The sequence below is a fragment of the Aquarana catesbeiana genome, linkage group LG03, assembly GCF_042186555.1.
Source record: "Aquarana catesbeiana isolate 2022-GZ linkage group LG03, ASM4218655v1, whole genome shotgun sequence".
Lineage (NCBI taxonomy): Eukaryota > Metazoa > Chordata > Amphibia > Anura > Ranidae > Aquarana > Aquarana catesbeiana.
This window is the reverse complement of record NC_133326.1, coordinates 709,710,077-709,854,255: the sequence shown is the minus strand read 5'-3', so window position 1 is coordinate 709,854,255 and position 144,179 is coordinate 709,710,077. Positions and strand designations below refer to the sequence as shown.

The following is a 144,179-nucleotide window of genomic DNA, read 5'->3' as shown; positions in this document are numbered from 1 at the left end:
GTATCCAGGGGTCGCTGACCCACACCTGTAATTACCGCCTCCAGCTGCTTCTACAGTCCAGTTCTTCCGGTGGATCATCTCTACTCATCTGTGTCAGCTACTATGGATCTTACAGGCACTCCTACCTCACTGCACTCTTGTAACTACTGTTGTAACCCCAGTGGTCTCCGAGCCAGGGCTGTAAGCGAGGTCTCCTTCTACTATTGGGCTCTGATACAAGGTACGTGACAGTATCAAACAGCCATGCCCGAGCCTACAGAAGGAGCCTCACAGATGGAGGGGGTTAGCTGCGACCTTGCAGCTCTCACGCAAGCTGTGCAATCCCTACAAGAGGGGTACCTTAAGTTGGAATGACAAATTCAGACATTTCCTGTCAAATCAGCTCCAGTATCCTCCGCTACACCTTCACGGACTATTTCCTCTTCCCCCGTGGTACTGCTTCCACCTGAGCCCAGAGTTCCCATTTCTGAGAGGTTCTCTGGGGAGCGCAGCAAGTTTCAGGGCCTTCCGCAATGCACATCAACTGTATTTTGCTTTGCAACCCTGGACTTTCTCGCTGGAATCCAAAGTGGGGCTTATAGTTTCACTGCTGCAAGGGGAGCCTCAGGCCTGGGCCCACCGGTTGCTGGAAGGAAACATACAAACGCATGCCATGTCATCTTTCCTTGATGCTATGTCACAACTTTACGACCCACAACGTACATTCACGGCAGAGGCTGTTCTCCACCCACTCCAGCAAGGCCGCAGAGTGGCTGAGGACTATATTACGGACTTCAGGTGCTGTAGCGCAGACACCCAGTGGAATGACGCAGCTGTGCGACACTAGTTCCGCATGGGTTTATCTCAGAACTTGAAAGATAAACTTGCTCGATAGGGATGGGCTGTCTGTTCAGGTCGAACATGAGTTCGACTCGAACATTGGCTGTTCGCCCATTCGCCGAATAGCGAACAATTTGGGGTGTTCGTGGCAAAATCGAAAGCCACGGAACACCCTTTAAATCAAAAGTGCTAATTTTAAAGGTTAATATAACATGCAAGTTATTGTCATAAAAAGTGTTTGGGGACCTGGGTCCTGCCCCAGGGGACATGTATCAATGCAAAAAACAGTTTTGAAAACAGCCGTTTTTTCAGGAACAGTAACCGGGTAACCCCTCCCCCCTCTGACATCACGGGGAAAGACATAGGAAAGTCCCCGTGTGTCAGAGGGGGCGGGGTCATGGGGTGGCCCCACCCTCAGTTATACAAGAACAATCAGAAGAACAGAAGCGTCACACAGCAGGAACCTCCCATGGATGCGGATCATCTGAAGAACGAAGCAGGGAAGAAGAAGCTGGAGGAAGATGCAGACGAGAAGACCGAAAGAAGAAGCAGAGGAAGAAGTGGGGGAAGAACAAGATGGAGCAAGAAAACTGAATGAAGACCAGAAGAAGATGGAAGAAGGAGGAATTGTGAAAAACCGGCTATTGTCTTTTTTTTTTTTACATTTTTGACACTTTTTTTGTGAAATGGCAGGGGTACATTTGTACCCCATTACCATTTCACACAGGGGGGGCGGGATCTGGGGGTCCCCTTATTAAAGGGGGCTTCCAGATTCCGATAAGCCCCCCCCCACCTGCATACCTCCACAACCACCGGGCAAGGGTTGTGGTGATATGGCCCTTGTCCCCATCAACATGGGGACATCCTCCCCATGTTGAGGGCATGTGGCAAGGAACGGTCCAGGAGGGGGGACACTCTCTCTTTTTAGGGGGACCCCCATGCCATTTATTTTTTAATTTTGGCACAGGGTTCCCCTTAATAACAATACCAGACCTGAAGGGCCTGGTATGGAATTTTGGGGGACCCCCAAGCATTTTTTTTTTTAAATTTTGGTTCAGGGTTCCCCTTAATATTCATAGCAGACCCAAAGGGCCTGGTAATGAACCCCATTCCATTTTTTTCAATGACTTTTATGTGTATTGCAGAGACCCGACAATTCATTATAGCTGCTACCGCTAGTACTTTTAAATTACTTTTTTTTCCTTTAGAAATGTCATTTTGCTCTCGGACTGTTGTAAACACGGGAAACATGTGTCACTTTACAGGCATACTATAGACACCCCCCAGGTACGAAATTTAAAGGAATGTTACACTTTTATTGTTTCACTGTAAGCATTATTAAAATCACTCTCCAGAAAAAACGGCCGTTTTTAAAACTTTTTTTGCATTGATAAAAGTCCCCTGGGGCAGGCCCCGTGTCCCCAAACACTTTTTGACAATAACTTGCATATAAGCCTTTAAAATTAGCACTTTTGATTATTCATGTTCGTGTCCCATAGACTTTAACGGTGTTCACGTGTTCGAACAAATTTTTTGCCTGTTCGCATATTCTGCTGCAAACCGAACAGGGGGGTGTTCGGCCCATCCCTATTGCTTGAGTGGAAATACCCGATACCCTGGAAGGACTTATCAATCTGGTAATTCAGATTGACGCTCACGGAGCCGTCGGTCAATCAGAAAGGTCTACCCAACAGAACCGCCCTGTATGGATGATACCAAAGGCTCCAGTTCGGGCCTATTTTAACCGGACTCCTGCCAGTTCAGGTCCTATCAACCCCGCATCTGCCGCTCCAGGGCCCAAGCAACTCGGATTGATGCACCACACGTTATCCCCAGAAGAGAGATTATGCCGCCGGCAGAACAACCTATGCCTTTATTGTGGAGAATTCGGCCATTATGTTCATGGGTGTCCTGCAAAGATGAGTAAGTTTCCATCTTCTACTCCTACTAATCTCTCAATGCTACCTGCCCAGGCAACTCACTTTGCTCTTCCTTTATTAGTCCAGCCTCCAGGAAAAACAATCCCAGTTAACGCTAATATTGATTTCAGAGCATGCAGTGGTTTCATTGACTTAAACTTTGCCGCCCAGCAACATATCCCCTTGCGACCAAAGAAGCATGGACTGTCTGTCTTTTTAGCTGATGGCTCACGTATCAGATCTGGACTGGTAACCCAAGAAACACCCCCATTACCCATTACTTCTTCATCTTAACATAAAGAACTATTGAGCGTTGAAGCGATCACTTCCCCCTCGTTCCCTGTCATCCTGGGCCTACCTTGGCTCCGGGCCCATAACCCCCAGATCAACTGGCTGTCCGGGGAGATCAAGTTTCTATCACCATATTGCCAGAGGCATTGCTTACCAGAACCTCTGAGTACACCAGCAACCCTACTTTGTATGGACTCTAATCAAGACATTCTTCAATCTGTACCTGAACCTTATCACCAGTACCTTGATGTTTTCAGCAAACAAGGAGCAGACACCTTGCTGTCCCACCACCAATATGACTGTCCAATTGATCTCTTGGCCAGAGCTGCGATCTGTTTGGACGTGTGTTTCCGCTGTCAGAACGAGAACAAGAGGCGCTGAAAGAATATGTCAACGAGAATCTCAAAAAGGGGTTTATCCGCCCATCCACCTCTCAGGCAGGAGCGGGGATATTCTTTGTAACCAAGAAGGACCACTCTCTCCATCCTTGTGTGGATTATAGGGAGTTAAATAAGATCACGGTAAAGAACCGCTACCCCTTGCCCCTAATGACCGAGTTATTCCAGCAACTTAGATCTGCACTCATCTTTACTAAACTGGACTTAAGAGGAGCTTATAACCTGATCCGTATTCGAGAGGGGGATGAGTGGAAGATGGCTTTCGTACCAGATTTGGGCATTTCGAGTATCTGGTCATGCCCTTTGGGCTCTGCAACGCCCCTGCCACCTTCCAGCATTTCATTAATGATGTGTTCCGAGACCTACTGGACATCTTCGTAATCGTCTATGACGATATTCTAATCTTATCAGAGTCCCTTTATCAACACTGAGAGCACGTAAGTATTGTGCTAGGCCGACTCCATCAGTACAAACTATATGCAAAACCGGAGAAGTGTGAATTTGAGCAGCAGAGCATCCAGTTTTTGGGATTAGTTATCTCCACAGCCGGAGTCAAGATGGATCCCCAAAAAGTGTCCGACATACTAGAGTGGCCTGTACCCACAGACAAAAAGGGGGTACAACATTTTGTAGGTTTTGCGAACTTTTATAGAAAATTCATTAAAGGGTTCTCTACCCCAATAACACAACTGACTAAACAAAACCTGAGATTCTGCTGGAACCCTGAGGCACAGGGTGCCTTCGAAACACTAAAGAAACTTTTCACCTCGGCTCCTATCCTCTGCCACCCTGACCCATCCATACCCTACATTCTCAAAGTGGATACCTCCAAAACAGCAGTGGGGGCAGTTGTTTCCCAACGTCAGGGGGTCAAGGCCTTAATGCACCCCGTGGCTTTCTTCTCACGGAAACTTTCCCCAGCAGAGAAAAATTACGATGTAGGAGATTGTGAACTATTGGCCATCAAAGCAGCACTGGAGGAGTGGAGATAATTGTTAGAAGGCGCCAACCATCCCATACTAATATATACTGAGCATAAAAATCTGGAGTATTTAAGATCTGCTAAACGGCTGAAGACACAACGAGCTCGATGGGCCCTGTTTTTCTCTCGTTTTTCTTTTCACATAACATACCCACCTGGATCAAAAAACATAAAACCGGACGAGCTGTCTCAAGATACCATCCTGCCTGCAGGGAACTTCCCACTTCTGCAAACTGATCTTCTGTCACAAATCAAACAGGCTTCCATGAACATTCTTAGCCTCCCTGAAATTACCCTAACCCCTAGAGACGGCTTGCTTTGGAGGGGGAGCCAAATTTTTGTCCCAGAGAGTGTGCGAGTAGAGGTCTTAAAGGTTTTGCATGATCGTCCGCTGGCGGGCCATTTTGGCATACTTAAGACTCTTGAGCTGGTACGATGTAGATTCTGGTGGCCTGATTTAGCAGTATTTTGCAAGAAATATGTGAACTCATGCTCTGTTTGCATTCAAAACAAGACAGCAAGAAGTCCTGGGGTCTGCTGAAGCCTTTACCCGTTCCTGATAAACCATGGATTTTATAGTGGAACTTCCACCTGCCGAGGGATGCACAGCAATCTTTGTAGTGGTAGATCGGTTAACCAAGATGGCCCATTTTTTGCCATTAAAGAGTACCCCATCTGATATGGAGATGGCCCGAGTATTCATTAAAGAGATTGTTAGGCTGCATGGGGTCCCTACAAACATCACATCTGATCGTGGTGTACAATTCACTTCACGTTTCTGGAGAGCTTTATGTAAAGTGTGGAAGATTGAGTTGGCGTTGTCCTCAGCATACCATCCCCAAACTAATGAGCAAACAGAGGACTAATCAAACGCTTGAACAATACATCTAGTGTTTCACATCCTTTGCTCAGGACGATTGGGTGTCATTACTGCCACTAGCAGAATTTGCCTACAACAATGCCAATCACTCAGCTACAGGGCAATCCCCTTTCTTTTCCAATTATGGTTTCCATTTATCATTTCTGCCTGATTTTATTTCAGAGTCTACAGTCCCAGCAGTTCAAGATACCATGGATTTTCTCAACCGCAACAATAAGATCTTGCTGAAAGCAATGTCTAGGTGCAAGTTGACAACAAGAAGGCCTTTGACAAGAAAAGGAGAGGGGAGCTGAATCTACAGCCAGGTGATCAGGTATGGCACTCAGAGGCCATCCTAGATTGCAGGGGAAGGCGAAATCAGGTACAATTTCTGATTAAATGGAAGGGGTACAGCCTGGAAGAGAACTCCTGGGAACCCACATGCAATATCCATGCAAGGAGGTTAGTTTGTGCCTTTTTCTTGCTCATCCTAAAAAGAAGGGCCAGTTGGGCATCCGTAGGCTGCCCCATGGGGGGGGGGCAAAGTCAGGGATACCCTGTGGCAAGGCAGATGCTCAGGCATGCGCACACATGTTCCTACGAAGACTCGCTGGATCGAGCAACGGCACGTATACATGTGTGGAAACACGCTGCAGACGCGCGTGCGCTAACTCGGCTTCATGCCAGTGACCCTTTAAAAGGACAGCAGCTGCTCTAGTGCAGTGCTGTCTGATCTGCGGCTTTACCTGCGTCTGATACTGTACCTGCTTGCAGTTACTGACCCAGCTCTGTTTGACTACTGCTGCCTTCTCCTATTCTGACATGGCTTGCCTCGACCCTGCTATACCTGCACCTGTTGATCTTCCATTGCCAAACCTCTGCCTCACTGCTGACTACTCTCTGCCTGCTGTATTACCTACCTGTTACTCGTGCTGACCCGGCTTGTCTCACTCTGCTCCAGCCTGCTCTTGATCCTGTCCCTGCCAGTATCCAGGGGTCGCTGACCCACACCTGTAATCACCGCCTCCAGCTGCTTCTACAGTCCAGTTCTTCTGGTGGATCATCTCTACTCATCTGTGTCAGCTACTTCGGATCTTACAGGCACTCCTACCTCACTGCGCTCTCGTAACCACTGTTGCAAACCCGTGGTCCCCGAGCCAGGGCTGTAAAAGAGGTTTCCTTCTATTGGGCTCTGATACAAGGTACGTGACAATGCCCCAAACATCCCCCCCCCCATGTTGAGGGCATGTGGCCTGGTTTGGTTTAGGAGGGGTGTCGCTCGCTTGTCCCCTTCCTTTCCTGACCTGCCAGGCTAAATGCTCAGATAAGGATCTGATATTGATTTTGGGGGGGGGGGGGGGGGGCTACTATTTGTTATTAAAAAAGATCTGAAGGGGTTATTTACATTCAGCTGTCAGTGGGGAACCCCATGTTAAAAAGGGTACCTAGATTTGTAAACCCCTTAGTGAATGTAAACTCTCACATACACCCAGTGAAGTGAACAGCCTCAGATGATACACAGAGATGGAACAAATCTCCCTACATAAGTTTTACTTGTTTATTGGCAGTCTTCTCTTGTCTACAACCCTTCAAAAGTGCAGATTTGTGATAAAATCATTATGCATCTGTGAGGAGTATAGAGGATGAGGTGGAGAACTGCAGTTACAGCTCTTATATACTATGTGAGAGCTGATTGGAGAAAAGGGGAACACACCCCCCTCCACATAGGTAGAGGAATGAAGGATCATACAGAGCTGTATTCTGAAAAGACAAGCTGTGTGCTTATCTCCCTCCCAACACAAATTTCAGCCCATGTTATCTCATGTGTCGGAAAACTTCTCAGAAGTGACTCATGCTGATAACGGAGGAAGGAAACACCAGAGAGAAAGAACACTTAAAGCTTTGGAGAGAGATAAGTAAACACTACAGCAATATGTGCCTAGTTCAAAGTTCATGACTGGGGTTTACAACCACTTTAATGATAAAATGACTGGTGTAGTCTCAAGGAAAATAGGAAGACAGTGCTTTTGGAAGCACACTCGTAAAAAAGGCAAGGGGATGCCTTTTGTAGAGCCCAAGAAAGAGTAGCAGGGGGAAGCAGAAGAAGTCACCTCACGAGACAGGGTAGCATTTCCCTTTAATTAAGATGACAGAATTGGACTCTTGCAGACGACAGATGGCTCAGAGTGGCTAAAGCAAGGAGTTTTGACTTGGGCGTTCGGCCCCCTCCTGGGTCAAAACAGGGGGGGGGATATGTGGCAGTTATGTGCCCTCCCATGGTGTGAATAGAGGTTGTAGCCTGGTATTCTCAACCAGGCAGGCTGAGGGGCTCCAGGGGGGTTGTGTAAGTCAGAGGAAACTGGCTTTTCATTTTCCTCATTGTTTAGGAAAATTTGTTTTGGGACCCAGAGCTTGGAGATTTCTAAGACATCGGGGTGGGATGATATCTCAGTCCTGGGTCCAGAGTTTGTGAACAGCCAGCACACTGATTGCACAGAGTTGTGCAGGTCTTTTTGTAGATACCGGGCTGCCAAGTGTATTCGCCCAGTTTGTGGATCGTGGTACTGAGTGGTATTGTGTCACGATCTGTGGGACCAGAGTAAATGCCAGGAGGCTAAATGTGGATTGCTTTGAACATAAATGCTAAAAACCCCTGTGAGAGAAATCCTTTAATGTTGATGTCTGGAACTGTATTGCATCTTTCTTTTAATATTTCTTTTAATACCGGGCACTTTCACCCCCTTCCTGCCCAGGCCATTTTCAGCTTTCATCGCTGTTGCACTTTGAATGACCATTGCGCAGTCATGTAACACTGTACCCAAATGAAATTTTTATCTTTTTCTTCACACAAACAGAGCTTTCTTTTGGTGGTAGTTAATCACTGCTGGGATTTTTATTTTGTACAGCAAAAAGAAAAAAGTCCAAACATTTTGGAAAAAAAAAAGTTTTTCTTAGTTTCTGTCAGTAAATTTTGTAAAGAAGTAATTTTTCTCCTTCGCTGATGTGCGTTGATGAGGCTGCACAGATGAGGCGGGACTTATGGGCACTGATGAGGAGGCACTAATATGCAGCACCAGTGGGCACTGATAGGTGGCACTGATGGGCACTGAAAGGCTGCACTGACTGGAAGCACTGATAGGCAGCATGGATAGGCAGCACTGATGGGCACTGATTGGTGTCACTGATTAGCACTGCTGGGGCTTTCCTGTAATCAGGGCACTGAACCATACCAGGCCACATGCCCTCAACATTGGGAGGGTGCTTTGGGGTAGCCCCCCAAAACACCTTGTCCCCATGTGGATGGGGACAAGGGCCTTATCCCCACAACCCTTGCCCGGTGGTTGTGGGGGTCTGCAGGCGGGGGGCTTATCGGATTCTGGAAGCCCCTTTTAACAAGGGGACCCCCAGATCCCGGCCCTCCCCCCTGTATGAAATGGTAAGGGGGTACAAAAGTACCCCTACCATTTCACAAAAAAACTGTCAAAAATTTTAAAAATGACAAGAGACAGTTTTTGACAATTCCTTTATCGAAATGTTTCTTCTTTCTTCTATCTTCTTTCTTCTATCTTCCTTCGGTTTCTTCCTCCATCTTCTTCTAGTTCTTCCTTCCTCCCCAAATTGCTTGCTGTTGGGCGAACTGGCGAACAGCCGATGTTCGAGTCGAACATGAGTTCGACTCGAACTCGAAGCTCATCCCTAACGGTCACACAAAGTTGTCGTAAAATCCAATTGTTCTTTTTTTTTTTTTTTTTTTTTTTCAAATAACAGTTTTTATTATTGTTATCATTCTCAGTTGCAATACAGAGTAAAGAAGCATGGAAAGTTGTAAATATTATCCAGCATATCTTATCCACAATCAAACATATATTTATGAAATAAGGGTATTAAATTCGTATTAAGTTTCAAAGATATCTCATCGTTTAACTTATAGCAATTCCTTTTATAGATAGAGGATGTTAATTCAGTTACATTGTTGTAGAATAATGTCTATGAGAACTCAGATCTTTTAAAATCTGTAATATAGAAAGATGAATAGGGAAAGAGAAAAAGAGAGAAAGGGGAAGAGAGAGGGAAATATACACTAGGCCATCTGAGTAAGGTTGGTACCTGGTCATGGTGGGTCCTCCCGGAGATGCCACAGTTCCCAAACCCCGTTGTGTGCCTCCAGTCTGTCCTGAATTCTAGCCGTCATTTTCTCCATCAGTTCAATATCTTTAATTCTCATGTAAAGATCTTCAGGAGAGGGTGGGGAACGGCGTTTCCAGTTTAGGGCTACTAGGCATCTGGCTGCTGTGAGTATGTGCCTTACTAGTTTCTTATATGGCGTGCGGAGTTTGAGTGGTGATAATCCCAGTAAGAAGAACTTTGGGGAAGCTCGAACCTGCATTTCCAAAAGGTGGGACAGTAGATGCTGGACCTTGTCCCAAAAGGGGGTAATCAACGGGCACTCCCAATAGATATGTATGAGAATACCTTTTCCTCCCTGACATCGCCAGCATCGATCTGAGCTAGTGGGGAAAATTGCATGGAGCACATCTGGGGTCATATACCAGAAAAACAAAATTTTGTATGCATTTTCCTTGTAGAGAGTACATAATGTTGTTTGGTTCCAGATCGCCTGCCACTGTGCTATAGGGAGTTCCTCATCAAGGATTTTCTCCCATTTAAGCATGTAGGAGTGCTTTCCTTGCTCTTCTAGGGAGATGGTATTTAAAATCTTGTAAATTCCCGATATGATACCCTTCTGTGCATTCCCCTCCAATATTATAGTTTCAAAGGAGGTTGGGGGAGAGAACTGCAGGTTCGAGGTTATAGTCAGTGTGTAGTGTCGAAATTGTAAGTATCCGTAAAATGCCTGTTTCGGCAAATCATGTTTTGCTTGTAATTCAGAGAAAGATAATAATTTACGGGTTCTGGGTTCCACTATACTCCCGAAATGGAATAGGTTCCTAGAGGACCAAGGGTAGGACATCTGATGTGCTGGACTATCTGGCACTTTGGGATTGCAGATAAAAGAGGTCATTGGTGATCTCTCTGAAGATAGTTTATGAGGTCGGGCCAGTGTACGCCAAGTCCGTCGTAGCAGAGACATGGGGCCTAGCATCCGATCGGGGGGTACCTCCGCATTCGCACTCCATAGCAAGTTGTTCGGGTGTATTGGAGCTAGCCAGAGCTTTTCGATTTCAGTCCATTTGTTATATGATTTATGAGTAAACCATGAGGCTATCGCTTTTAATTGCGCAGCCTGGTAATATTTAATAATATCAGGGAAAGCTAGTCCTCCCTCGCTACGTGACTCCAGCATTACTGTCCTCGGTATCCTATGCCTTTTATAGTTCCAAACAAATTGGAGTAAGTCCGCCTGAAGCTTTTTCAAGTGTTTGAGTGGTACAGGGATAGGGAGGGTTTGGAAGAGATATAGGAGCTTCGGGAGAATGGTCATCTTAATAGAGGCTATACTGCCTAAAAGGGAGATATGGTGTTTTTTCCATTGTGCCAGTAATGCTCTAATGGAGCGAAAGAGGGGTGGGAAGTTTTCTTGGTATAAGGTGTCGTATTTTGGAGTAATATAGGTCCCCAGATATTTCAGAGCAGTCGTTTTCCAGTTATAATGGAAGTTGGCTTTTAATAGTGCGAGCGTAGCGAACAGGAAGGGCCACCCCAAGCGGTCAAAGGCCTTTTCGGCGTCAAGGCTCAGCAGCATGGAGGCGAGTCCCCCCCTATTCGCCACCAGATCGATCACCCTTCTGGTGTTGTCACTTGCTTGCCGCAATGGGACAAACCCCACCTGATCCTTGTGGACCAGCGACGGAAGGATCGTATTTAGGCGGTTGGATAAGAGCTTAGTGAAAATTTTCAGGTCAGAGTTCAGTAGAGCAATGGGTGTAAAAATGTGGAGAGGGGGTGTAAAAACCTTCTCCTCTCAGACACGTGTTATGTCAACAGTGTCTTAGGCGTTTTGTTCAAAAGTTCAGTAGCCAGGCTGTCTTAAAACAAAGTGTGAGTTTATTTGGTCACACTTGGCAACAACTTGAAAATATACAAAGTTAAATTCTTCTTACAGCTTGATGTAGTAAAACAAAAATAATAAGAACAAAAACTTGTATCAAGAATGTTCAAGAGATGTCTCAGCTCCGTTTGTGCTTTTCTATGTCAGAGAGATGCCCACTCTAGCAGCTGTTTGTGAGGTAGGCTGTATTTAGGCCTAATGTAAACAATATGTCGTCTTCAATGTAAGGATGCGTGTGTCCTTCTTCTTTATGTGTGTGAAAAAGTAGCGAAGTCCTTCTGTGTGTGAGTAAAGGACATGTGTTGTGTTGTGTCGTGTAGTGAAGTGTAGTGAAGTGTGTGGTGCGTCCTGAAGTGAAGTGTCACTCTGTTTTTATACTATTTCAAATCTACCAATCAGCAGACTAAAGCCATAGCCATATACGGCTAGAACTAAAAATGAAATGATCATATTCGTGATTCTTCTAAATATTCTCTTTCCCATGAGCTAACACGTCTCTTAAACTTCTTGATTGTCAGTAACACACAGCAGATTCTTATAAAAAACTAAAGGTGAATGACCTTTCCAAATGGCCGAATTCTTGTAATGGATATCCTTTAAGCTACAGAAATGCAATTCTGTACCAAACCTTACAAATGCATAATAAACTATAATTGGATACATATAAACATATATTATTTCACACAAACTCAATCTAGCTAATTAATTAAATAACTATATCAAATAACTAACTATATTATGGATAATATATGTTTTTACTTTTAAAAAGATCTTTACAATAAAGTCTATAACAGACACTCTGAGTATATTCTTATCTGTGAAACCACTGACCTACTGACCTTTAGTCATTAACTCAGCACATGTAGAACAACTGTTACAAAAATGACATGCACACAACCTAGCTATTTCAAGATTTGTCTTATGCTGAGCTGAGTGAGCTTTTTCAAAGTCAAAGCTTAAAAGGGACCCAGACTGCATACTTACAGATCTTGATTATAAAGCCGAATTAATATAATTATTCTACAATGGGTCTATAATTGGCGCATAGGGATGGATCTTTGTCTGGTTTGGGAATTAGGGTGATAAATGATCGCTGCATGTCTAGAGGGATGGGGGTGTCATGGAGGAAGGTATTAAACAGCCTACACATATGGGGAAGCAACTGATGGAGAAATGCCTTATAATATTCATAGGGAAAACCGTCCGGGCCAGGAGCTTTATGGGATGGTAGGGTTTTGATAGTCAGTTCTAATTCTTCTTCCGAGATCTGTGCATTAAGCGACTGCAGGTCGGATAGTTGGAGATTTGGAATACCGCTTTGTTCTAAATATTGTCGCATCTTTTGAGATAGATCTGGGGAGGGAGGGTTACTGGGTATGTCAGGGCTGTTGTACAGATTTTTGTAGAAATCTGCAAAGGTGTGGGCAATTTCCACTGGATGAGATAGCAGCTGACCTGATTTGTTTTTAATCTGATTCGGGGATAGCATGTGGGTGCGTTCACGGAGCTTGTTGGCCAGAAGAGAATGGGCCTTGTTGCCTTTATCATAAAACATTTGTTTCAGTCTGGTCAAGGCCCTTTCTACCTGACCTAGGGCCAGGTCCCGAAGAGTCATACGAAGGTTAGTTATTTTTTTAAGTAAAGGTACTGTGGGGTTAGTTTGGAGCTTGTGTTCCAGTGCTTTAAGTTCTCTTTCCGCTTTCACTTTTGCTGCTAGGGCATCTTTTTTTAGTGCTGTGGATAGTGCTATACATTTACCTCGGAGGACCGCCTTATGGGCTTCCCAAAGCGTGGTGGGTGAGACCTCCTGATTATTATTCTCTTTAAAATAGAGCTGAAGAGTGGAAGTTAATGCTGCCTGAGAGGGCTGGTGTTGGAGGAGGAAAGTGTTAAGCTTCCAATTATAAGGCCTACGGAAGGCGGTGTCTAGGTCTACGGTGAGTAAGATAGGGGCATGGTCAGACCATGAAATCGGGAGTATTTGAGCCTTGCGGGTGAGCTGTAAGGTGTGGTTATTAACAAAAAAGTAATCTATCCTGGAGTGAGTGCGATGGGGGGCCGAGTAGAACGTATACTGTCGATCACCTGGGCGGAGAGCCCTCCACGCATCAAAGAGCGCATATCGTCTGGAGATTTGTCTGAATAGTCTCGAGTCCCTAAGGACTCTGGGTGATGTCGCTTGGTGGCCCACCGTCTGGCGACCAGCATAGGATGAATGGGTAAGGTTGAAATCGCCCCCTATTACCAGAACCTTTGGTGTGATTTTAAAGAGGCGGGCATACACCTTGGATAGAAAGCTGTGTTGTTTGGCGTTCGGTGCATACAACGTACATAGGGTAATTTGCTGTGATTGCCATAGTCCCTGTAGGATTATAAAATGGCCATGAGGATCACAGTGCTGGGTCACGCAAGCGAAGGGAGCTCCCCTCTTAATAAGTATGGCCACTCCTGCCCTTTTATGGGTACACGAAGCCATATAGATCTGAGAGTAGTATCTGGAGGTGAACGCAAAGGAGCCCCCCCATCATAATGAGTCTCCTGGATCATAATGATATCGGCCCCTGACTGTCTGAATTCCCTCAGCGCCAGATGTCTTTTTTTATTGGAGTTTAATCCGTGTACATTTAATGAGAGAATCTTAGCCATGGCAGTGTGTGTGGTAATATGAGTAGACGCTCACCTGATGTTGACGCACCTGCATTCAAGACTGGGGCTCGGGGCAGACACTCTCCGGGAGGAGACCATGAATTTGCTCGATGATGGCTGGGTAGGTTTGGTGATGGCTGGATAGGAAGGGGAAGAGAAGGGTCAGAGAGAGAGAGAAGAACACTGTTAGAGTGCAAAAAACATGGAAAACTTACATTCCTAATAAACCTGTATAGGCCAACAGGCCTAGGTCTGGACGGAATTCCCTGGGCCCCCCCGCCCCAAGAAAGAGGAGTGGAGAGGGGCACCCGGGAGCCCGTAGCCAGCCAAAAACAACAATTCTACAGCACATAGTCAGCGACCCTGCACTGATATCTATCTAACTATCAAGGGGGGGTGATAGGGAACGGAAGCTATACCCATCTCTCCGGAGCTCATCTGAATTAAGCCCTAGGTGATAAAGTAAAATTCAGCATGAGGGGGCAATCTCGGGGGTCCTAAACTGGAGTTGCATTAAACAAACTAAAATAAACTGCAGTCTAACTTGGCATATATGTTGAGCCTAAGTGCTCAGGTCCTTTAGTTATCTAGAGTCACAGTATTTGCATCTCAGCGATTCTTTTGTTTGGTGGGCTTGCGTTGCGGGTCGGAGTCCCGGAATCGGTTGGAGGACGGCACTCTCTGCCAGATTGTAGGCGGTGGTGGTGGGGTTGCGACAATGTCCCAGTCTGGTAACTTTGGTGCTGGAATTTCAGGAACGTTGCAAAAAGTGTGCAGGTCTTCTGGATATCTCAGTACAGCGGATTTGCCCTGATGCTTTGCAGTGAGGCTAAAGGGAAAACCCCAACGATAGAGGATGTTCTCCTTCTGCAATAACTGTAGTAGAGGCTGGAGGAGTCTGCGTTTTTGCAGGGTGATCCAGGAGAGGTCTGGATACAGTTGTATCTGGACATCATCAAAAGTCACTTTACGCGCCAGACGTGCCCGTTTCATGATTTCTTCCTTGATGGGGAAGGAGCTGACTCTACATATAATATCTCTCGGTTTGGCGGTGGCGCCTTTAGGGCGAAGCGCTCTGTGGGCTCTGTCTATGTCTATGTGCTTATTGGGCGGCTCCCCAATTAAATTATTGAAAACAGATTGTAAGATTGTTTGCAGGTCCTCGGGTCCCTCCGCCTCCGGGATGCCTCTCACTCGAATGTTGTTGCGGCGCCCCCGATTGTCCAAGTCCTCCACGTGTCTTTGCATATCTCTCAGCATTTCTCTGTGGTCTGCTCCCTGAAGTTGTGTTCTATGGACTGCCAGTTTGGTTTCTTGTATCTCTTCTTCAGCCATTTCCATCCTGTCCGCCAGGTGTTTGAGTCCTGTCTGGAGTACTTGGATTTCAGTACGGCAGGTAGATTTCACATCCTCAATAAGCTGTCTGAAATCTTCCTTTGTGGGTATAGCTTGTAAATATGCTTGCCACTGAGGATGTAAGGGTGGGTCCTTTGTGGTGCCATAATGCTGGTTAGGTGATGACCTGCCAGGACACCTGCCAGGACACCTGGTGTGGCATTAGAGTGTGTGGTTCCCCTCTCCTGGTGTAGTTGTGTTCCAGTTGCTGGGGAGTCCCATGGGTCTGACCAGGTTTCAGCTTGTCGCTGCTGGGGGGGCTTTGTAGAGCTAGCCCCTGCTGGGAGTGGGATCAGAGCTCCTGCCTTCTGTGCGTATGAAGGTGTGGGGGGTGGATGGTATCTGGAAGTGCTGGAGTCTCTAGAGCGAGAGAGCCTCTGTGCCTTAGGTGGAGGGGATGTGACCGTGACTGCCCAGGCTCCATCTTGTGTTCCCTCAGGGAGCTGATGCACTCTGGCTGAAGGGCCTGCAGGGCTAGGTAAAGGTGGATAGTCCTGGGAGAGATCTGAGGAGAGCGGGGACACCGGGGACGTGGGGTCCTGGCTCTAAATCTGAGGGTCAGAAGCTGTTCTCAGTAGTCTCGGAAATGCTGCTGAGCATTGAGTGTATGGCGGGGCGGAGGTAGGCAGCATGGCTAATGGTGGCCCACATGTCTGTTCTATCTGAACGGCGGCTTGCGGGGGAGAACTCACCGCTCCGGTATAGGGGGTGCGCTCCTGGGGGGATCACTTCTGCCAGTGGATGGTCCCCTGAGTGCTGGGGTCGATCTGGAGCAGGTTGTGAGGCCTGAGTGGAGCTCCGGTGCTGAGGCGCGGAAGTGACCGGCGCCATGTTGGTCTCCTCGCTCCGGGATGCGTCCGGCTGAGTAAAGAAGGAGCGGAGGTCTGTGGATGCACCCGGAGGGGGTTGTGATGATCCCCTGTGTTTAGAGGAGCGGGTGGTCCGTGATTTGCCCATAAAGCTGCGGATGAGCGCCCCCAAGATTGCCTTTCTCGCTGCGGGCTCAGAAAGCAGGGAGATCAGGCTTCCATCTTGCTCGGCTTCCGGTCACGCCCCCCCAATTGTTCTGAATGCAGTGACGTAAAACACGTACATCGGGACTATAAACGGGGCAGTAGCCAATAGCTTTCGTTTCTTAATTTATTCTGAGCATGCGTGGCACTTTGTGCATCGGATTTGTGTACACATGATCGGAATTTCCGACAACGGATTTTGTTGTCGGAAATTTTATAGCAAGCTCTGAAACTTTGTGTGTTGGAAATTCCTATGAAAAATGTGTGATGGAGCCTACACACGGTCGGAATTTCCGACAACAAGGTCCTATCACACATTTTACATCGGAAAATCCTATCGTGTGTACAGGGCAATAATGTGTGCTGTAACCTTTAGCAGCCAGTCAGTGAGTGACAATGATGCACTGGCAACCAATTGGAATCATTGCCTGATCTGATTCAGTAAACTGATTTTGAGTGTAGCTGCTATTTTTTCTATGTCTCAGAACAGGTGAAAATGTTTGCCCAAGGTCCAATCAATATTAAAGACGGCCCTGATTATAATGAAGGTTTTATACAAATAAAAGCAAATACATGGATCAGATTAAAACAAAACCATAAACCATTGTACTGTACTTTGCTTTAACCACTTCCCGCCCAGCCTATAGCAGAATGGCAGCCGGGCGATGGTACTGTTATCCTGACTGGGCATGATATAACGTCCAGCAGCGGCGATCGTTGTTGCGGCGTGTCATTCTGACACACCGCTACACCGATCTCAGCAAAGAGCCTCTGACGGAGGCTCTTTACCACGTGATCAGCCGTGTCCAATCACGGCTGATCACGATGTAAACAGGAAGAGCCATTTATTGGCTTTTCCTCTCTCGCGTCTGACAGACGCGAGTAGAGGAGAGCTAATCAGCGGCTCTCCTCACAGGGGGGGGTCTGTGCTGATTGTTTAGTAGTGCAGCCCCCCCCGCGGATGCCCGCCCAGGACCACCAGGGATGCTGCCAGACCACCAGGGATGCCCACAAAAGGTACCCAAAAAGGTATGCCACCCTGGACCACCAGGGAGATGGCAATCAGTGCCCAGGCAGATGGCAATCAAATCAACATGGGGACAAGGTGCTTTAGGGGGGGACCCCAAAGCGCCCCCCATGTTATGGGCATGTGGCCTTGTACGGTTCAGGAGGGGGGGCACTCACCCCCCCTTCCTGTCCTTCAGGCTGCATGCTCGAATAATGGTCTGGTATGGATTTTGGGGGGTACCCCCTCATGCCACACTGATTTTTTCCTTGATTTTTTTATCTATATTGCTGGGAGCCGGCGATACATTACAACCGTGAGCAATTTTAAATTAAATTTTTTCCTTTAGAAATGTCATTTTGCATTTTGCCTGGGAACTGTAATACACATCGCACAGATGCGCCATTTTACAGGCAGACTAAGGGGACCCCCAGGCATGATATTTAAAGGAACATTTCATTTTTATTGTTTCACTTTAGGCATTATTAAAATCACTGCTCCTGAAAAAACGGTCATGTTTAAAAACTTTTTTTTTTTGCATTGATACATGTCCTCTGGGGCAGTACCCAGGTCCCCATACACTTTTTATGGCAATAACTTGCATATAAGCCTTTAAAATGAGCACTTTTGATTTTTCATGTTTGTGTCCCATAGACTTTAATAGGGTTTGCATGTTTGCATGTTCTGGTGTGAACGGACCGGGGAGGTATTGTCTCAGTACTTTGAGACACTAACCTTGAACAATCATGCAGATGAAGAAATCCAAAGTTCATTCAAAACTAGTGATCTGAATACTTGTTCTGGGTCAATTACCTAGAGAGTATGGAAGCCATTGGATCAGCATGACAGCCAGGGAAATAGTATTTTATAGAAGAAGTAGTTACCAAGGTTTGCTGCTATACTTCCTCATTACATGTCCCCTGTAATTCAATTCTCACTTACTGTGATAACTTCCTGTTTGAAAAATTAGAGGAACATGAATGATGGATGGATTACAATCTTCTTATCCTAGTGACTGCCCAATAGTGGTGGCTCCTGTAGTCAGGGCCAGATTAACATAGGGGCTATTGGAGCTGCAGCTCCTGGCCCCTACCTTAAAATCGGCCCGCCCCAGCCAGCAGTACAAGCCCGATTTCTCCTGTTCATAAACGTCTATGGGACAGAAGAAACTGTGTGTAAATGTAGGGGTGTCTGGCTGCATCTGTGTTGGCTCACTGTGGTTATTACAATGTCGCAGTGTACAGTCCCCCCCCCTACACAAATGGGAGAGGAGAGAGGCTGGGTCTGCTCTGCCTTCCCCCTCCCCTCTCTCTCTGTGAAGTCCGTGCAATGAAGGAGCCGTGTGGGCAGTAAATTATGAACAGAGCAGCCGGCACATAAGGTGAACACGATATTTGAGTGATAAGACCCCATAATTACCAACTGACAAAAGCATGCCTGCTTAGTCTCCCTATAAATTTAAAGCATCCTATGGGGTGGCACAGACAGGGGCAAGGCGCAGACATCATGGCTCTGTCCTGAGTGGCTCTGTCACGAGTGATGCGCAGTTTCACCGACACAGTTATCAATTCTGATCATGTCTTCTCTGCTCTTTTACAGGTAAACATCTTCTATCCATCTGTACATCTCTACTGAACTGACATTGCTTTAACATATTGAAACTTTGGGCCCAATTTGGACATTTTCACCTAGGGGTGTACTCACTTTTGTTACCAGCGGTTTAGACATTAATGGCTGTGTGTTGAGTTATTGTGAGGGGACAACTAATTTTACTGTTATACAAGCTGTACACTCACTACTTTTCATTGTAGTAAAGTGTCATTTCTTCAGTGTTGTCACATGTAAAGATATAATAAAATATTTACAAAAAATGTGAGGGGTGTACTCACTTTTGTGAGATACTGTATAATATATATATTTTATATTCTAAGCAGGAAGCATGAGCACATACATCTAAGCAGCGTTAAAACTTTTACGGCAGAAAGATCTTATTACATTATGGGGATTAAAAAACAAAAGAATAATACATATAAGAAAAGAAAGGGGAAGAAAAAAGACATAACGTCTGCAAGTTATGTCTAAACATAAATTAGACATGAAGTCTAGGTTATCAATATATGATTTGTTTTTCCATTCCTCCAGATGAAAATCCTTCAAGGAATGGTTTAAAACAGATAGCCTCGTTTAACCCTGGTGGCTGTGTGGCTTTCAACTTATGGATCCACCACAGCTCCATTTGGAGAAGGACTTTGTTCCAGTCCCCTCCCCTGGAGCTGGGGTGTATGCGATCCAAAATCAAGAAATTGATATTTGGGAAATTATCGCCATGTACTATCTTAGCATGACGACCGAGGGGGAGATCTGGGTTGCATACCAGGCTGAGCTGAGACTACAGCAGCCAGCAGGCTGCACACATACTTACACTTCATGCGGTTTTCTCGGATCTGCATTCAGCACCTAGGGAAGGTGGGCTGGGTCCCACCACTTGGGAGGCCCGCTGCACCCCGTCCCCGAGTCACGCCCAATCACATTGCTAGTCTAGCAGCAGGCTCCGCCTCAGGGTAGGAGTCAGAGCCTGGAAGTGCCCAATCACTGATCAGCTGCGGGGAAGAACTAGGGAAGGAGGCTTGTCTCAGCTTCCGCGGCTTGTGTGAAGGCAGTGTCCTTCTCGGTTGTGGAGCGCGGTTTATTCTCTCGGGCCAACGGCTGGCTGCAAAAGTGTTTATGCTGCTTGAGCCCTGGTCATCACATCCGCCTGTCACTCATCCATAGACAGAAGATTGGCCGCTCGGGCTGCTCTTACTCCATTTGACTGCTCAGGGCTTCTTTGTCTTCTGTCTGTGGCTGAGTGACAGGCTCAGCCGGGAGATCACCCAGCACTCGCGGGTGTCCGGGAGCCCGCAGCCAAATGCGGGAGACTTCCGCGACCTGTGGGAGACTTGGGATGTCTGCTATCCCATCACAATGGCCGCACTGCATTCTCTGTACTGATGGATCATCTCCACCCTCTGTCTGATCATGGCTGCACATGGTGCCACCATGAGGACGAGGGGCAGAACATAGGGGGAAGGCCGGGGGAAGGGAAATTGCTGATATAACATGGTAACTTCCGGTTTGGAAAATTAAAGAACAAAAAGGCAAAACATTTTTTTTCTATTTTGGAGAGAGTAAGAAAGGGTTATAACACCTGTTAATTTTTTTATTGAGAAAAAAACAACAATGGGTAGTGACGCAGGTTATAGTATGATAGTAAGCAATGCAAGTTCATACAGTAGTCCTTTGAGCATAAAAAGCTCTGTGTGAAGATGTACAGTCTGTATTGATAGGGCAGTCTTGTGAAGGGAGTGGAAGCCACTCCTAATATGTAAAGAGAAAAGACAAAGCAACAGGTGCCTCTTAGTAAGACTGTTTGAAATGTAATAGCCAAATGCATTAAAACACTCACATGTAAGTATCTGTTATCAGGCACATTTGAGCTCTGCAGACAGGATGGTAGTAAGCTCTATTTCTCTGAGCTTACTTGTCTTAGAGTCTTACTAAGAGGCGCCTGTTAATTTTTTTTATTGTTATCTTTGTTAGGGAGATAGATAATATTCTACTCACTGACCAATAGAAAAAATCCCTCACTGTAATTGAACAGTTATTCCAACCGGTCAGTGATTCACGATAGAGATGGAGAAATAGAAATATATTCATCAATGAAAACACTGCAGGACTGTTGGCTGAATATTCAACCAATCCCATCCTCCCTCCAACTGTGATGCCATAAGTCTCTGGGCGGAGTCCTTACATCTTTCAATCCCCCCCCCCCCCCATATATCTTTATATAACATTTCCCTACCCATATCCCAGCTTGGAGGGGCTCAGTGAAGGTGGTGGGGAAGGTGTGGAGGTGTCGGATCGGGTCACACAGATCATAAAAGGAGATCAGCCCGGCCTCATAATTCAGATCTATCCTGACTCTGTTACTGGATATATTCGTGGGTAAACGTATCTCTTTACTGTCATGTAGGGATGAGCCGAACACCCCCCCGGTTCGGTTCGCAGCAGAACATGCGAACAGGCAAACAAACAATTTGTTCAAACACACGAATACCATTAAAGTCTATGGGACACGAACGTGAAAAATCAAAAGTGCTAATTTGAAGGGTTAATATGCAAGTTATTTTCATAAAAAGTGTTTGGGGACCTGGGTCCTGCCCCAGGGGACATGTATCAATGCAAAATAAAGTTTTAAAAACAGACGTTTTTTTCGGGAGCAGTGATTTTAAGAATGCTTAAAGTGAAACAATAAAAAGTGAAATATTCCTTTAAATTTCATACCTGGGCGGTGTCTATAGTATGCCTGTAAAGTGACGCATTTTTCCTGTGTTTAGAACAGTCCCTGCACAAACTGACATTTCTAAAGGAAAAAAAAAAAAAAAGTCATTTAAAACTACTCGCGGCTATAATGAATTGTCGGGTCTCGGCAATACAGATAAAAGTCATTGAAAAAAAAAAAAACCGACATGGGGGTCCCCCCAAAAATCCATACCAGGCCATTTGGGTCTGGTATGAATATTAAGGTAAACCCCGAACCAAAATTAAAAAAAAAAAAAAAAATTGCGTGGGGGTCCCCACAAATTTATACCAGGCCCTTCAGGTCTGGTATGGATATTAAAGGGAACCCTGCACCAATTTTTTTTTTTTTTTTTTAAATGGCATAGGGGCCCCCCTCAAAATCTATACCAGACCCTTCAGGTCTGGTATGGATTTTAAGGGGAACTCCGCACCAAAATTAAAAAAAAAAAAAAAAAAAAAAAAAAAAAGTGTGGGGGGCCCCCCCAAAAATCCATACCAGACCCTTATCCAAGCACGCAACCTGGCAGGCTGCAGGAAAAGAGGGGGGAACAAGAGAGCGCCCTCCCCTTCTTGAACTGTACCAGGCCACATGCCCTCAACATGGGGAGGGTGCTTTGGGGACAAGGGCCTCATCCCCAAAACCCTTGTCTGGTGGTTGTGGGGGTTTGCAGGCAGGGGGCTTATTGGAATCTGGAAGCCCCCTTTACCAAGGGGACCCCCAGATCCCGCCCCCCCATTTGAAATGGTAACGTGTACATTGTACCCCTACCATTTCACAAAAAAAAGTATCAAAATGTTAAAAAAAAAAAAAAAAAAAAAAAAAAACAAGACACATCTTCAGACAAGTCCTTCATTAAAAATAAAAATGACCCATGAAGTCCCCGCCATAATGACCGTCCTCTCAGGTGACAGTTCTTTTATAACTGAGGGCGAAGCCACATGTGACCCCGCCCCCATGACACACGGGGACCTCCCAATGGCGTCAGAGGGGGCAGGGCCACCCGTTTACATACCTGGGTGACCACTTCCCAATATTTTTTTAAATAAAAGAACTTATCCCAAAAAATGTATTGTGGTTTTTTAACATTTTGACACTTTTTTTGTGAAATAGTAGGGGTACAATGTACCCGTTACCATTTCAAACAGGGGAGACTGGGATCTGGGGGTCCCCTTATTAAAGGGGGCTTCATCCCCAGGCAAGGGTTGTGGGGATGAGGCCCTTGTCCCCATCAACATGGGGACAAGGTGCTTTGGGGGCTTCCCCCAAAGCACCCTCCCCATGTTGAGGGCATGTGGCCTAGTACGGTTCAGGAGGGGGGGGGTGTTCTCTCACCCCCCCTCTGTTCCTGCGGCCTGCCAGGTTGCGTGCTTGGATAAGGGTCGGGTATGGATTTTTGGAGGGACCCCCACGCCATTTTTTAATCTTGGCGCGGGGTTCCCCTTAAAATCCATACCAGACCTGAAGGGTCTGGTATGGATTTGGGGGGGACCCTTACGCCATAAAAAAAAAAAAAAAAAAAAAAAAAATTTGGTGCAGGGTTACCCTTAATATCCATACCAGACCCGAAGGGCCTGGTATGAAATTTGGGGGGACCCCCACGCAATTTTTTTTTTTACATTTTGGTTCGGGGTTCCCCTTAATATTCATACCAGACCCAAAGGGCCTGGTATGTATTTTTAGGGGGACCCCCCATGCCGTTTTTTCAATGACTTTTATCTGTATTGCCGAGACCCGACAATGTCATTTCGTGCAGGGACTGTTCTAAACACGGGAAAAATGCGTTACTTTACAGGCATACTATAGACACCCCCCAGGTACAAAATTTAAAGGAATATTTCACTTTAAGCATTATTAAAATCACTGCTCCCGAAAAAAAACTGATATTTTTAAAACTTTTTTTTGCATTGATACATGTCCCCTGGGGCAGGAAGCAGGTCCCCAAACACTTTTTATGACAATAACTTGCATATAAGCCTTTAAAATTAGCACTTTTAATTTCTCCCATAGACTTTTAAGGGGTGTTCCGCGGCTTTCGAATTTGCCGCAAACACATCAAATTGTTCGCAATTTGGCAAACACCCGATGCTCGAGACGAACGTAACATCGGACTCATCCCTAGTTACCACTATTGTGACCACTAAGTTTCATGATTTAGAGTGCGATTTTGATGCAACTGAGTGCAGCTTTGATCCAACTTTACACTCTCTGGATCAAAGTCACATCAAAGCATTGCAGGTACCTTTTCAAAGTCGCTGATTTTTAAAGTCGCATAGATGGGAACGGGTGCTCCCCGTGTGTCCAGATCCCATCTCTGTACTCACGTCACCAGAGTTTGATGGGGCCTGTCTATTGTCATTGACTTTTCCGGAGAAGAGCCGTATTTTCTGTGGGAGTGTGCGTAAATTCATTCTGTGGTTACCATGAATACAACTTAATCACCAACACGGAGATCGGAGACTACCCTGGGCGCCTTACATGATCACGGTGGCGAGGAGATCGTGGATGATATAATCATACGCTGTATGCCCCTCTGGGATTATTGGATCCGGTGAGTGGGGACCCTTGAGGGGGAGCACAAAAGTCACTAAGAATGTTTGAAAGCACCTCAGTCACGGTTTTGTTTTGAAGAAAATCTGAACAGGGTTTTGCAGAAATTCATCACTTTATGGACTATGATCACTATCTATATTTGTTTGATGTTATGTGTATATACCTGAACCATTAGGCAGAGGTGCAGTTTATCTATTTGTTCAGTGCAAATTCACAATACCATATGTTGGTTTCTTGTTGAAGGTGCACCACTACTAATTATAGGGGACTAATTTAGGTTTCCAGCTCACATTTTTTACTCATTTCTTATACTCATTAGTTTACCATTCATTATGATTTTTCCCATCACATAGAGCTTTTACAATTTGGCACAATGTATTGTTGGTTTTTGTAAACCTTCACTAGGGTTTATGTGTTTTTTGCAAACCTCACTCAGGTATCTATTATAGCTTGTAACTATCACTTAATCAGGATACAGGGGGGAACCACCCCCCCCCCCCCCATTCCCCCCGCTGTAGCTGCTTATCCCATATAATCCTATAGGGCGCGCTATACCCCATTGTAGAGATATTTGTAACTAGTTGGAGGATCCTTAGGGAAGCTCCTTTCAGGGGGGCTGCACACCTTAATCCTTGTCCTAAGGGCACCCATCATACATACTTTTATCTAGGGTGGACTTCCACTTTAATTAACAATTGGAATTCATACTTAGGAGGCACACAATGGGAAAGACACAAACTTGTCTAATTTCTACACTAGACAAGTCATCAGAAGACAAAGTCCCAGCATAAAATTCATTTATCTTCATAGATCTCTTGAGGGATGTTGTTGATAAATATTTTTGGAGGGGCTTCTCCAACCCAGTCTACAGGAGGGCCACTATATTCCCTCTGACTATTCACCTGTACAAGATTAATATTACACCTTTCCTCCACTCCAGAAGGGAAGCTTTATTGTCCTTATTCAGAGAAGTAATCCAAGCCTCGCTCTTAGCGTTCGTTATATGGTTGTCCATCATTAGAGAATGGTCTGCTCTCTCCATGGAATCAGAGGCTCAAGCCGTATCTCGGAGCCACTTGGTGCTAAAAACCCCACATTTGGTGTACACACCCAGTGGAACTAGCACTACAACATAGCCAAATCTGTGGTTCCTAGCACCAAGTGGCCCCGAGATATGGGGCCCCAAAGTCGGTTCAGAAAATGTCAAGCACTTTTCTGCAGCAGAGAATGACATTTTCTGAACTGACTTTGGGGCCCCATATCTTGGGGCCAGTTAGTGCTAGGAACCCCAGCTCTGGATATGTTGTAGAGCTAGTTCCACTGGGTTTGCACACTAAATTTGGGGTTCCTAGCACTAAGTGACCCCGAGATACAGGGCCCCAAACTCGGTTTGGAAAAGGTCATTCTCTGCTGCAGAAAAGTGCTTGACTCGAGTATAAGCCGAGGGGGGCGTTTTTAGCACAAAAAAAATGAAAAAGCTGAAAAACTCGGCTTATACTCGAGTGTATATGTGTACCTCTCGCTAGGGATGCACCAATGCTGTTTTTTTAATCGGCGAGTACCGATACTTTCGGTCAAGTACTCGTTGATAACAAGAACCGATTCTTATGGCGAGTTTTGCAATTTGAACTGGAATGTGGTGCGATTTCTGTCAAAATTGCATGCGGTTTCTCCACCGCTCCTGTGTGAACCCAAGCTTGTCAGTGATTTCAGCCTGGGGTCACACAGGTGCAGTGCGGCAAACTGCATGCGATTCGCACCACATTTTTTTGCAGTGTGATTTGCACCCATTAATTTTGTATGGACGCAAATTGCACCACAAAGTATTGTTAATGGTGCATCCCCACCCCTCGCTATTATTAGAGTTATTCCAGCCAAACACAGTGATCTGAGAGGGAGCGATGGAGAAGTCTCATAGAAATATATTAATCATAGAAAACCCTGCGGGACTAATAACATAATAGGTGCTCTATCCCTCTAAAACAATGAAACTAAGCAAGTATAAAAAAATGCAATTATCATAGTAAAAATAAAAATTTAATACAATTGCATTAGAACTCAGAGCAAGAAATAAGTGCAAATCCCTTTAAGTATGAAGTCATATGAATGGAAGTTCATTAGTGAAGCCAAAACAATTGTTTATCCAAGTAATGTGATGTGCCAAAATCCCTCCACTCCAGTGCTAACCTCATTGTATTACACCCACCGAGTACTCAGGCCTCCTTCCCCTTCTCATTCCCCCCCACACATCTTTATATAACCTTTATATACAAATATCCCAGCATGGAGGGGCTCAGTAAAGGTGATGGTGAAGGTGTGGAGGTGTCGGATCGGGTCACACAGATCATAAAAGGAGATCTGCCCGGCCTCATAATCCAGATATATCCTGACTCTGTTACTGGAGATATTGGTGGGTAAGCGGATCCCTTTACTGTCATGTGTCACCACATACTGATCACCTTTCCTGTACAAACCCCAGGACTTCTTATTATATCCAATCCCTGACTGCTCTCCTCCCCTCTCTATACTGGGGTAACACATCCCGACTATCCATCTATCTGATCCCCCGACATCCACTTCCCAGTAATGTCTCCCTGAGGAGAATCTCCGACTGCTCAACACCTGAGAATAATACTGAAATCTCTCTGGTGTTTCTGGACGATTCTGGTTTCTATCTGACAAGGATACAGTTTTCCTGTCATCTGATATATGGAGATAATTCTGAGCTGTGTTTACATCCAGTAATATGTCTGCAGCTCCCTGTATATAGAAGTATACATTGCCCTCTGTTATTATATCAGATAATGTGTGTAATGTGTGTGATATCCCAGCCACATCCAGACCCCCTACATCATGGAGGAGCTTCTCATGTCTCTCTCTGTCCTCATTATCTCCATCCTTAGTATCACACAAGTCACCAGTGTCTGATTCCCGTAAGACAGTCACTGGATCAATCATGTTACACAGCTCCTCAATGTGACGCATCTTCCTGGACAGCTCCTCCTTCTTTATTTCCAGATCCTGGATGGAGATGGAGATCCGCTCTGCCCGCCCAGAGATCTCCCTCAGGATTCTCTTCTCCAGGTCTTCCAGACGTCTCCTGAGATCTCTAAACAGGACAGTGACTCTCTTGGTGTCACCAGCTGCTTTTTCTTCTACTTTCCTTCGGTGTTCCTGCAGACTCTGGACTCTTTCCTCCGTCTCCTCTCTCTTTGTCAGAAGGTTCTGCAGAACATTCCTCAGTGTCTCCTTTTTCTTCTCAGAAGCCTCATCCAGTGATTCCATCTCATGTCCTTTATGTCCTCCAATAACACACAACATACAGGCACAGGTATTATCCTCAGTGCAGAAATACTCCAGTATTTTGTTATGGATGGAGCATTTCCTGCTCTCCATGGACAAGGTGGGGTCACATAAGATGTGTTCTGGGGACTTTTTGTGGACTCTCAGGTGTTTATCACACAGAGAAACCTCACAGCGCAGACAGGATCTGACAGCAGGTACAGGAGAGTCCACACAGTGAGTACAGAAGACCCCGGCCTCCTCCTGATCTGGCTGAGCAGACAGGAAATTCTCCATTATGTTATTTATTATGTTCGTGTGCAGTGCAGGCCGATCCTGAAACTTCTCTCTGCATTCAGGACAGGAATATCCTCCAGACCCCTCCTGTGTATCCAGCACACGATCAATACAGACCCGGCAGAAGTTGTGTCCACATCTCAGCATTACAGGATCTGTATAAATGTTCAGACAGATGGAACATTCCAGCTCAGCTCTCAGATCAGCGGACGCCATCGCTGCAAGCAGAAGAGAGAAATAAAAGTCTGACAGTTGGAAAAAATTCAGTTAAGTTTTTATAATTTATCTAAACCGGGTGAGGCTGATCTTTGACTTGTACTTTATTTTATAGGATTAGTTATATGGTAAATAATAAAAGTCTCTCATACAAAAAATGAATGTCTGGGGCAAAAAAAATAAATAAAATGAACAACTAATGGGGTAGGATCTCAGAAGCTGAATGCAGAGTGAGGCATGGAAAGGAAATTGAATTTGTCAGGAAGCAGCAATTTTACTAACAAAGTGAAAATAAAGCTCTCGTGGTAGATGCGTTCATAAAGTGAATCCACAGCAGCCAGGAACTGTATTTAACGGCCTGGTAAACCACTTTTATTAAAAATGTCAGAAAGCAAAAATCACAGTCCAACATACATTTTCCCACACAGGGATCTTCTCTAGCTTCAGCAAAATACAAACACTGGAAAATGCAGAGCCATCTGGCTCATAAGCTCACTCAGCTTCAACCAGTGGCGAAGCTAGCCATTCTTTCACCCGGGACAAAGACTCAGTTCGGCGTTCCACCCCCTCAGCCCCCTGCCCAAGAAGGGGAAGTTCAAGTGTAATAAATACATAGATAAGTCTTAGGATGGTAAACACACACGTCATTTCAAGTTTTGGCGATAGTGAATCGCTATGCATGCAGTGAAGGCCTACACCAGAGATATCTAAAACTATGGCCCTCCAGCCAGGACCATTTTTAAGGCAGGGCAAAAGAGGCAGTTTCCCTGGGCCCCATCAATGTTGTGGAGCCCAATGCAGCTGCCTCCTACTTGCCAATTATCCAGATAAAAAACGTATGTCAAGGGCGCTCAGAATGTCAAGACCCGGCAGTTAGTGTCTTTGTTGGATGGATGAAGTGGTCTTCAAACACTTAGGGCTGCACTCAAAGAGGGAAGCAATCTCTAATAGAAAACAGATAAAAGAAAAAAAAAAAAAAAAAAAAAAAAAAAAAAAAAAAAAAAAGGAAGAAAAGAAAAAAAAGGCACCTCTAAGTGCAGAATTAATACTTTTAATATCCCCAAACAAGATTAAAAACACTTACAGAATCAAGGATAAGAAGAGGCATAACATGGATGTATGAAGCAGGTGATCCGGCATCAGGAGGTCCCAGTGTATCACAGCTTTCCAGGGATAATGATATGCAGCAGCAGCAGCAGAAGGTCCCAGGATAACCAGCAGGTGAAAACTCCAGGCTCTGGGAACACTGGTGAAGCAATCGCGTTGTCTGAGTCAGCATGGAGAATGAATCCCGGAAATGACGTCAGAGGGAAGGGACAGCAACCAGCATGGACCGCAAACAGGAAATATGTCATTAAATAGGACGCGTTTCGGAACTACTGTCTGGTTCCTTCTTCAGGCCAATGACAACAGGTTTGTAGAAGCTGAGCTTCTTATAGTCTATGGGTGGTGATAAAGGGAAGAAAAACAATGCTGCAGCATCCCAGGAAGTAGTGTGATCCAAAGAACTGCACAGTAAACAAAGAGCGGGATGCAGCCCGCACACGAAAAACGGCAAGACAAATACAGCAAGTAGATATAAATGGAAAGGAACTTGAAATCAATGAAAAAATATGTATAAGATGGAACAAAAACGGTCAAACCATACATTGCTCCTCAGTAGCAGATGCCACTAAAAATTAATCATTTAAAAAATGATCACTGGATCAATATATGGGGATAACAGAATAAAGTAAATAGGTATACATGTGTGTGCATGCATGTGCGCACAAGAAACAACCACAGACGCAAAAAAAAAAAAAAAAGCATAGATGCCAAAAATAAAACGTCCATTGGACATTGGATGAATCATCATTATGCGCACACTCATACACACACATCCTATAGGAAAAACAGAATACAATTGGCCAATGGAGGACATAACTAAGGGGAATATGGGCACTGCATAATGAGCATACAAATGAAAATGAGAATGTAATGGTGAATGAAGTTCTAAAGTATGGCACTGATTTCAAAATCATCATTTAACCCTCCAGGGGCCAAAACATTCAAAGAGAAAATCCAATATATATCTCTCTGTGGCAAAGCTTTCAGGAACACTCAGCTGGGGGGGAGGTCTCTAGGCATCACCCCAATAACCCAAACCATTAGACCATCAGTGGATTTGTTATGGTATTCGAGACAGTGCCTAGGGACACTATGAGTATCTAATCCATCAGTAAGGAAAACGGCGATGTTTGCCAAATCGCTTAGGTAATGGTCTGATAGTACGCCCAACATAAAAAAGGCCGCATGGGCATGTCAAAACAATAGACTACATGGTCAGAAGAGCATGTGTGAAAGCCCTTGATAGGGTATGTTTTACCTTTCACACAAAAATCTATCTGGCCATGTTTAACAAACCAACAGGTCTTACATAGCGGCTTGCAGCATTGATACATGCCCGAGATGGCCAGAAAGGTTGGAAGGGAATAACCTGGGCGTAATGGCTTACCATTAAGTTTACTAGGTGCCACCTTACTTTTAATATTAGGGGCCTTTCTGTAGGCAAATTTGGGCTTATTAGATAGGACAGGAAGAAGGTGCTCTTCCTGAAGCTGCAAAGGCCAATGCTTCCGCACGATACCCTCCATCTGTCTGTAACGAGAGTGAAATTGGGTAATAAATCGCAAATCATCCTTATTGTTGTCAGCTTGGATGAGAGGACGTGGTTGGATAGGTGCATCTCTGTAGTGAGCTTAAGCTGTTTGCACAATATCAGCTGGAAATTCTGTCAAGAAGTTTATCTTCCAAGATCTTACTCTAGATGTCATATTCACCGCTTCTAGTACAGTTCTTTTTAAGTCTACAGTACTGGTTTTTAGGTATGTTATTAAGCCATTGGGGATGGTGGCAGCTTTTATAATGAAGAAAAGAGCTTCCCGCTGTTGGCTTAGTAAAATTCCTAGCATGAATCACCTTTCCAGTGAAGAATAGTTCCAAGTCAAGGAAGGTCAACTTTTCCTCATCCATGACGGAGGTAAAGTGCAAACCCATATTATTATTGTTGCAATGTGCAACAAAATCAGAAACTGTAGATGCATTACCATCCCAAATGATGATCACATCATCTATATACCTGCCATAAAAAACAATGTGGGAAGAGAAGGGGTTGTTATGCCAAATATGAGACGATTCCCAATACCCCATGGTAAGGTTCGCATATGAAGGTGCAAAGTTTTCCCCCCATAGCTGTCCCATTAACCTGTAGGAAAAACTTATTGTCAAAATTGAAATAGATATGGGTGAGACAGAAGGCAGTAGCCTCTACAATAAAGGAGGCTTGCCTGGGATTCAGCATGGGGTCCTTACACAAAAAGAAGGCACATAGTCCCACATCGTGCGGTATAGAGGTATACCAGTGATTGAACATCAAGGGAAACCCACAAATAGGTGGGTTCCCAAGAATAAGGGGAGAGAAGTTCTAACAGGTGGGTGCCATCTCTAATATATGACTGTAGGGATTGGGCAAGTGGCTGAAGGAACTGGTCTACATATTGTGAAAAACCACTTGTTGTTATGCTTCCCATGGCTGCAACAATCGGTCGTCCGGGAGGATTGACTAAATTTTTATGCACCTTAGGCAGGTGGTAAAAGTAAGGGGTGTAATGAACAGCCTTAACCAAAAAAAGATTCCTGCTGAGTGATATGGTCACTAAGTGCATCCTTAACTAGTGAAGTGGCCTCTAAAGTAAACTGGGGCAATGGGTCAGTCTAATTTGAAAGGGGGCACCCCCCCATCCTCCTCTATTTGTATTGATGAGACTAGCACCAATATATCAATGCCCACTATCCCTGTGGACCAAACATCATCCACCCTGCCTATATCCTTTGGTCCAAACTTTGTCACAGGAACTGCGACGGCCCAGTTCTCCGACCCCACTGTGGTCTCGTTTTTAGTACTAGACCTCCCCCGGACCAAACCTCTAAAAAGAAAACACGAAGTAGAGGCTGCCGGGGCAGAGGAGGTACATCCAAGCCCAGACCCCAGTAAAAGAGAGCACTATAAAAATATTTAATCTCTCCACCCACTGTCTGACTAGTGATGAAATCTCAATACTCAGTCGGGGGTCTTAATTTTGCTCCTTCCGCTCAGCCCAATCCCTTCCTTTTATTCAAGGATTTGAATAAGTTTATACGTCGCCTTACCCTAAAAAGATTCTTCAATATAACATCCACTACACATAAAAACCACTCTATGGACAATTCCATCCCTGCTGATTCTCCCTGTAATGACATGACTCATAATGACCATGTTTGCTTGGCTCTTCTAAAAGAACTTTATTCCCATAATACTGTATCTAGTAATGAGTACACAACCTCTGTTCCCCCCCTTTGAGGACTCTGAAAAAGATCAAATATTGTATACTCAGTACCTCATGACCTCCCTATCCATTCAGAACACATCTGTTTTTTACCCTACTCAGTCTAAGGGCTCCTGCATTGATGCCTTTTATCGTATATGCAGAGATTCATGATATGTGCAACTCAGCCAAAAGTAAAAACAAGATTGTTCGTAATCTTACATATTCTGAAAAAGCTCTCGATGTCCTTGCCAACAATTTTGATTTAGTTATTAAATCTGCGGTTAAAAGGTGGGGTAATAGTTGTACAAAATAGAGGCAATTATGTCGCAGAGGCTACTAGACTCCTGTCAGATACCAAACACATACATCAAGTTAAAGACTGACCCATTGCCCCAGTTTACTTTAGAGGCCACTTCACGACCATATTATCACTCAGCAGGAAGCTTCTTTTTTGGTTAAGGCTGTTCATTACACCCCCTACTTTTACCACCTACCTAAAGGTGCATAAAAATTTAGTCAGTCAATCCTCCCGGACGACCGATTGTTGCAGCCATGGGAAGCATAACAAGTGGTTTTTCACAATATGTAGACCAGTTCCTTCAGCCACTTGCCCAATCCCTACAGTCATATATTAGAGATGGCACCCACCTGTTAGAACTTCTCTCCCCTTATTCTTGGGAACCCACCTATTTGTGGGTTTCCCTTGATGTTCAATCACTGTATACCTCTATACCGCACGATGTGGGACTATGTGCGATACAATCCTTTTTGTGTAAGGACCCCATGCTGAATCCCAGGCAAGCCTCCTTTATTGTAGAGGCTACTGCCTTCTGTCTCACCCATAACTATTTCAATTTTGACAGTGAGTTTTTCCTACAGGTTAATGGGACAGCTATGGGGGAAAACTTTGCACCTTCATATGCGAACCTTACTATGGGGTATTGGGAATCGTCTCATATTTGGCATAACAACCCCTTCTCTTCCCACATCGTTTTTTTATGGCAGGTATATAGATGTGATCATTTGGGATGGTAATGCATCTACAGTCTGATTTTGTTGCACATTGCAAACCCATATTATTATTGTTGCACTTTACTTCCGTCATGGATGAGGAAAAGTTGGCCTTCCTTGACTTGGAACTATTCTTCACTGGAAAGGTGATCCATGCTAGGAATTTTACTAAGCCAACAGCGGGAAACTCTTTTCTTCATTATAAAAGCTGCCACCACCACCAATGGCTTAATGACATACCTAAAAACCAATACTGAAGACTTAAAAAGAACTGTACTAGAAGCAGTGAATATGACATCCAGAGTAAGATCTTAGAAGATACATTTCTTGACAAAGAATTTCCAGCTGATATTGTGCAAACAGCTTACGCTCACTACAGAGATGCACCTATCCAACCATGTCCTCTCACCCAAGCTGAAAACAATAAGGATGATTTGAGATTACCCAATTTCACTCTCATTACAGACAGATGGAGGGTATCGTGCGGAAGCATTGGCCTTTGCCGCTTCAGGAAGAGCACCTTTGTCAGGTCACCTTGAGGCTAGGTGACAGATGCACTCTGTAGGAGTCAGAGGTGCACCGCTAGGTAGTGGACCCTAAGACTGACAGCTGCGGATTGAACCCTGGGGAGGTTCAGGAAGCAGGTCTACTGGATCACTGACACAGATCCCACTGGGAGCTAGAGCATAGATTCCCCAGGGCGCGGAGTCTAAGAGCCAGCAGGTGTTCACCAGAGCCTTTAGTGGCAAGGATGGACTGCACTGCAGTCTGGCTCCAGGTCGCAGCCCCCAGGGTCTTGGTAGACTACAGGAGAAGAGGAAGGAGGCAGCAGGCTGGAACAAAGAAAGTAAGGGACAAGCCAAGGACAGGGCCACAAGCAGACAAGGACCGAGTTCACGCCAAGGTTCAGGGTTACATGCAAACAGGGATGGTTGGGGACACGCTAAAGGTCAGGGTCACGAGCAGACAGGAATAGTAAAGAACAGGCCAAAGTCGGTAACTGGAATTAGACGTAGGAAACACAGCATGTACACACGAAAGCTAACACACAATGGTTGATCAGCACTGCTGGCTTGCAGTGCACAGGTTAATATAGGGTTCCCTGATAGGGCCTGGGGTGGGGCCATGCTTAGAGGAGAGGTAGCTGGTCTTTAAAGATGAACACATGGAGACAGGTAGGCTGACAGAGAAACTCTATTGCATAACCATGACAACCTTCTTCCTGTCCTATCTAAAAAGCCCCAATTTGCCTACAGAAAGGCCCCTAATATTAAAAGTAAGGTGGCACCTAGTAAACTTAAGGGTAAGCCATTACACCCAGGTTATTCCCTTCCAACCTTTCTAGCCATCTTGGGCATGTATCAATGCCGCAAGCCGCTATGCAAGACCTGTCGGTTTGTTAAACATGGCCAGAAGGATTTTTGTGTGAAAGGTAAAACATACCCTATCAAGGGCTTTCACACATGCTCTTCTGACCATGTAGTCTATTGTTTGACATGCCCATGTTGGGCGTACTATCAGACCATTACGTAAGCGATTTGGCAAACATCGCCGTTTCATTACTGATGGATTAGATACTCAGTGTCCCTAGGCACTGTCTCGAATACCATAACAAATCCACTGATGGTCTAATGGTTTGGATTATTGAGGTGATACCTAGAGACCTCCCCCCAGCTGAGCTTTTCCGAAAGCTTTGCCACAGAGAGATGTATTGGATTTTCTCTTTGAATGTTTTGGCCCCTGGAGGGTTAAATGAGGATTTTGAAATCAGTGCCATACTTTAGAACATCATTCACCATTACATTCTCATTTTTATATGTATGCTCATTATACAGTGCCCATATTCCCCTTAGGTATGACCTCCATTGGCCAATTGTATTCTTCTGTTTTTCCTATAGGGTGTGTGTGTGTGTGTGTGTGTGTGTGTGTGTGTGTGTGTGTGTGTGTGTGTGTGCCTAAGGATTCATCCAATGGACTTTTTTTTCTCCTTGCATCTATTTTTTTTTTTTTTTTTTTTTGCGTCTGTGGTTGTTTCTTGTGCCCACATGCTTGTATACCTATTTACTTTATTCTGTTTGTTATCCCCATATATTGATCCAGTGATCATTTTTTAAACTATTAATTTTTAGTGGCATCTGCTACTGAGGAGCAATGTATGGTTTGACTGTTTTGTTTCATCCTATACATATTTTTTCATTGATTTCAAGTTCCTTTTATATATACTTGCTGTATTTGTCTTGCCGTTTTTCGTGTGTGGGCTGCATCCCGCTCTTCTTTATGTTTACTGTGCAGTTCTATGCCCATGGATCACACTACTTCCTGGGATGCTGCAGCATTGTTTTTCTTCCCTTATCACCACCCATAGCTCCACCCACAGCTCCGCCCATAGACTAAGAAGCTCAGCTTCTACAAACCTGTTGTGATTGGCTTGAAGAAGGAACCAGACAGTAGTTCCGAAACACGTCCTATTTAATGACATATTTCCTGTTTGCGGTCCATGCTGGTTGTTGTCCCCTCCCTCTGACGTCATTTCCGGGATTCATGCTCCATGCTGACTTAGACAACGCAATTGCTTCACCAGTGTTCCCAGAGCCTGGGGTGTTCACCTGCTGGTTATCCTGGGACCTTCTGCTGCTGCATATCATTATCCCTGGAAAGCTGTGATACACTGGGACCTCCTGATGCCAGATCACCTGCTTCATACATCCATGTTATGCCTCTTATCCTTGATTCTGTAAGCGTTTTTAATCTTGTTTGGGGATATTAAAAGTATTAATTCTGCACTTAGAGGCACCTTTTATCTACTTGCCAATTATCCCTGTTTAAATTCCCTTGTCCCTTGAAGTTTTAGTCCCGTGCTGTGTCCCGATATCTCAGTGTGAAGTTCTGTTACTAATGCTGCTCAGCTCTGTCCTCTTGTCATGTACAGATGACTCACCTGCAGACCCTGTGTTTACATGTAAATAACCTGCATTAATATGTAAACAGAGGCAACATTGATATGTAAATAATCGTGGTCTGACGACATTGATATGTAAATAGGGGCGACATTCATATGTATATCATGCCCCACTGAGATCATATTCACCATCACTTCTGCTAAATGCTGCCCACTGGAAAGTCTTGCCTACAACTGTGGTCATTAAGCCCAACATCAGCCTGTTCTGCAAAGGTAAGCAAATTGGAGGTGGAACACTTTTTCAAAATAACATGGTGTCACAGCACCTTGAATTTTGGTGCATGTAAATACGCACATCTCAGCAGATGTGTGAGGGTGTCAGTAACAATTAATGGCACTGCTGTGTATCTGCTAAAGGGCAGCATGTTTCTGTGGTGTTAGGAAAGCGATTTTGCATGCATTCCCGACACACACAAAATGTTAATGCAGGCTAAATGTCTCAGTTACATAGGTGGTCAGTGTAAATATTCTCATTACATTGTGGCTTGGTGTACAAACCTTTCAATCACACTAGTGGCCAATGTGAAGGTCCCCCTTACATTGGTGGTGAGTGTAAATCCCCCTTTACATTGGTTTTTACTGTGAATGCTCCTATTACATTAGTGGTCAGTGTAAATCCCCCATTACATTAGTGGTCAGTGTAGAAACTCCTCTTTATATTGGTAATCGGTAAAAATAATACAAACCTGCATTTGTGGTCCGTTTCAAATCCTCCCTTACATTGGTGGTCCACCTTTAAATTGGGGGTGAGTGTAACCCCCCCTCCCCCTTACATTGGTTGCCAGTGTAGAAATCCACCTTTATCGGTTGTTGATGTAAAATCCCCCATTTCATTGGTTGTCAGTGTAAATTCTTCATTACATTGGTGATCGGTGTACATTTTCCTTCACATTGGTGTTAAGTGCAGAAATGATGGTCAGTGTAAATCTCCCTTTATATTGGTGGTCAATGTAAATCCCCACTAACATTGGAGGTCATTGTATATTTCTCCTTACACTGGTGGTTGGTGTAAATGCTCCTATCACATTGGTGTCAGTGTAGAAATCCCTCTTTATATTGGTGGGTGGCGTAAAATCCCCTGTTACATGGTGGTCAGTGTAAATCCCCCCTCATCTTGGTGGTCATTGAAAGTCCCCCATTACATTTGTGGTAAGTGTAGAATCCCCCACTACAGTATATACTGTACTTGCCAAAGATTTCCAGCTTTGCTCTACATAATTCAGAATTTGCCAGTGTGTACTGCCTACTAATTAATCCCATCCCCCACCACTGCCACTGATCCCATCAACCCCCCAGCATTGCCACTGACCCCAGGAGTCCTAGGATCCATAAAAGTTTTCTATTTATGTCTATTTATGGGTCCCCTCACCTCCCTAGTCCATGGTGTGCAGACAATGAGGAGATGACATGGTTTAACCTTTGGCAACCAATCAGTGAGCCATAATGTGTGCTGTAACCTCTAGCAGCCAGTCAGTGAGCAGTAATGATACACTGTGACCTTTGGCAACCAATCACAATCGCTGTCTGATCTGATTCAGTAAACTGATTTTGAGTCTAGCTGCTATTTATTGTATTTCTCAGAGCAAGTGGAGAGCGAAATTGCATGGAGGGGAGGCCCCCCCCAAAAAAGTTTGCCTAGGGTCCAATCAATATTAACCGGTTCAATACCGGGCATTTTCACCCCCTTCCTTCCCAGACCAATTTTTAGTTTTCAGCGCTGTCGCACTTTAAGCAACAATTGCGCGGTCGTGCGACATTGTACCCAAAAAAAATTGACGTCCTTTTTCCCCCCACAAATAGACCTTTCGTTTGGTGGTATTTGATCACCTCTGGTTTTTATTTTTTGCGCTATAAACAGAAGAGTGACAATTTTGAAAAAAAAAAAAAAAAAAAAAAAAATATTTTTTACTTTTTGCTATAATAAATATCCCAATTTAAAAAAAAAAAAAAAAAAAAATTTTTCCTCAGTTTCGGCCGATATGTATTCTTCTACATATTTTTGGAAAAATCACAATAAGCGTATATTGATTGGTTTGCGCAAAAGTTATAGCGTCTACAAAATACGGGATAGATTTATGGCATTTAAAAAATAAATATATATATATATATATATATATATATATATATATATATATATATATATATATATATATATATATATATATATATATATATATATATATATATATATATATATATATATATATATATATATATATATATATATATATATATATATATATATATATATAATTTAATTTATTTTTTTTACTAGTAATAGTGGCGATCGCAATTTTTTTTCGTGACTGCGACATTATGGCGGACACATCGGACACTTCTGACACATTTTTGGGACCATTCACATTTATACAGTGATCAATGCTATAAAATTGCATTGATTACTGTATAAATGTGACAGGCAGTGAAGGGGTTAGCCACTAGGGGGACATGAGGGGTTAAATGTTTCCTAGGGGAGTGATTCTAACTGGACGTACAAGGGGAGGAGACCGATCAGTGTTCCTCTGTACTGGGAACACAGATCGGTCTCCTCTCAACTGACAGGAAGTGGATCTGTGTGTTTACACACACAGATCCACGGTCTGGCCCGGTTAACAGGCAATCGCGGGTGCCCGGCAGACATCGCGGCCGCCGGGCACACGCACCGGGTCCGAAAGAACACGGCGGCGCGTGCGCGCCCCCTAGGCGGCCGGGAAGCCCAGGCCGTCATACGACGTCCACCCAGGATGGGAGATCCCATCTGTGGACGTCATTTGTCTACGGCCAGGTAGCGAAGTGGTTAAAGACGGCCCTGCCTCCAGTTGTTGCAGAACTACACATCCCATGAGGCATTGCAAAACTCTGACATTCACGACGAGGAATTATGGGAATTGTAGAACCTGAACATATGGATGGCCATAGTTTGGAGACCCCTGGACACAATCACTGCATAGGTAAGGTTCAAGCCTCACTTCCTTAGTGGATGAGAAAGGGTGCCACTGGGAAAGAAGTAGTGAGCCAAGAAGCGGGTCTTTCAGAAGACCTCTAATGTTTCTGTCTGCTCTTCTTCCTTCTCAGCAATGACCCTCCTAAGCCGCTTCGGAGGTGAGGCTTGAAATCGCCTCATTTTACAGTCATAACTAGCTCATTAAAGGCCCTCCCCACTGTTTTTTTGTTGTTGTGGCAGCACCCCTTCTAATCTGCCACAGAGGTGAGGCTTGAAATCACCTTTATAAAATGCTACTGCTTTTTTCTGGCGCAACAGCCAAGGTTGTAAACTTTTCTTCAAGCCAACCCCGAACACTTTAGTGAAGCAAGGCAATTTTTTTTTTTTTTTTTTTTGTATACACTATCGGATTGTAAAAGACCTGGGACACCTTTGGGTGCCCCAAGGAGAGTAGTACATTGGGTGAACAATGGGTGTGACCTAATTGCATTTACAGTGGGAGGGGCTAAAAAGGGACATGGTTAAATAAACCCAAAGCATTGTTGTGCCCATAAAATCTGCTTAGATTAATAAAAACAAATGTCAGTGTAAAAATATGAACTTATTCAACTAAGCTGAATTAAAAGTGGACAGTGGTGGCAGCAGGACAGTGGACATGTCAATAGGGCAGAGGTTGGGGTCAGTCAGTACAGCAGCACAGGGATGGTATGAGCCTCTCATAATGGGTACAGCAGGTATATAGACTTCGGAACTCAGCACAGGGTACCCCTCATAACAGGCATAGCAGTTGTACAGACCCAGGAACTCAGCACAGGGATGGTGGGAACCCCTTATAATGGGCACAGACCCAGGAACACAGGGATGGTGTGAACCCTTCATAATGGGCACAGCAGGTGTACAGACCAGGGAACTCAGCACAGGGATGGTGGGAACCTCTCATAAAATAGCCACAGCAGGTGTACAGACCTGGGAACTCAGTGCGGGGATGGTGGGAACCTCTCTTAAATGGCACAGCAGGTACTTAGTATCAGCAGTAACCAGGAGACTACATAGGGACTAGTGGGCAGCAGCTGGACCTGTAGGCAGTGTTATCCACAGGTGGTCAGATCACCAGCAGAAGAAAAAAGAAACCTAAAGAGAGCCGACACACCCTGCACAGCACTGATATCAGCTAAAGTAGCACCAGGACACCGATCACTCACCCACAGCCTCTGCTTCCAACCTACCACACTGTGACATGTGTCCCCCCCCCTAGTTCCAACTGCAGTACCACACTGCACCTCTTACCAGTCACTCTGTTGTCCAGTTCCCCTGGATACTTGGCTCTAGCCTTTAGCAGCATGGCCCGCCTATGGATATGCTGACACCCCAATAGGAACTAACCTGACTCCTGGAACAAGATTTGCTGTCTCCTGGCCACCTCTGACCCCTTGATGAGAACTTCTGTCTCCCTCACTGGGAGCGATCTCCAACCTGGAAGCTCTGAGCTATCCTCAGACCTGAGTATATAACGACCATACACAGCTGTGTACCCACACAGATTGCAGGCACCTGGTAAACCCTGGACACAGGATTGAAAGTTCTGATCCAGAACTACAGAATCCAAAGTCAAAAATACTGCTTTCTCCATTGCCATTCAATGCCAGTTCACACCACATGCAGTCCAGTGCTACTTCACTTCCGGTCATGGCCGAGACTGGAAGTAGGGATTTTATGGATGCTGCTTGCTTTAACCTAGATGTAAGTTATTATGTTTTAATAAAACTACTTCTTCTGTGACATTACTACACTATGGAGTTCCTATTTGTCTTGTATGGCCTGTGAATGGAAGAGAGGAGGAGACCCAATACACAGCATAGCGGATATTTATCCCTGGGTTTATGCTATGAGGAGAAGAGAGAGTGGAATGTGATTGTCCATAAAGGATACATATATTAAAGCCTTGTCAGACCAGCTGTGGATTTTGATGCAGGAGAGGAGAGGAGAGTGGAACGTGAACTGCCCCTAAGGATCTGTATATCAAAGTGCCACTAGATCTGTTGTGGTCTTTGTTGAAGATGAGCTGCTAGGGCAGTGGTCATCAACCCTGTCCTCAGGGCCCACTAACAGGCCAGGTTTTATGTATTACCTTGGGGAGATGCAGACTAGAATAGTGCAATCACTGAGCAGCAAATTATATTACCTGTGATGTATTTCAGTTATATTGCAAACCTGGCCTGTTAGTGGGCCTTGAGGACAGGGTTGATGACCACTGTGCTAGGGCACACCTCTGGTGGATGCCTGGATGGTGGATGCAATTATGTTCACAACTTTCAAAAACTTTTTTTGAGCTCTTGATCTTCACATCTCATCACTTTTTGACTCACATGCGCTTTATTATTTGGGACTTATCTAAATATTTATTTATGTAAAATCAGATGAATATCTGATGTATGAGTACTTTATCACTGTTTCATAGATTATCGCATAATACTTTATTTTTTGTTTTGTTTTTCAAATTAAGGACAGCTCCATGCAAATTTGTCTAATTTTGCTGTTTAGCTTCTTGAACTAGTGCACTTTATCACTGTTTCACTTATTATCGCATAACTGCATTTTTTTTGTTTTTTGAAATTAGGGATAGTCATTCATGCATATTTGTCTATTTTTGCTGCATAGCTTCTTGAATTATCGCACCATTTTCTATTATAATTATTTTTGTTAGAGTGTTGAGGTCTCTTGCTAATGGTTGCAGCTCTTTCATGTGTATTTTTAGGGTGATATAATATTCTTTGGTATTTATTTTGTATATCAGTTTTGGTTGGTTGTGAGGTCCATAGCAGCGCACAAGTACTTCATATCTAATCCTTTTTTTTTTTTTTTTTTTTTTTTAAAGTTACATAGTTAGTAAGTAAGGTTGAATAAAGACACCAGTCCATCCAGTTCAACCTAAGTGAGTGTGGGTGTGTATCTACAATCATCCCTATTTATTTGAGCTACCCATATAGCACCGCCAATTCACGCAGCACTCCACACATACATCGTACACCCACATTGGTCCCTACCCTCAAGGAGCCCACAATCCAAAGTACCCAACTTGCATTCATATACTAGGGCCAATTTTTGAACAGAAGCCAATTAACCTACCAGCATGTTTTTGGAGTGTGGGAGGAAACCGGAGTACCCGGAGGAAACCCACGCAGGCACAGGGAGAACATGCAAACTCCAGGCAGGTTGTGTCGTGGTTGGGATTTGAACCAGCGACCCTTTATACTGCTAGGCGAGAGTGCTAACCACTACACCACTGTGCTGCCCTATATTTTATCTTTTTCAATGGCATAGTTCACACCAGTGCTTGCAGTTCCAGTGCTTTCCAGTTCCAGAAAAAAAAATTAGAACATGCTGCATTTTTCCTGCACTGGAACGCTGTAAAATGCATCGGAACACACTTAAATGCACCAAAAATGCACTGGAACACAGATGTCCTTTTTTAGGGTTAGGAAAAAAGAGAGGGGGAAAAAATGCACTGAACTCGCAGGGAACCGTGAGAACACTTGTCACACTGCTAATATACATAGTACCAACCTATTCCACTCATGATTATTATTACCAAGCAAAGCTTGTACTGCCTGGCTCCACCCACTGGTACTCTGCAGTACTACCTTGTCGACTGCGGTGGAGACACCCAAGTGTACAACAAAGAGAAAGCAAGAGTCCCCTGGGGTGGGATTTTAGAGGCACTACCACACAATATTGCAATATAAAAAATAATTTATTACATAGAAAAAATATAAATCAAAAACAATTGTACAATAATCACAAATATAAACAATGTACATGAATATGGATACAAAGGTGAAAACAATGCATAGAAGAGCACCATTATTGGAAATGCATGATCTCACTGAACCAACGCGTTTTAGAACTTTTCCTTCATCGGGGTTCATTTAGTGAAAATACATCTAAAGATTACAGAATAAAAAAACATGATTAGTTATAAATATCCGTACCTCTAAAAGGAAGCCAAGAGATTGAAAGCACTTACTTCCAATGCATTGATAGTGCAAAGGTATCCATATGGTTAAAAGCAGCTTCACGGGTGTCTCCCCAACAACGTCCACTCAAAAGTTGGATCAAACAACAAATGTATTCAAGCAGTTCCACTAGTATACTTGTCGTTTTAATACACTCCACATCTACATGCAGGGCCGCCGACAGAGGGGATACCACTGGGTCTCCTGTAGAGGAGTTTGTGCAGTGGGATGGGAGGACAATTAAAGAACGATGCATTGTGTCTATGTCTATCCCTCCAGAAGCTGAAAGCCAGTTTTTCCTCCTCTCCCTGTCGTTGGCTTTCAGCTGCTGGCGGGAGAGATACAGACCTAGTACATAATTCTGTAATTGTCCTCTCGTCCCACTGCACCAATTCCCCTCCCTGTGCTGCCCACATCTAATCCCCCCCCCCCTGTGTGCCCGGGCCCCCCTCATCCCCTTGCAGCTCTGCCAGCTTCCCTCTCCCGCCGGCTGCTGCGGGTTTACTCTTCTTCAGTTATGAATGAACAGGAACCTCTGTCTCCTGCTCTGTGATTTCTAATGGCAGCTCTTTCTATATGTAAAACCTTTTCTGGACCTTTTCCTTATCAGAAACATGGAGGGGCTCATTCACTGCAGCTTGTGGGATGGAGACATTTAAAGAGACCTCCACCTCACAGCATGTCTCATGCTGATCCCCTCTGCTTCAGTATCTGTGAGTCACTGCAGGTTTACAACCCGTTACCTTGTCACTTTTGCATTTAACATTCTCCACCTGTTGTTGAGCTGTGCCCTTAACTAGTTCTTCAGACTGGAGGAGGATCAACCTTCGCAGGGGCCAAGGTGCCCTCGACCACCCTAGGATCCCTCTGTTGGGCATAGCAGGTTGCTATGTCCATCCCATTGTCACATAACTTAGCTATGTAAGGCATAGTCACTTTGTTAAATATTGCAAGTGCTTCCCTGTGTCAATCTTCCCATTCCATGGTGCCTCTCCCATGGGCCTTCCAGAGCTCCATATCAGTTGCTTTGGGAAGCACCAAAGGAACCTGGGATTCATTAGTCAATATAGTGCATTTGTCACTTCTATAGACATCACTGCGTGAAAACACATTTTTGTCACATTGCCATGACATATCAACCAAGGCAGCCTGCAACACACTATTTTGACCAGCCAGCTCTGGTGGCGCAACTAACACACCCAGCTTTCCATTTTCAGCTTTGACAGGCCGAATTAAACTCTTTCCAACTGGGTTACACTTAGACCCCATACACACTATCCAACTTTTGTTGTCAGATTTCCTTTAGATTTACCAAAACCATGTAGTGCAAGGGCCTGCCTGATTGCATACAAATTGAAACTTGTAAGATTTGACCTTATATTATATGGTTTTGGTAAATCTGTAGGAAAAAATTCTACAGAAAATTGTATAGTGTGTATCCATCTTCAGGGTTGCTGAAGCAGTCCCCCCTTGTTCCACCAGAGCAGTAACAGTGCTGTCCTGGACAACCCCCAGCTCCAACACATGGAGACCCCTGGAGACTTCCATGGACAACCCTGTGGCTCTGTTTCTAGTTGTCATAGGAGATATCCTACTCCCACCATCGTAAGTGAACACTTTACCAACATCTCAGACATGGCCAAACCAGCAATACATTTCTTAACATCATCAGGATCTTCATGAAGCCATGACAGAACTGTACCTTGTGTGGGTTGTCCTGCCTCTTACCCACTTGAGCAGCTCCATAGCTGACCTGGAAAGCCCTCTGCTCCGACACTGTGGGCTCCCCGGAGGTTTCCCTAGGCAACTCTGCAGCACCAGTTACTGTCACTAGGGAACATGGCACACAAATTCTTTGGTCACCCCTAGTACTTCTCTCCCAGCACTCTGCTGGATTATCTCAGGCAAATGCGGAGTCCATATGTCCTTTTCAGTCCTTCACCTTGCTGCAGGCTGGGTTTTAACCCGTGTCTCCCCACTGCTCTGGGTAGCATAATGCAGCAAGTCCATTTTCACATGTAGTGCAGATCTGTGCAGGGGGGTGTGTCAGGACTAGTCTGATCATTGGACAACAGGCTGAGTTCCCAGCATAGCTAGAGAACTGACCACACTGTGCTCTCATGCCTAGTGTGATCAGTTTTTAATACCTCAACTGGAGCGTTGCTGGTGTTCCCAATCACAGCAATTCTGTTCCATTTTCAGGATTTCAACTGTAAACGTCTTGTAATCCCTGTCACCCCCTCCGCCAATCCCTACACTGGCTCCCGATCGCCCAGATAATTAGATTCAAAATACTAACCACAACATACAAAGACATTCAAAACTCTGCCCCGAGCTACATCACCAATCTTGTCTCCAAATATCACCCAAACTGTCCTCTCCGCTTCCACTGTCTGCTGGTCCACATCCTCCACCAATTGTGACATGGGGTAGTTAGCTGTTGTGGTAGATGCATTTATACAGGGAATCCACGGCAGGCAGGAACTATATTTAAGGGTCTGGTAGGCAACTTTTATTAAAACAGCAGAAAGCAAAACAGTCCAACATAAAGTTTCCCCTGCAGGGGATCTTCTCCAGCTTCAGCAGACTACAAACACTGGAAAACACTGAGCCACCTGACGCATAAGTTCACTCAGCTTCCACTGCAGTACCACGCCGCACCTCTTATCAGTCTCTCTGACTGTGGTGTCCTGCTCTCCTGGTGCTTTGTTAGGAGGTGCCACGTGGCAAGTTATCCCTCCATATTGAATGCATGTGGCCCAGTATGGTTCATGCCTCCCTATTTCTGGCCTGCCGGGTCACATACATATAAGGTTCTAGTATGGATTTTTTGGGGATCTCATGTTCTGTATTTTGTTTTCTTGTGGAGTTTCCCCCTTTCAATCCATACCAGATCGAAAGCACATAAATCATGATGTCTACACCTGCCAATTGCAAAAAAACCTGATGACCTAAGGTAGGGGGCATGTGGCCATTTTGAAGCAATGATGTCACCCCTTTCCTTGCTTTTTTTGCTTATTTGGCCTGGAATTCCCAGTCCTGTTGGTGAATAGACAGGGTGCCATCAGTGGCAGGCATGGAGGTGACCGGTGCAAGCACCCACTGCTTTCTTAGCAACCATTGTCAACAGGAAGTTGTCATGTTTGTCTGCACTGAATGCGCTAAACATTCAGCATTCAGATGAACATCTGAGCAGCAAGTGTTCAGTCTGAACTTACACTCAGTTCATCCCTAATGGTTGCTCACAACTTCAGTAAGTCATCTAACATGTTTTTATACCAATACTTCTCTTACCGAGTTATACTCCACCATAAGGGCTCTTCTACCTTCTCCCCCTCATTTTGTTTTTTGCATGTACTGTATGTTGATCAAGCTTTCCTTCCTGCTTACATGATCTGAGGAACAACATACAAGTGCCTTATGTCCCCTGGTACAGGCCTAATAAAAACCAGAACTTGATACACACTGATAACAATGAACTCAACTCAATTGACAGTGTCGGTATGTGAATAGAATACAAGCAACAACCCATGAATCTGATCTGATCAGTGAAAGAGCAGGAGTCTAAAATTCAACAATGTTTAAAGCAACACAAGTAAATCCTGTGGGGGGGGGGGGGTCTACAAAAAATGGATCAGACAGCAATTTTTGAAAGAGATAATGGCAGATGTGCTGCAATTTAGTAATGGTCGGTGTGGCTTGGTAGCCTTTTCGGTGAAAAGATTCAGTATTGTACCTCAGCTCTGCATCTTTTCTTGCAGCTACTCAGCTACTCTGTCCCCTCATGGACACTCTCTCAGGCTTGGGCCTTGGTTTGTTCTGACCTGGACACCATGGTGCATACAAGCACCTCTCACGGCTCCCTTCACACACTGACCCCCGGGAGGATGGGGCTCTGAGCTGTAACTCTGGGTCCCATAAGAAGCCAGCACACACCTGTGCCATTAGTGTGCTTACTCATTACAAAGTCTGGCATAAACCTCCACATTAGACAGTGGCACAGGCTCGCCCTACCACAATGGGTACAATTTACATGGACATCAAGTACCTAAAAACCAAGGGCCAGAAAATGTCCATCCAAGCAGGAACTCCTCAAAAATCATATATCAAAACTGATGAGCCCGAGATGTGACATACGGGATGTTGACAACATCTGTTTTACTTCTATCATATGTGTATGTAGCCAGGTGACAGCTACTGCAGAATGAATAGAGGGCACAGTGCCAAAATAAACCACAGACTATTAGTTTCCTCCTATTGCCTGGGATCTGGACTATTACATCACTTCCTGTCTATAGAGGGAGATTTGTTCTTCCTGTCAGAGAGCAGAGGATCTTGGAACCTGTAGTCCTTCTGCCAACCCTCCCTGTATTCTAGAGCCCCTTTTGAACTATGAATACCAGAAGAACTGAATCAACAAGGGAATGTGGGGAAGCCTATAAATTAGACTGCATCTGGCAGGCTCGTTCTCTTGGTCCAGGGACATCAGAGAGGACGGTTAGATGCTGCTGTTCTGCACATACATTCGGCGACCCAGCCTGTGCTAGTGGCAGACTAAGTGCAAGGTAAGGGCAGCATCAGAGGACAAGCATCATCCAGTGGCTCCTACGGGGGTAAGGGGTAGAGCTACATGTAGAAAAGAAATGTTTGTTGAAAAGTCAACCTACAGATTGGGATTGTAAAAAAACTTTGCTGTAAAAGAAAGCTTTTATTTGGACACTTACCTCCAGACCATCTCTCTTCATTTATGGATATCATCTGTAAAAATCACAATCACTTCATTACACTGTCCTCATCCACATCCTTCCCTTAGAACGGCTCAGATAACTTTGTGTTTTTCCCATGTACAATGATTACCCCATAGACCAAGTTGTAGGTCATACTGAGATCTGTAGAGGTATAGTAAAGTCTTATCCTCATATACAGCAGATACTCTTTATGGTGATACTGTATACATGGATCCAGCTCTAATGAAAACTCATATTAATCAGGGATTCATTTGGGTTGATTTACTAAATCCGGCCATAGATAGTGCACTTTTCTTTCCTATCACAGCCATCCTTGCCGGAAGAACACACAAGGGTTGGTTTACCAAAATTAGAGAGTGCAAAATCTGGTGCAGCTGTGCATGGTAGCCAACCAGCTTCTAACTTCAGCTTGTTCAATTAGACCACTTTTACACTGAGGCATTTTTCAGGCGTTTTAGCGCTATAAATAGCGCCTGTAAAGCGCCAGAAAACTACCTCTCATGCCACCCCAGTGTAAAAGCCAGAGTACTTTCACACTGGGGAGGGGGGGTGCGCTTGCAGGACCGTAAAAAAAGTCATGCAAGCAGCATCTTTGGGGTAGTTTGGAAAAGCTGTATACAGCGCTCCCAAACCACCCCTGCCCAATGGAATGAATGGGCAGTGCTTCCGAAGAGCCTAAAAAGTGTTTCAGAAGCGCCGCAACACGGGTGTTTTTAACCCCTTCTTGTGAGTTAAAAATGCACCGCTAGCGGCCAAACATCGCTGCTTAAACAGTGGTAAAGCACCGCTTAAATTAGCAGCGCTTTACCGCTGACGCCCACACCGCCCCAGTGTGAAAGTACCCTTAGGCTCGATTCACACAGGGGCAACACAATTTCAGTGCGACTTTGCAAGGCGACTTCAACGCGGCTTCAACGCGACTTCAGCGCGACTTTAAGCAAATTACAACGCGACTTCAAGTCACCTCCAGGACAGGCGACTTTGGCTGTGGCCAATCACAGGATAATCAGCTCTCTGGGAGGGAGGGGTTTGCCTGGGCAAACTAAATTTTTTCCCTGTAAAGTTGCTTCAATGTAGATGGAGATCTGACTTGGAGCCGACTTCCATTGATTTCTATGGTACAGGTCGCCTTGAAGTCGGATCGAAGTAGTACAGGGAGTACGCTCTGAAGTCGGAGCTACTTCAGTAGTGTCAATTAAGACGCTCTGATTCCCTGTAATGTAAATCTCTTCTTGGGGCGACTTGAGGGCTTACAAGTCGGATCCCAAGTCGTCCTAGTGTGAACCGAGCCTTAGGCTTTGACAAAAAAAACCTGAAAGCTGATTGATTTCTATGCAGACCTGCACCAGACTTTGCATGCTCCAGTTTTAATAAATCACAGTGATTATTGCTACTGGCTTTAGCCACTGGCAAGAATTGCATGAGAAATCTGACAGGCTGGTTGTACCCAAGTTGATTGATTAACTTGGGTACAATCAATCTGCCCATGCATGGTTTGAATTTCGGCTGGTCGCTGGTGAACTGGCTGAGATTTGAACCGTCTATGCCCGGCTTAAAACTGGAGAGTGCAAAATCAGGTGCAGCTCTGCACAGCAACCAATCAGCTTCCATTTTTTTTGTCAAAGCTTAAAGTGTTACTAAACCCACAACAGTAACATCAGTCTGTATATGCAGTAAAGCATGCTTGTTATACTCACTGTGGAACCTAAGGGGTTAATCCTCTGCATTGTGTAAAAAGGCTGCTTGATCCTGTATGCACAGATCCTCCTCTTCTTCCACTGACTCCAGAACAGGTCCGGATAAGAGAGAGCCTTTGGAGTCAGGCTGCACATGCTCAGTTTGGTGTGTATTGCTAGAGCATTTTTTTTTTCTTGGTAGAGTGCACGTGATCAGCACAGGGCCAATCAGCACTGTCCAGACAGAGGGTCAGGGGTCCTGGATCCTGATAGGACAGCTCATTGCAGTATGAAAACTCCTCCTACAAACTTTAGTAGGAACTGATGGAACTCACAAGACTGTCATATACTGATTAAGAGAAAATGTATTTAGCAGTTTATATATACTAAAATAATTGCATTTCCATGTTGTGTGTACTGTGGGAGACCAGATATAGTGAATGCAGGGTTTAGTAACACTTTACTGAACAAGCTGAAGTTAGAAGCTGATTGGCTACCATGTTCAACTGCACCAGATTTTGCACTCTTCAGTTTTAGTAAATCAACCCCATTGCATCCCTTGTGAATTGTCCCTTAGGGACCAGAATGTCAAAATAAAATGGTGTGTGACCTTTGTTATGTCAGTTTTGATCTTGCAATGTCAATACAACTTTTGCTTCATTAGATAACATTACCCAACCTTGGTTGAAGTCGGTCATTACTAAACAGGCTCAGATCTCCTGCCAATGGATGGATCCCTCCTTGGTATTAGGGATCGGTGACTGAAACACACTCACTTTTATTACCATCATCCTCCTGATCCGTGTGACAATGTACACCACTGGGGTCTCTCAGAAAGGACACCGGAGGATGGACATGACAGAACCTGGACTGCTGATTGGACCAATGAGGTCAGACATGTCATATCTACATGGAACAGGCTGAGCTGAGTGGAATAAATCTTCAATGGGTCCATGTTACATCTACTGAGGACCACACCGACCTCATTCCAGAAAATGAGAAGAGCACTTTGGCACTCGAATCTCTGTTACATTATACTCAAAAACCCCCCTGCCAAGAAAACTAAGAGAAAAGGTGAAAATTAGGTAAATGGGAGTACCCACAGCCAGTGGTGTATTTAGGTTTTGTGCTGCCCTAGGCCTGACTAAGCTCGCGCACCCCCTAATTTAACTATGACCCACCCCTTCCTGTCAAGGCCACACCCCTTCCTTTTTAAGATCCGCCCTGTCATCTTCATGGGAGGACAGAGGGACGCCGCGGGAAGAGGACAGTGAGGGATGCGGCATCTTTTCATTTGGGGGGTAAGGGGATATGTGCTGGGTGCTTTGGGAGACTCTTGCACTGAAGTCGTGTCCCTCCTCTGTGGCTCCTCCTCCTCCTGGCTGTGTACACTAGAACATTGGAGCCGAGAAGGAGAAGGGAGGAGGAGCCGAGGAGTGTGTGTGGCTGACAGTGGGGAGAGAGGTGTCGGCTGCCACGGAAAGCCCATCGCCGCTTGTGGGACTCCGGGCGGCAAATGTCCTGGGTGCCCACGCTGGCGCATCCCTGTCTGGCCAGTTACCAAAACTCAGTGCCGGAACTTGTGGGCTCTGGGACCGTGGCGTCACTAGGGTTGGCCTAGAGGATATCAGGTTAGGCACTTCCTAATGGCTCAGTCCCTGGGAACAGTAATGGATAATGGCCAACAGGCTCTCTTACCAGACCCGATGAAACCGCACCAGTGATCCCTCTGGCTAGATGGTCGCTCACTCTGGGTTGCCCAGGCCGACTCTAGTCAGTAGTGTAGCATGTCTCTACCCTGGCAGTGGCTTCATCTTTCTCCTCCTCTGGTGGTGCGGGTACAGCATGGCTCTCTTTGGTGGTGCAGGTACAGCGTGGCTCTCTGGTGGTGCATGTACAGCGTGGCTCTGGTGGTGCGGGTACAGCGTGGCTCTGGTGGTGCGGGTACAGCGTGGCTCTCTGGTGCTGCGGGTACAGCGTGGCTCTCTGGTGCTGCGGGTACAGCGTGGCTCTCTGGTGGTGCGGGTACAGTGTGGCTCTCTGGTGGTGCGGGTACAGCGTGGCTCTCTGGTGGTGCGGGTACAGCGTGGCTCTCTGGTGGTGCGGGTACAGCGTGGCTCTCTGGTGGTGCGGGTACAGCGTGGCTCTCTGGTGGTGCGGATACAGTGTGGCTCTCCGGTGGTGCGTGTACAGCGTGGCTCTGGTGGTGCACGTACAGCGTTGCTCTCTGGTGGTGCGGGTACAGTGTGGCTCTGGTGGTGCGGGTACAGTGTGGCTCTGGTGGTGCGGGTACAGTGTGGCTCTGGTGGTGCGGGTACAGTGTGGCTCTGGTGGTGTGCATACAGCGTGGCTCTGGTGGTGTGCATACAGCGTGGCTTTGGTGGTGCGGGTACAGTGTGGCTCTGGTGGTGCGGGTACAGCGTGGCTCTGGTGGTGCGGGTACAGCGTGGCTCTGGTGGTGCGGGTACAGTGTGGCTCTGGTGGTGCTGGTGGTGCGGGTACAGCGTGGCTCTGGTGGTGCGGGTACAGCGTGGCTCTGGTGGTGCGGGTACAGCGTGGCTCTGGGGGTGCGGGTACAGCGTGGCTCTGGGGGTGCGGGTACAGCGTGGCTCTGGGGGTGCGGGTACAGCGTGGCTCTGGTGGTGCGGGTACAGCGTGGCTCTGGTGGTGCGGGTACAGCGTGGCTCTGGTGGTGCGGGTACAGCGTGGCTCTGGTGGTGCGGGTACAGCGTGGCTCTGGTGGTGCGGGTACAGCGTGGCTCTGGTGGTGCGGGTACAGCGTGGCTCTGGTGGTGCGGGTACAGCGTGGCTCTGGGGGTGCGGGTACAGCGTGGCTCTGGTGGTGCGGGTACAGCGTGGCTCTGGTGGTGCGGGTACAGCGTGGCTCTGGTGGTGCGGGTACAGCGTGGCTCTCTGGTGGTGCGGGTACAGCGTGGCTCTGGTGGTGCGGGTACAGCGTGGCTCTGGTGGTGCGGGTACAGCGTGGCTCTGGGGGTGCGGGTACAGCGTGGCTCTGGGGTGCGGGTACAGCGTGGCTCTGGGGGTGCGGGTACAGCGTGGCTCTGGTGGTGCCGGTACAGCGTGGCTCTCTGGTGGTGCGGGTACAGCGTGGCTCTGGTGGTGCGGGTACAGCGTGGCTCTGGTGGTGCGGGTACAGCGTGGCTCTGGTGGTGCGGGTACAGCGTGGCTCTCTGGTGGTGCGGGTACAGCGTGGCTCTGGTGGTGCGGGTACAGCGTGGCTCTGGTGGTGCGGGTACAGCGTGGCTCTGGGGGTGCGGGTACAGCGTGGCTCTGGGGGTGCGGGTACAGCGTGGCTCTGGGGGTGCGGGTACAGCGTGGCTCTGGTGGTGCGGGTACAGCGTGGCTCTGGTGGTGTGGGTACAGCGTGGCTCTCTGGTGGTGCGGGTACAGCGTGGCTCTGGTGGTGCGGGTACAGTGTGGCTCTGGTGGTGTGGGTACAGCGTGGCTCTCTGGTGGTGCGGGTACAGCGTGGCTCTGGTGGTGCGGGTACAGTGTGGCTCTGGTGGTGCAGGTACAGTGTGGCTCTGGTGGTGCAGGTACAGTGTGGCTCCCTATCTGGCTTCCCCCAGCACAGTATTATTTTTCTCCTCCTGTAACACCCCCCAGCAGAGTGCATGCATGCTGGGGGCTGTAGCATGTCTGTGGACACACACAGGGGCCGCCACTCTTCAGGGACTACTTTTCCTATGCTGCCCCCAGAGTCTTCTGATTGGCCCTCTGCTGTGGCCAATTATGGGGAGGGAAACAGCGGTCAGGAAGCTGGGCGGCGGCACAGGGAAACCAATTAGAGCCGCTCTCTCTCTCTTCTCCCTTCGGCTGACAGAAAGGGGAGGGGGGCGAGTGGGGGAGATACACAGACAGCCCGCATCTCTCCTCTCCCTGTCACAACGCTGATGCTCCATTTACTAGAGAACTCCCCCGCTTGCCCCCCCTCCCCTTTCTGTCAGCCGAAGGGAGAAGAGAGAAGAAAGAGAGAGAGCGGCTCTAATTGGTTTTGCCGTGCCGCCGCCCAGCTTCCTGACCGCTGTTTCCCTCCCCATGATTGGCGACAGCAGAGGACCAATCGGAGAGAGAGAATGACGGCTCCTGCTTACACTGATTTCTGGCCCCATCTGCAGCCCTGACGCCACTGCACTGCTGAGCTTTACTCTGCTGATGTGCCCTGCTGTGCGGGAGCCGGGAGGAGGGCACGGATGCCGTTTTGGTGGGGGGGGGGCGGCTTTTCTGCCGCCCCCCCCCAAAGTGCCGCCCTAGGCCTGGGCCTTGTTGGCCTAGGCCAAAACACAGCACTGCCCACAGCTAGCTGTAAAAACTAAGTGATATGAGAAAAAAAACAAAACCCCCCCCAAAAAACAGTCCTTTAAATTAAATCACATCAACGTGATACTCCTAAAAATGGATCTTCAGTCATTTTTTCATCTTCCCATCTTCTGCCCTTCTTGTTGTTTTGACTTTGGATAGTAAAACATTTTTTTTTTCTGCCAGTAAATCCCTTATACACTTCCTGTTTCTTGTCTGGTCATTAGCCTAGGCTTATGACATCATGCACAGCTCTCTCTCCCCCACTCTTGTGAGAGTTTGCCAGGAAGGGAGGGAGGATGAGTCATAAGAGGTCCAGTGAGAGCTGCAGAGCTGGAGATGTGCCTCTGTGTAAATCCAGGAAGTGAACAGGCTTCAGCTGCCCACAGTTAAAATGGTTGCAGCCAGACTCAGTGGCGGGAGATTTCTGCAGCATATTTGGCAAGTACAGGATCATATTATATATAAAATAATATGCAAAAGTGGTTGGCGGGAAGCTTCAGGTAAAGATGATTTTATTACAAATAGCAGACTGCAGTTCCTCTTTAAGTGGAAAGAAGAAAAATAGTCCCCTTTAAGTTCAGAGATCTTCTGTGTGCTCGTGCTTGAAATATAAACCACCATTGTTCTGTGTTCTCAAACGTGACACCAACCTCTGAAGATCATCCACTCACCAGAGCCAAATGACTCCGATGGCTAACATGGGTCACAAAGGCTGTGCTGTCTATTATAGCAGGAATCGTCAAACTACGGCTCTCCAGCTGTTGTGGAACTACACATCCCATGAGGTATTGTAAAACTCTGACATTCACAGACATGACTAGGCATGATGGGAATTGTAGTTCCTGAACAACTGGGGGGCCGTAGTTTGAAGACCCCTGTATTATAGGATTGTCTATATAGGATTGTCATTTTGAGGACACCTGGTGGTTGCCTGTTGCAATTGCGGTTCAGTTCCTCACAGGAAAGAAACAGGAAGTCTTGCCTTTTGTTAATAAAGTTTTTTTATTCAACAACATAAAGTTTTTACCTCAGAAGCCATTTAGTTCTGATGCAGACAAGTGAAGGTCTTCAAATGTTCCTCTAGATACACAAATGTCTGTAAGTCTATTTATTATTTCCCAAAGTTCATTTCACACTTGGACTGCACTGTTATGTGTTTGATATGTGATTGAAATATAAACTTTCTGTATAATAATATTTAATGTTGTACTTATTTGCAAAGTGTCACATGCAATACATATTGTAATTCTAATGCCCTGTACACACAGGCGGACTTTTCAACTGGACTTTTGACGGACTACCGATGGACCGTTTTTAACGAACGGACTTGTCTACACACGATCACACCAAAGTCCGATGGGTTCGACGCGATGACATACACCGGACTAAAATAAGGCAGTTGATAGCCAGTAGCCAATAGCTGCCCTAGCGTCGGTTTTTGTCCGTAGGACTAGCATACAGACGAGCCAATTTCTGGGTCCGGCGGAGTTAAGACGTAAAGATTTGAAGCACGTTCCAAATCTAAAGTCCGTCAGACTTTTGACAGAAAAAGTCCGCTGAAGGTCTGATGCAGCCCACACACGGTCGGATTGTCCGCCGAATTCGGTCCGTCGGACCAGTCCTGTCAAAAAGCCCACCCGTGTGTACAGGGCATAAGACTACTTTCACACTGGGGCTGTGTGGCTGTTTAGGCAGCGCTTTTCAGCCGCTAGCGTGGAATTTTTAACCCCCAAGAGGGGTTAAAAAACACCCGTGAAATCCCTTTCAGGCGCTTCGGCAGCGCTGCCCATTCATTCCAATGGGCAGGAGTGGTTTGGGAGTGGTGTGTACACCACTCCCAACCCGCCCCAAAGACGCTGCTTGCAGGACTTTTTTTTTCCTGTTCCCCAAATGCACCGCACCAGTTGTGGAAGCACTCGGGATCTCACACGGGGGGGGGGGGGGGGGGTAGGAGAGGCGGTTTTATAGCGCTAAAACACCTGAAAACTGCCTCAGTATGAAGGGGGTCCAAGTTTCTCTGATTGTATTGCAGTTTACAGAACTATTGATAGAAGTAAATTCAGTTTTGGAATAAAACACAACGCTATTCCTGTCTGTATTGTTAACTGGCTGCCAGCTAAGGGATAGTAGGACAGCACAAATACTTTAAGGTGCTTTCACGCCGAGGTGGCATCGGCGGTAAAGCGCCGCTATTTTTTGCGGCGCTTTACCGTTGTTTCTGCAGAGGTTTTCGGCCACTAGCGGGGAGCTTTTAACCCTCGCAAGCGGCCAAAAAAGGGTTAGAAAACACCTGCAAAGCACCGCTGCAGCGGCACTTCGCCGACACTGTGAAAGGGGTCTTAGTGTAACCCTCTGATGTCTTCCACCTGTAACTCCTCTTCAGGCCTCCAAATTGGAGGTCACCCACATCCGAGCATAAGGCTACTTTCACACTGGGGTGGGTGGGCATCGGCAGACGGGCTTTACCAGTGTTTTAGCAGCGCTATTTGCCTGCTATCGGGGCGCTTTTAACCCCCGCTAGCGGCTGAAAAAGGGTTAAAACCGCCCACGGTTTGGCGGTGCTGCCCCATTGATTTCAATGGGCATGGGCACTTTAGGAGTGGTGTATACACCGCTTTTACAGCGCTGCAAAGATGCTGCTTGCAGGACTTTTTTTCCAGTACTGCAAGCGCACGGCTCCAGTGTGCAAGCACTCGGGCTTTCACACTGGAGGCACAGGAGAGGCTCTTTACAGGCACTAGTTTTAGCGCTGTAGGGCCTGTATAGCCCCTCAGTGTGAAAGTAGCCTTGCAGAACCAAAAGATAATCTCATTGTGCATCCCCTTTATTACAAAAATAAATTACATGCCCTTGTATTAAAATCCTTATGTAGTACACTCACATCTATGGTGCCCGGGACCAGTGTTTCGTCAGATTAGGCGACCCATCAGAATTTGTAACGGACGTGACAATCCATCGCCACCATCTTGCTACACCCCGCACTCGTCCACAGTAAGGTTAAAGTGAGAAGTCGGTAAGCATCTTTGTACACACACACCAGGGTTTTGAATTTCACACTTATTTTTAACAGTAAACTGAACTTATATAGTGAAATACAGTATTTAAATATCCATCAGACTGTTTAGATGTTGCTTTTTCAAAGCAGCGGTGTTCTATTAGATTAGCAAACCTGATCACCAGGCTTGCCGCTGCTTTTAAAATTCAACCTCTAAACATTCAGACGGATTTTTAAATGCTGTATTTCACTATATAAGTTCAGTTTACTGTTAAAAATAAGTGTGAAATGCAAAGCTCTGGTGGGTGTACAAAGATGTCCGCTTACTGCCTTCTCACTGTATCTTTACTGTGGACGAGTGCGGGGTGTAGCAAGATGGTGGCGAGGTAACGTCACTTCCGTTACAAATTCTGACGGGTCACCTAATCTGATGAAACACTGTGTCACGAATGTCACGTCTACCCCAACGCAGGTGGTCAGACAATATAGCTAGCTACTGTGTGCTTCACCTATAGCAGCCCCTATTCCTTTAACACAAGCATGCCTACCGGTACTTGGTTGTCCCCAGGACTTGTACACAATGCTATAATGTCTGGCCACCACGCCAAGGCAGATGCGAACTGAGCAAAACAAAAAGGTACTTGCAGTTTAGCAGACAGATAGTGTGGTTCTAAGACAGTTTATGTAAAAGGCAGGCTGAGTTCAGGGGATAGTCCAATATCCAATCCGGGTCATACACAGGGAAGTCTAAAAAGCAAAGCAGGGCAGACAAATGGGAGGCTTGATCAGAACAATGCAGGTCTCTGTCTCTATCACAAGTGAGGAATAGAGTGTTTGGTTTGCTTATATCAGGTGACTGACCAGATCAATCAGCTAACAGGTGAACAGATGCTGGAATGAGGAACAGGGGCACTAAGTGATCATGACATTACCCCCCCGCCCCCTCTGAGGAGGGGCCCCTGGAGCCTCGAAGACCAGTTGGACATCCAGCACAGGACCATCAGACTGGGCAGAGGTCCGTGGATCCACAAAGTCAGGCTGGTTAGCAGGGGACGTGTCACAGGGGTCAAGCCGGACAGCTGAAACATGAGCAGAATGCAGAGAGCCCTGAAAGAAAGGATTGAAAGCCCCACCTGGTCGAATGAGGGTGGATTGAACCTCTTAGACTGGTTAGAGAAGTAGGGTGAGGCCAGGTTATAGAAAGTCCTGAATAAGAAAAAGCAGGAAGTTCAATGGGCATGGGCTGGACTGGCATAACTGATGCAGAGGCTGACTGAGCCGCATCGCCAGGCATAGCGACTGAATCGCATCAGGGGTAGCGACTGCCTGAATCGCATCGCCAGGCATATTGACTGTCTGAATCGCATCGCTAGGTGTAGTGACTGTGGAGCTTGCGGACAAGTTAGCCTGGCTGTGCATCTAAGGGAGTTTAGCAACGGGCAAAAGTAGGGGTAATCCAGGGGGGCTTGACTTCTGAGGACTTAGAGGAAGTTTCCAAACAGGGCTCAAGGCTGCGAGACAACGGATAAGTTTGGCTTCTAGGAGGAGAGGATTCAGGCTGTGGCAATTGGCTGGAGAGGTGACCTGTAGGGAATTCAATAAACTTGTCAGCGTCTTTTGCTATAACAGAGTCATATAAAAAGGTACATGGTTATGCAAACTGTAGTCACATTTGGAAATGTTGTCATGAACAGGATCTGAATAGGAGTGGAAAAAAGGCACGTGACTGGTACTGGCCACACAAGAGTTATACATGGGCAACTGGTCAGCGGTTTTAATGCAATTCTGGATGCACGTCTGGGACCAGGACACAATCGCCTCTGCAGCCCAGTCTATGTGTGGGTTGTGAAGTTTAAGCCAGGGATACCCCAAGATAAGGGGAGAAGCAGGAGAAGAGATCAGGCAGAAGCTGATTGTCTTCCTGTGAAATTCCCCAATGGTCAGGGTAATAGGTACCGTACACAAAGTCACCAGGCCCATGGACAAGGGAGAATTATCAACCGCTAATACTGAGAAGGTTCTGTGTACCTTAGGCTGGCCATACATTATACAATTTTCTTGTACAATTTTCCTTTAGATTTACTAAAACCATATAATAGGAGGTCAAACCTGAACACTTTCAATTTGTATGCAATCAGGCAGGCCCTTTCTACTACAATGAGACCATGTTACATCTACTGAGGACCACACCGTCCTCATTCCAGAAAATTAGAAGAGCACGTTGGCACTCTAATCTCTATTACCAGACCAGCTAGTGCTGGGCTGTCTTATTGGAAAGCCCAGAATTCTCTGTAGCACAGTGTGATGGAAGAGATGTTAAATGTTTATTTTGAATATGAAAATTTCATACAAGTAATAAGAAAAGTGATATAAAAGATCAGTTTATAAATTTGTAAATATTCAAAAAAAATTATGAGTAAAACGACCAAAAGACATTATAGATTATCATTCAGCATTTTGTATTGGGGTAAAATGAAAATAAACAACGCAACAAGAAATTCCCCGGCTGTGACTTCCATTACACCTGTACTGAGGGGAATATGGAGGGGCCATTGCTGGATGTCTTCTGAAAATGCTATTCTCCTGGCTGTCTGTGGACTCAGTATTTGGGGACACTGACCTGGAACAATCATGCCGATCAGGAAATCAGAGTTAAGTCAGAACTCCGAGTCTGAATACTTGTTCCGGGTTACTGACATAGAAAGTACAGAAGCCATTGGATCACAATGACAGCCAGGGAACTAGTATTCTTTAGAAGTAGTTATCAATGGCGGCCACCATACTTCCTCCATACAGATTCCTAGAATACAATTGTGTAGGATGCAGACAGGTTAGTGTGTGATGATATATTAGCAGTATGTGTCTCCTTTTTATGTCCTGTACATCCTGGGGAAGGTGAGAGCTCTATACTGCTCTGTACACACACACCGGGTTATACCGCTCCTCTTCCTCTGCCCCTCCCCCCAACCTGCTCTATTGTCACCGTTCACCCCTCTCCCCTCCCCCGATCTCCATGACTCCTCCCAGTACAGACGGTGCTCATCACTCCCCACCATCTACCAGACCTCATGTCTGTCCTTCCCAGTCCCCTCCCCCCACATGGGGTCATGTGACCTCTCCTAGATGTACAGAAGATGCAGTGAGGTCACTGTGATGGGATAGGATGTGGTCACCTCTCCTCTCTTTCCTCCTCCTATTCCATGTACACTGAGGAGTGGTGTTGGTGTCACTGTTAGCAGCAGTGAAGTGTATGTCACTGTACATCGTGTTCTTCAGTCTCCTCCTCGGCTTCCCCACCGATTGGTGATATTCTACAGAAACTCCTCACACATTATGTAGAACACATGAGACCGGAGAACATGTTGCATAGCAACGTCCATCTCGGTGCTGCCAACACCGACACCAACAATGACACCAACAATGACACTAACAATGACACCAACAATGACACCAACACTGACACCACCAATGACACCACTCCTCAGTGTACTTGGAATAGGAGGAGGAAAGAGAGCAGAGGTGACCACATCCTATCCAATCACAGTGACCACTTTGCCTCCTCTGAATCTGATCATTGCTGCCACCCAACACAGAGAGACCACATTTGGGGGAGGGGGAAAGAGGAAAGGTTCCCAGTGTCACTCACTCTGATAACTTCCTAACCAATGATAGATGTGGCGGCTGCATTCATTTTCTCTTTTTCATTTTTTCCCCATTTCCACCTGGTGATTTGGCCAGTAACACACCTCCTGTATTAGAGTGCCCCCCACTTTGAATGAAGGAGCAATGGAGACACCTTTTGGACAACAACATATTCAGTCTGAGAGAAGGGAGTGTTGAATGTACTAGCAGATTTAAATACACTAACACATTGAAGCCAAACTCCAGCTTACACTTTATAATCAGTTTCAGCAAACATTCAGCAAACACAGAAAACAACATATTGTAAGCACCCCTGTCAGTGATACATAATTTGTCTCATCCCTGTAAACTAATACATCTGGAAGAGAGCTTGTTCTTTTAAAAATCAACAGATTTACTGGCTGGATCACCAGATGAAAATAATAAAAAAATAAAACAAATGCAGCCATCACATCTAAGAATTGGTAAGCTGCAATATAATAAATGTTCACTTGTGGACTTAATAGGGCTTTAAGTGTCCCCAATAATTTATTCTTCTACCCCCTTCCCTCCTCTCCCTGTGATGTCACCAGTCTCTGGGCAGAGTTCTCACATCTCCTAATTCCCCCCACATACCTTTATGCGACCTCCCACTACACATATCCCAGCATGGAGGGGCTCAGTGAAGGTGGTGGTGAAGGTGTGGAGATGTTGGATCGGGTCACACAGATCATAAAAGGAGATCCGTCCGACCTCATAATCCAGATCTATCCTGACTCTGTTACTGGAGATATTGGGGGGTAAGGGGATCAATTCACAGTCATGTCTCACCCCATACTGATCATCAATCCTGTACAAACCCCAGGACTTCCTATTATCTCCAATCAGTGACTGCACTCCTCCCCTCTCTATACTGGGGTAACACATCCCCACTATCCATCTATCTGATCCCCCGACATCCACTTCCCAGTAATGTCTCCCTGAGGAGAAACTCCGACTGCTCAACACCTGAGGATAACCCAGACATCTCTCTGGTGTTTCTGGACGATTCTGGTCTATATCTGACCTGGATACAGTTTTCCTGTCATCTGATATATGGAGATTATTATGAGCTGTGTTTACATCCAGTAATATGGCTGCAGCTTCCTGTATATAGAAGGATACATTTACCTCTGTTATTATATCAGATAATGTGTGTAATGTGTGTGATATCCCATCCACATCCAGACCCCCTCCATCATGGAGGAGTTTCTCATGTCTCTCTCTGTCCTCATTATCTCCATCCTCAGTATCACACAAGTCACCTGTGTCTGATTCCTGTAAGACAGTCAGTGGATCCGTCATGTTACACAGCTCCTCAATGTGACGCATCTTCCTGGACAGCTCCTCCTTCTTTATTTCCAGATCCCGGATGGAGATCCCCTCTGCCCTCTCGGAGATTTCCCTCAGGATTCTCTTCTCCAGGTCCTCCAGATGTCTCCTGAGATCTCTAAACAGGACAGTGACTTTCTCGGTGTCACCAGCTACTTTTTCTTCTACTTTCCTCCTGTGTTCCTGCAGACTCTGGACTCTTTCCTCCATCTCCTCTCTCTTTATCAGAAGGTTCTGCAGAACATTCCTCAGTGTCTCCTTCTTCTTCTCAGAAGCCTCATCCAGCATCTCCACCTGGTGTCCTCGATGTTCTCCAGCCAAAGTGCAGGACACACAGATACAGGTATCATCCTCAGTGCAGTAATACTCCAGGATCTTCTTATGGACGGAGCATTTCCTGCTCTCCATGGACAAGGTGGGGTCACATAAGACGTGTTCTGGAGACTTTTTGTGGGCTCTCAGGTGTTTATCACATAGAGAAACCTCACAGTGCAGACAGGATCTAACAGCAGGTATAGGAGAGCCCACACAGTAAGTACAGAAGACCCCGGACTCCTCCCGATCTGGCTGAGCAGACAGGAAATTCTCCACTATGTTACGTAGTGTTATGTTCCTGTGCAGTGCACGCCGATCCTGAAACTTCTCTCTGCATTCAGGACAGGAATATCCTCCAGACCCCTCCTGTGTATCCAGCACACGATCAATACAGACCCGGCAGAAGTTGTGTCCACATTTCAGTTTTTCAGGATCTGTATAAATGTTCAGACAGACGGAACATTCCAGCTCAGCTCTCAGATCACCAGACGCCATCGCTGACAGCAGAAGAGAGAAATGACAGTAAAAATCTCTGACATTGAGGAAGAATGCAGTTACGTTTTTAATATTTACCTAAACAGGGTGAGGCTGATCTTTGACTCATACTTTAGGATTAGTTATATGGTGAATAATAAAAGTCTCTCATACAGAAAATGGAGGGAAAAATAAAAACTATACAACTCTAATGGGGAATGATCTCAGAAACTCAATGCAGAGTGAGGCATGGAAGGGAATTGCATTTGGCAGGGAGCAGCAATTGTACAGTAATAAGAAAGTGAAAATAAAGTGAAATACTAAAAATCCCAAATTCCTTTATAAATAATGCATGGGGGTCCCCTTAACCTGCCTGTGAAGTGGCACATTCATAGGATGTACAGTATATAATCTACTACAGCAAAACTGACATCTACAAGGAAAAAAAATACAATTTAAATTGCCAGTAAATGAGTTCCTGGCTGCTTCCATCTGTTTGTCAGCAAATTGGCTGGAGATTCTGTACATCTATACCAGATCCCTATCCTAGAATATAGTATGGTAAAAATGTTAAGGTGGAACCCCATTCAAAGAAAATAAAATAGCACGGGTTCCTCCAGGATCCCAATTAAACACTTCTCTGAGCATGCAACCTCACAGGCCAGGAAAGGGGGCAGCATGTGTGCAGCCTCCCTCCTGAATCATACCAGGCCACATGCCCTGAACATGGGAGGTTACAGTCGTATGCAAAAGTTTAGGAACCCCTGACAATTTCCATGATTGTCATTTATAAATATTTGGGTGTTTGGATCAGCAATTTAATTTTGATCTATCAAATAACTGAAGGACACAGTAATATTTCAGTAGTGAAATGAGGTTTATTGGATTAACAGAAAATGTGCAATATGCATCAAAACAAAATTAGAGGGGTGCATAAATTTGGGCACCCTTGTCATTTTGTTGATTTGAATACCTGTAACTACTTAGCACTGATTAATTGGAACACACAATTGGTTTGGTGAGCTCATTAAGCCTTAAACTTCATAGACAGGTGCATCCAATCATGAGAAAGGTATTTAACGTGGCCAATTGCAAGTTGTTGTTCTCTTTGACTCGCCTCTGAAGAGTGGCAACACGGGGGCCTCAAAACAACTCTCAAATAACCTGAAAACAAAGATTGTTCTACATTATGGTTTAGGGGAAGGCAGCAAAAAGCTGTCAGCGTCCACTGTGAGGAACATAGTGAGGAAATGGAAGACCACAGGCACAGTTCTTGTTAAGGCCAGAAGTGGCAGGCCACATAAAATATTGGAGAGACAAAGGCGAAGGATGGTGCGAATGGTCAAAAACCGCCCACGGACCACCTCCAAAGACCTACAACATCAACTTGCTGCAGATAGTGTCACTGTGCATTCTTCAACAATTCACCGCACTTTGCACAGGGAGAAGCTGTATGGGAGAGTGATGCGAAAGAAGCCTTTCTGCACACACACCACAAACGGAGTCGCTTGAGGTATGTAAACGCACATTTGGACAAGCCAGCTTCATTTTGGAATAAGGTGCTGTGGACTGATGATACAAATTTGAGTTATTTGGTCATAACAAGGGGTGTTATGCAAGGCTGCAAAAGAACACAGCATTCCAAGAAAAACGCTTACTACCCACAGTAAGATTTGGTGGAGGTTCCATCATGCTGTGGGGCTGTGTGGCCAGTGCCGGTACTGGGAATCTGGTTAAAGTTGAGGGTCGCATAGATTCCACTCAATATCAGCAGATTCTTGAGAATAATGTTGAGGAACCAGTCACAAAGTTGAAGTTACGCCGGGGCTGGATATTTCAACAAGACAACAACCCAAAACACTGCTCAAAATCTATTCAGGCATTTTTGCAGAGGAACAAGTACATTGTTCTGGAATGGCCATCCCAGTCCCCAGACCTGAATATCATTGAACATCTGTGGGGTGATTTGAAGCGGGCTGTCCATGCTCGGCAACCATCAAACCTAACTGAACTGGAGATGTTTTGTAAGGAGGAATGGTCCAAAATACATTTATCCAGAATCCAGACACTGATTACAGGCTATAGGAAGCGTCTAGAGGCTGTTATTTCTGCTAAAGGAGGCTCTACTAAATATTGATGTGATTTTTCTGCTGGGGTTGCCCAAATTTATGCACCTGTCCTATTTTGTTTTGATGCATATTGCGCATTTTCTGTTAATCCAATAAACCTCATTTCACTACTGAAATATTACTGTGTCCTTCAGTTATTTGATAGAACCAAATGAAATTGCTGATCCAATCACCCGAATATTTATAAATGACAATCATGGAAATTGTCAGGGGGTTCCTAAACTTTTGCATACGACTGTATCTTGTTCACCATCATCTTAAGTATGAAAATCAGTTCTGGACACCAATCCTCAGGAAGGATGTTCTTTAACCACTACGCGCCCGTGCTATAGGCGAAAGACGGCTACAGCGCGGTGCTCAATTCCCAGGAGGGTGTCCCTGGACGTCCTCCTGTTTTCTTCCTCCCTGCGCGCGACGTGGGCGCGCATCGGGTGAAATCTGTGTTTGCGGTGTCCCTTGGACACAGCCAATCACAGATCGTACTAAATGGCCAATCATAGTGGCCATTTAACACTCAATCGGAGTGTCCAATGAGAGATGATCTCATATGTAAACATATGAGATCATCTCTCATTGCCGGCTCTCCCTCCTCACACAGAGACCGCGTGTGAGGAGGGAGAGCTTCCGTGCTGCAGTGTGGGTGAAAAAATCATAAATTACAGTGCCACACTAACACAACCCACAGTACCTATCAGTGCCATCTGTAGCCAGTGCCAACTGCCCTCAGTGCCATCTGTCCCCAGTGCCATCTGTCCCCAGTGCCATCTGTCCCCAGTGCCACCTGTCCCCAGTGCCACCTGTCAGTGTCACGTGCCATATGTTATCAGTGTCACGTGTCATCAGTGTCACGTATCACATGCCATCTGTCATCAGTGCCATCTGTCATCAGTGCCACCTGTCAGTGTCACGTGCCATCTGTTATCAGTGCCATGTGTCAGTGCCACATATCAGTGCCATCTGTCATCAGTGTCACATGTCATCAGTGTCACGTATTAGTGCCATCTATCATCAGTGCCACGAATTAGTGCCTTCTGTCATCAGTGCCACATCAGTGTCACGTGTCATCAGTGCCACATATTAGTGCCATTTGTCATCAGTGCCACGTATTAGTGGCATCTGTCATCAGTGCCACATCAGTGTCACATGCCATCAGTCATCAGTGCCGCATCAGTGTCACGTGTCATTGTCCTGGTGCTCCAGGGCCTTCAAAAGTGTAATAAGTAGTCAACAAGTTAGATGTGTAATTTATGCTCCTAGAACACCTGATGGTGCTCCCTGCATGTTGGGCCTCTCTATGTGGCTAGGCTGTGAAAAAGTCCCACACATGTGGTATCCCCATACTCAGGAGGAATGTATTTTGGGGCGTAATTTGTGGTATACACATGCCATGTGAGAGAAATAACCTATTACAATGACAATTTTGTGGAATAAAAAATCTTCATTTTGCAAAGAATTGTGTGAAAAATTGACAACATCAAAAACCTCACCATGCATCTTACTAAATACCTTGGAATGTCTACTTTCAAAAAAGGGGTAATTTGGGTGGTATTTGTACTTTCCTGGCTTGTTAGGGTCGCAAGAAATGAGATGCGAGGCCACCAGTACATCAGGTGTGATCAGTTTTTTATGATTTGCACCACAGATTGTAGACTCTCTAACTTTCACAAAGACCAAATAATATCGACTAATATGGGTTATTTTTACCAAAGATATGTAGCAGTATAAATTGTGGCCAAAATTTATGAAGAAAAATTAATTTCTGTGAAAATTTGTTTTCACAGAGACAAAGAAAAATGTGTTTTTTTTCAAAATCTTCTGTCTTTTTTCATTTATAGCGCAAAAAATAAAACCCACAGGTGATCAAATACCACCAAAAGAAAGCTCTATTTGTATGAAAAAAAGGACAAAAAATTAATTTGGTTAAAGTATTACATGACTAATTGTCATTCAAAGTGCGAGAGCACTGAAAGCCGAAAATTGGTCTGGGCGGGAGGGGGGTTTAAGTGCCCAGTAGGCAAGTGGTTAACTGGAGAGAGTACAGATAATGTAAATAGCTTCATAAACCTATTAGATGTATTTCTCAGTGAACACAGTACACAGGAATATGGGAATTCATATAAACCTAAAGAAGTCATTGTAGTGCCCTGCCCAGAAAGTGAGACTAAATTGAATTTTTGGCTTCACTGTACTCAGTGGAGTGGTGATCTGTGTCAAGTCACCTGAGTCCAGGTGACAGATGCACACGGTTGGAGTCAGGACTGCACCGCTAAGGTAGTTGTCCCTACGGCTGACTGCTGCGGATGGAACTCTGGGTGGTTCAGGAGGCAGGACCACTGGAGCACCAACACGGATCCCACTGGGAGCTAGAGCATAAGATTCCCCAGGGCGCGGAGTCTAAGAGCCAGCAGGTTTTCACCAGAGCCTCTAGTGGTGAGGATGGACTGCGCTGCAACTGGCTCCAGGTCGCGGCCCCCAGGGTCTCCCAGCTCACGCTCACAGTAGGCTACAGGAGGATAGAGAGGAAGCAGCAGCCCAGGACAACAAGGCAAAGTCAGGAGATAAGCCAAAGGTCCGGGCAACTAGCAGACAAGGATAGACAGAGAACACGCCAAAGGTCAGGGTAACAAGCAGACAGGGATAGTCAAAGAAAAAGCCAAGTTGGGTAACAGAGACAGACGTAGAGCACATGGCAAGCAGGAGACAGGAAACCAAATACACAATATTGCTCGGCAAGGCAGGCTTAAAGAACATGGTGGTAAATAGTGGTTCCTGTTAAGGCTAGGGTGGAGCCACACTGAGGGAAGATTACTTAACCATGCAGGTATGAGAATGCAAGCCCTAAGAGCAGGTAAGAAACAGACAGGGCATGAAAGTATTACAGAGTCATGACAATCTGTGTTTTTGGTCTCCTCAAGTTTTCTTAAGGTCAGTGGTTGATTACTCATGTCTGCCTTTGGGAGAAGCTTCCAGAACACAGGACAATAATCAGCCACTGATTTATGAACATTTATCAGACCATGGCCAATCCTTTGGAGGAGGTGACCAGACGGTGCCTGAGAGAGGTTATAAATATTTGGGAGGCCTGGGCAGAGTGTTTTTTTCTCTGCTAGTAGGATTCCTATTCTCCTGGGGCTGAGAGCCAAGTGTTGCAACTTGGGCCTCAGCGGGTGCCAGGTTGAGGACCTGGAGAAAATTGCTAAAGGATTTCTTTGCTGGAGGGCACTGCTCTGAAGTCCTGGTCTGGAGAAGAATCTTTTCTCTTCCTAACTGAGCTTCTACCTGTGTGGCAGACAGCTCTTGGGAAATTTTGATGAAAGACCAGGTTTTGGGTAACTGGTGACCCCGCCCCCCCCCCCCCCCCCCGTTATTTAAGAAGTGTCAGAAGATGAGAAGCGTCACACAGCGGGAGCCTCCCATCATGGATGCGGAGCGGCCCGAGAACGAAGAAGGGAAGAAGACGCCACGGAGGAAGATGCCGGACGAGAACACTGGAGCAAGAAGCATCGGATCGGAGGAAGAAGCAGAGGAAGAAGAAGATGGAGGAAGAAACCGAAGGAAGATAGAAGAAAGAAGATGGAAAAAAAAAGACTTTAAATAAAGGAATTGACAAAAACTGTCTCTTGTCATTTTTAACATTTTTGACAGTTTTTTTGTGAAATGGTAGAGGTGCTTTGCCGGCGGTATAGCTGCGCTGTCCCATTGATTTCAATGGGCAGGAGCGGTAAAGGAGCGGTATACACACCACTCCTTCCCAGCTCCGAAGATGCTTTTAGCAGGACTTTGTTTTACCGTTATGCTAGCGCACCGCCCCAGTGTGAAAGCTTTCACACTGGAATCAAAGCAGCGGCACTTTCGGGTCGGTTTGCAGGCGCTATTATTAGCGCAATAGCGCCTGCAAACCGCCCCAGTGTGAAAGGACCCTTAGAAAGGACACCGGAGGTAGGGTTGTCACCTCATCCCTTTAAACCCGAACACATATGAATTACACAGGTTCTGAGGCTAATTTAGCGCAAATGAGGCACCAAGTGAGTTTAATTACCACCTAAATCAGCCACAGAACCTGTGTAATTCATATGTGTTCGGGTTTAAAGGGATGAAGTGGCAACCCTAACCGGAGGATGGACATGACAGCACTTGGAAGGTAAACTGGGCCAGAGTCCAGTCTGGAGACCCAAAAAAATCCCAGCATGCCTTATAAACTGAGTGTTATGGATGCTCTCTTACATTTCTAAAATAAAGTTTTTATACAAATGAAAACAAACACATGGATCAGATTATAAATGTTTATATTTTTATTGCTGTATCATAAAACCATAAACCATTGTACTTTTCATTTGAACCATAAAATCAGGACTGGGGATACGGTGGGGGGGGGATGTTTGGCTCATCCAAGCTAAATGTGCACCAACTCCAAAAAAAAAGCAATAGCCACACTCAGAATTCCGGTTTGACAAATAACTTTATTGATACAACACCATCTGCACAAACTCCTCCCTCTGATGTGTTTGCCCCCAATAGAACTTCATTATAGAGACTAGAGGTGGGGTTGTTACTTCCTTATGGTTGGTGAATGTATTCTGTTGCTGAACCTTTTCATTATATATAAAATGATAATGGTCAGGTTTTTTTATCCCAGGAAAATATAAAATATTGTAAACAAATATTTTACATTTGCCAAGTGCAGACAGCAGGTGGTGCTATTGGGTCAGTTCTCCAGCTCTCCTCCAGTTACTGACTTATGTGCTGTGAAGTCTGTAATTTGATCTCCTGCTATTCAGGCCACACCCATCTGGATGAGTCAGAGGAAGGACACGCCCACCTTCCCGCCTCCACTTCATACAGCTTTGTGTGGAGGATCAATGAGAGAGAGACAACCCAAAAGTTAGCAGCTGCTGCTGGTCTGTCTCATAGGGAAGCCCAGAATTTCCAGTGACACCGTGTCATGGAAGCGCCCTGTCATCAATGGAAATATTTGTACCAGTACATATAAAAGTTATAGAAAAAAAGTAACACAAAAGATTATTTATAAATGAGGAAATATTCCCAAAACCTTTTTTTATAAAGTTGATCTAAACACATTATTGTTCTTTTTAGCATGTTGTATTGCAGGAAAATCAAAAGAGAAAAAAAAAAAAAAAATACGAGAGACTCCCATGCTGATACTTTGAAGGAAACCTGCACTGAGGGGACTATGGAGAAGACAATGCTGTTTGCCTGGCTGTCTCTGGTATTGTCTCAGTACTCTGAGACACTGACCTGGAACAATCAGCAGAGGAAGAAATCTAAGTTTATTCAAAACTACCAATCAGAATATTTGTTCTGGGTCAGTTACCTAGAGAGCATGGAAGCCATTGGATCAGAATGAGAGCCAGGGAACTAGTATTCTTTAGAAGTAGTTATCAATGGCGGCCACCATACTTCCTCCATACAGATTCCTATAATACAATTGTGTAGGATGCAGACAGGTTAGTGTGTGATGATATATTAGTAGTATGTGTCTCCTTTTTATGTCCTGTACATCCTGGGGAAGGTGAGAGCTCTATGCTGCTCTGTACACACACACACACCGGGTTATACCGCTCCTCTTCCTCTGCCCCTCACCCAACCTGCTCTGTTGTAACCCCTCTCCCCTCCCCCGATCTCCATGAGTCCTCCCAGTACAGACGGAACTCATCACCCCCCACCATCTACCAGACCTCACTTCTGTCCTTCCCAGTCCCCTCCCCATGACATGGGGTCATGTGACCTCTCCTAGATGTAGAGGTGACCATATCCTATCCCATCATAATGACCGCACTGCATTCTCTGTACTGATGGATCATCTCCACCCTCTGTGTCTGATCATGGCTGGACATAGCGCCACCATGAGGAGGAGGGGCAGAACATCGGGGGAAGGGATATTGCTGATATAATATGGGAACTTCCTGTTTGGAAAATTAAAGTGGAACTAAAGGCGAAACTTTGTTCATTTTGTAGACAGTAATTGCTTGATTTTATTACCTTTGTTTAGACTTCCCTTCACTTCCTGTCCAATAGCCAAAACAGGAAGTGACAGGAAATCCCTCCAAAGTGAGGAAATCCCTGGTTGTCACCAGAACTAGTGTCCCCATTGGAAGATTTCTCCTCTATTCCAGTTCTGGTAACAACTCAGAATTTGGGATTTTCTTTCACTTTGGGTGATAACATTCAACAGGACCAGTAGAGAGAGGGCTCTCTCTAAATGGGATGGAGACAGCAATAAAAACCTGACAGGGGCTCTTATCCCTCTCAACGTTAGATAGGTAGATAGATCACATCCCCCTCGCTAGGGATGCACCAATGCCATTTTTTATCTCCGAGTACCAATATTTTAGGTCAAGTACTCGCTGATAACAAGAACCGATAATTTATGGTGAGTTTTGCAATTTGAACTGGAATGTGGTGCGATTTCTGTCCAAATCGCATGTGGTTTCCCCACCGCTCCTGTGTGAACCCAAGCTTGTCATAGTGATTTCAATCTGGGTTCACACAGGAGCAGTGCAGAAAACTGCATGCGATTCGCACAGGAACGCACCACATTTTTGCAGTGCGATTAGCACCCATTCATTTTGTATGGACGCAAATTGCAGCACAAAGTATTGTTACTGGTGCATCCCCACCCCTCGCTATAATTAGAGTTATTCCAGCCAATCACAGTGATCTGAGAGGGAGCGATGGAGAAGTCTCATAGAAATATATTTATTTATAGAAAACCCTGCGGGACTATTAATATATATATCTATCCCTCTAAAAGCAATGAACAATAAATGAACAATGAACAATAAAACAAGTAAGTATAAAAAAATTATAATCATAGTAAAAATAAAAAAAATAATACAATTGCTAGACATGTGTAATTCGTTTAGTTCCGAATTAGTTTAATGAATTTTGACAAATTCATACATTCAGAAACTTCAGAGTTTCGGAAATTCGAAATTTCGGAAATTTGAAAATTTCAGAAATTGGAACATTTTGGGAATTCAAAAATTTGAATTCGGAAGTTTGGAAATTTGAAATTTTGGAAATTCGAAAATTCGAAAATTTAAAAATTCAAAAATTTAGAAATTTGAAAATCCAAGAATAAGAATGAAAATCTGAAAATAAAAAAAATTCAAATCTGAAAATTCGAAAACCCGAAAATCTGAAATAATAACTAATAATAAATATTAAATTATAGGTATTGGAATTTCCTTTCAAATTTGGCTGTTAGTGAACGTAACAAATACAAATTTATCCGAAGTTACGAATTATCTGAAATAATGAATGCCGTATCTAAACGAATGGAGCGTAATGATCTAATAATAATAATTAACAATAATAATAATAAAACCTTTTTATTATTGTTATTTGTTATTAATTTGTTCCATTCCATTTGTTTAGATGCGGCATTCGTTATTTCAGATAATTCGTAACTTCAGATAAATTTTGAAAATTCCAATACCTATAATTTAATAGTTATTATTTTGAATTTTACTGATTTTCTTTCTTTCTTCAGATTTTCGAATTTTCGGAATTTTTAATTTTTGAATTTCTGAATTTTCGAATTCCGAAAATCTGAAAATTCGGAAACGCGGAATTAGAAAATTCGAAATTAGAAAATTCGAAAATTTGGAAAACCAGAAATTCGTAAATCCAGGAGATTCATAAATTCGGAAATCCGAAAATTCGAAATTTGAAAATCCGCATTTTTGGTTTTCCGAATGTTCTAATTTCCGAATTTTCTAATTTCCGAATTTTCTAGTTTCCTAAAAAAGCAAAAAAATGAATGAAACGAAAACGAACACATTTTTTGTCAGTGAACATTTCGGAAATTCAAAAATTTGAATTTGAAAGTTTGGAAATTTGAAATTCGGAAATTTGAAAATCCGCATTTTCGGTTTTCCGAATACATGAATTCCGAATATTCTGATTTCCGAATTTCTGAAAAAAGCAAAAAATGAATAAAACGAAAATGAAAATGAACACATTTTTTATCAGTGCATATGTCTAACAATTGCATTAGAACTTTTGGCTTCATTAGTGAAGCCAAAACAATTGTTTATCCAAGTAATGTGATGTGCCAAAATCACTTCACTCCAGTGCTAACCTCATTGTATTACACCCACCGAGTGCTCAGGCCTCCTTCCCCTTCTCATTCCCCCACATATCTTTATATAACCTTTATTTACACATATCCCAGCATGGAGGGGCTCCGTGGAGATGTCGGATCGGGTCACACAGATCATAAAAGGAGATCTGCCCGGCCTCATAATCCAGATATATCCTGACTCTGTTACTGGAGATATTGGTGGGTAAGCAGATCCCTTTCCTGTCATGTATCACCAAATACTGATCATTATACCTGTACAAACCCCAGGACTTCTTATTATATCCAATCAGTGACTGCACTTCTCCTCTCTATACTGGGGTAACACATCCCGACTATCCATTCATCTGATCCTCCGACATCCACTTCCCAGTAATGTCTCTCTGAGGAGAAACTCCGACTGCTCAACACCTGAGAATAATCCTCAAATCTCTCTGGTGTTTCTGGACGATTCTCTTTTCTATCTGACATGGATACAGTTTTCCTGTCATCTGATATCTGTAGATAATTATGAGCTGTGTTTACATCCAGAAACATGTCTGCAGCTCCCTGTATATATAAGGATACATTTACCTCTGTTATTATATCAGATAATGTGTGTATTGTGTGTGATATCCCATCCACATCCAGACCCCCTCCATCATGGAGGAGCTTCTCATGTCTCTCTCTGTCCTCATTATCTCCATCCTCAGTATCACACAAGTCACCTGTGTCTGATTCCTGTAAGACAGTCAGTGGATCCGTCATGTTACACAGCTCCTCAATGTGACGTATCTTCCTGGAGAGCTCCTCCTTCTTTATTTCCAGATCCTGGATGGAGATGGAGAACCGCTCTGCCCTCCCGGAGATCTCCCTCAGGACTCTCTTCTCCAAGTCCTCCAGACGTCTCCTGAGATCTCTAAACAGGACAGTGACTCTCTCGGTGTCACCAGCTGCTTTTTCTTCTACTTTCCTCCTGTGTTCCTGCAGACTCTGGACTCTTTCCTCCGTCTCCTCTCTCTTTGTCAGAAGTTTTTGCAGAACATTCCTCAGTGTCTCCTTCTTCTTCCCAGAAGCCTCATCCAGTATCTCCACCTGGTGTCCTCGATGTTCTCCAGCCAAAGTGCAGGACACACAGATACAGATATCATCCTCAGTGCAGTAATACTCCAGGATCTTCTTATGGACGGAGCATTTCCTGCTCTCCATGGACAAGGTGGGGTCACATAAGACGTGTTCTGGGGACTTTTTGTGGACTCTCAGGTGTTTATCACACAGTGAAACCTCACAGAGCAGACAGGATATAACAGCAGGTACAGGATAGTCCACACAGTAAGTACAGAAGACCCCGGACTCCTCCCGATCTGGCTGAGCAGACAGGACATTCCCCACTATTTTACGTAGCGTTATGTTCCTCTGCAGTGTAGGCCAATCCTGAAACTTCTCTCTGCATTCAGGACAGGAATATCCTCCAGAACGATCCTGTGTATTCAGGACACGATTAATACAGACCCGGCAGAAGTTGTGTCCACATCTCAGGTTTACAGGATCTGTATAAATGTTCAGACAGACGGAACATTCCAGCTCAGCTGTCAGATCTGCAGACGCCATCGCTGACAGCAGAAAGCAAAGTGACAGTCAAAGTCTCTGACACCGAGGAAGAATGCAGTTGAGTTATTGATATTTACCTAAACAGAGTGAGGCTGACCTTTGATTCATACTTTTTTGATAAGATTAGTTATATTGAGGGACACAGATAATAAACGGAACTCATGTAGGAAAATCTGGCTGGAGAAAATAAAGGTCATTTTGGGAAAAGTATAACCTGGATATGGAAGTGTAGTTTCTTTCTGTGAACAAACGGTTCTTGCAGAAAGGGGATCATCATTTCCCAAACACAGCCAATGAAAGGTCACCCGAAGATAAACTCCTACTTAACACCCCCAGTTCTTTACCCTCAAATGATCGTGTATGGTGGGTTCTGGTTGGTGATGAGCTGAACTGCCCTGGGTCCGGTTCAATCAGGGTTTGGCCAACTTCAAAGATGTTGAGATGCTGAACCTGAACCCCATTGAAATCAATGGGAGCTGAATCGGTCAAAATAAAAATTCCCATTATCTGGGCTAATAGGGAAGGGGGTGTCAAAAATAGCATGGAAGGGGCACTGCTCTGGCGAACATGTACCAATGCAGAAAAAATAAATAGAAAATTCCACTCAGCAAGGAGCAGTGATTTTTTTTTTTTTAACCACTTGACCTCCTGAAGATTTACCCCCCCCCTTCATGAACAGGCCATTTTTTGCGATACGGCACTGCATTATTGTAACTGACAATTGCGCGGTTGTGCGACGTTGTACCCAAATAAAATTGATGTCCTTTTTTCCCACAAATAGAGCTTTATTTTGGTGGTATTTGATCACCTCTGCATTTTTTATTTTTAGCGCTATACACAAACAATTTTTTTGCTTTCTACTATAAAACATATTCACAAAAAAAATTGAAAAAATCTAATTTCTTCATCAATTTGATCTTCATCAATTTAGGCCAATATGTATTCTGCTACATATCATTGAAAAAAAAATCCCAATAAGCTTATGATATATATATATATATATATATATATATATATATATATATATATATATATATATATATGTATGTATGTATGTGTGTGTGTGTGTGTGTGTGTGTGTGTGTGTATATATATATATATATATGTTTGCGCAAAAGTTATAGCATCTACAAACTATGGGATATTTTTATTTATTTTATTTTACTAGAAATGGCGGCGATCGGTGACTTATTGTGATATTGCGTCGGACACTAACTGACACTTGACACTTTTTGGGGACCAGTGACACTAATACAGTGATCAGTGCTAAAAATATGCACTGTCACTGTACTAATGACACTGGCTGGAAAGGAGTCAACATCAGGACAGATCAAAGGGTTAACTGTGTGCCTAACCTGTGTGTTTGTGTACTGTGGGAGGTGCTTTTACTAGGGAATAGGGATGAGCCGAACACCCCCCGGTTCGGTTCGCACCAGAACCTGCGAACGGACCGAAAATTCGCACGAACGTTAGAACCCCTTTGACGTCTATGGGACTCGAACGTTCGAAATCAAAAGTGCTCATTTTAAAGGCTAATTTGCATGGTATTGTCCTAAAAAGGGTTTGGGGACCCGGGTCCTGCCCCAGGGCACATGTATCAATGCAAAAAAAACTTTTAAAAACGGCCGTTTTTTCAGGAGCAGTGATTTTAATGATGCTTAAAGTAAAAAAAAAAAAAGTGAAATATTCCTTTAAATATCGTACCTGGGGGGTGTCTATAGTATGCCTGTAAAGTGGTTGCATGTTTCCGTGTTTAGAACAGTCCCTGCACAAAATGTCATTTTTAAAGGAAAAAATCTCATTTAAAACTGCTTGCTGGTTTATTGTAATGTTGGGTCCTGGCAATATGGATGAAAATCAGTGAGACAAACGGCATGGGTACCCCCCAGTCCATTACCAGGCCCTTTGGGTATTGTATGGATATTAAGGGGAACCCCGCACCCAAATTAAAATAAGGATAGATAGATAATAGATAAGGCATCCCTTTCAACCTTTCAACTCAAAACGAGAGAGAACAGAAATGGTAAAAGGTATATCGCCAAAGCAAACAGTATCAATAGTTACTAAGAAAACATCTCAAATCGAAATCTCTATTCAATCCTCCAGGGACCAAAGACCCAAGCTGGTGTATCCACCAAGATTCCCTTTTGCTTATCTCTCTGACAAAATTAGAACCCCTCCAGTGGCGTTTGGGCGCCTCAATCCCCCAAAACTTCATGCCTACGGTACTTTGGTTGTGTACCCTAGGCAAAATGGCTGCCATGATTGACACGGCTGATGTCAGCCTGATCCATGGCCTAAGGGAAAATGGCCGCTATAGACACAGATGTGTCTGCGGTCTCAGGCAAAATGGCCGCCGGAGCTATATATATTCACTCTGGAGCTCTCGTCCAATCAGATTCCCCCTGAAGAAGGCACGTGGTCCCGGTGCCGAACACGCGTAGGGGAGGGGCCTGGACGGAGCTGTCAGCAGAGAGAGAGAAGGAGATTTTCGTTACATACGCCACACCGCACGCCACACCGAGAGATTGACCGTTTTATGCTTGTTAAGGATGGTGCACTCACGCACCCACAATATGTGAGTACCCCAGCTAGGGGAGTTAATTATTTGATTAAAATTCTTTATACCTACATATTGCGCTATGGAGTTTTTTTCTCTTGCATAAACCATCTCCATTTGAGAACATTGGAAGTTTGCACAGCTGGTTCCTAATGAGCACAGGAGTGGCTCCAAGGCTTTGTTTGACATAGTTTAATCGCTGTGTCACACACAGGAAGGTGAGCATATACACCTGTGGGGGCGGCTGGAAGACACCACAGCATGTTTCTTGGTGGCACACTTTGGAAGATAGGATATGTGAAATTCACCAAATCTTTGGACTAATTTATTTGGGCACTTTTATATCATTGGATATACACGGTTTTGGACTTCATTTATTCACTATTTGTTATATCCTCTTGCATTTTATTTGATATTTTAATTGATATGTTGTTTTGTTTGATCACTCACATTCTGTGTTTTACATAGCACTGTGCACTTTATACTTTAGCACCTAGGGGTATTTTCACGCATGCACATTTATATCAACACCTATGTTGTTTATGTTTATTAATACTCCACCTCCATACTGACACAATCTTCCTCCTCCTCCTCTTCCTGTGTGATCGGCGGGCACGCAGGAACACTGTCTGGATAAAGGGGGCCTTGAGAGCTAAGGAAGTCCTCCTCTTCCTGCCTCTGTTCTGCCTCAAGTGCCCTGTCCATTATTCCATGCAGCGTGTGCTCCAACATGTGGACAAGGGGGACAGTGTCACTGATGCATGCACTGTCACTGCTCACCATCCTCGTGGCCTCCTCAAATGGTGACAGGACAGTGCATGCATCCCTGATCATGGCCCACTGGCGTGGGGAAAAAAAAACAAGCTCCCCTGACCCTGTCCTGGTGCCATAGTCGCACAGGTACTCATTGATGGCCCTCTGCTGCGTGTGCAGCCGCTGCAGCATGGCCAACGTTGAGTTCCACCTGGTGGGCATGTCACAGATTAGGCGGTTCTTGGGCAGGTTAAACTCCTTTTGGAGGTCCGTCAGCCGAGCACTGGCATTATATGACCGGCAGAAATGCACACAGACTTTCCTGGCTTGCCTCAGGACATCCTGTAAGCCCGGGTACCTGCCCAAGAACCGCTGCACCACCAAGTTAAGGACGTGAGCCAAACAGGGCACATGGGTCATTTGTCCCTGTCGGAGGGCAGAGAGGAGGTTGGTGCCATTGTCGCAAACCACCATTCCTGCCTTAAGTTGGCGTGGCGTCAACCACCTCTGAACCTGCCCCTGCAGAGCTGACAGAACCTCTGCCCCAGTGTGGCTCCTGTCCCCCAAGCACACCAGCTCAAGCACCGCATGGCATCTTTTGGCCTGCGTACTTGTGTAGCCCCTTGAACGGCTACGGAGCAGCGCTGGTTCCGAGGACAAAGCACAGGAAGAGGCCATGGAGGAAGAAGAAGAGGAGGGGGTGGAGGAGAGAGGTGTGTCACAATCATTAGCATTTTGGAGGCGTGGTGGCGGAACAACCTCCAACACTACTGCACCTTGTCCTGCATCCTTTCCAGCTGCCAGCAGAGTCACCCAATGCGCCGTGAAACTTAGATAACGTCCCTGTCCATGCCTGCTGGACCATGAGTCAGCGGTAATATGCACCTTACCGCTGACCGCCCTGTCCAGCGAGGCATGGACATTGCCTTCCACATGCCGGTAGAGAGCCGGAATCGCCTTCCGTGAGAAAAAGTGGCGTTTGGGTACCTGCCACTGAGGAACCGCACATTCCACAAACTCACGGAATGGGGCAGAGTCTACCAACTGAAAAGGCAGCAGTTGAAGTGCTTGCAATTTTGCCAAGCTAGCATTCAACCGCTGGGCATGTGGATGGCTGGGAGCAAACTTCTTTCGGTGGTGCAGCAGCTGGGGCAGGGAAATTTGCCTGGTACAATCTGACGTCGGTGTACCAAAAGCAGATTGCCCACAAGTACTTGGCTGTGACACACCTAATTCTACACCTTCATTCCTCTCAGTGCAGGTCTCAGAGAGGACTGAAGGTATAGTGGGGTTGGAGATCTCAGCTGATGAGGAGCAAGGAGAGGTCTTCTTTGTTCTTTGGTGTGGGTCTTTTAGATACGCTTGCCAACGAACTGCATGGCAGGTCAACATATGTCTGGTCAAGCATGTGGTACCCAAGCGGGAGATGTTTTGGCCATGCGAGATACGCTTGAGACATATGTTGCAAATAGCAGCGGTGCAATCTGATGCACTCGTCTCAAAAAAGGCCCACACCAAAGAACTTTTTGAATAACGCGCAGAGACTGCAGCGCCCTGCACATGTGGAGATTTGGGGTGTGATGCAGTCAAGGTGCTGCCCTTAGGCTGTCCCCTGGAGGGCATCCTGCCTCGTTGGTGATGTGCCACCTCCTCCTCCTCCTCCTCCTCTCTCCTATCAGGCACCCACGTTGAGTCAGTGACCTCATCATCCCCTCCCTCCTCATCACTGGAGCAAACCTGGCAGTATGCTGCAGCAGGGGGAGCATGACTGCCAGATTGCTGTCCTTCTTGGGCACCCCCTCTGTCCGTGCTCACGTTACTGCCTTCATCGAGCTCAGTATCATCATCAGAGCCTTCCAAATGCTGGGCATCCTCCTGGAGCATGTACCCAACACTGTGGTCAAACAGTTCGAGGGACTCCTCAGGAGGACATGGTGGGGCTAGGGAAGGAGTCACTGATGACATTGAGCCAAGGGAAGAGGCCGCTGCTTTGCCAGACAAAGTACCCTGGGCATGGGTGAGAGAGGATGAGGAGGATGAGGACGGCTTGGTCATCCACTTGACCAAGTCTTCCGCATGTTGCAGCTCAACACGGCCAGCTGCCGAAAAAAAGGCCAAGCATGTCCCACGGCCACGTGCTGATGAGGATGCACCGTCTCCACGACCAGCACTAGACACAGAGCCTGCTTGCCCTCTCTTATTGGCTTGTGGCTGTCTGCCTCTCCTTCTTGGCCTTCCAGACATACTAATGGCCTGTAGCTGCACTAAGCTGGGATATATATAATATATATATATATATATATATATATATATATATATGTACTGATACTGCAGCTAGCAAAATCAACTGCCTGCCTGTAGTATGAGAACACCACCAACCTTCTACAGGTAGCTTTAGCTGAACACTGTGCAGAGCTCGCAAAAAAATAGGTTTAGCTGAACACTGTGAGGTGGACGCACCACACTAACTTGTAGTTTTAGCTAAACACTGTGAGCAGGACGCACTGCACTAACTTGTAGCTTTAGATGAACACTGTACAGAGGTCTCACTACACTAACTTGTAGGTTTAGCTGAACACTGTGAGCAGGATGCACCGCACTAACTTGTAGGTTTAGCTGAATACTGTGAGGTGGACGCACCGCACTAACTTGTAGTTTTAGCTGAACACTGTGAGCAGGACGCACTGCATTAACTTGTAGGTTTAGCTGAACACTGTGAGCAGGACGCACCGCACTAACTTGTAGCTTTAGATGAACACTGTGCAGAGGTCTCACTACACTAACTTGTAGGTTTAGCTGAACACTGTGAGCAGGACGCACCGCACTAACTTGTAGGTTTAGCTGAACACTGTGAGCAGGACGCACCGCACTAACTTGTAGTTTTAGCTGAACACTGTGAGCAGGACGCACCGCACTAACTTGTAGGTTTAGCTGAACACTGTGAGGTGGACGCACCACACTAACTTGTAGTTTTAGCTGAACACTGTGAGCAGGACGCACTGCACTAACTGTAAAGGGCCTGGTATGGAATTTAGGGGGCCCCTACGCCATTTTTTTTTAAACTTTGGTTCGGGGTTCCCCTGTGGGGAAATCCCATGCCATTTTTATCAATGAACTTTTATGTGTATTGTCGGACCGACAATTCATTAATAGCCGCGAGTAGTTTTAAATGACTTTTTTTCCTTTAAAATTTCATTTTGCTGTCAGACTGTTCTAAACACGGGAAACATGCGCCCCTTTATAGGCATACTATAGACAACCCCCAGGTACAAAATTTAAAGGAATATTACACTTTTATTGTTTCACTTTAAGCATTATTAAAATCACTCCTCCCGAAAAAACTGCAGTTTTTAAAACTTTTTTTTGCATTGATACATGTCCCCTGGGGCAGGACCCAGGTCCCCAAACACTTTTTATGACAATAACTTGCATATAAGCCTTTAAAATTAGCACTTTTGATTATTCATGTTCGAGTCCCATAGACTTTAACAGTGTTCGCGTGTTCGAACTAATTTTTTACCTGTTCGCATGTCCTGGTGCGAACCGAACAGGGGGGTGTTCGGCTCATCCCTAGTTACTATGTATCCGACTGTCATTTTATGAATGAATAAGAAATCTCTATACAGATTCCTTATTCATTCAAGTAAAATGCTGCACAGAAAGGGACTATCTACAGTCCCTTTCTCTGTCTCAAAAAAAAGAGATATGATGGTCTTCTTAGACCTCTGATATCTCAACAAAGACCCCCCCTTCAAAAAAAATGCAAAAAAAAATTTAAAAAATGTAAAAAGCAAAAAGAAAAAACACAAAAAAAATAGTAAGACCCAGTGACTTTTTTGGGGGACAGCAGCCCCCCAGGTCCGCCTGCACTCAGCCTTTCCACGGTGATGCCCCCCCGCTCCCGCACTCACCCCTCCACGGTTTCCTCAGCTTCCTTGGGAGAAGGCGGAAGACGATGGCGAATATTAATTTGCTATTGTCACAAGTGGGTGGGTTCGGGGTGCCATGCTCTGCGCTCCGAGCCCAACCTTTTTCAAGACAATTAAGGGCCTCAGGCTCTAATCATGTGGCTTGAAAAAAACCTCATACAAACCTATGAGTCCAGCGCCCTGCAGGGGAGCGGCGCCCCAGTGCCCCTAATGGACCAGCTGCTCCTGGTAAGAACCCTTTCATATAGAGCGGACTCTGTCAAGCAGATCTGCCTGCTCAGCGGGGGATATGTCTGCTGATCCCTGCTGATCAGGCGGATGACAGATCCGTGTCCGCTCCGCTGATGCAGAGGGGACACAGATGTTCTGTCTCAAGGAGCAGATAGCTAAACCTTCTTGTCCCAATAACTTCAGATACCATATTTCTTTGATCTCAGTTTTATTAGAACAAGCCAGGTGAAACTACAAATACCAAAAATAGACTTCAATAAGTACAATATTGCGCACAATACAGCATACATTGCAGAAACGACGATATACAGTACTAGATGAGATAATAAAAACTTACTTTTTAAGTTCTCTAAGGGGTGATGGCGATAGATTGAGAAAGACATGTCTTGCTTCCTGCAATGTTTTGTAAAGAATGCTGGCTGGTTCACTTCCTGTTAAGATTCTACCCAGAATTCCCTGCTTGCTGACAACTTCCTTAACTACACATGCAGTAAAACACATAAACAGAACTGCAGCAATACCAAAAAGGAACACTAGATGGAGCCTGCCCACCACATATGATTATCTTAAGTAAATTACACATACTGCATGTAAATTTACCAACACAGGTACAAATAATCAGCAAGACATCTGGTGGACAGAACACTCCCCGCCTGACATCAAGTGATGTCACTAACAGAGTCCTCCGTAGAAAGCAACAGAATAAGTTCAGTCACTGGTCTCAAGAATACTTTAGCCTCATTCTGTTGAAAGATCTTGACCTCGACCTTACGGACACGATTATCCTTGCTTGGCAGTACTTTAGTGATCAAACCTAAAGGACACATATTCCTTAGTGCCTGGCAATCTTTCATGAGCACAACATCACCAGGTTTAAGATTAGGCTTTTCAGTGTGCCACTTTCTCCTTACTTGTAGAGTAGATATATATTGTTCCCTCCACCGGTTCCAGAAGGTATTGGCAATGGTTTGTACTGGTCTCCATTGACGTTCGTAAAGGTCCTTCTCACAAAACTCTCCAGCTGGAGCACTGGCAAGACAAGTCTTTTGCGAGAGTAACATGGCAGGTGTGAGGACTACTGGATCTTCAGAGTCATTTGAAATGGAGGTCAAAGGTCTGGCATTAATGATAGCTGTAACCTCTGCCATAAATGTCACTAAATATTAGTGAGTAAGCCTTGCAGTTCCTACTTGGAAGATAGAGTCAAGAATTCTGCGGGCTTTGCCTATCATTCTCTCCCAAACACCTCCCATGCGAGAAGAGTGAGGTGGGTTGAAGATCCATGTGCAGTTTTGCTTTTCCAGCCTGAGTATGGTGTGTTCGAGAAGTGGTGCAAGTTCTGCTTTCCCCATTACGAATCCTAAGTGGCATTGTCGTTTAGTGTCTATGGTTTTCAGGTAAGCTACAGCAGCAACTGCTTTAACAGAAGTATCCGAAAAACACACAAAGTCTTTGCATCTGAATGTCAGCAGATGACAGAGGAGCATATGTGCGTGGAATTTTAAGGTTGGATAGAGCTGTTAGTGAGTCCTTCCACTCTAGCCATAGGTTCTTCTTGTCGGTGGGGAGAGGGTGGTCCCAATCTAGCGACTCACAGGTTAAGTCTCTAAGTAGTGCCTTACCCTGGATGGTGACAGGTGCTGCAAAGCCTAAGGGATCATACAGGCTGTTTATGGTAGACAGGACACCTCTACGGGTAAAGGGTTTTCTTCTGTGTTTACTTGGAAAGTAAATGTGTCAGATCTTAAGTCCCAAAGCAAACCAAGACTGCGTTGCATGGGAAGTGAGTCTGTGCCTAGATCTAAGATCCTTTAACTCGTTAGAACGATCTTGGACAGGAAAGGCTTCTAAAACTTCTCCACTGTTGGAAGCAATCTTGTGGAGTCTTAAAGTGTAAGTAAACTCTCCTATCGTTTTCAGCCAAGGAAGCTGCCATCTTTGCCTCTGTTTAATCTACAACTGCCATGATGCTGCACATGTGATCAGTTATTACACCAGCCATTGGATGGCTTGACAGTTTGGTTGAGAGCACAACCAATGGGAGCGTTACATTTCCGACACATGCCGGAAATGAAACAGTTTTATGGATGGGTTTACTTCCGCTTTAAGTTGGAACAAGCAAGCATTGCCTGACCTCTTTTGAGGAGACTGATTGCGGCTTCATTTGTGGGTAGTGATTTCAAGCAATCATCTACATAAAAATCCTTGTCCACAAACTGTCTGACATCTGACCCATACTCTGACTCTCCCACTCTAGCAGAGTGTCTGAGGCCATATATAGCAACCGCAGGGGATGAGCTGTTGCCAAATATGTGCACCCTCATGCGGTATTCTGTGATGTCTCCAGAGGGGTTGTTGTCCCTGAAACAGAGAAACCTCAGAAAGTTTTGGTGTTCTTCTTTAACAAGAAAGCAATAGAACATTTGCTGTATGTTTGCCATGAATGCGACTGAATCCTTGCGAAAGCAGAGAAGTACTCCTAATAGTCTGTTGTTAAGGTCAGGGCCAGAGAGAAGGACATCATTTAGAGAGACACCATCATGTTTGGCGCACACCACTCTAATCTATCCTGGCTTCTTAGGGTGATAGACCCCAAATATGGGTAAGTATCAGCATTCCTCTGAGTCTTTGAGGTTTGGGGCTATCTCAGCATGACCATTCTGGAATATTTTCTCCATGAAGGAAAGGAAATGTTCTTTTATCTCTGGTTTCCTTTGAAGATTGTGTCTTAGGGAAGTGAGACGTTTATATGCTAGTTCTCTGTTAGGCAAACCTCATGTTTGTGGTCTAAATGGAAGAGGTGCAACTCAGCTATTAGTCCTGTCTTTCTCCATACTCCTTTCCATAACTTCTAGGAAGAGCCTATCCTCAATGGACATTGCTACCTGGTTGTCTTCCTTTGTTCTCCTGAACACTGTGCTTCCTAAGTCGCTTTGGTCTTCGTCATAGGTATTGCTGTCACAGAGGGGACTTAGGAAGGGAAGAGGTACAGGGTTGTTGTGTGGTAGCTCCTTTATGAGGATGTGATTTTGACAGGGTTGGAAAAGAGAAGGACGACCATTCTCAAGGGTACTAGTGAGCAGGTTATTAACAGATGCATGTTTGTGTGCACCTCCCAGGCAAACATCACCTATAATGACCCACCCGAGATCCAGTTTTTGGGCATATGGGGCATTTTTAGGACCATTGATCAGTTTTCTTACTTTGTGGACTTGCAAGATATCCCTCCCTAGGAGTAAGATTATCTGAGCCTGATCATCTAGTTCTGGTATGAGATGTGCTATGTGATTCAAGTGAGTCTGGTGAGCTGCTGCATCTGGTGTGGGAATCTCTGATCTGTTGTCTGGCATCTAGTTGCAGATAGCTAAACCTTCTTGTCCCAATAACTTCAGATACCATATTTCTTTGATCTCAGTTTTATTAGAACAAGCCAGGTGAAACTACAAATAACAGAAATAGACTTCAATAAGTACAATATTGCGCACAATACATCATACATTGCAGAAACAACAATATACAGTACAAGATGAGATAATAAAAATGTACTTTTTAAGTTCTCTAAGGGGTGATGGCGATAGATTGAGAAAGACATGTCTTGCTTCCTGCAATGTCTTGTAAAGAATGGTGGCTGGTTCACTTCCTGTTAAGATTCTACCCAGAATTCCCTGCTTGCTGACAATTTTCTTAACTACACATACAGTAAAACAAATAAACAGAACTGCAGCAATGCCAAAAAAGTAAAACTCCAGATGGAGCCTGCACACCACATATGATTATCTTAAGTAAATTACACATATTGCATGTACATTTACCAACACAGGTAAAAATAATCAGCAAGCAATCTAAAGGATAGAACAACAGACACAGCCCGCTGGTCTCTATGGGGCGGTCGGATGGAAACGGACCACCTGTCCATTTCCATCCGATACCATCCGATCTGATCCGCTGCATGGATGGGAATGGAATCCCCATCCATCTGTTTTTAGCGGACTGGATCTGATGCATTCGGGTGTAAACGGACACATGTCCATTTACATCAGTCTCTCTATAGAGAACAATGAAAAATGGACAGGCAGACCCGAGCAGTTTCCTTGTGTGAAAGGGGCCTAAGGCCTTTTTCATACAGGGAATACACAGCGTACCTTTACAGGGATGTATAGGTGTTCCGTGCATCTCTGTGCAGACAGTCCCATTGATGTCATTTGGGATGTAGGACCTGCATGAACAGAGCCATTGCTCCCAATTTTACATCCATGTAGGTCCGTATGCATGTCCCTTAGCTCACACTGTCTGCGTTTGGGGTCATGTACCCACACCCATACGGATGTCAGATTGGGAACAGCAGCTATGCCTGTGCAGCCGTTGCATCCCAATTGACAGAAATGGGACTGCCTGTACGGGGATGCATGGAAGACCTGTGCATCCCTGTGTGGGTAAACATGGACCCCCCATGGGCGTTCACTTTAGTATGCCACATGTGAACGATGATTTAGTACTAATTTAGCAGGAATTTAGTAAGTTACGTTTTGTTTATGTACACCATTAATGATTTTTGTGTATTTTTAGTGAAAATAGCGATATAATGAACATTTGCGCAATTATTGCGGCACCCAAAAATTCTGTAGTACTTTTTTTTTTATTCTACGGGTCATATGCTTTCAGAAAATGTCTAGTTTGGGGGAGTCTTTTCAAGTTCTGAAAGCTGTAAGTGAAAAAAGGTAACCTCAGGATTTTTGGAGTAAATTGTTTTTATTTACAGCTTTGCGTACCTTCAGTTTTCACAAAAAGGTGCAATTTAAAATGTACAAATATTTGTTATTTACTAACTCAATACAGTTTTAGCTTTTATATTTCCTAGGAATTTAGCAGGAATTTTGTACATTTTGTCATGTATGAATCCACTAAAAGCACCTTCTATTTATTCTAGAGGTCATATGCTTTCAGAAAATATATGGTTTTGGGGGTCTTTCACAAATTCTTAAAGCTGTAAGGGAAAAATGAAAACCTTCAGATTGTTAGAGAAATTTGGATATTTACATTTTTGCGTACGTTCAATGTTCACCATTTTGCAAAAAGGCGCTATGTAAAAATTAAAACTTTTTGTTATTTATTAACTCTATACAGGTTAAGCTTTTATATTTAGTAGGGATTTAGCAGGAATTTTGTAAAATTAGCTGTGTTTTTATCTGCTAATAATGGTTTTAGTGTATTGTTTGCCAATATATTGCTTCGATAAACATTTGCGAAAATACCGCAGGGTCTAAAAAATCAGTAGCACCTCCTTTTTATTCCAGAGGTCATATGCTTTCATAAAATATATGGCTTTGGGGGTCTTTCACAAATTCTGAAAGCTGTAAGGGAAAAATGAAAAACTTCAGATTTTTAGAGAAATTTGGATATTTACACTTTTGCGTCTGTTCAGTTTTCACCATTTTGCAAAAAGGGGCAATTTAATATCCATAGGGGAACCAGACAAGGATGTCCCCTTTCCCCACTCTTGTTTATTTTATCTACAGAAACCTTAGCAATTAAAATCCAAACCTGTATGAATATACAAGGCATTGAATGTGGAGATAGAGAGGACAAATGTGCTTTCTTCACAGATGGCATCCTATTGATGCCATCTTCTCCTACTAATTCCATCCCTAATCTTCTAGCGATAATACATCCTTTCTCTCAGATATCTGGTCTCACTATAAATCATTCCAAATCTCAAGCCTTAAACTTATCATTAGATTGCCCATAGGGTTCAAAGTCTTAGACATAGTTACATAGTTACATAGTAGGTGAGGTTGAAAAAAGACACAAGTCTATCAAGTCCAACCTATGTGTGTGATTATGTGTCAGTATTACATTACATATCCCTGTATATTGCGGTCATTCAGGTGATTATCTAATAGTTTCTTGAAGCTATCAATGCTCCCCGCTGAGACCACCGCCTGTGGAAGGGAATTCCACATCCTTGCCGCTCTTACAGTAAAGAACCCTCTACGTAGTTTAAGGTTAAACCTCTTTTCCTCTAATTGCAATGAGTGGCCACGAGTCTTATTAAACTCTCTTCTGCGAAAAAGTTTTATCCCTATTGTGGGGTCACCAGTACAGTATTTGTAAATTGAAATCATATCCCCTCTCAAGCGTCTCTTCTCCAGAGAGAATAAGTTCAGTGCTCGCAACCTTTCCTCATAACTAAGATCCTCCAGACCCTTTATTAGCTTTGTTGCCCTTCTTTGTACTCGCTCCATTTCCAGTACGTCCCTCCTGAGGACTGGTGCCCAGAACTGGACAGCATACTCCAGGTGCGGGCGGACCAGAGTCTTGTAGAGCGGGAGAATTATCGTTTTATCTCTGCAGTTGATCCCCCTTTTAATGCATGCCAATATTCTGTTTGCTTTATTAGCAGCAGCTTGGCATTGCATGCCGTTGCTGAGCCTATCATCCACTAGGACCCCCAAGTCCTTTTCCATCCTAGATTCCCCCAGAGGTTCTCCCCCCAGTGTATAGATTGCATTCATATTTTTGACACCCAAATGCATTATTTTACATTTTTCTACATTGAACCTCATTTGCCATGTAGTCGCCCACCCCATTAATTTGTTCAGGTCTTTTTGCAAGATTTCCACATCCTGCGGAGAAGTTATTGCCCTGCTTAGCTTAGTATCGTCTTCAAATACAGAGATGGAACTGTTTATCCCATCCTCCAGGTCATTTATGAACAAATTAAATAGGATTGGTCCCAGCACAGAACCCTGGGGGACCCCACTACCCACCCCTGACCATTCTGAGTACTCCCCATTTATCACCACCCTCTGAACACGCCCTTGTAGCCAGTTTTCAATCCATGTACTCACCCTATGGTCCATGCCAACGCACCTTATTTTGTACAGTAAACGTTTATGGGGAACTGTGTCAAATGCTTTTGCAAAATCCAGATACACCACGTCTACGGGCCTTCCTTTATCTAGATGGCAACTCACCTCCTCATAGAAGGTTAATAGATTGGTTTGGCAAGAACGATTCTTCATGAATCCATGCTGATTACTGCTAATGATATCATTCTTATTACTAAAATCTTGTATATAGTCCCTTATCATCCCCTCCAAGAGTTTACATACTATTGATGTTAGGCTAACTGGTCTGTAATTCCCAGGGATGTTTTTTGGGCCCTTTTTAAATATTGGTGCTACATTGGCTTTTCTCCAATCAGCTGGCACCATTCCAGTCAATAGACTGTCTGTAAAAATTAGGAACAACGGTCTGGCAATCACCTGACTGAGTTCCCTAAGTACCCTCGGATGCAAGCCATCTGGTCCCGGTGATTTATTAATGTTAAGTTTCTCAAGTCTAATTTTAATTCCGTCCTCTGTTAACCATGTAGGTGCTTCCTGTGTTGTGTCATGAGGATAAACACTGCAGTTTTGGTTACTGAAGCCCCCCGATTCACTCGTGAATACTGAGGAGAAGAATAAATTCAATACCTCTGCCATCTCCCCATCCTTTGTAACCAGATGTCCTTCCTCATTCTTTATGGGGCCAATATGGTCTGTCCTCCCTTTTTTACTGTTTACATACTTAAAGAATTTCTTGGGATTTTTTTGCTCTCCTCCGCTATGTGTCTTTCATGTTCTATCTTAGCCATCCTAATTGCACCCTTACATTTCTTATTGCATTCTTTATAAACTCTGAATGCTGTGGATGATCCCTCAACCTTGTATTTTTTGAAGGCCTTCTCCTTTGTTTTTATATGCATTTTTACATTGGAGTTAAGCCATCCAGGATGTTTGTTCGCTCTTTTAAATTTATTACCCAATGGGATACATTGGCTAATGCCCTTATTTAATATGCTCTTAAAGCAAACCCATCTCTCCTCTGTATTCTTTGTTCCTAATATTTTATCCCAATTTATGCCTTTTAGCAAGGTTTGTAGTTTAGGGAAGTTGGCTCTTTTGAAATTCAGTGTCTTTGTGTTCCCTTCATGTCTCCTATTTGTGTGATTTATACTGAAACTAATTGACCTGTGATCGCTGTTACCTAAATTGCCCCGTATTTCCACATCTGTTATCAGGTCTGTATTGTTGGTAATCAGTAGATCTAGTAATGTTTTATTTCTAGTTGGTGCGTCTACCATCTGACCCATAAAATTGTCCTGCAAGACATTAAGGAACTGGCGAGCCTTAAATGAATGTGCGGTTCCCTCCGCCCAGTCTATGTCTGGATAATTAAAATCCCCCATTATGATAACACTTCCCATCCTTGCTGCTAATCCAATTTGTGATAGGAGATCCGTCTCCACTTCCTCCCTCAGGTTAGGGGGCCTATAGCATACTCCCAGTATTATTTTCCCCTTAGCTTCATCCCTTTGGAGCTCTACCCATAAAGATTCCACCTCCTCCCTAGCCCCCTCAGTGATGTCATCTCTCACATTCACTTGTACATTATTCTTGATATATAGGCATACCCCTCCCCCTTTTTTACCCTCTCTATCCTTGCGGTATAGGGTATACCCTTGAATGTTTGCCAGCCAATCATGAGAGCTGTTGAACCAGGTCTCTGAAATTCCCACAAAATCCAAATCCTCCTTGTACAACAGTATCTCTAGTTCACCCATCTTGTCCGCCAGGCTCCTGGCATTGGTGAACATGCCACATAGTTTAGACCGGTCGCATATTGTCCTCGTATTGGGTGTTTCAAGATTGCAACTTGGACTTGCTACTATACTCACCTTGTGTTTTTGTGCTTTGGTTAACCTACCACTAATGCCCCCAATACTACCCTCTGGAATATCTTCCGCGCTGGCTATCACTGTCTCTGGACCCTCCCCCCCATCGCCTAGTTTAAAAACCCCTCTAACTTTTTGGCCATCTTCATTCCCAGCAGATCTGCACCCTCCTCATTTAGGTGCAGTCCGTCCCTTCTATAGTACCGGTTACCGACTGAGAAGTCGGCCCAGTCCTCCAGGAACCCAAACCCCTCCTTACTACACCAGCTCTTCAGCCACTTGTTTACTTCCCTAATCTCCCTCTGCCTCTCTGGTGTGGCTCGATGTACCGGTAGTATTCCTGAGAACACTACCTTGGAGGTCCTTTTCCTCAATTTAGCTCCTAAGTCCCTAAAATCGTTCTTTAGGACACTCCATCTGCCTCTGACTTTGTCATTGGTGCCAACGTGCACCATGACAGCCGGGTCTTCCCCAGCCCCTGCCAGTAATCTATCCACAAGATCCGTGATGTGCCGAACCCGAGCGCCCGGTAGACAACATACTGTTCGGCGCTTCAAGTCTTGGTTACAGATTGCCCTCTCTGTCCTTCTAAGAATTGAGTCCCCTACCACCAGAATCTGTCTTTCCTTTCCCTTTGCTGCCCCCCCACTCTCACTGGAGGAGTTCTTCCCCTGGCAGCTAGGAGAGTCCCTCAACTCCAGCAGTGCTGGTCCCTGACTGGTTACACCAATGTCACTCAATGGAGCGTACTTATTGGGATGCTCCAGTCCTGGATCGGCCTCCCTGGCACTTTCCCCTCTACCCCTCCTGACTGTCACCCATCTACTCTTTGCTAGTGCCTGCACCTCTTTGTCTCCACCCGCCTCTGTGCTCTCCCCTGCCGGCACCTGCCGTGTACGTTCCTGGCTCACCTTTAGTATGGAGGGACTTCTCAGTGCTGACAGTTGCTTCCCCAGATTCAGAACCTGGGCTTCCAGGGAAACAATGTGCTTACATTTTGCACAGCAGTATTCGCCCTCGATCGGATGATCAAGGAACGCATACATGCGGCAAGATGTACAAAGAGTCGCCTCTCCACACCCGCCGGGCATCGTACCTATTAAATTTAGTGAGGATTTGGGGATTTTACCCTGTCCAAATTACCTAACAACTAGCTTCCTGGCACTAATACTCAAGACAATACACAGGTACACAATACACAAGTACTAACGATCCACACACACTACTCAGACAACACTCAGATACTCACACTACACAGGTACTATGACCCCTGTTATAACCTCCTGTTTTAAACTCTTGTTTATAACTCCCACTTAAAAAAGCTCCACTTACACCAAGCTCCACAGCTTCAAACTGAGCACGCTCAACTGAGTCCTACAACAAGTTAAATAGTCACCTGGGAGCAATTAACCACACCCTTAATTGATAGACTGATGAAACAAACATATATGTCTTCCAATAGCAACTGGAAGCTCTTCCATATTTGGGTATTTTTATTACACACTCTGTATTCAAAAATGTATTCTCCATTATATAAAAAGCTACCTGATGATTTACTTAAGTGGAAAACGAATCTACCATTGTGGTTTGGCAGAATATATTCTTTAAAAATGAATATTCTCCCTAGGATTTTATATTTGTTTTCCGCTCTCTTCCAGTGAATATCAATATGTCTGATCTAACAGCAGTTCAAAAGAAAATGTTATCCTTCATTTGGGGAGATAAACCTAGGGTGAATAAAAGTACACTATTTGCTCCTAAAACGAAAGGAGGATTGGGAATCCCAGATCTGATTAAATATTTTTATGCTGCCCAAATTGCTCAGCTAATTAGATTTCACACAAAATTGTCTCCATCTCTATGGATGCAGAACAAAACATTCTCCTGCCCATCTAAATCGATCTCACAACTGATGTGGCTACCATTTAAATAGAGACCCATTATACTCTGCCCATCTCTATCCTTTTCCTGGGATTATGGGACAGAATAACTAAAACGTATAAATTTAAATCCCCTCCTACCCCTTTAGCACCATTGTGTCAATATCCAAAATTCACCCTGGGATTTGCTCCTCAAACCTTTATTTGGTGGATCAATAAGGGACTTTTACGAATAGCTGACTTTTTTGATCGTAAGGGAATATTAACAAACCAATTCCTTATTATAAAATACCAATTACCAAAATCAGAATTCTCTCAATACTATCAGATAGTACATTTTATTACTTCTTTAACATGTACTCTAGAAAAAACATCCATGACACCTATGGAATTTTGATGTAAAAATTTTGGCAAGCTCAACCGCTTGCCGACCAGCTGCCACAGTTGTACTGCATTAACATGGCTCAGCTGCGCAGATCGCCGTCATGCTACGTCTCTTCTTCTGGTGGCTACTAGCCCGGGGCGCGCCGCTGGAGGCGATGCGAGTGCCCGGCGGTTGCGATGACCACCAGGCTCCCGCGATCACTCGTGACAAGGAGAGAACCGGGATCTGTGTGTGTAAACACACAGATCCCAGTTCTCTGAGGGGAGAAGAGACTGATCGTGTGTTCATTCAAAGTATGAGCACTGATCTATCTCTTCCCCTAGCTAGTCCCATCCCCCCTTCAGTTAGAACACACACTAGGGAACATAATTAACCCCTTGATCGCCCCTAGTGTTAACAACTTCACTGCCAGTGAAATTTTTACATTAATCAATGCATTTTTATAGCACTGATCGCTGTATAAATGCCAATGGTCCCAAAAATATGTCAAAATTGTCCGATGTGTCCGCCATAATTTCGCAGTCATGATAAAAATCACAGATTGCGCCATCACTAGTAAAAAGAATAATAATAATAAAAATGCTATAAATCCATCCCCTTTTTTGTAGACGCTATAACTTTTGCACAAACCAATCAATAAACGCTCATTGCGATTTTTATTACCAAAAATATGTAGAAGAATGCATATCGGCCTAAACTGAGAAAAAATTTGCTTTTTTTTAAAAAAAAATGGGGATATTTATTATAGCAAAAAGCACAAAATATATTGTTTTTTTCAAAATTGTCGCTCTTCTTTTGTTTAGAGCGAAAAAAATTAAAAAACGCAGAGACGATCAAATACCACCAAAAGAAATCTATTTGTGGGGAAAAAAGGACGTCAATTTTGTTTGGGTACAACATCGCACGACCACCCAATTGTCAGTTAAAGCGACGCAGTGCCGTATCACAAAAAAAATGCTCTAGTCATTCAGCAGCCAAATTTTCAGGGGCTGAAGAGGTTAAAGGACACATTTAAATAATATATTCCATCTTAACACATATTCCTGCGAAACTAGGTTATATGGAATGATGGGAGAGGGATTTGAATGATACTGTAGAATGGAAAGATTGGTATACGTTATCACATAATGCCTCGAGATCCCTGATCAACACTTCTATCATAGAAGCTAACTACAAAGTTTTGCTAAGATGGTATCTGGTCCCGAAAATGGATAGCTTCTTATGTCACAGGAGCCCCTCCATTATGTTTTAGAGATTGTGGACATGAGGGAACAATGTTTCACATATGGTGGACATGTCCCAACAGTAAAATGTTTTTGGAATAGCGTTCATGATCTTATTTCTTCTCTCACTAATATTGATTTAACAAATCCCCGAAACAATCCCGACTCCATTTGGCTTTCCAGCCAAATGGAGAAGATCCCTAAACACTTCAGAAGATTGATAAATTATATATTTATAGCGGCAAAAACCACTATAGCCAGATCATGGAAAACAACAACCCTACCCTTTGACATCCTAAAGGCTAAATTGTCCTGGATTATGATTGATGAACATCTTTCAGCCGTATTAAATGATAAGGTTCAATTATTTGAGAAATCCTGGGATCCATGGACTAAATATCAAATTGATGGTTCTAGAACTGTTTCCACTTATAATTACTTCAAAAATAGAAAAGTCAGCACAAGATACCTTATATCTTTAACCTTTTTCCTTTCTTATCTTTTTTCACTCTTTCCTTTCCTTTTTCATTTTGGCCACAAGGTCTCTGTTGTACCCATTGTAATATTCAGCTACAATCTTAGGGTGACAAACTCGTCCTCATTTGATTACAAAAGCTGATTAGACTTCATGTACATTTAAGGGTACTTTTCTTTAACAGAGTTTCAAAACTTAAATCTTATATAAAATTCTTATTTTAGATTTCCATGTTACAGTATATTATTTTACTTGCAAATTTTGAAAACATTTATTTAACTCTCAATTTAACTCTCTCTTTTTTTTTGTTTTTACGATATATTTGTATAAACTATTGGATATTGTACCCTTGCTGTACTATTTAATGAATTTCATTATCTGTACATTCTTTATTTGAAAAAATCTGAATAAAATCTTTGAAAAAGAAAACGCTGCTTGCCTGGCTGTCTCTGGTATTGTCTCAGTACTTTGAGACACTGACCTTGAACAATCATGCAGATGAAAAAATCCAAGTTCATTCAAAACTACCGATCTGAATACTTGTTCCGGGTTAGTGACATAGAAAGTACAGAAGCCATTGGATCAGCATGACAGCCAGGGAACTAGTATTCTTTATAGAAGAAGTAGTTCCCAAGGTTTGCTGCTATACTTCCTCCCTACATGTCCCCTATAATACAATTGTGTAGGATGCAGACAGGTTAGTGTGTGATGATATATTAGCAGTATGTGTCTTCTTTTTATGTCCTGTACATTCCGAGGAAGGTGAGAGCTCTATGCTGCTCTGTACACACACACACCGGGTATTAACCGCTCCTCTTCCTCCGCCCCTCCCCCCACCCTGCTCTATTGTCACCCTTCACCCCTCTCCCCTCCCCCGATCTCCATGAGTCCTCCCAGTACAGACGGAGCTCATCACCCACCACCATCTACCAGACCTCACTTTTGTCCTTCCCAGTCCCCTCCCCCCACATGGGGTCATGTGACCTTTCCTAGATGTAGAGGTGACCACATCCTATCCCATCACAATGACCGCACTGCATTCTCTGTACTGATGGATCATCTCCACCCTCTGTGTCTGATCATGGCTGCACATAGCGCCACCATGAGGAGGAAGGGCAGAACATAGGGGGAAGGGCGGGGGAAGAGAAATTGCTAATATAATATGGTAACTTCCTGTTTGGAAGATTAAAGTAGAACAAAAGGCAACACTTTTCTTTTCATTTTTAAGTAAGGAAGGGTTATAACCCCTGTTAGTATTTTATTACCATCCGTTTTCTATTGGAGAAAGTTCTCTTCACTTCCTCTCCTATAACCACCCTATCACTCATTCACCCTATCGGGTGCAGACATCCCCAAAAACTGACAAGACTTCTAATCCCTCTGCACTCTAGCAAAAATAAGAAAGGATTTCATTTAGTTTAACTTTGCAAAGACACATTCCTAAGTTCAACTGTGATGCATGTCAATGGCCCATTTAGACCTTGTTTAATAGAAAACACCAGTTGCCTTTCAGTAGAAACATTTGTTAGTCCAGTCCTGGAAATCTGCATCTGCTTTACTATTAATTTCCATAAAAATTGGGTTCCTACAGCTAGATGCGCCAAATGCATCTAGATGCACGACTGCTATGTGTGCGGAGGTATGTACCCATGACGCATATCTGGTACCCGGAAGCGGTGGTCAACACACATGAATGACATCACGCCACTCCAGGAAGTTGCTTGTACTGCTTCTAATTTCTTCCCACCACAATGCCCCGCTCACTGTTCTCTGGGGAAGAGATGATCCTTATTTGCAAATTAAGATAATTTTTTATTTATTTTTACATGGGGTGGTGTTTGTGTGGGTCACGTGTGTATGTCTAAATGATTTGGCCTCAAAACACACACACCTACTACCTGTGTACAGATTAACTTCCGGGCCAATGTATATTGCTTCCGTGTGTGTGTGTATATATAGATATATCTATATATCTATCTATACATATATCTATAGATGTAGGTTCTGTGTCCACCAGCAGAGAGAAGTTGGGTAGATGCCACACTCCCAATTCTGGAGGCATAATAATGGTCTAGCACAGGGGTCTTCAAACTATGGCCCTCCATTTGTTCAGGAACTACAATTCCCATCATGCTTAGTCATGTCTGTGAATGTCAGAGTTTTAAATGCCTCATGGGATGTGAAGTTCCACAACAGCTGGAGAGCCGTAGTTTGAAGATTCCTGATCACTGTAGCATGTCTTGAAAAAAGGTGTTTTTTTCATGTGCCTTGTATAATGCCCAATAGATATCGGTAGGAAAATACAAGTGGGTCATGGCACATCTACATTCTAAATTTGGTACTTAAGATGGTCATGCACTATGCAATCTGATTGGCCAATCTCTGTACAACTCGATATTTAGGCAAAATAGGTAATAGGAAGAGGCACTCGAACAATTAATTCAAATTATAGGAACTCAAACAGGCTCTTGCACTAAATCTAATTATTTAAAGCGGAGTTTCACTAAAAAAAATTTTTTTAGATGACAGCATCTGCAAATACTGCAGCTGCTGACTTTTAAAATAAGGACACTTACCTGTCCCGGGGTCCAGCGATGTCAGCACCCGAGACCGAACCGTCCCTCGATCCTCGGGTGCTGCCGCCGCCATTCTCAGGGAATCAGGAAGTGAAGCGTTGCGGCTTCACTGCCCGGTTCCCTACTGCGCATGCGCGAGTCACGCTGCGCGTCTACACTGGTCCCCGTTGTGTTGTGGGAACTGTGTATTTCCCACAACACAACGGGGTGGGCGGGGAGTCTGCGGCTAGCTATACCCGGAAGTGGGTGCAGATACCTGTATTATACAGGTATCTGCACCCCCTGAAAGGTGCCAATTGTGACATCGGAGGGGGGGAGGAATCCGATGAGCGAAAGTTCCACTTTAGGGTGGAGCTCCGCTTTAAGATCTAACTGATTGCAGTGTATGGTCACCTTTAAAGATCAAGATCAGAAAATATTAATTTATTGGGTTTAGAAACTCTTCTCTGTTCTTTGTAATGTATTGAAAGATTTGGGTAAAAAAAAACAAAAACAAATTTCAAAGATATATTAGAAGTGATAGGAATGAGATTAGCATCAAAAGGGTTACTGAGAACACCTACTAATCGCCTAACAAGACACATCCAATGAGATGAAATTAACCAATTGTATTGGGCGTGCGCTATTATCAATGAGAAAACTGCAGTTACCCTAGCGACAGTTGCAGTTTACGTATGCGGGTATTTATTATCTCTATTTGCGCTTCAATGTGCGCCGGTTTGCATGTTCAATTAATGACTTTTCAATTAATGTCTTCTTCTTAGTAAATCACCCCCTGGGTGTTCTCTTAGGTACTGGAGAGAAGAGATGGTCTGAACACCCCCCAGTTTGGTTTGCACTAGAACTCTCGAACATTGCAAAAGTTCAGACCCAGATCATGAACCCCATGGAAGTCTATGGGACCCCAATTTGAAAAATCAAAAGTCCCCATTTTGAAGGCTTATATGTTTGTTATTGGCCAGAAAAAGGGTATGGGGGCCCTGGGTACTGCCATGGGGGACACTACCAATGCAAAAAAAAAGTGAAGCAATAAAAATGAAAAATAGCTTTAAATAAAGTGTCTGGAAGGGTCCCCTTAGTCTGCCTGTAAAGTGGCCCATCTGTACCATGTATAGAACCTGCTGCAGCAAAACTGACATTAATAAAAAAAAACAAAATTACATTTAAATTGATTTTCCCTGCAAGCTTTCTTTATTTGGACAAGATGGAATTTAGACGCTGGGCATTTGAGTGGCAGGGAGTGTATTTTTTTTTTCTTTGATGCAGCAGCTGAGGAAGAGAAATTTGCCTGCTATAGTCTACAGCTGGTGGTGTGCTGCTGGCAGACATGTTGCCTTGTCAAGCACGTGGTACCCAAATGGCTGGTGTTTTTGCCATGCTTTATCTGCTTGAGGAAGAGATTGCAAATTGTGAGGACGTCATGCCTTTATGCAGGTAATCTCATCATCATCATCCCCTCCATCCTCATTATCACTGGGGCCAACTTGGCAATAAGCTGCGGCTGGGGGGAACACGACTGACAATTTGTTGTTTATCAGTGTTCTCCCCTCTCTGTAGGCTCATGTTCCTACCTTCCTCTACCTCAGAACCAACATTAGAATCAAGTAATGCCTGCACATTCTCAAGAAGCAAGTGTCTGACTCTGTGTTAAAATAATTCGGCTGACTCCTCCATGCATGATGCTGGGGCTATGGCAGGAGTAGCTGTAGACAAGGAGGCAGAATAATCCACTCTGGCAGCTGCAGTGGACTGTGCACTAGTCTCTGCTTGGGTGTCAGAGGATAAGAAGGATGAGAGACGGAGAGCATGGGGCTGCCCCAAGCATGCCCCTGGCAGGGAAATGGGAGAAGGTTTTGGACTATCTTGGTACCCAAGGATGGAACAAGAATATAATTAAAAGTAATTTTTAATAAAAAGCATGTCCCCTCTAAAGAGTTACTGTAACTGAAGTAATCGATATAATAATTAATATTATATCTGTGTATTAATTTGTCTAGTCCCTATAATTAGTTGGTCTGAGCACATGCTATTGTTAATATCACAATAATACCAAGTTAGCTATGAAACCAAACACACGGTGCTGCTAGTAAAACAATATCTTATTTTATTTCCCATGGAATTAGGAAATTATCATAACAGTACTAAAAGGGTATTACAATGTTACATAGCTTACAATCCGAATATAATATACTAAACAGCATATCTCTACAACATATAACAACAATGAAATATCAAAGATACTTATCACACATGGTTTCCTCTGCTGGTTCTGGATGATAAAGGGGGTCTGGGCCACATGGAATTTAGGCCCAAGCCCTCAGTCAGAGCGAGGTCTCAAGATGGCAGAGGGACACCCTTACGACAGGCTTCTCCAGCAACAAAGAGACAGAGCAAAAAGCCTGTGTGTCCCTTTCATTCAAACATACACGCCCACTCGTAGCCACCCCCATTTGCCTTTTATCCAATATACATTGCCGAGAGGTATCCCTTCAAATGTGTGCCCATTCTCCAGGAAGCATGCTATATTGTCCACCAGGGTCCGCGTCTCTATTAGCCCTATGTCAAATCTCAATAGACATCTTGGCAGCAGTGGTCTCTTTGAAGTTTGTAATCACACATGTCACAGCAGGTGGGCTTGAGCCAAGGCATTGTTCTTCTGATCACAAAGCTTTGATGTGTTTCATTCCTACCTGGATGTGTCAAACAGGAAGTGAAATACCAGAAGTAAGATATTAATCCATGTTGCTATCCAACATATGCCGCTTTGCGCCTAAAGAGCGCATACCACCCTTCTTCAGACACGGCTCCTATTGAACAGTCCCTAACTGTTTTCTCCCCAACATGTGTTTCCAAGCCAGTACCTATAGAACAGTCTTTTTCAACATGTGCAGAAACAGCCCCTATGGAACAGTCCATAAATGTCATGACAAAACAACCACCATAAGACAATGACAAACACTCAACTTTTAACTAAAGACATCCATGGATTTTCCTCCTGAGAAGAGTAAGTGCTTCATTTCCATCTGAAAGACAATTAGTTAATGGGAAAAACAAAAAAACAAAACATCTGTACCTCATCACAACATTTGTAACTTCACTTGTAACACTTGAAACCCTTAACGCCTGACTATTGTTTATCTTATTTTTTCATTGTTTGCAAACAATTACTAATTAATGAGCTCATGGTACCATTTGATAATCGATTATGCCTTTACCATAACCTAACCCCTGTTTTGCTAACTGTGCCCACTGTTGTTCTCTCTTTGAAAAAACCTGCGAACAAACACAGACATTAGTATCCAAACCAGTTTTATCTTCTTCCAAGGTCTCTGAAAAAAGGAACACAAAGACAGTGATTACACATAATTATCATGACAATTGACTTTTTAAGTCCCCCAAGCCTTTTCCCATTAATTGTAATGTAGGGGAACATTTGCTATGTATAAGGTTTAGATGTGAGCGTCGTATTTAAATAAAATATGGCAAGGAAACATTGACCATAAAATTCTTAGCATCCATGCAGCTCACTAAGTGCTGCTAACTTTGTTTCCCCCTGTGCTACATTTGAATAACCATGCGGCTACCTTCATTTTGACTTTCCGTAACTGTTCCACATACTGATGATTTCCAGTCTGTAGTCTCCGCATTTGGGTCTTTAAAGGGAAATGGGTTTGATTACCATGGCCTCCATGCTTTGGGTTGCTACCCCATCGGGCAGAATACACTTCATAATGCCTTGGGGTCGTTTTGGGGTACTGCGAATTTCTTTTGATACCATTATTCGCCGCCCAACAATACTTAGCGATGTGACCCCCCCCTTTTACAAAAAAAACATTTGAGGGCTGGTCTCTCTGCATAGGCCCTTCTTTGAGCATATGGCATTGGAAACTCACATTGCTGGACATTATTACTACGATTACTATGCTTGGAATAAGCAGACTTTATACTTTCATCGTCTGAGGAGTCATCAGAAGTTTCAACACCTGAATCACTTTCAAGCACAGTTATCGCACTTTTATTTACATCTCCACCATTGATTTCTGTCATAGCAACATCACTTGCAGCAATAAGAGCGTCTGTTTTTTCTGCATGCTTCACTTCTATCTTTGCTGAGCACTGTGCATGTGCAGAGGGTACCTCCACCATTGCACATTCAGCTTTTGCATGTTTGGAGGATAACTCCATTATGGCTGCCTGTGCACCCTGTAATTCCTCCCTAAGCAGTGTGATAACACGCAAATTCTCAGCCTCTGATTCAGTGATGCGATACATTGTTCCTTCAACATACATGTTTTTTCTAACTCATCTAATCTCTGTTCCAATACATACTTCTCAGTCACTAATTGTTGAATGTGATCAGCAACATTTGCATCTGCTTTTGCAACCATTGCCAATATATTCTCTGTTATACTTTGTACCTGTTCAAATAATTGTTTCCTCTCACTATACCATTCTAATTCTTTTTGTTCCGCAATGTCTTTCATCCTCACCAACATGCATATGGCATTGGCAATTCTCTGTTTCTTGCCTTTTTTGGAAGACTTTTTATACTTTATGGCATCATTATGGGTATTGCATTGTTTTAATAGATCATTGTATTGGTGTGTTAATGCATTCTCTTTTATAGACTCAAATCTAACACAACCATACTTGTTAACAAAATCTTCAATGGCTTCCATTGCTATGCTAATTCGCACCTAGCTACACTGAAGTTGCTTACACAATGCCCACAGCTAGACAACAAAACACACACAGATAAAACTGTTTGAAAGCAAACTCTGACTTGTAGTTCCACAATCAAGAGCAAAAAAACAAAAAAGCAAAAAAAAAAACAAAAAAGCAAAAAAAAAACAAAAAAAAAAAAAAACAAATCCAAAAGCCATTTAAAAACAACTTTGTTCCTCTCAGCTCTACAGTCTAGAAGACACAAGGCACACTCTGATGCCCCGTACACATGGTCGGACTTTGTTCGGACATTCCGACAACAAAATCCTAGGATTTTTTCCGACGGATGTTGGCTCAAACTTGTTTTGCTTACACACGGTCGCACAAAGTTGTCGGAATTTCCGATTGCCAAGAACGCGGTGACGTTAAGCACGTACAACGAGACTAGAAAAGGCCAGTTCAGAACCAAGCGCGGCACCCTTTGGGCTCCTTTTGCTAATCTCGTGTTAGTAAAAGTTTGGTGAGAGACGATTCGCGCTTTTTCAGACTCGTGGCTTTCAGATCGTTTTCTGCCGTTCAGTTTGTGCTTGTGGGTTTTTATCTGCTCTTCAGTGCCTGCAAGCAAGTTCCGCGTGACTTTAATTAGTCATTGTATTCTTGTTCGTTCGTTACTGTTTTTCAGGTCGCTCTTCACAGGCCTTGCTGTTCTTCAGTGCGTTCTGTTACTTCGTTCTGAGCAGCCGACCGTTTTCTAGCCATGTTGCGTATGCGTACTCCTCGTAGAGTTCATGCTGTGCGGGGGCTTGGTGTTGGGGTCCTGACCTTGACACAAGTCCAGTCCATGAACAGGGTGGGGAGGAGTTCATGGACCAAGAATTGGTTGCTTCAGCGTGACCAGTTCTGTCATATGCCTTTGCTCCGTGAGATCCGTGAGAATAATCCTGATGATTTCAGGAACTTTCTCAGGATGACGGACCCCGTGTTTCACCGTCTGTTGGCTTCGCTGACCCCTTATATTAGCAGGCAGGATACCTGCATGAGGCAAGCCATCACTGCGGAGCAGAGGTTGGTCGCTACCCTGTGGTATTTGGCGACAGGGAGAAGTCTGCAGGACTTGAAGTTCTCGACAGGCATCTCCCCCCAGGCTCTGGGTATCATTATCCCAGAGACCTGTTCTGCCATCATCCAGGTCCTGCAGAAGGAGTATATGAAGGTAAGATTTTTTTCTTTTAATATCACATTTTATTGTATTGAATGTTTGATAATATATTGTATTTCTTTCCTCATTCCCTAATGACCATGATTGGAATATGCTGTGAATGTCCCCTTTGTTCTCATGCATGCAGGTTTTTTATGTAATTATTTTTTTAGGTCCTTCATACAGATTGACCTTCAATAACCTCCCCAGCATGTTCTCTCCTGGCCCTATATTCACCTAATGTAGTCACTTAACAATGTATTTTATCAGCTCCATAGTAGTGCTTTACCCCAAACACCCCCTAAAATGTTTTGAAATGTTATTTTAGGTTTAAATTCAGGCAGAGTGCCAGAGGCTTTTTTTTTGTGGTGTCCCCAAATCATTTTTAGTAACCCTCCCTCCCCCTAACTGCTAAGTCAGCTGATACCAATTCTCTATCTATCCTCAATCATCTATCTGCTGACTTTGCCAAACCCATACACACTATACCCATCTGTTTTGTGCTCTGATGTATGGATGAATTACCCAAAGCATGTATTGCAAGGGCCTGTCTGTATACTTTCAAATGGTACTGTTTAAAGTTTTTGTATCCTATTATTATCTTGACAGGTAATAGCAGAATGTCCAAATGTCCTCAAATGTGTACAATGTGTATTTATATCTTTGTATTATGACACTTCTTACCTGTCCAGTGGGCTGCCAATAGTGTAACTAAGGAGGGGCTGTTCCAAGTAATACCCTGTATTTAGGCATTCATCTCTCAATGAAGTGAAGAGGGTTACCTGTCCAAGATTTCCACACACCCCATAATGTTAGAAATGGCCCATGAGAGGGGGGGAGGGGGAATATGATAGGTGTACCTTATACTTTGGCGTTGTTAAATTCCCCTTAATAAATGCTATCTGGAGGTTGCCCCATAATGTTTGTGCCTAATCTGCTTGCCATGTTTCTGAGCCAAAATAGTAATTTTTTTTTTTTTCCTCAACAGTTTCCTTCCACGCCACAGGAATGGCAGACTGTGGCCTCCCACTTTGCCCAGCGGTGGGACTTTCCTAACTGCGGAGGGGCAATTGATGGGAAACACGTCCACATCGTCCCACCACTCAACTCGGGGTCGTACTATTTCAACTATAAGGGGTTCAATAGTATTGTGATGTTGGCGGTGGTGTCGGCTAATTACCACTTCTTGTATGTGGACGTGGGGAAGAATGGTCGGATGTCCGATGGTGGAGTCATCGCCCAGACGGAGTTCTACAGGCGTCTCCAGAATGGCAGCTTGGACTTGCCAGCTCCAGAGGACAATGTGGAAGGACTCCCATTCGTGTTCGTTGCTGATGAAGCGTTTGCGCTGGGGGACCACCTGATGCGGCCATTCCCGATGAGGACCCTCACCCCGGAACAGAGGGTTTTTAATTACCTGCTGGCCAGAGCCTGAAGAGTGGTGGAGAACACATTTGGAATCCTGGCCAGCCGGTTCCGCCTATTTCTGACACCTATCCATATGGCGGAGTATAAACTGAACCATATTATACTGGTGTGCTGTATTCTCCATAACTTTTTAAGGAAACATTCGGCCAACTATGCTGGCTCAGTTGGGCCTGAGGCCAGAGTGATACCTGAAACGCTGACAGGGCTTGAAAGCGGCCGTCCTGGCTTGCCCTCCCTGAGTGCCCGTGATGTCCGGTTACGATACCTGGAGTTCTTTGCGAGTAGGGGGGCTATCAATATGCCTTCAAATTTGTGAAACTTCAATGAAAATGCTCCTGTAGTGCAAAGAGGATTTGCCCTTAGGAAATAACCCCCATTTTCGCTGAAAACAGCAATTACATCACCCCAAAAGTGTTGTAGTGTTGAGACAATAATCCACACATTCTTGATTAACAAACTTTTTTATACCTGCACAATCACATGTGCATTTACCAAAGGTTTTTAAAACAAACCAACATGTTTGTTGTATAACAATTTTTGGGGTGGCATTATCAAAAATATAAATGTCCATTTAAGATAAAACAGGCCTGTGTAAAACCAACAAGAAAGACAAAAAACTTGAACTTACAAAGTTCACATATGGTAAAACCTGAAGGCAATATCAGACATGAGTATTTAGGAACTGTGTTTGATATTGCATTCAGATGGGGTCAAATCACCCCAGGAAAAGCCAATTTGGAAGATGCACACCAATTTACGAATGTAAACATGTGCTAGCTGCCATCACGGGGGATCAAGGGACGTGTTTTGGGGGAGCAAGCCCTTCCTCACCGCTACTTTATAATTGAGGAAGGGGTTGCACCCTCAAAACGTGTCCATTGATCTCCCGTGATGGCAGATAGCACATGTTGGCACACTGTGTGCATCCTCCAAATTCAGCTAAAATTCATTGCTAAAATATTTAAAACATTGGACCACACTAAAAAAAGTGATTTTGTGGGGTTTTAAATTTGCCCCAAAACATCAATGAAGTTATTATTTTTTTTGAATCACATCATTTATTTTTTTCTGGATGTTTTGCAATTCTACATTACACCTCATGATCTCCCCGATCAGGATCTGGGCACTTTCAGATGTGAAAGGATCTCGATCCCTAACATCACGATCACCTAAAAAGAGAGAAACCAAACAAAAACAGGTATCAAAAATCTGCCACCGTCCATCTCTTACCTGAGTCTGTGGTCGCAGACACTCACCTGTTATGGTGCCAATTTCCACCACATCTTCTTCCTCCTCCTGTTCTTCTTGGGTTGAGGGTATTTCACCTTCTTCCATAGGTGGGGGGTCTGTGGTCTCCTCGGATGAGGGGTGTCCTCCGAGTCTTTTCTCCGCTATGTAAAATAAAAATGGTATAATTAGCACACAGATATTTGATGGCAGAACTAGAAATAGGAAACATTGCTTGGAAGTGGGGTACAATTGTCTATTTTAGCCGAGTTCCAAGATGTCGTTTTTTTATTGGCCTTTGTCAAGCTGCAATACTTTACCTGTTTAGTACAAGCTTCACAGATGAAGACCCCCCTATAGTATACACTGGAGCACCTGTGTGGCCCCCCTACTAAAAATGGTGTTCTTGTGTCCCACACTAGTGCTCCAGTGTCCAGATGTGAAAACAGCTGCTCAGTGTCCTCTCCTTACACAGAATCTAGTTTGCATTTCATTCTAGTAACAAACCCACCTACACAAACAAATATTTGGCATCCAAGTAGGCCCTAAAAAATGTCGGAAAATGCATATGGCCTAAACAATGGTGTTTTAGAGGGGTCCAAAAAAATGTTTGATACGAACGAATAATGGGCCCATGAACATTAATATTGACATTTTAAACTGTACAATTAAGAAAAGCATATGGAGCAGCACGAACGTAAGAAAGACAAAAAGAATAGGAACACAGCACAACTACTTACTTTTTTGCAGCACTCTCCGGATCTTTCTGTACTGCTCAGGCTCTCTTAATTTCAGGTCCGACCACTGCTTCCTGAGCTGATCTACCCCGAAATTCCTGTGCAGACTTTTGACCACTTTCGCCATGATCTTGGCCTTTCTGATATTGGGGTTGGGGTAAGGCCCATACTTTCCGTCATAGTTGGCCTTCTTCAGGATGTCAACCATCTCCAACATCTCCCCAAAGGACATATTTGTGGCCTTAAATCGTCTCCTTCTGGATCGGGACGTGTCCGGATCCGGGCTTTCTTCCTCCTCCTCCTCGTTCCTGCAATTAGCACGCACCTGCTGTGACTCCGCCATGTGCTCTTCCCCCACTGCGCCGAATGAAAAGGGGCGGGGAATAGAATAGAAAGAACGTCAGGGGCGGGCGGAGTTACACGCATGCGCAGTGCATATAAAGCGTAACACACGTGCGTATTACGTACGATCTTTGAGCGGAGGAAGGAGCATTGGACGCGCCGATCGTAAGAACGAAGGTAAGAGACAAACTTGTGCCTATACTGCTTCTACATTGAGGCCTATATTGTAACAAGATTAGGAGAGTTTTGTCTGACATTAGGCTTTGTCTTGTGTTGTGTCTTGCAGTGAACATGGATATGCTATTGAAAGACAATGACTTCATGTCACTATTCATTGATATGTTAAGGGAGCTGCCATGTCTGTGGGAGATTAACCACCCACATTACAAAAACCAAGCAAAGAGGAAGGCAGCACTGGAGCAATTGTGTGAAATTGTGAAGCAGGTGATCCCCACGGCAGACATCACCTATTTGAAGATCTTAATTGGTGGCCTGAGGAGCACATATGTAAGGGAGCGCAAAAAAGTCCTGGATTCACAGAGATCCGGAGCAGCAGATGACATCTATGTCCCCAGGATGTGGTACTACGACAGGCTGCATTTTCTGGCAGGCCAGACTGAACCCAGGCCATCCCTCTCCAGGCTTCCTTCCACGCTTCCTTCCCCCCCGGCTGAGGCTTCTGATGCCCAACCTGGGCCTTTCAGGCAACATGTGGAGGAGCCCAGATTGAGCCAGGTATAGCATTCCTCTAAATATTTCTGGTTGTACAATCAATGATGTTAACTAGATGTTAGTTGGGAGTACTAATTTAGGATTGTGATTGATGAAGCAAAAAATAAAACCATGTCCCTTTTTCATACACAGGGAAGTCGCAGCCAGGAGGTGGCCAGGCCGAGCCGGCTGGCTGATCTGCAGGTCCCTCCACTCCCCCTGGAAAGAGAAAGTGGCAGGAGGAGTGCCCTAGAGGAGGCTGGCAGAGGACTCTTTTGGAGGGCTACAGAGGTCCTGGGAGCACCACACACCATGGAGGAGGACATTGCTGCCACCATTGCCTATAAAATGCAGAGGATGGAGGAGGGACAACAAGTCATGTGTGAGTCGCTCATATTGGAGGATCTTAACAAAGGTATGAGGGGCCAAATTACTGCTCAGACACACCTTTGCAAACTCACAGATGGTCCTCCTCCTCCTCCTGCAGGTCCTCCTCCTTCTCCTCCAGGACCTCCCAGTCCTCCTCCTCCTCCTGCCACATCTCCAACAGCAGAGCCACAGCGTGGAAGGAAGCGTGGAAGGAAGACCAGAAAGTGAGGACCCTGGATTCAGTCTGGTCGGCCAAAAGATGCAGCCTCTTGTGGTACCACAGCCTGGGGACACACATGTCATCTGCTGCTTTCTGGATCTCTGCAAATTCTGGACCAGACTGCCCTCCCTTACATATGGACTCCTCAGGCCACCAATTTTGATGTTGAAGAATTGATGTCTGCCGTGGGGGTCCCAGGCTTCGCTAATTTCTCCTGTTGATCCAGTGTTGCCTCCCTCTTTGTTTGGTTCTGAGCCCTTAATAAAGGAATTTTGGTTTGAATTATACTCTCCTATGTGTTTTACTTCAAAAAGGACAGTTTGTTTGTGAGGATTCAGGTACATTTCAAATATACAATGTGAAATGAACAAGGGACACCAACAACAAACAATCTCCTTGAGATTAAATAATAAAAGATATCAATGGTGTTGTGGTAACTTGACACACAAAACACACACAAAAATAGTCTGGAGTAAAAATAAAAATAACATTGAACAAAGATCAGTCTTGGAAAAAATACAAACATAAAATCTAAAACAAAAAAGGCTTAAAATCCCCAAAAAAAAATAAATAAAAAAAAAACATTATGTCAGATGTGACAAATAACAATATATTCAGGGAATCCCAATAAAAAAACAAAAAAAAAAGTTTGTGAGAAGCGTGAGTGAATATGAGCAGCAAAACTACTTAATTCTTCTCACATTATAAAGAAGAAGAGAGTGCGCTGTATTAAACCATTTTTGACATTGCAGCGTGACGAAAGTGCTGTATCCATTGCGAACGCTAAGTTTACCAGAACAAGCTGTTCCGTGTCGGAATTTCTTCTGAGCATGCGTGGCACTTTGTGCGTCGGAACAGGCCACACACGGTCGGAATTGACGCGATCGGATTTTGTTGTCGGAAAATTTTATCTCCTGCTCTCAAGCTTTGTGTGTTGGAAAATCCGATGGAAAATGTCCGATGGAGCCCACACACGGTCGGAATTTCCGACAACACGCTCCGATCGGACATTTTCCATCGGAAAATCCGACCGTGTGTACGGGGCATTAGTCAAGGCCTTACTATATTCCCACTGATTTCTAAACCCCTTAGATTGCAGGCCACATTGAACTTCTGTTGGAACAGAGCACTATTTCACTCTCACGTGGGGACTAAATAAAAAATACACTAGTAATGAAATTAATAAAAAAAAATAAAAATGAAAAAACGAAAATCAATAAAAAAAAAGTTAAACCAAAATAAAAATAAAAATCTATATTTCTCCCACTTTTTCCTCAAAGATGTGTGGTTTATCCTGTCAATCTGCAGGCTATATCAGTACCAGGGATCATCAATCCCTTTACTCACCAGTACCGTTTACTGGTTACAGGCCTAAAACACATTAACGATACAAACGTTTAACATATATACATATATCAGCCGAAGATCTCACCAGGTTCTACGCGTCCGTCTCCCTGATGAAATATTTCACGGAATCTTCATGACCATCCAAGCGTGGTTTCAGAATTCGCGAGCCAGCGCCAATCTTGTCCACACTAGATACGATTTTCAGTTCTGGGTGTATTTGAGGATTTATGCTTACATGGACTCAAGACAAAAAATACATTAGGTTTTTGTGGATTCTGTGTAAAAATAAAATTCACAGTCTGGGGTGCCAAATGAAGTAATGATATCATTATTAATATTATATCTGTGTATTAATTTGTCTAGTCCCTATAATTAGTTGGTCTATTAAACTCTGAGCACATGCTATTGTTAATATCACAATAATACCAGGTTAGCTATGAAACCAAACACACGGTGCTGCTAGTAAAACAAGTTACATTTATTTCCCAATAAAAATAGGAATGTATTAAAACAGCATAATTAGGAAAACTAATATAAAGATACTACAAGAAATTGCAATATTACAAGGCCTACAATCATAACACAATACAAGATTGATACTTGGCACATCCTCCTTGGCTGGTCCTCAGGTCTTAAAGAGACTGTTTCTCTAGCAAATATTTCTTTTTAACAAACATACCTTATCCAGACCCCCCCCCCCTTTTTGCCTGCCCAACTTTGCATTTGGACGAATCACAGTGTCTCTGGGGCGTTCCCTCAACAGGCTATCATATGGACCGTCCTGCCATAGCGGTCCTCTGGGGGGCAGTGTTGGTCAATGAATTGCCATCATCCGACCGATGTCAAATTTCACAAACACCTGGGCCCTTGATTTCCTGTATCTCACCTCATCCATCATCCCTGTCGGTTTAGCTGCCTTTGAAGCCTGTGCAGATAGTAGTTAATCAGGAAATTCCCATAGACAGATCGGAGCCAGCATTGTCATGCGCAATGGGAGCTAAACAGGCTACATTCCAACCTGGGTGGCCACATCCTGTCCTCCCGGAAACTTTCAATCTTTTCAAAAACCATGGGAGTCTGGCTTCTCTTAGGCATAGTAAGGAAATATATGTACTCCAGAAATACGATATTCATGTTGAATTCCAACAATGATGGTTTTCCTTTGTTCCCCTTTCCTCCAGGGCTAACTCACAACCATCTACCCTTGCACATCTTATCTTCCATGTCTAGTTTCCTGACAATTTGTTTACCTTATTTGCCACCCTACCATCATGATCTCCCTTTATGACATTTATAGGGTTTTATAATGTTTCAATATTCATCTGTGTTTCACTGTTGCGATTGTGCCATACATGGCAGCAAAGCACCATGGAAGCCCCCTGCCTCGCTGCCTGGTTGGGCCGGGGCCGGGCGAGGCCTGAGGGGATTGAGGTGTACTCTTTCAGCATGTACATCGAATTACTGAGCCCTCCTTTCTCACCACACATAGGTTCTGGTACAGAAAGGGCTACCTATGTTTTCTATGCTTCTTATGTTTCTTACCTTCGCCAGAGGGCGATTTACATTACATTTAAAAAAAAAATTACATTTAAAAATAAACACATTCAGTCCGTTATCTTTTGTGTCAAACAGAATTATCATTTGTATTTTAAAGGTTTTCTTTTCCTGAGTAGTTTTAAAATCCCCTTTAAGAACCAAATAATTTATGTCTTCCATACGTAGTCAAGTCAAAGCAAACCCATAGACTGAGATGTAGTACAAAGCCATGTAAAGGAACAACTGGGTTTCTGAACTACAGATCCCTATATGCTTCGGGGTACAGGAGAAGGCAAGGGGGGGGGCTGGCCCAGAAAAAATGCTCTCTTGGTGCCACAGGAGTTCTAGCAGATGCATCCAAGGGACCTTGTATCCAGGGAGGCTGAGGTATTTGGGTTCGGAGCTTTTTATCAGCGGGAGTGCAAGACACCTAGTGGCAGCCTTTCCGGCATCACAGCTTCTTCTCTCATTGCCACCAGGAAACCTGCTGTACCCTTGTCACATTATATTGGGACTTAGGGGGCCTCGTCCACTGAGAGAGCAGACTGCTAAGGCCAGGAGTCACGAGAGGGCCTTGAGCCCATGTTTCTTTTCATTGTTAAACACAGAGCATGACATTTAGGCATCAGAACTCTCCTACAACCCAATTTAACCCACCACACTCATTATCAATACTGCTTCCTACCACTCCTAAAAAGCCTGAGCCGTAGGAATATTGAATTGCATCCATAACCGCCTGGAGCCAAAAAGAACTATACTTAAACAAGCCGGTACTTACTGCTCATTTACTACCTGCAGGTTCTTAAAGCGGCCTTCACCAAGTGCACCAACGTCCTTAAAGTGAATGCTGCCTTATTCTGCCAGTGATTACCATGTCTGTCAGCCAATGTCAATACTATGTTCAATCCATTTTGTGTTTACCTAGTTACCCATTCACTTAATTTATAATACCTTGAGCTACCTTTTACTATCTGATTTAGTGTTTTTCTGTCTGATAGAACATCATTGCTGGGTGTCAGGAACTGGCCCAATGAGTTTTGTGGTGCTATACAGGTTTTCACCCAACCAGGTGAGAGAAAGAGGTTGAAGTTTCTGGGGAGGTCAAGGCCAAGAACAGGGGGGCCCATTCTATCCAGTGACTCCTACGGGGGTAGTGCTACACATTGAATGGTCAGGTTCTAGAAATGATATCACACCGGTGTGTAGTAATCTTCATAGTGTTGATGGATTGATGTGGCTGCACAGATTTCAGTGCTTTTTGTTGCAAGGTTTTGTTCCCTTGTTTGTATCCCTGTAATAAGAATGATGTTTCCTGCTGATTAATTTGTGTCTGAGGTTGGGTTGTTACCTGAAGACCAGCATTGAGGGTTGTTGGAATATTTTTTTCAGTGTTTCTTCCACTGTTATGATAGGTTGCAGCTTTTTGATTATCTTTCTTTTTCCTTCTAGTGCTGGATTGTATGCGGAGGTACGAGAGGTACACAGCTATTTGTTTTCTTCTCTTTGTATTGTAGGAGATTTTCTCTTTGGGTTTACAATGTATCATTTATGCTGGTACTGATGGTTTTGTTGCTATAACCTTTCTCATAGAAGGATGCTGATAGAACTCATAGATGTTAATTTCTGGTTTCTTGGTCAGATCCTATGCAGTGATATCTGGTGCTCTGGCGGTGTATGATGGCCTGTTTGGTGTTTTGGTTGTAGAAGCGGGAACTGCAGAGATCGTTACATCAGTCATTGGATTTCCTGTATATTGAGGGGTGCAGGTTTTGAACTTTGATGGATACTGTGGTGTCTAGGAAGTTCAAATGTGTGCTTAAATAGTTCATTTTTAGTTTCATAGAAGGGTGAAATATATTAAGCAATTTGAATTTTTTAATTTATTTTCTTCCCTTCAGTTCATATAATGAAAATATCATCCCTCGTGGGGATGCCCTTAGGGGGTTTACGATCTTCAGTGCCATTTCCTTATTATATAACTACAATTGTAAGTATTTTCAGAGAGTGTGGTGTGTATGGGCTAATTTTTATCCTATTTTAATTTTTATAATAATTTTTAATAATCATTTATTTGCCTTGGAAGGGTCAGACCTTAGAGAAATCCTTTTTTATCATACATTTCCGATTACATCCACGTGCATGCTCCTGAAGAGTGGATCAATCTATGAAATGCGTAGAGCTGCTATATGCCGTGTCAATCCATCATGTCTACTAGATTTTTCTGAAATTTGTATTACAGTATGTGATTATTGTTTGCAACCATGTGATTCCTTTTGCCATTGTATGTATACAGTCGTATGCAAAAGTATAGGAACCCCTGACAATTTCCATGATTGTCATTTATAAATATTTGGGTGTTTGGATCAGCAATTTCATTTTGATCTATCAAATAACTGAAGGACACAGTAGTATTTCAGTAGTGAAATGAGATTTATTGGATTACCAGAAAATGTGCAATATGCATCAAAACGAAATTAGGTGCATAAATTTGGGCACCCCAACAGAAAAATCACATCAATATTTAGTAGAGCCTCCTTTAGCAGAAATAACAGCCTTTAGACGCTTCCTATAGCCTTAATGAGTGTCTGGATTCTGAATGAATGTATTTTGGACCATTCCTCTTTACAAAACATCTCCAGTTCAGTTTGGTTTGATGGTTGCCGAGCATGGACAGCCCGCTTCAAATCACCCCACAGATGTTAAATGATATTCAGGTCTGGGGACTGGGATGGCCACTCCAGAACATTGTACTTGTTCCTCTGCAAAATGCCTGAGTAGATTTTGAGCAGTGTTTTGGGTCGTTGTCTTGTTGAAATATCCAGCCCCGGCGTAACTTCAACTTTGTGACTGATTCCTCAACATTATTCTCAAGAATCTGCTGATATTGAGTGGAATCCATGTGACCCTCAACTTTAACCAGATTCCCAGTATCGGCACTGGCCACACAGCCCCACACCATGATGGAACCTCCATCAAACTTTACTGTGGGTAGCAAGTGTTTTTCTTGGAATGCTGTGTTCTTTTGCCGCCATGCATAACGCCCCTTGTTATGACCAAATAACTCAATCTTTGTTTCATCAGTCCACAGCACCTTATTTCAAAATGAAGCTTGCTTGTCCAAATGTGTGTTTGCATACCTCGAGCGACTCAGTTTTCGGTGTGTGCAGAAAAGGCTTCTTTCGCATCACTCTCCCATACAGCATCTCCCTGTGCAAAGTGCGCTGAATTGTTGAAGGATGCACAGTGACACCATCTGCAGCAAGTTGATGTTGTAGGTCTTTGGAGGTGGTCTGTGGGCTGTTTTTGACAGTTCTCACCATCCTTCGCCTTTGCCTCTAAAAATATTTTATGTGGCCTGTCACTTCTGGCCTTAACAAGAACTGTGCCTGTGGTCTTCCATTTCCTCACTATATTCCTCACAGTGGACACTGACAGCTATTAAGTTATCTGCGATAACTTTTTGTAGCCTTCCCCTAAACCGTAATGTATAACAATCTTTGTTTTCAGGTAATTTGAGAGTTGTTTGGAGGCCCCCATGTTGCCACTCTTAAGAGGAGAGTCAAAGAGAACAACAACATGCAATTGGCCACCTTAAATACCTTTTCTCATGATTGGATTCACCTGTCTATGAAGTTCAAGGCTTAATGAGCTCAGCAAACCAATTGTGTGTTCCAATTAATCCGTGCTAAGTAGTTACAGGTATTCAAATCAACAAAATGACAAGGGTGCCCAAATTTATGCACCTGTCTAATTTCGTTTTGATGCATATTGTGCATTTTCTGTTAATCCAATAAACTTCATTTCACTACTGAAATATTACTGTGTCCTTCAGTTATTTGATAGATCAAAATGAAATTGCTGATCCAAACACCCAAATTTTTATAAATGACAATCATGGAAATTGTCAGGGGTTCCTAAACTTTTGCATACGACTGTATGTATATACATGAATTGTAATGGATCATCTACCCTATTTACATTGAATCATGATTACCATTATGTATTATACTATTGACATATACAATAAAATTCATCTTTTTATACATATGTGTTTCATTTAAAGTCCCATTCCCCTCTCCGCTGTTCTCAGTCATCTCTATAGTGATAGTATATTTATGGCTTTTGCTGTATGCTGCTGAGAAATGTGTCCTTCAGGTCTGACATAAATAATTTAGCATATTCTGGTGCCATTTTACCTCCCATAGCAGTACCCACACATTGAAGATAAATGTCATTATCAAAAGTAAAATAGTGGTGTGTTATTCAGGCCATACATTATGCAATTTTCTTTCCTTCAACCGCTGGTTTTGATTCCCCCATCAGCACAGTTACTGGTGTAATCGCTTCTGCAGTGCTATTGTATTATGCTGGCGGGGAGGGCAGGGAGCCTTCCCCATCATCAGAATGCAATGACAATGGCTATTGCCACCGACAGTGATCAGGGGGAAAAATCCTAACAGGCTTTCCTGCTGAACTGGTTGAATTTTGATCCATCTATGGCTGACTTTAGAATGAGTTCAGTGAGCTGTGTACCATCCTCAGCTCTGTAAATAAAAATACTTAGGAAGAGAAAACCTTTGAACTAAGAGTGATAATTCTATTTGACACAAAAGAGAATGGATTGATAATGGACTGAATGTGGACCTTGGGTTTTTTAATCATTAACAAACCGTTCATTATCACACTGTGACTCTTCCTCACCTCCCATTCCAAAGTTCTCCTTCTTATCTAACTTTCTCCCATTATTTTCTATGTGTTGAGTATGTGTGTGCCTCCCTTTCCAAAGTTCTCCTCCTTATCTCCTTTTGTAACTTTCTACCATTAATTACTATGTGTTGGGTATGTGTATATCTCTGTGTTTTCAGAGTTTATAATTCTTACCAACTTTGTTAATGCCTTGTGTAATGCCTAGACCATCGAAGAAGCGGGTAGATACCAAACGCTTCTACTGAGCTTTGCTGGTAGGGCAGCATAGTGGCTAGGACTTCTGCCGGGCAACACTAGGGTCATCGGTTCAAATCCCAACCATGGCGCTACATATCTGGAGTTTGCATGTTCTCCCTGTTCCTGTATGGGTTTCCTCCCACACTCCAAAGACATGCTGGGAGGTTAGAGTTACATAAGAAGAGGTTGGGACTTTAAATGTGGCAAGCAATAACTATCTCAGTATAAAAAAAAAAAGCATTGCATTGAAATACATACAGGGATAACAATCAATTCATATATTATTATTATACAGGATTTATATACAAGACATATCAAAAAAGGTTGTTGCCTAGATAAAGACTGTAAACATTGCAAATAACTATATGAAGGAACGTAATGTGACATATCATTTTGATGGAATGGAATGGTCTACCTATACTCAGGTGAAATTAGAACATGTATTGAAAACAAAACTTGGACATGGGGTAAAGAAAACCCTACATAAAAATCACAACTGCATCCTATAAAGCTTGACGCCTTTTGTGGATTGATCCACTCATCAGGAGCGGATGCTAGCCATGTTTGCATGAAATATATATGGACATCATTAAGTATAGGTTAATACCCAAAAGATAAGAAATGTAAGATTGGGAGAGGGGCACGTAGTCCAACCCAAAATAACTTGCATATGGTATTGGATCCAGCCTATGCAATATTGGAAAAGAGGAGGGCCGCTATGAATGTCTAGCCCGGGAGCTGAGGTAATAGAGGTCCATTGGGGCATCGGGCACATATATGTCCCCAGGGAAGTGAAGGTCACCATGTTGTGCTCAAAAGTAAAGCCAATTACTGGCTCTGAAATTATCTATCAAATAGATTAATGTGTAATAAGTATAACTTTCAGGACTGCATACAGGGGCTCGATATTAAGGGAGATGTAGTCAAGCAGGGATCTGGAAATGTGGATGCCCAGGTATTTAATTTTTCTAGCCCTAACAGGGGGAGTGCAGCCTGGTCAGCAGTGGGGGCGCCCAGGTCTATTAGGAGGATTTGGGATTTGGACCAGTTTATTTGAAGCCCTGAAAAAGACCCAAAGGCTGTGATGGTTTGAAGAGCTATATGAAGAGAGGGGCCAGCATCAGCCAGATATAGGAGCATATCATCTGCGTACAAACTGATCACCTCTGTTAATTGGTTGCATCAGAGGCCCCTAATACCTGGGCGATTTCTGAGGGACGTGGCCAAAGGTTCAACCGCCAGGGCATACAGCAGAGGTGAGATGGGGCAACCCTGACGTGTACCACGGGACAGTGGGAACTGGGAGGAAATTCTGCCATTTACCTGAATACGTGCAGTAGGGGCTTGGTATAGTAGCTGTAGCCATTTAATACATTTTGGGCCGAATACAAACCTGTGGAGGCATTCCCACAAGTATCTCCACTCCACAGAGTCAAACGCCTTAGCGGCATCGAGACTGACCACCACTCTGGAGCCCACTTCTGTGTGCTGGGATTGGAGGTTCATGTAAAGCCGCCTGAGGTTAAAGGCTGTATTTTTTCCTGGCATGAACCCGGTCTGATCAGGGTGTATTAGACCGGTGATTACTTTGTTAAGGCGTAGGGCAAGTATCTTAGCTAATATTTTTACATCTAATTGAAGAAGAGAGATGGGCCTATAAGATTCAGGGAACAGTGGGTCCTTGCCCGGCTTGGGTATAAGGACAATAGGGGGTTCATTCATAGATGGCGGGAGCCCTTTAGTGTCAAATATGTGAGTGTAAAGTTTGCAGAGTTTAGGGATGAGGGTCTCGCTGAATTGCTTATAGAACTCGAGCGGGAGCCCATCCGAACCAGGTGCCTTAGATGCAGGGAGCTGTGCCAGAGCTTCTGCTATACATTCAGTGGTTATGGGAGCTTCCAGCTGTTCGACCTGTGACGATGTGAGTGTGGGGAAAGTGATGGTTTGTAGGAATGTTATCAGTTCGTCCTGGGAGTAGTGAGTGGTGGAGGAGTACAGGTCGGAATAGAAGGTCCGGAACTCCTCGGCCACTTGATCAGGATCTGTTATCGTGCTCCCGGATGCAGACTGGAGAGAAACCCCTACTGGGGGTTTGTGGTCCAAGTGAGCCATATAAGCTAGGAGCTTGCCAGCTCATTCACCATGCTCGAATATTCGTTGTTTGGTGAAGAAGATACCCTGTTTGGCCTTCTTGATATGTAGTTGGTTTGTGAGCCTAGCCTGCACAAGGGAAGCGTTGGCAGCTGTTGGGTCAGTCTGGAAGTCCTTTTCTAGAGTGTGTAAGCGTTCTTCCGCCTGGCGGAGCAGTAGTTTGGAGGAGTCCTTATGCCTATTAATGCACATAGAGAGGATCATACGGGCATGCAATTTGAAGGCCTCCCATATGGAACCGACCGGAGCAGAACCCTCGTTTGTGCGAAAGAAGTGCTCCCACTCCACCTGAACAACATCCAAGCCGGACAGGGTGGTGAGCCAGGACGGGTTTAGCCTCCAGATCCGGACCGCAGGGGGGAGCGGCAGCCGCAATGTGATCCAGTATGGAGAATGGTCAGAAAGTACTCTGGCGTCAAAGCTTGTGTCTAGGAGTTGGGGAAGGAGGGAGGGGGTAAGTAGGATAAAATCTATGCGGGACATGGCTGATCTTGAGGGCGTAAAGCAGTAGAAACGTGGGGAGGTTGGGTGTTGGTATCTCCACGTGTCCGTAAGGCTAAATTCCAGTAGGAATCGTCCGAACCTGGTGGTGTTGGGTGTGGAGGTTGAGAGGGTGGTTAAGCTCAGTCTGTCTAGATTAGGGGTGATGACCATATTGAAGTGTAATAAGTATAACAAGTTTAATATTGATCGCCTCCAACTGGAAAAATCAGCCCATCCCCAACAGGACTGAGAAGAAGCTAAGAATTGCCATGTGAGAGCTAGATTACCGCCTACTGTGAGGGGAAAAAAGGATGAAATTAGTGCACAAAAGGTTGCATAAAGAAAGACTGGGAAACCACCATGTGTGACCATGATTATAACCTAATGTGAGCAGAAAATAAGACTAGTGCTCTAGAAGTTGCATAGAAAATACCTTGCTCAAAACAAAAGCAGAATTTTGGTGGAGGATAAGAGTGAATAAAAAAGTAAAAGTCACAGAAGAATTACCTATGGGCATAACATGATGACATGTATAATCCAATAGTCCATGTATAATATACAATATCCAATTAGTGCAACTGTATAGCATAACTGTTCCGTATGGGGATGTATGTGCGCAACCAATAAGTTATTTTGGGTTGGACTACCTTCCGCCTCCCGGTCTAACGTTTGTAATCTTTTGGGTATTAACCTATACATAATGACGTCCATATATATTTCTTGCAGACATGGCCAGCATCCGCTCCTGATGAGTGGATCAATCCACGAAAGGCGTCAAGATTTATGGGATGTAGTTGTGATTTTTAATATTCTTGAATTCAAAAAAGTGTAAGACAACAGTAAAGTTAGCTGAATTTTTTGTATTGTGAAAGATAATGTTACTCCGAGTAAATTGATACCCAGCATGTCACACTTCAAAATTGTGCCCGCTCATGGAACGACGACAAACTTTGACCCTTAAAAATATCCATAGGGGTTGTTTAAAAATGTATTTACCAATTTAGAGTTACAGAGTAGGTCTTTTGCTAGAATTATTGCTCTCACAGTAACGATCGCGACGATACCTCACATGTGTGGTTTTAACACCGATTTCATACATGAAAGCAACTTACGTATGCGTTCACTTCTGCATGTGAGCTCAACGGGATGGGCGCTTTTACATTTTTTTTTCTTATTTATTTTACTTTATTTTTACACTGTCCTTTAAAAAAAAAAATTGGGTCACTTTTATTCCTATTACACGGAATGTAAACATTCCGTGTAATAGAAAAAAAAGCATGACTGGACCTCTTAAATGTGAGATCTGCGGTCAAAAAGACCGCAGATCTCACATTTACACTAAAATGCAATAAAAATAAATAAATGTAATTTTGTTCCCCCCCCCCCAAAAAAAAATTCCCCTTTTTTTGGGCGGAAGTGACGTTTGGCGTTGCTTTCACAATCCAATGGTATGGAGCTGAGTGGGGGCCATCTTTCTCTCACTCTGCTCCAGGCTGTTGAGGGGAGAGGACGCGATCGTCTCCGCTGCTACTAGCGGCTCCGGTAAGTGGTGGAGACGACCGGAGAGCGGCAGGAGGGGGGGGGGAGCTCCTGCCCGATAAAAGTGATCTCGCTGCGAATCCGCCGCAGAGACCACTTTTATCTGAAAGCGGACCACCTGCTGTTGAAGAGGATACCGAGGTTATAGCTGTGATCTGCTGCCATAACAACGATATTCCACTTCAAACAGCCTACTTACAACAACAACAGGTGGTCTGAAAGTAGTTAATATTGGCCAATGTTTCTTGGTGCTTTTTCAAGTAGTACATATATTGACAATTAAAACCTGTGACAAAGGCCATATCAAATTATTTATTAACCCTTTGCTCTGTCTAAACTACCCACCCAATCTCTCACTTGGTGTAACTCCTGTCTTTGGTATGCCTTCTCCACAAATCTCTCAATTAACACTTGAGATTGTGCCATATAGTCAGACATAAGGTCACAATTTTGCTTGATGGGTACAAATTGGATGTTAGGTATGGCCTTTTTCCACTTCGGATGATAGCAACCTAAAGTGTAAGTTCACCTTTACAGAAAAATCAGTAAGGTGGACTTACACAGGACCCTCTCCTCACACCCCCTCCCCCAGTCCCGCTGACCTGGAGCGCAGCAATCTCCTGTTCTGAGCCCTGCTATAGCCGCGTCATGGGTCCAGGGCTTAGAAATCCCCTCAGCTTTCACTCTTCTTCCCCGCTGACAGGACGGGCTACGCGGGTTCTGATTGGTTGTCGCCGCCCATGTGACGGTGCCAACCAATTAGACTCCTCCTAAATGTACCTCAGGATGGGGTACGTTTTGGAGATTAAGCTGTGGGGATTTCTAAGCCCTGGACCCATGACACGACTATAGCAGGGCTCAGAATGGGAGATCACCATGCTCCAGTTCTGCAGAACTGGGGGGGGAGGGGTGAGGAGAGGGTCCTGTGTAAGTTCACCTTACAGATTTTTATGTAAAGGTGAACTTACCCTTTAAAGAAAGTTTTGGTATAAATTTGTGGACCATTCTTAAAGATAACTTACCCTTAAAAAATAATGGTATCCAAATGTGTATTCACTGTAAACTTGATACTGTACTGGTTTCACAATGGTCTGTTTGGCTGCCATGGTAATTAACAGTAGGAGCTTTAAAATGACGGTGGGTCAAAGCCATGGGTTTGTTGTTCAGGAGTGCCACTGTCGGATCAGGTGTCAAGGGTTTAGCAAAGAGGGTTGAGAGGATCACAAATACTTCAGACCAGAAGGTCTGTACTATTGGACATTCCCACCAGATATAGACATGCGTGAGGTCTGTACTGTGGGACATGGAAAAATACCAAATTTAAATCAAACTAACACATAAGGTCTATGATATATAATAATACCTTTATCACATGCAGTAGCATGTGACATACGTTTTAGAATGTCCATGAGGCTTACAATATGTAGGCCGCACTATTATTATTATACAGGATTTATATAGCGCCAACAGTTTGCGCAGCGCTTTACATCGGGGAAGACAGTACAATTACAATACAATTCAATACAGGAGGGATCAGAGGGCCCTGCTCGTTAGAGCTTACAATCTAGAAGGGAGGGTCAAGTGGAACAAAGGGTAGTAGCTGTGGGGGATGATCAGGTGGACAAAATGAAAATACAGTTGTTAGGTGTGGGTAGGATAGGCTTCTCTGAAGAGGAGGGTTTTCAGGGATCATCTAAAAGCTAATAGAGTAGGAGATAGATGGACAGATTGGGGTAAGGAGTTCCATAGGCTTGGAGAGGCTCTGGAAAAGTCGAGGAGACGAGCATGGGAGGAGGTGATGAGAGAGCTAGAGAGCAGGAGGTCTTGAGAAGAACGAAGAGAATGATTAGGTTGATATTTTGAGACTAGGTCAGTGATGTAGCTGGGGGCAGAGTTGTGGATTGCTTTGTAGGTAGTTGTTAGTATTTTGAATTGAATTTGTTGGGTGAGCGGAAGCCAGTGGAGGGATTGACAGAGAGGAGTAGAAGAGACAGAGCGGTTGGTAAGGTGGATGAGTCTGGCAGCAGCATTCATGGTGGACTGAAGGGGGGATAGAGTATGCTGAGGTAGGCCAATGAGGAGGGAGTTGCAGTAATCGAGGCGAGAGATGACCAGGGAGTGAATTAAGAGCTTTGTTGTGTCATTGGTTAGAAAGGGGCGTATTTTGGAGATGTTCTGGAGGTTGAGGTGGCAAGATTTGGACAGTGAATTAACATGGGGCTTAAAGGAGAGTTCAGAGTCCAGGACTACTCCTAGTACCTTGGCATGTGGGGATGGGCTGAAAGTTGTACCATCAATTTTGACCGAGAGATCAGGGGAAGAGGCACGTTGGGGAGGAAAAATGAGGTGGTGTGACATCCAGACTGATATATCTGAAAGTAAATTAGTGATACGTGAGGAGACTGAAGGATTCGGTTGAGGGGTATAGAAATAGATTTTAGTGTTGTCAGCATAGAGATGGTATTGGAAGCCGTGGGAGGCTATCAGCTGACCCAGGGAGGAGGTGTAGATTGAAAATAGGAGAGGTCCAAGAACAGAACCTTGGGGGGATCCCAACAGAGAAAGGAAGAGGAGAGGAGGCAGTAGAATTGTAAGTAACGCTAAAGGTGCGGTTAAATAAGTAGGTAGAAAACCAGCAAAGAGTACAGTCACGGAGACCAAAGGCATGGAGTTTTTTGAGGAGAAGGGGGTGGTCAACCGTATCAAAAGCACATAAGCTCACCACCAGGATTATTGAACACATCAATAATATTTGCAATGCCTTTAGGAAACATGGTGTTTCCAACCATTTTAGGTTGGCACACCAAAAAATTCCCAATCTTTTAAAATTTTATGGTATAGATAAAATTAACCAGCATCGGAGAGGGTTCAATCTTATAAAGGACATTTTGTATAAACTACAAAAGAAACAAATACTCCTGCGCACAGGTGTGTTTGCAAGATGATCACACGATCAATTTAGATATTAGCTTTCGGCCTTGCTGCCCTCCAGGATAGGGATATCCTAGTAGTAGGCAAAAACACAATGAAAAGAGGGCGCACCAACCTAGTGCATTATCTTAAGGTACATTTATTCAGTCAGAAAGCATAATGAAAACTACTCACAAAAGTGGGAGATATAAACGCTTTGAAAGGTTTTTGGCAGTCTGTCTACTGATTGCAGTCTCTGGGTCCTGGGGAGTGGACATATGAACCGCTGCTTGCTGACGCGTTTCGAAGGGATTCCTTCTTCATCAGAGCCTCAGAGGCCATCTCTATATACCATCTCAGCCAGCAGCGGTTCATATGTCCACTCCCCAGGACCCAGAGACTGCAATCAGTAGACAGACTGCCAAAGACCTTTCAAAGGGATATTTTGTGCCTGGAAACCAGGAGGAATCTATGAATTAGATACACTAAGCTCTAAAGCCACTCACCCAACGAATTAAATTCAAAATACAAACAATAAGTTACAAAGCCATCCACAACTGTGCCCCCAGCTACATCACTAACCTAGTCTCAAAATACCAACCTAAACGCCATCTCCGTTCCTCCCAAGATCTCCTGCTCTCTAGCTCCCTCATCACCTCCTCCCATATCCGCCTCCAGGACTTCTCCCGAGCCCCGAGCTCTGGAATTCCCTACCCCAATCTGTCAGACTGTCTCCAAATTTATCCACTTTTATGCGATCCCTGAAGACTTTCCTCTTCAGAGAAGCCTATCCTGCCTCCATCTAACAACTGCATTATTTTATCCATTAGCTCATCCCCCACAGCTATTACCCTTTTGTATAACTTGACCCTCCCTCCTAGATTGTAAGCTCTAACGAGCAGGGCCCTCTGATTCCTCCTGTATTGAATTGTATTGTACTTGTACTGTCTGCCCTAATGTTGTTGTAAAGCGCTGCGTAAACTGTCGGCGCTATATAAATCCTGTATAATAATAATAATAATAATAAAGGTCTTAACATAGCTTTAAACATTGTTTATTTCCAGTTTTTACAAGGTCTGCTTCAATTTATAATGTTTGGTCTGATCAATGTTTTTTTGGGGAAAATAATAATTTTTCAACTTTATAGTTTGCTTTTTATTTTTCTTAGATAATTTTTTTATATACGTGGATTTTAAAATATGTTGTTAAATATTCATATACTGTACCTTTAGCTGACATGAGTTTTCCCCACTATGGGGTCTCTAGTTAGGAGTGTGACTGTGGTGGTATTTGGGTTATCTAGTTGCATAAACCATGGTTTATTGAGATTTTCTATATGTGTGATTTTATTTTCCAATTTTTTGCCTTAAAATAAATGGCAGGAATGAGGTTACAGTGTTTTGTCAGGTTTAATGGAGTGGGACTCTTAGGTCTAACAGCAAGTCCAGCAGCAATAACAATCCATTAAGAGAGGTTAACCTTCAGTGATATAAAAGCTTGGGCAAAATTGTGTCTTCCTAGCTTCCTGAGGATGCCCAATCCGGGTGAAAGGAGTTGAGGCAGGTTTGGTCAACGCCGACGTCACTGCCTGTCCTGGACCGCAGACCTAGGAACAGTGGTGCTCCTCACAAACGAATGCTGGATATAATGAGCAGAGGCAGCTCTAGGCTTTGTGAGGCCTTAGGCAAATCTTAGACATGAGGCCCCACTCACTCCTATAATGGGAAAAATAATTTAAGTGAAAAAAATGAACTGTACAAATTGCATATACTAAAGGGGTTGTAATACCTCCAAGGTTTTTCACCTTAAAGCGGAGGTCCACCCTAAAATTTAAAATTCCATTAACATTCTACAAAAAAAATCTAAAAAAAATGCGAAAAAAAAATTTTTTTACTTACCAGAAATGCCTCTTGCTAGGCAGTCTTCCTAATCTGCCTCTTCCAATTCCACGGCGCTGCTCCTTCACTTCCTCCTCTTCGGCGAGCTGCCCCGTTGTCTTCTGGGACACGTGTGTGTCTCAGAAAACCACAGGGCCATTCACAAAGCGCCGCGCAACTCGCGCATGCGCAGTAGGAAACAGGCAGTAAAGCCGCAAGGCTCCACTGCCTGTTTTCCTTAGTTAGGATGGCGGCGCCGGCACCCGATCTGATGGACGGATCGGCCTCGGTGGCCGACATCGTGGGCTCGCTGGACAGGTAAGTGCCCTTATTAAAAATCAGCAGCTACAGTGTTTGTAGTTGCTGACTTTTTTTTCTTAAACGGCCGGACCTCCTCTTTAATGCATTCTATGCATTAAGTTAAAAAACCTTTTGTGATGCAGCTGCCCCCCAGAGCCCCCCCTTTTTACTTACCTGAACTTGTTCGTTCCAGCGACTGGGACGAGCACAGCAGCTTCAGCCGCTGTCTCGGGTCCTCATTGAATAGATTGTTAGCAGCAAGAGCCATTGACTCCCGCTGCTGTCAATCAAACCCAGTGACACGGGAGCCGGGGGACCCCACAACCCCTAGCAATTTCGCTCCCCTTGATCGCCCCCTAGTGTTAACCTCTTCCCTGCCAATGATATTTATACAGTAATCAGTGGCTGTTTATAGCACTGATCACTGTATAAATGTCAATGGTCTCAAAATAGTGTGAAAAGTGTCCGATCTGTCTACCTCGAAGTTGCAGTCCTGATAAAAATCGCAGATCGCCGCCATTACTAAAAAAAAATAATAATAAAAATGCCATAAATCAATAACCTATTTTGTAGACTCTATAACTTTTGCGCAAACCATTCAGTATCCGATTATTGCGGAAAAAAAAAAAAAATTACCAAAAATATGTGGAAGAATACATATCGGCCTAAACTGAGGAAGAAATTAGTTTTTTTAGATATTTTTTGGGGATATTTATTATAGCAACAAGTAAAAATATAGCTTTTTTCAAAATAGTCTGTCTTTTTTTGTTTATAGCGCAAAAAATAAAAACTGCAGAGGTGATCAAATGCCCCCAAAAGAAAGCTCTATTTGTGGGAAAAAAAGGACGTCAATTTTGTTTGGGTACATCGTTGCACAACTGCGCAGTTGTCAGTTACAGCGGCGCAGCTCCATATCACAAAAAATGGCCCGGTCAGGAAGGGGGTAAATTCTTCCGGGGCTGAAGTGGTTATTAATGTAAAAATAAACATCTGGTTCATGCTCACTGATTGCTCCAGGCCCACTGATTAGTTGCTAGGTTACAGCACATCAAAACTGCTCATTGGTTGCAAGAAGTTACTGCACAATATTACCACTCAATGATAGGTTGCATAGAGGTTACTGCACAATATTACCCCTCACTGATTGGTTGCTAAAGGTTACTGCACATCATAACAGTTCACTGGGTGGCAGGGCAGTATTGTGGTGTGTGATGCAACTGTTGGGGTACAGTTAGTTGGATGGCAGGATACAGTTTGGGGTGATGGTGGCAGCACTGGGGTGAGAGGCTGAGATCATATCTCCCCTAATGTTTGCTTGCTAGAGGTTACTGCACGATATTACAACTCACCGGTTGCTAGAGGTTACTGCACAATATTACCCCTCAATGATAGGTTGCTAGAGGTTACTGCACAATATTACCACTCATTGATTGGATGCTAGAGGTTACTGCACATCATTACCTCTCACTGGGTGGCAGGGCAGTATTGTGGTGTGTGATGCAACTGTTGGGGTACAGTTGGTTGGATGGCAGGATGCAGTGTGGGGTGATGGTGGCAGCACTGGGGTGAGAGGCTGAGATCATATCTCCCCTATAATGATAGGGGTAGGCTGATAGGATGCCAGAGGTGGGGTACAGGAGGATGATGATGACAGGGGGCGGGGTGGTAGGAATCTGGCAGTGGGGTAAAAAGGGGATGAAGATGACAGGGGGCAGGGTGGTAGGAAGCTGGCAGATGAATGCAGGGGGGAAGAAGATGACGGGGCGGGGTGCTAGGAAGCTGGCAGAGGGGGGAAGATGACAGGGAGCGGGGTGCTAGGAAGCTGGTAGACGAGTGCAGGGGAGTGAAGATGACATGGGGCGGGAGATGCTAGGAAGCTGGCAGATGGGTACAGGGGGGATGATGATGACAGGGGTAGGGTGGTAGGATGCCAGGCACAGAGAGATGATTAGGAGGATAATGGTGATAACAGGGGGTCTGTAGATGACATCATAAGCCAGATGGCATACATAACATCACCAGGGCTGTGTGTGTGGGGCGGCTGGTAGCGGGGATGTTTTGGGTACCCTCGGTCAGGAGGTGACATCATGGGATGTGTCGGTGTCAGGCAGGATCGCAGGCATGCTGTACCTTGAAGCTCTGGCAGACAGGCTCCGCGATGATCGTCAGGTGCCTGCTCCGACAGTGGCAAGTCCTCCATTGCAGATGTCCATCCTGACCTGCAGAGGAGATCAGAGAGCTGCTCGGCCACTGCTGGCATTATCCGTGCTCTGAACATTGCAGGAGATCCGCAGAGCGCGGCAGAAGGGGAGGAGCCAGTGGAGGGGAGTACATGGAGCCACCCATTGACCCTGGAATATTGGGCAGTGCTCAAGTGGTCAGTCCACAGGCAGGGGAGAACTAGTTGCAGAGAGCCGGCCCTGGGGACACCGACTGGGGGACATTCCCTCCCACACACATCAGGCAAATTAGGCAGCTGCGAGGCCCCTGGGAGTGTGAGGCCTAAGGCGACCGCCTAAAGTGCCTAATTAGAGAGCCGCCTCTGATGAGTGCCGGTCCCGCGCAGCATAGATGTGAGTGTACTACATAAGGATTTTAATACAAGGGGATGTCATTTAATTTTTAATAAACAGGTTGCACAATGAGATCATCTATTGGTTCTTTTATGCTCTGATATGGGTGACCAACAGTTTGGAGCCCTGAAGAGGAGTTACAGTGCGATGATGGTTCCTGTGTATAAGGTGAAAGACATCAGAGATTTAGGCTGCTTTCACACAGCGGCGGTGGGGGCGTCGGCGGTAAAACAGCGCTATTTTTAGCGCTGCTTTACCGTCGTTTTTGCGGCGGTATTCGGCCGCTAGCGGTGCGGTTTTAACCCCCGCTGGCGGCCGACAAAGGGTTAAAACCGCTCGCATAGCGCGGCTATAGCCGCGGTATTGCCTCTAGATTGCCGCGCTGCCCCGTTGATTTCAATGGGCAGGAGCGGTGAAGGAGCGGTGAATACACCGCTCCTTCACCGCTCCAAAGACGCGGCTTGCAGGAGTTTTTTTCTTCTCCTGCCAGCGCACTGCTTCAGTGTGAAAGCCCTCGGGCTTTCACACTGAACAAACAGTAGCGGCTGTTTTGGGTCGGTTTGCAGGTGGTATTTTTAGCGCAATAACGCCTGCAAACCGCCCCAGTGTGAAAGGGCTCTTACAGTTAAAGCCTTTTTGACCCATGTTAGCCATCTGGGTCATTTGGCTCTGGTGAGTGGATAATCTTAAGGGGTTGGTGTCATGGTCACGTTTGAGAGCACAGAACAATGGTGTTTTATATTACAAGCACATAGAAGATCTCCTTACTTACAGGGGGACTATTTTTTCTTTCCACTTAAAGTAATACTAAAGTCTGTTTTTCTTTTTTTACTTTAAAAATGACAAACATGTCATACTTACCTGCTCTGTGTAGTGGTTTTGCACAGAGCAGCACAGATTCTCCTCTTCTCGGGTCCCTCACCGGTGCTCCTGGCCCCTCCCTCCCTGCCGAGTGCCCCCACAGCAAGCAGCTTGCTATGGGGGCACCCAAGCTGAGCCGCAGCTTTGTGTGTCCATTCAGACACGGAGCCATGGTTCAGGCTCAACCCCCTCTCGCTCCTGATTGGCTAACTGACTTTGAATGACAGCAGCGGGAGCCAATGGTGCCGCTGCTGTGTCTCAGCCAATCAGGAAGGAAAGTCCCATCAGCTTCCGTTTGGAACCACTTCTGTGGATTGCCCTTCACAGCATTGATATCCAACCGGCCCATAGCCGAATGACGGCTGCAGGGCGGTTGGATAACTCTGGGAGGGCGTACTATGACGTCCTCCCAGAATTCCCCTCTCTCGCGCCCCCTGGGGCGCGCACCCGAACACATCCGTGACCACCGGGTCCAGAGGACCCGGCGCATCACGGATCCCGGTAAATGGCCGCTGATCGCGGCCGTTTACCATATGATCGCGCCGTCATCTGATGACACCGGTTCCTCTCCTCCCCTCCTGTATACCGATCGGTACACAGTGAGCGGGGAGGGGGATGGATGGATGTCTGCAGTGCTGTGGGCTGTATGTGTAGTGCCCACAGCGCTGCACAGAGACATCCAGCCATCCATCCATCCTTGCTCAGCCATCCCTCACTACTATGCAATGCTGTGCAATACTCTGCAATACCCCCACAATACTCTGCAATACTCTGCAATGCTGTGCAATACTCTGCAATGCTGTGCAATACTCTGCAATGCTGTGCAATACTCTGCAATACCCCCACAATACTCTGCAATGCCCCCACAATACTCTGCAATACCCCCACAATACTCTGCAATGCCCCCACAATACTCTGCAATGCCCCCACAATACTCTGCAATGCCCCCGCCGTACTCTGCAATGCCCCCGCCGTACTCTGCAATGCCCCCGCCGTACTCTGCAATGCCCCCGCCGTACTCTGCAATGCCCCCGCCGTACTCTGCAATGCCCCCGCCGTACTCTGCAATGCCCCCGCCGTACTCTGTCATGCCCCCGCCGTACTCTGTCATGCCCCCGCCGTACTCTGCCATGCCCCCGCCGTACTCTGCCATGCCCCCGCCGTACTCTGCCATGCCCCCGCCGAACTCTGCCATGCCCCCGCCGTACTCTGCCATGCCCCCGCCGTACTCTGCCATGCCCCCGCCGTACTCTGCCATACCCCGCCGTACTCTGCCATACCCCGCCGTACTCTGCCATACCCCGCCGTACTCTGCCATACCCCGCCGTACTCTGCCATACCCCGCCGTACTCTGCCATACCCCGCCGTACTCCGCAATACCCCGCCGTACTCCGCAATACCCCGCCGTACTCCGCAATACCCCGCCGTACTCCGCAATACCCCGCCGTACTCCGCAATACCCCGCCATACCCCCCAATACCCCGCCATACCCCGCCATACTCCGCAATACCCCGCCGTACTCTGCAATACCCCGCAATACCCCGCCATACTCCGCAATACCCCGCCATACTCCGCAATACCCCGCCATACCCCGCAATACCCCGCCATACTCCGCCATACTCCGCAATACCCCGCCATACCCCGCCATACCCCGCCATACCCCGCCATACTCCGCAATACCCCGCCATACTCCGCAATACCCCACCATACCCCGCCATACTCCGCAATACCCCACCATACTCCGCAATACCCCGCCATACTCCGCAATACCCCGCCATACTCCGCAATACCCCGCCATACCCCGCCATACTCCGCAATACCCCGCCATACCCTGCCATGCTGAGCCATGCTCAGCTGTACTCGCCCTCTGTATGTGGCCAGGCTGTGGAAGTCTCACACATGTGGTATCGCCGTACTCAGGAGGAGTAGGAGAATCTATGGGGTGTCATTTTTGGTATGTACATGCTATGTGGTAGAAATATTGTATAAATGGACAACTTTGTGTTAAAAAAAAAAAAGCGTTTTAACCACTTCCCGCCCGCCGGCCGTCATACAACGTCCTTGACTTTGTGCGGAGATATCTGAATGATGGTTGCAGCTACAGGCATCATTCAGATATCAGCTTTTTCAGCCGGCGATTCCCTACACCATGAGAATGATCATAGCAGCTGTTCCACTGCTTGATCGTTCTTACGGGAGGCGAGAGGGGATGTCCCCCCCTCCCGCGCTTCTACCGACTCACCGCTACGATCGAAGCAAGGATCGTTTTTTGTTTTTTTTAATTTCAGGCTTCCCAGCCTACAGGTGAGATGTGGGGTCTTATTGACCTCATATCTCACTGTAAAGAGGACCTGTCATGCCATATTCCTATTACAAGGATGTTTATATTCCTTGTAATAGGAATAAAAGTGGTCAAAATTTTTTTTTTTTTGGAAAAAAGCATCAAACTAAAATAAATAAAGTAAAATGAACAATAAAGAAAAAAAAAAAAAATTTAAAGCGCCCCTGTCCCTGTGTGCTCGCATGCAGACGCGAACGCATACGTAAGTCCCGCCCACATATGAAAACGGTGTTCAAACCACACATGTGAGGTATCGCTGCGATCGGTAGAGCGAGAGTAATAATTTTGGCCCTAGACCCCCTCTGTAACTCAAAACATGTAACCAGTAAAAAATTTTAAAGCGTCGCCTATGGGGATTTTTTAGTAGCAAAGTTTGGCGCCATTCCACAAGCGCGTGCAATTTTGAAAGGTGACATGTTGGGTATCTTTTTACTCAGTGTAACTTCATCTTTCACATTATGCAAAAACATTAGGCTAACTTTACTGTTTCGAGATAAAAAGTTGCAACGACCGCCATTGTATTCTCTAGGGTCTTTGCTAAAAAACATATATAATGTTTTGGAGTTCTATGTAATTTTCTAGCTAATAAATGATGATTTTTACATGTAGGAGAGAAATGTCAGAATTGGCCTGGGTGCTCCAGAACGCCTGAAGGTGCTCCCCTGCATGTTGGGCCTCTGTATGTGGCCACGCTGTGTAAAAGTCTCACACATGTGGTATCACCGTACTCGGGAGTAATAGCAGAATGTGTTTTGGGGTGTAATTTGTGGTATGCATATGCGGTGTGTGAGAAATAACCTGCTAATATGACAATTTTGTGGGGAAAAAAAAGTAAAAAAAAACCCTTGATTTTGCAAAGAATTGTGGGAAAAAATGACAACTTCAAAAAACTCACAATGCATCTTTCTAAATACCTTGGAATGTCTTCTTTCCAAAAAGGGGTCATTTGGGGGGTATTTGTACTTTTCTGGAATGTTAGGGTCTCAAGAAATGAGATAGGCCGTCAGTACTTCAGGTGTGATCAATTTTCAGATATTTGCACCATAGCTTTTGGACTCTATAACTTTCACAAAGACCAAATAATATCCACCGATTTGGGTTATTTTTACCAAAGATATGTAGCGGTATAAATTTTGGCCAAAATTTATGAAGAAAAATTACTAATTTGCAAAATATTATAACAGAAATGAAGGAAAATGTATTTTTTTACAGATTTTTCGGCCTTTTTTCTTTTACGGCGCAAAAAATAAAGAACCCAGCGGTGATTAAATACCACCAAAAGAAAGCTCTATTTGTGTGAAAAAAAGGACAAAAATTTCATATAGATACAGTGTTGCATGACTGAGTAATTGTCATTCAAAATGTGAGAGCACCAAAAGCTGAAAATTGGTCTGGTTAGGAAGGGGGTTTAAGTGCCCAGTTGTCAAGTGGTTAATATATATATATTTGATCGTTAGCCTACATCGTTTTGCCTATCCTCTATATCAACGCTGGTGTGAGTATATTCTCCATGTATTTTGGAACCTTTCCTTGAAAACTGATGTGTTCTCTATATTCCCCTAATTTAAATGCATCAACCTCAAATTATTCAATCTGTTGTGGTTATCTTATGACATGGTTTTTCCACAGATATACACAAAAAGTTTCAGACTGGGCTATCTACTGAAGAAGTGGGCGTTGCCACATGAAAAGCGTAGAGAGTTTACGGCCTTCATGCATTGAAAATGATATGTTCCTGTAACCATGGGTGATATGTTGTATATACATGTCTAATTTGTGTACTGATGATATAACCTAAAATCAAATTGTATGTGTTTTTTATGTATTTTGTAATACATTTTGTATGTTTTTAACATTTTGTTGGACCATTGTATTTAGCACCACTCATAAAAGTCACATGGGCACATCTGCTTTTGGCTTTCCCATATATCACACACCAATGCATACATGGACATGCCCCCCCCCCCCCCCCCCCCCTTATCTCAAAGAACTTCTCAAACCACAAAACACATCACGTTCCCTCTGCTCTACTCACTTAAACCTTCTTCAAATACCTAGAACTAGACGGAAGACAATGGGAGACAGGACTTTTTGTGCAGCTGCCCCGCGCCTGTGGAATTCCCTACCTGATGTCTTGAGGGCTCCTCAATCCACTGACTGTTTTAAAAAAGGTCTTAAGACATTTATTTTTAGCAAAGATTTAACAAACAAAGCTTTAGCAAAGCTCTAACCTGTAGCACTTTGAGATCTTTTGATGAAAAGGGCATTATAAATAAAATGTATTATTATAATGTATTATATTGGGGACTGAGTGCTGCTGTAGTTTGCGCTTAGGCAGTCATTTTTTTGCCTACAAATCCTGGTGGTCAAACACCAAGCCCAATTCTTGGCCTAACCTGCTCAAACCTTTAAATCTGTAGATTAACAGTGTTATTGAAAATTCTGTATATGCATTTGAGTCACATAGAATGCATTAAGATAAAAAAAACCTTCTGCCTTTAGAATCACTTTAAGAAGTATTATGTTGATGTGATTTATTTAAAGGATTGTTTAATTTTCTATTTGCTTTGTGCTTAGTAATTTAGGTTGGATATTTTTTGTCTTAAATGCAATAGCATAATAATTTCACACAGCTATAGTTGTTTTAGTGTATGCACATTTATTGGTTTTACTGCAGCACGTTATACATATATTTTCACTTTTATTTATCAATTTTATGGAATTAGGATATTGCCATAGAGCTGTTTATTGTATGTTATAATCAGGGCTTTTTTTCTCAGAGAATAGGTGCAGGAACTCAACCATGCCCGCCACATACACATACCTGCCGAATGGCATCAAATAGCAGCTCTTCCCTCTGCATACAATTCCCTCCCTCCATTGCCCTCATCTTCTCCCCCCTCTTTAAAAAGCTCCACCATCTGTCATATTTTTTTACCTTTGTTGCAATATTAAGCTGAAACACCTATCTGGCTGTAGTACCTCCCAGTATATACCACTATACTATACTACAGTCACTTGCAAGGGAGATCATGCAGTGGGAGCATCAACAGCTGGTCACCAGGGAAAAAATTGAGACCACAGAGGGTGCAGCCTACCACGCACCCTCTCCTGCCCATGACTGCACTGAACCCTGAATACTACCAGCATTGCTGCAGAGGTTGAAGGGGTGGGGGGGTCAGCCTGTCAGTGCTCAGACTATAAGCCGCACGCTGCATCAAATTGGTCTGCATGGCTGTCGTCCCAGAAGGAAGCCTCTTCTAAAGATGATGCACAAGAAAGCCCGCAGTTTGCTGAAGACAAGCAGACTAAGGACATGGATTACTGGAACCATGTCCTGTGGTCTGATGAGACCAAGATAAACTTATTTGGTTCAGATGGTGACAAGCGTGTGTGGCGGCAACCAGGTGAGGAGTACAAAGACAAGTGTGTCTTGTCTACAGTCAAGCATGGTGGTGGGATTGTCATGGTCTGGGGCTGCATGAGTGCTGCCGGCACTGGGGATCTACAGTTCATTGAGGGAACCATGAATGCCAACATGTATTGTGGCATACTGAAGAAGAGCATGATCCCCTCCCTTCGGAGACTGGGCCACAGGGCAGTATTCCAACATGAAAACGATCCCAAACAAACCTCCAAGACGACCACTGCCTTGCTAAAGAAGCTGAGGGTAAAGGTGATGGACTGGCCAAGCATGTCTCCAGACCTAAACCCTATTGAGCATCTGTGGGGCATCCTCAGGTCTCTAACATCCACCAGCTCCGTGATGTCCTCATGGAGGAGTGGAAGAACACTCCAGTGGCAACTTGTCAAGCTCTGGTGAACTTGATGCCCAGGAGGGTTAAGGCAGTGCTGGAAAATAATGGTGGCCACACAAAATATTAACACTTTGGGCCCAATGTGGACATTTTCACTTAGGGGTGTACTCACTTTTGTTGCCAGTCATTCAGACATTAATGGTTGTGTGTTGAGTTATTTTGAGGGGACAGCAAATTTACACTGTTATACAAGCTGTACACTCACTACTTTACATTGTAGCAAAGTGTAATTTCTTCAGTATTGTCACACAAAAAGATATAATAAAATATTTACAAAAAAGTGAGGGGTGTAGTCACTTTTGTGAGATACTGTATACAGTATATCAAATACACTGCCTGTATGCTACTAACTAAGCTGCCTAATCTCTCTTCATTCATTATACTATATGCGGCCGCCGTGTAAGCAGCAGCCTTACATAGTGTGGGGCGTGGACTTAGCCCCCTGAGCCATAATTGGCCAAAGGCACCCTGCCTTTGGCCAATTATGGCTCTCTCAGCAGAGCGCATTGTGATTGACCAAAGCATGCAGGTCAGGTGCATTCCTTGGCCAATTGTAAGACGCCTATGCACTACCATCTCGCAGTGCATTACGGGGCGTTCTGTGGCGCTCAAATTTGTCCCCCATGTTCAACTCAAACAGCGGGACCATCCCTAACAGACACTAACACTGGAAGAACACCGGGGACTCCACACATAACAGGATGGAGACAAACCAAGTTATAATCCGGGCTGGTGGAGACAATGTACTACCGATGGGCTCTCTTCATCCACCAATGTCCTCCATATATGAATCAGACTTATAGGGAATGTAGTGTTGTTGGACAGATGTTCTTTGTTCAGTTATAATGTTTAGGACTATAAATTATTGCTTTAAAACATGTTTGTATTTCTTTTTATTTAAATTGCTTCATACTCCGATATGTTCATTTTTTGCATTTACCCAGTACAGCCAGTAGGTGGTCCAACTCTTCAACTTATTCATTCTCCTTTGCCCTGTGAAGATTGTAATTTGCTTTCCTGCTATTCAGACCACAGATGGAGGAGTCAGAGGAAGGACACCCCTCTACCTGTCTCTGTCCCCCCCTTGTCTCTGTATGGGGGAACAATTAGAGGGAGACAGTCCACAAGTGACCAGCTAGTGCTGGGCTGTCTTATTGGAAAGCCCAGAATTCTCTGTAACAGGATGTCATGGAAGAGATCTATATTAAAAGTTTATTTTTAAAAGGGAATTTTCATACAAGTAATAAGAAAAGTGACATAAAAGATCAGTTTATGAATTTGTAAATATTCCCAAGAAATTGAATAAAACAACCAAAATACATTATAGATTATCATTCATTTTGTATTCGGGTAAAATGAAAACAAACAACGCAACAAGAAATTCCCCGGCTGTGACTTCCATTACACCTGTACTGAGGGGAATATGGAGGGGCCATTGCTGGATGTCTTCTGAAAATGCTATTCTCCTGGCTGTCTGGGGACTCAGTGTTTGGGGACACTGACCTGGAACAATCATGCCGATCAGGAAATTAGAGTTAAGTCAGAACTCCGAGTTTGAATACTTGTTCCGGGTTACTGACATAGAAAGTACAGAAGCCATTGGATCAGAATGACAGCCAGGGAACTAGTATTCTTTAGAAATAGTTAGCAATGGCGGCCACCATACTTCCTTCATACAGATTCCTATAATACAATTGTGTAGGATGCAGACAGGTTAGTGTGTGATGATATATTAGCAGTATGCGTCTCCTTTTTATGTCCTGTACATCCTGGGGAAGGTGAGAGCTCTATGCTGCTCTGTACACACACACACCGGGTTATACCGCTCCTCTTCCTCTGCCCCTCCCCCAACCTGCTCTATTGTCACCCTTCACCCCTCTCCCCTCCCCAGATCTCCATGAGTCCTCCCAGTACAGACGGAGCTCATCACCTCTCCCACCATCTACCAGACCTCACTTCTGTCCTTCCCGGCCCCCTCCCCCCACATGGGGTCATGTGACCCCTCCTAGATGTACAGAGGATGCAGTGTGGTCACTGTGATGGGATAGGATGTGGTCACCTCTCCTCTATTTCCTCCTTGACGGTATCCTCTGAATCTGCTCATTGCTGCTACTCGGCACAAAGTGACTATATGTAGAGGAGGAGCAGAGGGTGGGGGAGGAGAAGGTGGAAAATTTTCAAGTGTAACTCAATGTGATAACTTCCTGTTTGAAAAATGATAGGAAAACTAATATCAGATAGATAGATATCCTAATGGCTGTCTAATAGCAGTGACTCCTGTAGTTGATTAGTTATTTCAGCCAACTATAATTTCCCAATATATAATTTATCCACCAATTCCATCCCCCCTTTTCCTGTGATCTTCCTAATCTCTGGGCGGAGTTCTCCCATCTCCTGATTCCCTCCACTACCTTTATACAACCTTTCCCTACCCATATCCCAGCATGGAGGGGCTCAGTGAAGGTGGTGGTGAAGGTGTGGAGATGTCGGATCGGGTCACACAGATCATAAAAGGAGATCCGTCCGGCCTCATAATCCAGATATATCCTGACTCTGTTACTGGAGATATTGGTGGGAAAGAAGATCTTTTTCCTGTCATGCATTACCTCATACTGATCACCTTCCCTGTACAAACCCCAGGACTTGCTATTCCTTCCAATCACTGACTGCTCTCCTCTCCTGTCTATACTGGGGTAACACATCCCAACTCCCCACCAATCTGATCCCCCGACCTCCACTTCCCAGTAATGTCTCCCTGAGGAGAAACTCTGACTACTCAACACCTGACCACAATACTGAAATCTCTCTGGTGTTACTGGACGATTCTGGTTACTATATGCATTTGATACAGTTTTTCTGTAATTTGATATATGTAGAAGATTATGAGCCGTGTTTACATCCAGTAATATGTCTGCAGGTTCCTGTATATAGAAGTATACATTTACCTCTGTTATTATATCAGATAATGTGTGTAATGTGTGTGATATCCCATCCACATCCTTATCCTCTCCATCATGGAGGAGTTCCTCACGTCTCTCTCTGTCCTCATTATCTCCATCCTCAGTATCACACAAGTCACCTGTGTCTGATTCCTGTAAGACAGTCAGTGGATCCGTCATGTTACACAGCTCCTCAATGTGACGCATCTTCCTGGACAGCTCCTCCTTCTTTATTTCCAGATCCCGGATGGAGATGGAGATCTGCTCTGCCCTCCCGGAGATTTCCCTCAGGACTCTCTTCTCCAGGTCTTCCAGACGTCTCCTGAGATCTCTAAACAGGGCAGTGACTCTCTCGGTGTCACCAGCAGTTTTTTCTTCTACTTTCCTCCTGTGTTCCTGCAGACTCTGGACTCTTTCCTTCGTCTCCTCTCTCTTTATCAGAAGGTTCTGCAGAACATTCCTCAGTGTCTCCTTCTTCATCTCAGAAGCCTCAGCCAGTGATTCCATCTCATGTCCTTTATGTTTTCCAGTCACACACAACATACAGGCACAGGTATTATCCTCAGTGCAGTAATACTCCAGGATCTTTTTATGGACGGAGCATTTCCTGCTCTCCATGGACAAGGTGGGGTCACATAAGACGTGTTCTGGGGACTTTTTGTGGGCTCTCAGGTGTTTATCACACAGAGAAACCTCACAGAGCAGACAGGATCTAACAGCAGGTACAGGAGAGTCCACACAGTAAGTACAGAAGACCCCCGACTCCTCCTGATCTGGCTGAGCAGACAGCAAATTCTCCACTATGTTACGTAGTGTTATGTTCCTCTGCAGTGCAGGCCGATCCTGAAACTTCTCTCTACATTCAGGACAGAAATAACCTCCAGACCCCTCCTGTGTATCCAGCACACGATCAATACAGACCCGGCAGAAGTTGTGTCCACATCTCAGCATTACAGGATCTGTATAAATGTTCAGACAAACGAAACATTCCAGCTCAGCTCTCAGGTTAGCAGACGCCATCGCTGACAGCAGAAAAGGCAATGAACATCTGACATGGGGAAGAATGCAGATGGGAGGGGTCAAATCCTGTTACACTAGGGGGACCAGACGTTTCCGGGGACAGTCCCTGGCCTGGGGAGGCTGTTCCCGGGGCAAGTCTGTCCCTGGTTCTGTCCTTGGGGGGGCCACTGACCTCCCCCTACAGAGCAGCACATACAGAGAGACCAGCTGTACCTACTGATCCCTGTCACTGCTGTTTCACTGCACCCGAGGCATAACAAATCCTCAAGAGAGGAGGGGGAAAAGAGTAGCCAGCAGATCCAGGATGGTTGGAGCGGCACTTCCTCAGAGTCACCAAGCAGAGACACGGCTTCTGAAGGCAGCAGGTTTGCTCAATCTACTATCAAAACTCCATCTGCTACTGCACTGGCCTCTTCTCCCCCCTGCAGAGTCTTCACAACCTCCAGAGCACACTGCATGCTGCATACCTCAGCACCCTCCTCCCCCCTCTCCCTCAAACACTGCCAGTGAGGCAACTCAGCTACCTGCAACTGCTTTCTCTGTTAACTAATGATGTACCAGAACAGTCTTCTGAAATCCTGGCTGCAGTTCACACTTATGCCACCTCTCACAGATGATATTAACCACTTAAGGACCGAGCCTCTTTCTGAGATTTGGTGTTTACAAGTTAAAACATTTTTTTTTTTTGCTAGAAAATTATTTAGGACCCCCAAACATTATATATATTTTTTTTATAACACCCTAGAGATTAAAATGGCAGTCGTTGCAATACTTTTTTGCACACCGTATTTGCGCAGCGGTCTTACAAGCGCACATTTTTTTGGAAAAAAATTTACTTTTTTGAATTAAAAAAATAAGACAACAGTAAAGTTAGCCCAATTTTTTTATATCTTGTGAAAGATAATGTTACGCCGAGTAAATTGATACCCAACATGTCACGCTTCAAATTTGCACCCGCTCGTGGAATGGCTACAAACTTTTATCCCTTAAAAATCCCCATAGGCGACATTTAAAAAATTCTACAGGTTGCATGTTTTGAGTTACAGAGGAGGTCCAGGGCTAGAATTATTGCTCACGCTCTACCGATCACAGCGATACCTCACATGTGTGGTTTGAACACCTTTCATATGCGGGCGCTGCTCACGTATGCATTCGCTTCTGCACGCGAGATCGGCAGGATGGGGCACGTTTAAAAAAAAAAAAAAAAAAGTTCTTATTTGTTTTACATTTTATTTAAAATTTTTACACTGTTCTTTAAAAAACAAAGGGTCACTTTTATTCCTATTACAAGGAATGTAAACATCCCTTGTAATAGAAAAAAAGCATGACAGGACCTCTTAAATATGAGATCTGGGGTCAAAAAGACCTCACATCTCATATTTACACTAAAATGAAATTTAAAAAAAATGTCCCTTTAAGAGCATTGGGCGGAAGTGACGTTTTGACGTGGCTCCCGCCCTGCAATGATATGGAGATGGGTAGGGACCATCTTCCCCTCACTTGTCTCCATGTCAGGCTAGCGAGAGGATCCGATCGTCTCCGCCGCTACCGACAGCTCCGGTAAGCGGCGGGCTCCCTCTCCCTACTGCCGATAAAAGTGATCTTGCGGCGAATCCGCTGCAGAGACCACTCTTATCTTGAAGCGGACCGCCCGCTCTTGAAGAGGATACCGGGGTTATGGCAGCTAGCTGCTACCATAACAACGGTATTCCTCTTCAAAAGTAGCGATGTAAAACGACGGCGGGTGGTCCGGAAGAAGTGATTAAATCGGTGTTCCACCGGCAATTTTTTTTTTTTTTAAAGTCAACAGCTACAAACACTGTAGCTGCTGACTTAACCACTTCCAGACTGCCACAGGCCGATGTACGTCCCTGCTTTGGGGACGGATATCGTTGTTATGGCAACAGCTAGCTGCCATAACCCCGGTATCCCCGTGCTCGGCCAGCGGTCAGGTACAAGATAAAAGTGGTCTCTGCCGCGGATTTGCCGTGAGATCACTTTTATCGGAGGTGGGAGAGGGGGCCCCCCTCCCACCGTGATCCGGTGCCCTCCGCCGCTTACTGGAGCCGGAAGCGATCGCGTCTGTCCCCTGGGCTGACATGGAGACGAGTGAGGGGAAGATGGCCCCCACCTGTCTCCATAACAATGCAGGACAGAAGCGACATCAAAATGTCACTTCCGCCCACAGCTCTTAAAAGGCCAATTTATTTTGTTTATTTTTTTAAAATGACAATTTTTTTTTTTTTTGCATTTTAGTCTAAATATGAGATGTGAGGTCTTTTTGATCCCAGATCTCATATTTAAGAGGTCCTGTCATGCTTTTTTTCTATTACAAGGGATGTTTACATTCCTTGTAATAGGAATAAAAGTGACACTTTTTTTTTTAAACAGTGTAAAAATAAAAAGTATAAGATAAAATAAATAAGAAAACAAAAATTTAAAACACGCCCCTTCCCGCCGAGCTCGCATGCAGAAGCAAACGCATACGTGAGTAGTGCCCACATATGAAAACGGTGTTCAAACCGCGCATGTGAGTTATCGCCGCGATCAGTAGAGCGAGAGCAATAATTCTAGCCCCAGACCTCCTCTGTAACGCAAAAAACATGCAACCGGTAGAATTTTTTTAAATGTTGCCTATGGGGATTTTTAAGGGTAAAAGTTTGTCGCCATTCCACGAGCGGGCGCAATTTTGAAGCGTGACATGTTGGGTATCAATTTACTCGGCGTAAAATCATCTTTCACAATATAAAAAAAATTGAGCTAACTTTACCGATGTCTTATTTTTTTAATTAAAAAAAGTGAGCTTGTAAGACCGCTGCGCAAATACGGAGTGACAGAAAGTATTGCAACGACCGCCATTTTATTCTCTAGGATGTTAGAAAAAAAATGTATAATGTTTGGGGGTTCTAAGTAATTTTCTAGCAAAAAACAACTGTTTTTAACTTGTAAAAACACCACATCTAAAAAAGAGGCCCAGTCTTAAAGTGGTTAATAAGGACACTTACCTGTGCAGGGAGCCCGCAATATGTCGGCCCCCCGAGGCTGATCCGTCCGTCGGATCGGGTGCAGGCGCTGCCATTCTAATTAAGGGAAACGGGCAGTGGAGCCTAGCGGCTTCACTGCCCGTTTCCTACTGCACATGCATGAGTCGCGCAGCGCTTTGTGAATGGCCAGCTGTCTTTTGGGACACACAGGTCCCAGAAGAGAGCGGGAGGGGCTTGCCACATAAAAAGGATATGACATCCTGCGCCGCGGACTGGAAGTACAAGCTTTACTTCATAAAAAGGTAATACAGAAGATAAAAAAAATTACTATACCAAGAACGAGGGGTGGAGAGGTGGTCTTTCATTTAAGACCACCTCTCAAAAGTGGGTGGAACTCTGCTTTAAGCTTTGGTTCACACTGTGCATGCTGGTGCGGGTGATGGAATCACATCTGTTCCTGTAACCACCTGCAGCTAAATTGCGTTGCTCTTATGAGATGATACATAAGCGTATCTCAGCCCATACTGAGTTTGCGGGAACCGCAGGAAAATCACATGGTCATAAAGACCATGCCTTTTCCATGACACTGCGTTTTTAAAAAGGTGCAAGCATCTTTTTTGCAGGAAACGCAGCCACGGCAGCCAATTCAAATGAATGGGCTACCCTGCCTGTACAGGTGCGAACCAGGGCTAAAGAAGAACAATGGTCAAAGCTTGTTTGGCTGTACTTCTCCTATGGATCACAGGAGTTCAGTTTGTTCTGCACTCCTGTGACCCAGATTCAGCCAACAGCAGACTAAAGTCCGCTGTCGACTGATATCACAGAGCCGGTACAGGCTTCTCCTCTTCTGACGGTTCCTAAATAACGGAGGGCGGGTGACCCCGCCCCCCTCTGACACACGGGGACTTCCCTGTGGCATTCCCTGTGATGTCAGAGGAGGGCGGGGTCACCCGGCAGGGTCACCCGCCCTCCGTTATTTAAGAACCGTCAGAAGAGGAGAAGCGTCACACAGCGGGAGCCTCCCGTCCAATCGTGGATGCGGAGTGGCCCGAGGAAAGAAGATGAAGTGAAGAAGGCGCCGCTGAGGAAGATGCCGGACGAGAAGACCGGATGAAGAACCAGAAGAACAAGAAGAACCATAAGAACAAGAACCAGAAGAAGAAGAAGAAGATGGAGGAAGAAACCGAAGGAAGATAGAAGACAGAAGAAAGAAGAAGCATTTAAATAAAGGAATTGTCAAAAACTGTCTCTTGTCATTTTTAACATTTTTGAAATTTTTTTTGTGAAATGGTAGGGGTACTTTTGTACCCCCTTACCATTTCACACAGGGGGGAGGGACAGGATCTGGGGGTCCCATTGTTAAAGGGGGCTTCCAGATTCCGATAAGCCCCCCGCCCGCAGACCCCCACAACCATCGGGCAAGGGTTGTGGGGATGAGGCCCTTGTCCCCAGCAACATAGGGACAAGGTGTTTTGGGGGGCTACCCCCAAAGCACCCTCCCAATGTTGAGGGCATGTGGCCTGGTACGGTTCAGAAGGGGGGGCGCTCTCTCGTCCCCCCCTCTTTTCCTGCGACCTGCCAGGTTGCGTGCTCGGATAAGGGTCTGGTATGGATTTTTGGGGGTACCCCACGCCATTTTTTAAAAATTTTTTGGAAGAGTTTCCCCTTAAAATCAATACCAGACCTAAAGGGTCTGGTATAGATTTTGAGGGGGACCCCACGCATTTTAAAAAAAAAATTTTGCCGGGGTTCCCCTTAATATCCATACCAGACCTGAAGGGCCTGGTATGGAATTTAGGGGGACCCCCACGTCATTTTTTTTTTAAATTTTGGTTAGGGGTTCCCCTGTGGGGAATTCCCATGCCGTTTTTGTCAATGAACTTTTATGTGTATTGTCGGACCGGCAATTCATTAATAGCCGCGAGTAGTTTTAAATGACTTTTTTTCCTTTGAAATGTCATTTTGCTGTCAGACTGTTCTAAACACGGGAAACATGCGCCCCTTTACAGGCATACCACAGACACCCCCCAGGTACAAAATTTAAAGGGATATTACACTTTTATTGTTTGACTTTAACATTATTAAAATCACTGATCCCGAAAAAACTGCCTTTTTTAAAACTTTTTTTGCATTGATCCATGTCCCCTGGGGCAGGACCCAGGTCCCCAAACACTTTTTATGACAATACCATGCATATAAGCCTTTAAAATTAGCACTTTTGATTTCTCCCATAGACTTTTAAAGGGTGTTCCACGGCTTTCGAATTTGCCGCGAACACCCCAAATTG

At 44.6% G+C, this 144,179-nt stretch overlaps 2 protein-coding genes across 2 annotated transcripts; both read right to left on the bottom strand.

The window, feature by feature from the left end:
• Positions 1-26,290: 26,290 nt before the first annotated feature.
• Positions 26,291-28,025, bottom strand: LOC141134897 (E3 ubiquitin-protein ligase TRIM39-like). Its single transcript, XM_073624328.1, has one exon. The coding sequence runs from the start codon at positions 28,023-28,025 to the stop codon at positions 26,463-26,465; it is 1,563 nt and encodes a 520-aa protein (XP_073480429.1). The 3' UTR covers positions 26,291-26,462.
• Positions 28,026-61,264: 33,239 nt separating this feature from the next.
• Positions 61,265-139,824, bottom strand: LOC141134348 (uncharacterized). Its single transcript, XM_073623917.1, has 3 exons — positions 137,244-139,824; positions 117,490-118,163; positions 61,265-62,879 (listed from the first exon to the last, which is right to left on the bottom strand). The coding sequence occupies exons 1-3, from the start codon at positions 138,906-138,908 to the stop codon at positions 61,280-61,282; spliced, it is 3,939 nt and encodes a 1,312-aa protein (XP_073480018.1). The 5' UTR covers positions 138,909-139,824; the 3' UTR covers positions 61,265-61,279.
• Between the last annotated feature and the right edge of the window lie 4,355 nt (positions 139,825-144,179).

Coding starts and splice junctions, on each gene's coding strand:
- LOC141134348 (XM_073623917.1), bottom strand. CDS start 138,908: ATGGCGTCTGCTAACCTGAGAGCTGAGCTGGAATGTTTCGTTTGTCTG. Junction 118,164..137,243: donor GAAATTATAGTTGGCTGAAA/TAACTAATCAAC, acceptor GTTTCTCTCCAG/TCTGCATCCGGGAGCACGAT. Junction 62,880..117,489: donor TTGTGGGAATGCCTCCACAG/GTTTGTATTCGG, acceptor CCTCAATGTCAG/AGATTTTTACTGTCATTTCT.
- LOC141134897 (XM_073624328.1), bottom strand. CDS start 28,025: ATGGCGTCCGCTGATCTGAGAGCTGAGCTGGAATGTTCCATCTGTCTG.